The sequence below is a fragment of the Clinocottus analis genome, unplaced genomic scaffold (assembly GCF_023055335.1).
Source record: "Clinocottus analis isolate CAN_PGR_092001 unplaced genomic scaffold, fCliAna1.0.p SCAF_3, whole genome shotgun sequence".
NCBI lineage: Eukaryota > Metazoa > Chordata > Actinopteri > Perciformes > Cottidae > Clinocottus > Clinocottus analis.
The window spans coordinates 10,000,138-10,133,719 of record NW_027176042.1 but is presented as its reverse complement, the minus strand read 5'-3'; the positions used below and the strand labels follow the sequence as shown (position 1 = coordinate 10,133,719).

The following is a 133,582-nucleotide window of genomic DNA, read 5'->3' as shown; positions in this document are numbered from 1 at the left end:
GTAAAAATCAGTTATATTATGAATGAAGACTATTGCTGTGGGAGTATTGCTCAAAGGCACTTCAGTAGGTATGATTGGGCACAGATCTTCAGGTTCAAGCAATGTCTCCTTTATTGGTTTTGCCTCCAGCATTATTCCAAAGGTCTTTAAAGCATCAAGTGTTGTTGAATTCAGACTGGATCTAAAGTAGGGCAGAAAGGGGAGGGGGTAGAAGTCAAAATATCTTCTATGGCTGACATATTTTTATAGATTTCATTGAAATGCCATCTGTCATTCCCCCCACCTTAAGCAGGGACACTCTGAATGTCACTGCCGTGCCTTTGAGGTGACCCAGCTCTCGGCCATCCATCACAGCCAGCTACAAACAGTTAGCGTGTCCACGCAGAGACGGAAGAGTCCAGTGGTAAACAGTCCATTACTTGAAATACTTGATCCTAGCAGGCTTTCAGTAATGTGACACCTTCCTTGGAAGAAAAACTTAAGAGGAGCTGTTGATGTTTTCCACTCTTTCCTCATCTAGCCCTTCAGTTTTCTGCATGCACCAACATGGGAATCAGGGTTTTGTCAGCTTTACGGCCTCATAGATCTTCATATCCATTTGCCATTTGATGGCTCTCTGTCAGGACGTCCAAAGTGGTGTTGATTGTGCTAATGATAATGTGTCAGCAATGTGTCCCGTGTTAGGCACAGTGCGGGGCTGCCAGCCAAAAGACAAGGAGACGCTACAGGATGATGTTGTGTTCTGCTGTGGTAAGTGATTGATGACTTTCTCTGTTGTAGTGCTTTGATTAGGACTCCAGTGATTTATAGCCACTGCTCACAATTCAATTACACTTCATATATACACTCAACAAAACAATGTTGTGTTGCTATATGAGCCCAATACGTGTGTTTGTGCACATACTTGTGTGCTATCTTCATATATTATTACATTATGTTGTGAAAGTGTGCATCTAAATGCTTCCTAAATCTGTATGAATAGATTCTGCATAAAAAAGAGAAAAAAATACCTCTCTGTTCACTTTTATTTATTTATATAAAAGCAGTAAATTTGTTGCATGGGAGGTATTTATAAAATTATTTAATATGTGATGGATGTGTTTACCTTTAACGGAAATTGCTTGGAGTGTATCAGCTTCACTATTGCCAAGAAGCATGATGAATAGATGTCATGTGCAAATGCAACCGTGCTGTGTTTGATGGTCCGGGGCCGAGGGTTTCGGTTTGTCTTGAGCTCCTTAGTTTGACTGAAGAAGAGACAAGATAGCAGGCACCACAAGTGCGGGGTTTGCGATTCATTATAAAATGTGTTTGTCTCAAGTAAAAAATAACCACTGATAAAAAAAAATATTGCTATTTCTAATGCAGGTGCATTGTTTCTGAAAACAGAGTATCGCTGCAACAATAAATATGTTACCACTGCCAATGTCAACGATAAAACATAAGATATATACTAAGTGAAGAGGCCGGATCAGATCTTACATGGGGTTATTGCGACATCACCAAGGTGTTCGACAAAACAATCCATCTTCCTTGCATGAGGGGTGTGGCGTCATTGCTGGTTTGCACTTTGTTCTTCCTGTTTCCGATGGGCAGAGCCCCACAGACGATTTGTGCTCGGCATTTCCTGCCTCCAGAGGTGGAGGATTTGACCTTATTTTACATAGATTTTTTAAACAAAAGTGACCATCATGTTATACACACCTTCTACACTGATGATGATACAACTCAGTGTTGTGAGACTATTAAATGCAGCCTCTCTATTGATTAGTGCGTGATTGATTAGAGAGAGAGTGTAAAAAAAAGAGAGAAAAAGAGAAAGAGAGATGGGGAGAGAGCGAGAAGGACATTTACAAATATGAAGCTAGCACTTTGCCACATCTTCATTTCATATTTGTACTTGTGTTAGTTACAGATTGCAACTTACGACAACCAACATAAAAGCAAACCTGGCCAATAAATACGCGTCTACCTTCTAAGGTGAGACGGAGACATGGATGTATGCAGAGCAAAAAGATGAGTAGGAAAAAACAAAGTAAAATGCCGAATTTGAGTCAAAATCAACAAAGACTAATGAAAATACAGATTTGATTTTAATGTCCATCGTCTTTTGTTGAGATTAATGCGATAATTTAACATTTTGTGAGATACACTCATTTGCTTTCTTGCAGGTTGTTAGAGGAGAGGGCAGACATGCACCTTTGGTCAGAGTGAGGTTTCCTGTTTCCAGTTTTTGAGCTAAGCTAAGCTAACCACCTGCTGAAACCACCTATATGTTTTATGTTTAGAGTACAGATATCTCGGTGGTTTCAATCTTCTGATCTAATTTCCGGCAAGAAAGAGAAACATATCAAATCCAACACAAGTCTTGACAGCTACACAAAGTGTTTTAATAGCTTGATTGTTAGTAGAGGCTCATACATTGGACCGATGGTAGCTCTGTTTTTCAATGGTTTTGGCATTAAGACTTGTGTGTCTATATAATGCTAAGGTGGCTCAAACGTCACAAGCAATTGCATGGACCCATGTCTCCATTATTCTGATTTGATATATGCCTCCTATCAGATCGCTCATCTTTGGGAGAGGCTCGCTCTCTGTCTTTCAAGGACAGCAAAGGAATTACTTGCAGGAGAACCTTAAGACAGTGAACGGAAATTTCCCTCTGGCTATTTCAACAACGTTTATTCCTGCTTGCGCTTCCTATTTCCTGTCCTCCTCAGCATGCTTCCTGCGCAACCATTCCTACTGTTCCTTCATCACTATTGTCCCCTCCTTGCTAAAAAGAGACATTGTGCATTGTGAAGGCAACATCCAGTTTGTCAGCAGTCACCCAAGAATGTCCTCACACGAGTGAAACACACCTAGAAATGAAGTGGCAAAAAACAGACACTTTAGGATCCAGAGTTTCCATCCAAAAGGATGACAGAGAGGGTGAATATCAAACATGAAAATGTACTGTGTAGTTTGTTTTATTCAGAGTTTTCGGTTGAGTAATGCAGTTAGCACACATGCAATGTAAAATGCAGCACTCTGTCAACCTAAACACCCCTATTGTCACATCAAGTACCACTCTAATGTCCCCTTATGGGGCAAAAATGATGTGACAAAGCAAAGCAATGACTCATTACTCAGTTGATCAATAGATGAACATTGCTTCTGGAATTTCTTCTGACTCTTTTATTTGTGATTTACTTGATGTTTCTCCATCAAGAAAATCCAATGCAAATCAAACCAACCAAACCGCAACTCACTCTGGTTAAGGCATGACCAGTTAGCTTATGAGCAGCCATAATGGATGATAGACACCCTGTCCGTGCTGGTCCCATCCTCACGTTTATCCCACATGGAGTCCCTCAGGTCTGCATTTCATGTTCTCGTCTTTCTCCTGCAGAGGATGGAGCAGTGTGGAGCTCTAGGAAGTGGGGTATATCCTTCCTCACCACTGAGACTATGATTGAGGAGAGAGGCTGGAGGCCTGGATGACGGGCTCGGTACCAGCGATAGGACGATGGCGTATCTTCTCTGTCAGTGGACTCTCATGTTTACAAGTAATATTCATATGAAACAGTCACAGGAGATAAAGTATCCGGAAATGTTGTCTCACTCAAGTAATAAACCGCAGTGCATCTAGCGGCCCTTAGATTTAAATTGCCTGTAAGATTTGCACTATAAAATTCAGATCTCAAAGAAAACATGGTCTTCTGTCATAACGGTTCCATTGCAGCAATAGTGTATCGAAATGTTTTTTAGCCTCATAATATTGTAGTTTTCTCCATTCGGACCACTGATATGTTGACGACCCATCCACTAAAACAATGACTCATTTTTATGTGGCTCATAAGGGTGTTTAAGATCGTCTATATCACATAATGAAAAGAGCATCATTTTTTATTGGCTTTTCACTTTGATTCATACAAAGTGGCCAACCATACTAATAACAGCGGAGAACATTACTCATGTTGACATGTTACACATTAATGAATCGTAAGATTATTCATTTGTGTTTTCCTCTTGACTTAATCTTTATGGTGGCTTTACATCTGCAGCCTGCATTGTAACAATTCATAATGTATTCCACACGTATAATTTCAAATGCATCACCACATTAAACAACCATAATGACAATATGATGTGACTGCCTGTTAACATTTCAGTGGTGGAGTAACTTGAATCTGGTTGAATTCCTCATAAATCCTTAAATGGATGGCATGACAACAATGATGCCGTTCAAAAGATACTTCAAGTTTATTCCAGCTTGGATCTTATTTACCAGAAAGATGTTGGCGATGGGAGATCACGGAGATAAAAAGTGATGGGGCAAATAATGTTCATGCAGTTTTTTTGAAACACCCAGGTTAGCGAAACATTAATAGCAAATGATCAACAACTGTCTGCCAACATCCACGACAGTTGAAAAAGCTTCCGTAGTCCAAATTTATTTATATGGATCATTTTAGATACTTTAGGCTCATTGTTTTGGTTTTGCAGCCATAATTTGCCTGTTTTGGTTTACTGTCACTGGTCTAATCAAACCAGGGGCTGTTTTCAGTAACAGCATCAAATAGAACGACAAAGTTAGCAAAACGCTGGCGAACACAGTGGAGCACTTAACCGTAAAAGAGCCTTTCGCTCAGATTTTGGTGGAGATCAAAAACAGAGCTAAAAGGACTGTAAAGATTAGGGTCAGGAGAACACAAAGGTATCTGAAAATGACTGTCTGCATGTCTTTTTCTACAGGATATTTCAATAAGCAACTGTTTGCTAACTGTTGATAACGTATATTTCAGGTGTTCACTTTTAGTTTTAACTTCAAATTAAGTTTTTGAAATAATATGACTATGTTTATGAACCAGTCTGGACGCAACTGGTCATGTTTCATATCACTGTGTTCCCAGATCTTTGCAACTACTTTAGTGAGCGAATAATCATACCCAATAGAAATAATAGCCAAACTATAATAAATAAGACCTGTTTATAAAAACAACAATTGAATTACCCTTTATTCATCGGGAAGATAAAGGATAAAACTTGTGATTATCACAGATCCGGCTCTGTTTGATGACATAACAGAGGATCCCCTAGTGCAGGGCGACTTGCCAGCCGGTGTTGAGCTCATTGCTCTCCCCAGCCCACCATAATGAATTCATTAGAACGCAAGTCAAATGAGATCTTGATTAAAAACAATTTGGTTGCTAACTTATTTATTAAGGTGGTGGTGAAGTGGTGTTTACCAGCTCCTCGGGGCCACTCAGGGAAGTAATGGCCATCACATGACTTTGTCTACTGAATGAATAATACACAAACACAGAAGCAGGCACCCACACATTCAGCACTTGCAAGTAAATGTTGCACACATGTCTTGCCTCAACTCAGGCTAGCTAGCACCTCATCATCACCAAACAAATTATGACTCTCTCACTCGCTCTCTCTTTCTCTCTCAGTCTACTTCTTCATCGTATGTCACTGTCTCCCAGCATCACCCTGAGTGATTGCCAGTCCTAACACCCACCTGCTTGTACCACTAACCCACCTAAATATCCATTCAAATGAAATGCTCCGCCGAGGTAATAAAGAGTGTAAATCCTGGTTGTGTTCTCGACCGGCGGCCGGGGTGTAGTGGGGGCAGGTATTACCATACTAAGCCCGGGGCAGAAGGGGATCAGAGCCCAGCACTCCCTCATTACACCTCATCTAGTGGGGATTTACTGCTTTTCCAAAAACAGCTCGCGCACAGCTTGTAGTTTTAGTCCGTGCTGTGCGTGGGTCAAGTGCAGGTACTTTATGTTCTGAGTCATGACTTAGGGAAATAGTTTTGTGCGTTTTACTATAAATTGTTGAAAGTGTTGGTGAAAGCCCTGCTGCTCTGCTATCATCCAATTACATGTTGGCTTTATTTGTGAGAGGGTTTTGTGCATGTGGGACAAAGACAGATTCAAATCAGATCACCTGAATCAGTATAGGATGTTAAAAATAGTCGTTCTTCTCTAGGGTGTCTGCTTCTTTGACCGTAAGATCTAAAATACAGGTTAGAGAATACTAATATAATTTTCATGATAGTGATCATATTTCTGTCTGTTCATTAGCAAGGCAGTATGACCAGCTTGTACAGTGACTGCAACACACATGATGAAATTCATTTTGAACAGATTTCCCCCCTTGATAACAGCTGTAGAGGAACAGATTAATAATGAAGTAGAAAATGAGATTATGCTGATCCATTAGGTTTATAGCCCTCTGTTGAAGTAGAAAATGGTTCTGCTAGTGAGCATAACTGTTGGCATAAAGTCACCAGAATGCTTGATTATAGTCCATGAAATCTTTCTTCACTGGGGGCATGTAACTTTAGTTATACTGAAGTGCAACGTCAGCTTATGAGGTACCAACAGTTGTTTATCTCTCAAAAGGGAAAGCAGTTAACGGCTGTGGAAAAAAGCCCAGTGTGTAGAATTTGGTGGCATCGAGCTGTGAGGTTGTACTCCTCCAATAACTTCTCTCTTTCAACTTTGATAATGTTACAGTGCAAACCCACTGCAATGCTGTTCGCCTTCCTCAGGGGCCGTCTTCACCATAACAACACTGACAGAAGTCAAATGGCAGCTGGCTGTACCACGGTTCTGCTCTCAACAGCTTACGTTACCCCAGTTTCACAAGCCTTCAAGTAACAAAACAAAATAGCAAAAGGCTCTCTCTTTAGGGTCAGTGTGTGATTTGTCCGTTCTGGGACGCTGTGGTAGCATGGTGACGTGATGTGACGTGGCAACATGACGTGGCAATATGATTGGCAACTTGACTTGGCGACGAGACACACAGACTTCATGAAGAGGCCCCGCTCCCTATATAAAGGGCTAATTCTAAGCTAATGAAAACACAGTTAAATTACATTTTATTTAGCTGACGCTTTAATCCAAAGCAACTTACAATAAATGTATATTTCATTTCTGCTAATAGATCCCCCTAAAATCCTTCATACATAACTCATTTCTACCCTCAAGATAAGGCAAGAAAACGCACCAATCCATAGTTTCTTATAACTCTGTTGTTTTACATTTGAAATGTTGTGTCATGTACATTTCCTTCCCTTTCATCGCTGCTCCACAAAATAGCAACACTCATTCAAAGACTGTAAAAGTCTCCTGCTAAGCATCTACTCCATTTCCACAACAAATTGACACTTTTTACTCACCTAACTTCATGAATATTCCTGCAAACACAAAGTAGACAGCCCAGGGCATACCCACTGAAGGTTTTTGTCCAACCTGGCTGTTTAAGAGTGAAGTAATCTGTTTTTACAGCAGGGGACAAATGCTTGGCATTAAGCTATATTTTTAACAAATGAATTTACCACAGATACTGGAAGTCTTTTGGGGCATTTGGGAAGGCACATTTCTAAACAATGAGAACTGTGAACAAATGAGAATTGTGAACAAATGTTCACGTACCAATTGTGCACATGACTACAGTAAAATATGAGGCAGCAGTTACAAAATGGAAGCTCCTCATTTAAAATACTGGCATGCAACATTTTACTAATTGTCTTGGCAAAAGATTGGTGCTCTGCTCTTTCATTTGAGCTTCACCACAATTGAAAACCTTATGTGGAAAGTTTCATTTTCATTCTGAAACTAGACTCCTCGCAGACAATCTTTACCACAGATTTCTTCATCACACACAACCCACAGGCAAATATGTGTTAAGTGTTCAATCACAGTTGTCAAGATGGGGATTATGTTGGGTGTTGATGGAGGATCAATACAACTCCATCATGGCTCAGCTGTCCTCTCAGTGCTAATAAACACAGACCATTCCCCACGTTATAATGTTCAGGGATAAACCCAATCCAAAATGAACTGGAATTCAGGGGCGTGATATTTTAACAGAGTGGTGCTTCTGGGGACGTGATCACACACATCACAGTTGCCCATCTTGTGTTTCTGTTCAATCTGCCCAAAAATATCTCCAGCATTTGATGCCTCGCCTACAGCTATCTGCATGTTGCACTAAAGCATACCCTGAAGAAGCACACATGCCGACTGTACATACCTTATTATGAATGGTGAGAAATCAAATAAGGGCAGGTGTACCAAGGCCATTTTCTTTTTAATATGTGATAATGCAAGGTATGTATATATACATATATATATATACACACACACACACCATATGTGAGTGCAGACCCTTGATGAAATATGGGGACCCTTAAGCTACTGTATGATAAGAGCCGTAGATTTGTCTCGGGTATATTCTTCCCATGGTAATACTGAGGGTGAGAAATCACACTATATCTTAAAGGGAAAGCGATAAAAACAAAACATAAATGGGAGTAAAATGGAGAAGATCATTGTTTATTGTGGTTCAGGATTTTTCATATTGCCTGAAACCAGTAACATAAAGAGAAGTAAAGATTGAGATTTCCAGTTTATATGAAACATATATAAAGTTCTCTCAGATGGGAGGCCAGTCCTGCATGTGTGTCCAGCCTCAGGTGGAACAGCAGAAGATTAGCTTTGTCTCTTGATTCAAAGCCTGCAGCCACACACTACTGTGTTACTCCTGCACCACAAAGAGACAGCGCCTTCTCTGAGAATTTACTTCTTTGTGTTTAAAGCGAAAAAGGTGAGAGACTGTAGCAATTAAGAGAAGAGAAGAGGAGCAAAAGAGAAAGTTGCTAATGGGGGCAGAACATAAATCAAACGCATGTATTTTATGAAAAGGAGGAATGGGATGGTGGTATTGGAAGGGGGAGGTGTGTGTCTGGGTGGACCATCTGTGTCTGTGCACAAAACGGTACTGCACACTGGCATTTAAGCACATGCTCGAGTGATCACACATACTGTATATTAGATCACTCAGTGTATTTGCTGAGGTGGGATGTTCCTGTGAAAGGCTGGTGGCTCACAGGAGGTGTTAGAACTTACACTTGTCTGGGTGACTGCAGTTTCCTAAAGCAGGGGAGGGCTGTCAGGCACATAGAGCATTGTTATAATACAATTTAAAACTTCACACTGACTCTGATCAGCTCAGAAATTAGCATTAACTTATTGTTTGCCACATATCATTACAATCCATCCGCTATCATCTGACAGAAATACAGCTCATTCTCTAATCACTGCATGGTATTATATTAATGTGATAAGATATCAAATGATTTTTCTCTTCATCCTTTTGCTGCTATGCAGAATGTTTTATTACAACGCTAGCAAAGCTCTAACGCTGATAATTTATGTCTGTTGTTCGCAAGCTAACACACTAAACTAAGATAGTGATCAGTAGACATTAAATATGCTTACTACAAGCATGTTAACATGTCTTTGTGAGCATATTGATGTTAGCATTTAGCTCAAAGCATTTAGCAAGCAGAGCGCAGCACCACAGAGCCGCTAGCATGACTGTAGTTATTTAATTACATTTGCTCCCACTCCGACTCCTTGCCACTTTGCATAATTAAAAACACTATTATCAATGTATTTTCCATATAATGCAAGAGGAAAATCGGTGGTTGGTCATCACAATGTGTACGAGTGTTCATCTGAAAGTTAACCAGGCCATTTGGATGCTAGAAATACCTTCTACATGTTTCTCGCATGTAAAATTGTGATTCTAGCTAATTACATTTGCTGACAAAGTGTAAACTAAATGTTGGCATGATATATTGTAGCCTGCCAAATCCCCCCACCTCCAACTCCATGTGTCACAGTGATCGAATAGCTTTAAAGGATTCAACAACATTCACCAATCACTTGTCTGCCAGAAGTGAAAGTCAATGGCATTACAGCTATTTATGTGTTTTGATTAATTGTTAGGAATTGACTTTTCAATGCGCATCTCCCTGGCACTGAGAGGTGTAGCTGTTGGCAGTCATTACCATAATGATGTTAGTGTTTGGCTCTGCCCTTGTAGTGGCTCGGCCCCATTATAATTCCACACAGTAATGGATGCACATGGGAGATGAGATTGGGACAGCCTTGTCCTCTGCAGGTTAGGACACTGGTCACAGCTGATCAACACAATATATGTTAGATAAGTGTGCTCTGAACATCAGATTTGATGCTTCAAATTTAAAAACATGCTGAAAGAGTTCCCTGTTTGTGTGCACTCCTTCAGCCTGATGTTGCTGGAGCATACAGCGCAAATGTGTCTGTCTTTTAATTTAAGTTATTCTCTGCTGACAGTCTCTGCAGGAAGCTCAGGGGCTCTGCTGTTAGCTTGCTGTTATCTATCTGACTGAGACATCTCTTGTTCCATCTCAGCGGCCACCGAAAGCTTCATTTCCCCGCCTGTCACGGCAACAGCTCACTGTCTGCCGCAAGGACGCATTGCTTTGATAAAAGCCCCTCCGTCACGCCACATATTACATCTCATTTCACTGACACTAGTTGCACATCTACGCTGTAAGATCCAAGCCGACCTCCCCCCTTGACCTCGAGAGAAATGAAAAGTGCAGCTGTGGATAATTGTAGACAACCTCCCTGTACACACACACACACACACACATACACACACACACACACACACACACACACACACACACACACACACACACACACACACACACACACACACATTCACACCTCCTAAAGGCAGGAGGGGAAACATGATGAAAGGTGTTGTTGCTAAAGGGGACCAGTTTGTTTAGCACAAGAAGCATGTGTCCATCCTGAGGAGAACAGTAATCCAATAGTGAGGTTGCCGAAAGGATGATATCTCTGGTTTTACGGCCTGTTTATGTCTGTGTTTGCACGAACTTGTAATGGAGGTCCTAAAATGTGCATACTGCTTGAAGGTACAGATTCTCTCATTGTAGGGTCCTATTGCTCCTACAATGGGAAGAGCAGGGACGCTTGTACTTTCTGAATTTTATATTTTGTCCACGTCCATTTATTTTCATACATTCACAACACAGTTGGCAAAAATAATCATTTCTGACAGGGAGGCATTCATAGCTACATTTGCAAGCGATACATACAACCATTGAGGTCTGCCGTGCAATATTGTCATCCTCATACCAACGTTTAATCACTTTAATATGACATATATCTACAGAGCTGGAGAGGCTGTAATGATGGTACTGGCAGTTGTGTTTCATTACAGTCTGCTAGCTAACTCAGGCCATTGACAGCAATGCCATTTGAATATATCCAGTTGATCCAATCAGCCACATTTCATTAGCTTAGTCTGAATGGTTGCTGCTATTGCAACATGTATTTCTCAATAACAGTCAGACATGTTTTGCCGCGACTCAGTACTTTGGGTTAAATTTGGCTTCACAACAGGGGAACCTAACTTAATTGAATAAATATGACAAATGTATGCCGTGACCATCAACACACATTACAGCCAGATATAACCTCCAGGTGCCACTTAACCTCAACCAAGAAAAATGATAAAACACACAAAACAAGTATTTGTCTCGACACACACACACACACACACATACACACACACACACACACAGAATATTAACAGATATTTTACAAATTACTCACTCAGTGCTTTAAAAGATACTTTCTCTCCAGCAGTATATCTTTATTACCCACTTACACTTTAAGTGGCACCATCACCTGACATTTAAATCTCGGTTACTGCACTGGCGCCACAGTGCCGAATTCATAAACCAATATGATCCAGCAGAGCCGAGGCCTCTCTCAAGAAAACAAGTGTGAGCATTAAAGACAATGGCCACTGGGTCAATGAGGGGTGAGGAGAGAAAGTGAGTCCCCGGAGACAGAGCAAGAGGGATTTTCGCTGCACCAAATAATGACAACTCAGGCAATATAACGCTGCCAATGTGTTGCAACGACAATAACGATCGGTTGAGGTTCATTGTATCAGCGCTGACCCTTTTGACCTCTAGGTTGCCATGGCAACAGATCTCAATGGGAGTGATAGCAGCTGATTGGCAGCGTGTAGAATGGCACATCACTTAGAGTAGATATTATTCAAGGATAATGCAATCGTAAGCGTCCTCTCTCCCTCTTCTGCTTCCCATCGAGAGACAGTTTAACCACACCACCGGACTGGAGCAATGTTGTGACCCGCGCATTGTTGTCGTGATAAATCGCATGATCAAATATACACGCGGAAGCATATTACACACTTTGGTGGTTTTGCTTCCTCCATAAATGAAAATTGACTGTGCCGTTTCTGCTGATGTTGGGAGAAAACCCACCAGTTTGTGCATGAAGACCCCACCCCCTACCCCCCGCACCTCCTCTCCCACCCGCCACACCCTTCATCCCTCGAGGCTCACTGTGCATGAGAATACGCGAGAGCCTGGCTTAAACCACCTCAGCTAAATATCTGACCAGAGACAGGACAGCTACGCCGCTCATGTCCCTTGAGAGTGCTTCACTGTGTATGTGTGTGAGATAATCAAAAATAAAAGAAAGGAAATCAACAATGCGAATGAGGATGTCATTGGCAATGAGGAGAGAAAAGAGCAAAGGGAAAAGTAGATATTATCAGTAACTTATGGCAGCAAGTGGAAGCTTACTTGAATATATTTATATATTGCCATAAGTGCCTCCTATAGGGTCACCTTGTGTTCACAGATTGGACATCAATGTCCAGAGGAATATTGTCACGATCCACAATGACCTACAGTCAATCATTTGGCACAGTTTCCATTCAGAAAGGAGACAAAAATAAACACCTGATGGACATAGAGGACACAGTGACATTAAAGGTGAAATTAAAACTGAAGGAAAAGCCTGGTGATGTTTTATTGTCAACCAAAAAAAAAAAGAACAAAACCAACAATGAATTAATGCTACTAACAAGTCCTGTCTGTGTATGCACAGCTTATTCCTCTGTGCCATAGAGCTCCATTGTTGTCCAAAACCTATTAGATACACACCAGCGAGCAGCACTGTTGCACTGGGAGTTCCTTCTTCACCGTGAACATGGACAGTTTGAGTCAACCCCACTTACACTGTCGTGGTGCTGAAAGTACTTCTTTGAAATTCAAAGGTGTATTGATCCACAGATAAAAACAACCCACGTAATATTTCCTGGTTGTTAATGGAGTTTATTGAGTAAACAGTCGTGACCCATTTTAAACGCTCTGGTTTGAGTCTTTTTGTTTGAATTTCTTTCATGTGCAGTCTTGTCCTTGCAGATATATAATCTAACGATTTTATCTTTGAAAACACATGGAATGTGTAAAGATGGCCACGTTATCGACATCGTCGAGACTTGCTGTCGGAAAGTTGAGGCACAGAGATGCAGAGTGTGACTAGAAATTTAAACAGCACAATGAACCAAAGTGGAGGACAAGATTGTTTCATTTTAAAAACCTGAATCAAATTCCTTGTGACAAACACAAATACATTTGTTTCTGATGTATATTTTGAAGAAGGCTTAAACTTAGTCTCATCTGAGTGCAAAACAAGACCAAGGAGTTAGAAGGGGTCTCATATTGCAACAAAGGCTACATCTTATTTTAATGCAGATCTCTCATTTCCTGTCTGTCACGGACCCGTCTTGATTAGAAAGGACTTAATCATTACAAAACAAAAGCCTGGTGGAGACACAAAAAGGGAGGTCGTGGTGCTGGCTGTTGATATTGTTCTATCAGACAGCTCGAAGGGAGGAAGTCCTCTGTCTGAGCTGCCGGGCCTGGCTGTTTTTTGGGTGGCGGGGAGGGGGTCCTGGGGATAAGAGACCGCCCTGTTATCTTTGTGTAAAAGGTCACACAGGTCTGGCGGAAGAAGCAAAAGCAACAACCATCTGTGTTTTCCACACACTCTGGTGCGTCCATCTAGAGCGCGGACAGCCGGGCTGAGTGAATACACACACACACGCACACACACGCACACGCACACGCACACACACAGACATCGCATCGCTCACTCATATCTGTGATGAAACATGCATTGTCAGAAGAAGTTGGAAAGCCCCCAGATATGTTTTCCCTCTTGTGATCATTGTTTTTGTAGCACACACAATTTATGCACATGCTATTGCTCACAATGAATGGTACAGATTTATCAGAGGACTTATGGTTCGTGCTGATATTGTGTGTGTGTTTTTTTTTTATTTCTTCATGTGACATCGGCAAGGATGAAATTTCGGCGATATCTCAAAGGAATGCATGCTTTTGCTCAACACCGAATGCCCTCCAGCATAGTGACGGACACAGCCTTGTACATGTGTTTGAATCACACAGTTTCTTCTATTGCACGTTGTTACATAAGTCATACAATGTGCTTACACCCACAGCTAGACTTGCGTGAGACTGCACAACAGCTCTGCCAGAGACGTGGGTTTCACCAGCAGGAGTATCTACATCCTCCCAGTCTCAAAACATTGGAGTAAATTCTGGCTCCAGGCTTTTTTTGTGTGTTATCCTGTGCACAATCAGAGAGGCGATGGTGGATTGCACACACACTTGCTGTATGTACACTCATACACACCTGCATGACACACATATATACACCTTGCGCGTTCAAAACAAACTCCATATGGGGCATGTGTGTTACATTGCCACGTGGGACTTGAGTATTCAAGGCCATTAAGATGGTAAACATAAACACACTGCAGAGATTAAGGAAGTATATCATGCGTTAAAACCCCAAAGAGACACAGACCACCTGAACTCAACAGTCCCTCACAATGAAAAGCCTCGACGGTGCTCGTTAATCTGTGACGCCAAAAATGCGATATATAATGTTTTGCCTGTGCCACTGTGCTTTATTTGGAGGGGACATCAAAGCTTCTTTTCTTTTCATAGGGCTCCTTGTGAGTTTTATTTTAAACCAGTAGTAAATCATTGTTTTTACAGTGCAGTTGGGAGGATTGTCTCTGCAGCAATAGAGAAAAAGAATAACAAAATTCATCCGTTATCAGAGTCTGACCTACTCTTTCGGCTTCTGGCTAATTAACGGCAGTGTGACAAGTATTGTGCTTTCGCCATGGCCTTTTACTGGTGAAACATAACACTTTGTTTTTTGGTAATGGAGCAACCCGGCCACTATCTGAGGTTATGGTTCGTAGAGGCGAGACTTAACACAAACAGCTCTTCTGAATTTACAAGTTAATGGGATCAAATGAGCCTCTGACTCACCTCTCAATCATTATTTGGATAAGTAAGGTGGCATTTTTTTAAAAGTGCCTACACATGTGGAAAATCCACATTGTGATGACTACAGCACTGTAACAAAAACACGCCTCAGACAATTTTTTATGTAATATAATGTTATTCAAATGACAACAATGATATAAGCCAGTTTCATTGATTTGCTGTGTTCTGAAGCCCCTGTGGGGAATTAAACCTTTAAGTGCTGACTTCCACGGTCCACCTGTTTACTGCAACGTGTGTGTGTGTGTGTGTGTGTGTGTGTGTGTGTGTGTGTGTGTGTGTGTGTGTGTGTGTGTGTGTGTGTGTGTGGTGTGTGTGTGCATGCAAAAGCAGTCATTGGGGAGGGGTTCCTGGCTTAATATTGTTGGGAGAGTGGAGTATACGCTGCTGACAACAGGGTTTTCCTATTTCACAGGTTACACAAAACTGTTTTTTATGCATAAAGATGCACTTGGGGTTCTTGGGCACCTGAGGTTGATGAGGTTCTGTGTAATAAAGCCTTGTCTATCTCGTCACAGACCCTTGAAAACACAACCAAACTCTATTAAACCTAAAATAATCTCTGCCTGTGTGTTTTCTTTGATATTTTTAATAAAGTCTGCTGTCTATTGTCTTCTTATATACATATCCTCTCCACCAAAGTCCCTTAATCAGAATCTAAAGCTCAGGGCTGTGGTCCCACCGCTAGGAATCAATAAAACATGTCAAACGCTTTGGCATCCAATTACAAAGGTGTTCGGGTCACTTTAAAGAGTAAAAGCCTGATTGTACTTGAGCATCATAGATCAATACCTGAACTTATTATACTTTAGCTAGATTGCATAATGACGCAATTAAGTGCCTTCTTTTCTTGGAAATATTCTCTGTTGTAAAGCTGCCACTGAAATACATAAAAGAACACAATGTGCCACAATGGGTCAAAGCCCAAAGCATGTGCTTTCCAGTAATCAGCTGCATTAAAGTGTGATGTCACATAGCTGTAGTCTCAGAGGGGAATAAAAACACTCAGCACATCCATTGAGTCCAGTGTCCAGTGGCTGGCAATGCAGGTGTTTATAGATTGTCTCGGCTCTGGGAACAAGTTGCTGACCCCTTTCCCTGATCCCTTTCCTGTTTGGCATTGTGTGTGCAGCCGAGTTGAGGGGAGATAGAGTCTGTTTGTCCCCTGCTACTATGGCATGTTTTTCCTAATGTCTCCATTCCCCCTTTCTCTTCCAGTCAAGTCATGTTCCAGGTGGGGTGACAGAGCACAGCACGCAGCTACAGGCAGTCCAGGAAATTTTGTGTCCTCTGTCCAAAAACATGTTTTGACCGTCTGTGCCACATCTGGAGGGATATTTACTCTGAAAGCCATTCTTTTCTGCAGGCACACAATACTCTTGACAGGTTCTATTTGCGCACCCTGCAAAGGCACAACATATTTTGCACAAATGAAAAAAAAGGTTGTATGTAGCAATTGTGAGTAGAATACTCTTGAGAGAGGCAATCTGGCAGAGCCAAAAGTCCAGAGCTATCTTTAGTCATCCAGTTGAAAAACAAAAGATTACTTTATGGCAGCTATAAATGTGCTACTACTGACACATTAAAAATGGTCTTGGCATCAACACTCCGTAATGGTAATTACAGTGTCTCATTGTAGCAAGTGGAAGCAAAACAAATGACTCACAGTGATTTCATTGTTTTGGTGGAGTTGTAGCATATTGCAAAATACATGATTCAGCAGTCTATCCACACAAATCAACAGCTTGATTACTCCAGCAAACACAACGTGTGCATCTTCAACAGAAATGATTTCATATTTAATACCGTCTTTAGTGAGACGCTTAATAATTTAGAAATGGAATCATTATATTTAGCCTTTAATGAGATAACATGAAGTGATATGACATGAACTCTCTCTTACTACCTTTTTGAGTCTGACAGAGCTCTGCACCTGCAGCAAGCTTAATTCTTCCTGCACCAAACCATCTGGAGTGGGAATTTTGCTGTGTGTATAATGTATGTGTCTGTATGCCGCTGCAGCAGCCCGGACCAGAGCCCCGCAGTGCTACAGCACAGCTGATACTTTTGTTGAGCTTCTCCACATTTCAACTCTGCTGGAAAAATCCCAGAAGTCTGCTCCATTGTTTGACCTTCAATGTGTGGGGGTTTCACCAGCATTGGGAGCTGAGAAATGAAAGACCCCAAGTGGGAGCTGATCAGCCTCCCCCTGTGTTGCACAAGGTGCCTCCGTCCTTGAAAGCTCACGTTGAGTCCCAGAGTAAAGCTGGTCGAGGTTTGTCTGTTCCTCGAACCGTCAGGTTCTGCAACTGCACCAGTGCATCAGCTCTGTTAGAGGTTACCTAAGGGGTTAACGCCGCCAACATATCCCATCTGTTGCTAAGGAAGTGTTGCCTGTTGTGCAGGAAACAGGGAGAGCAGTTTCCTGTTATGAAGAGAGGTTGTTAAAGGCTCGCATTCATTCAATCATGCAACAGATGCCGGGCCAGGAAGCCCTGCCAATAGCACAAGCTTTGGTGTCCTAGAGAAATTGTATTTGGAAACTGCTTTTAGGAACCTCTCTATGCACTGTGCTGGTTCAGGAAATAATAGCAAGCATAGGCAAAACAGGCAGGAGGAAACGCTGAAGAGAATACATGCTGGATTTCTGGTAGAACAAACCTCTCTACACATGTGTACGGCCCTTCCAAGCATACAAATGTGATTAAAAGAATAACGTTTCTTTCTGTGCAAAAACATGGCTGCCGATTAAAAGCTGCCCACCATCACAATGAAACACGGACTTAGGTCTCTCTCTTTTTTTTTTGTCCAAATCTTGCACACTGAGTGGATTCGTTGTCAACCCGTTCTGCCTCTTACTAGGACACCTTTGGTCCACATCTGTAAGAGCGGTGCCCCGAAACTTGATCAAATGTGAACGTACAATATCCCAGCTGCAAAAGTGACACATAGAGAGCGTGGGGTTGGTTTGCGCCTCGCGCTGTAGGCTGGTCCTGCCTCAGGAAGCGCCAAGCGGCACCTCCCGTTTCCACACAAGAGCGCACCAGTTTACTGTCGCACCAGCACTGGAGAGGATGCACGCCGGCTGAGATCAGCTGCAACTCTGCGAACGCGGACGTCTTCCACGAGGAGACTCTTACTGGAGAAAAAGACCAGGCAACATGAAGCGAAACTCTTCCTTTGCCGCTTGATTTGTATCTGGATTAAGTCCCCACGTCATTTCGAGCGACGCGGTCGCTGTGGGGGAAACATGAGCGTAACTGTCGGTTCCCGTGGATGATGATGCCCCACAATGAACACAGGTGGGTTTATTTAAATATTTAGTGTTCATGTTAAGAGTCCGGAAAGCAAACTTTCAGTGTTTTCAGAGCAGGCAAAGTGAGACAGTGTGGGTGTGTGCTCACGTGTGTTTTGTGCGAGCAAGTAATTATTGAAATGGTTTGATCTTGTCAGAACGCTTGTTTATGTCACCTTTTCCACAAATACATTGATATCAAATTCAACTTGATGCAGCCTGTTGTTGGCTACGCCATAGGTAAAACAAAGTATCAGACTAATCCTTATTGGAATTTTCATGGAAATGATGCTGCTGTATAGTTTTCCCATAATAGCAATGCAAATTATATGAATTCAATACGGAGACATTTTGAGTGAGTTTAAATCAATAGAATGAAATAAAGTTGCTTTCAGTGGAGAAATCTGTTCTCCGATTAGGGTTAAAGTGAGGATCATAATGCATGTTTGACAGTCAGAGAAGGTCACTTGTCTTGCAGGAGCAGTGTCCTGTAAGTGTATTCAATGAAAATAGTTATCTTGTATGTGATTTCTGTAGATGGAAACATTCCTTTTGAAAACAATGTGTCATTTAGTTCTGCAGCCTTGTCCCATTTTTATTTTGTTTAGTAGACAGGTTGTTCAGATTTAACGGGTGACATTTCATAATGAGGAAAACGGTTTGAAATCATGTCCTCTGAGTTTGGCACAGTCAAGGTCCCAGCGTCTATCTCTCCCTTTGTTTTCAAACATTTGTTTTAATTGAATTCTTGCTGCATAATTCATATCCTGTTGTTTGCAGTAGGGCGCTTTGTCCGAGCAGGACCCTTGTTTTCTCTTCCAGTTGTATTGTTCTTTGACGCACTCAAAGGACCTTTTTAGAAAAAAAGGGTGTTTGCATACGTGTGTGTGTGTGTGTGTGTGTGTGTGTGTGTGTGTGTGTGTGTGTGTGTGTGTGTGTGTGTGTGTGTGCAGCAGTGTGAGCATATTTTGCAAGAATTGAGGAAGAATGACAAGAAGGAAGTCCATTTGTGTTGTGAAAACCTGTACTCCTAGAGAGGTCCATGGAAGAGTGATGGGGGGCCATGGTGTTAATGTCCTCCCCCCATGGACATCCTGTGCAAAGTCCAAGGAGGCTCTGTCGGAGCATCTAATGAACCTGGAAATATCAAAAGAAAGACCACAATGACACTAATAGGGAAACAAATGTATAATTGTGGGTGGAAAGCTATATGGCAAAGAAGGGCAGTTTCTTCTGAAGCTCATATTAGACTGAGAGTGAGAGAGAGACACTGACCAGGAGACAGAGAGAGAAATGCTCAGAGATATCCAGAGTGCACACAGGGTTTAGTAGGATGTGCGTCAGGGCAGGTACTAAATAACAGGAAGAGACAAGGGGTGTACACACTTTATTAAGGACGGGGTGTGTTTCATGACATTTCTCTATTTTGTAAGAAACACTCTTTGATGACTTCACAATTTTTTTTCATTGGAAACTAAACATAAAGTCTGAATTGAAAAGCAACACAGACGCTCAGTGTCAAAAGTAGGATGCTTTCAAATTAAAGCAGCTGAATAATCCTTTGTGCTTCCATTTCAATATATTTAAATAAATATAAACTAATCACTCACAAAAATCATCTTTATAGGTTTTTAGCCATCATGTGTTAAAACTGCCATAATCATCCAATCTGCATGTGTCACTTCCCAGACGGGGAGATGTTATTGTTCCTCCTCTAAGTACCTTGTGGCTCTGTTGTTTTTCCTGCTGATAATGTCCCCTGCAGCATTCTCACTGGCTGTTGCACAGGACTTGAATTGACTTGTTCAAAGCAGGACCTTCATTTTTATACTTGTATAAACTGATATTAGTTGTTTTTTTTTAATATGGAAATATTATGAAGGATCTTTTCCTTTTTTTAAAATTTCATTCTACTCTCTTTGCACAGATTTTCAAAATCCACTACAAATCCCTCAACCAAAGGTTCGCAGTCATCTGACCATCAAAGTGCAGTCCAAACTGATGTCCAGGCCGTGTCCCCCTGTCCGTGGTCCAAAACCTCCTGTCGCCCCTAAGCCCAGACCCCTGTATGAGCTTCATGCACAAGAGGAGTCCGGCCCCCCGCAGAGCCTGAGTAACGGAGATCTGGCTCACTCTAATGGGGAGACGGACGGTCTTCATGAAACGGCTGCGGAGAACCAGGACAAAGAGGAAAAAAGCAAGGATGGGGTTAATGACACCAGCATCAAGCACAATCACAAAAAGGACATAGCAGAAGGAGAAATTGAGGAGGAAACCGAAAAAGAAGTAGATATATCAGATAATGATGGCGACAGTGTTGACTCTGAGAACACAGTAAAAGCTGATGAGGGTTCTAATGTTGATACTACTGAGGATGAAAACACTGACAACGACTTGATCCAGCCTGAAGCTGATAATCACACTGATGATGAGAAAACATCAGCGCCTTCATCTAATCCTGCTGAGATGGAGGATGAAACGGGAGAGGAGGAACCAAGTTTTAGTGAAAAAACTGACATAGTTTGTGACTCTTCAGGACACAAACATGTAGAGCAGAATCTTGATCAACCACAGTCCCTCAGTCAGGGTGATAAGGACAATGTCACAGGACGTAACGAAGTAGTCAGGGTGGAAAGTGAGGACTGTTTACACACAGATGAGACTGATCTGGAAGTTGGAGCATTTGCGTTTGGATTCAGTGTGCTTCCAACTGTAACTGAGGAATATCCTTATGATGTGATTGGCCCAACAGATGATGCTAGTGATACATGTGATCCAGCTGAAACAGGGGAAACAGAGGTATGGCAACCAGAGCGGGCCACCAAGGACCTCTCTGGCTGTTTCCGATTCACGTCCAGCACTGAGGATGTTTTTGGGCCTTATTCAGTCATCGAAGCTCTTCCGCCAGATCTGACCGTCACCGCTGACCCGGAGTGGGGTCAGGATGATACTGATGACAAACAATCAGATGAACTTCAAACGACAGGTGCTTCAAACCTGGAACCTTACTATGTGTCATCAGATGATGTGGACAAGCTCGAGGATAAGCAGGTCCTCTCAGAACTGGGTGAGATTGAGGAAAGCACCGAGCCGTCGAATCAGCACGAAGGCAAAGCAAAGGACAGCGAGTCAACAGATGAGTATGCAGATATTGATGATTCACTCTGCCTTCAAGCAGAAGACCAGCAGCGGGAGTGCGTGTCATCGGAGGATTATGTCGAGATAGGCGATGATGACGAAGAGGAAGAAATAGAAAAAAAACATATCAAAGGAAAAACTGCAAAAGAGAGAACGGCTAAACGAGAGCAGGCTTACCTCAGCCAGCGAGCAAGCTGCCAGCCTCGCCTCAGGTTGTGCAACATCACGGTGCCAACAGAACTAGATGCAGGCCGCACCCCGGAGCTCACCAACAGGGTAGTGTTTGCCCACACCACTGAGGCTTTTGAAGAAGACATTGAGGAACTGGACTGCCATATTGTGCCTTACTATGAGGACACAGACTCAGACAGCGAGGAGCATATTTACGAGGAGGCAGGATTTGACTCAGAAGGGGAGAACTTTGTGACGATTGATCGGAAGACTATTGTTACACGATCACGCTCTTATTCCGGGAAAATTTCAGGTTATGTCCCAGAAACTGTACCAGAGGAGACTGGGCCAGAGTACCAAACTCATGACTACTGCACTGTGGCCTTAGAAAAAAATGATGAACAACTGAGCCATACACAGCGGCCTGGGGTCAAGAGTTTGATCCCATCTATGAAGTCCCAACGTTTCTTGTTTTATTCCCGATCTGCAGAGGGTCCAGAATTGACCTTGACTAGTCCCACAGAGATCAACCACTCTCGGAAGGATGACATCAGGATGAGGAGGAAAGATGATACCCTTTCTCTTCCATGTGTCATAACCTCTTCTGGAAGCTTCTCCCAGCGTAGCCTTCAATCATCCAGTCGTGTTTCCACACCAACCTCTCTAGCAGACATCCCACCACCCTTTGAGCTGGCATACATCGCTAAAAGACCAGTCACCAAGAGTTCCCCCTCCCTCTTGATTCAGCATGAACCCAGCGAAATACCGAAGAAAAAGAAGTCCTCCTTCAAGCGTTTCCTGGCTCTCAAGTTCAAGAGGAAGACAGATTCTAAAGGATTCAGCGATGGAAGTATCCGCTCTTCTCGTTCTTCCTCTGAGTCCAGCCACCACGGCACAGTGAGAGTCATAGATCTTGACCGTAGAAGCACCGGCAGCTCTCCTCAGCTTCAGAACCTCATTGTGAACCCGCAGCAGCGTCCTTTAGACCTGCCGTCACCTTTTGTCCTCTACAAAGACCCTCAAAGGAGGAAAGGTGACCCTAAAACTTATGGCAGGGGCGTCTCCAGAGTGGAGTCCTTCGAGGAGCGTTCTCGGCGCTCTGCCATGCCGCTGCCTTTGACCAAACCCCGCTCCATCTCCTTCCCCAGTGCGGACACCTCAGACTATGAAAACATCCCGGCCATGAGCTCAGACTACGAGAACATCCAAATCCCAGGCAGACCCACCAGATCCCACACAGTTACAGAGTTTTTCGAGGACCCAAATCGCACTACGGTCGTCTGCAATGAAAACGATGGCTATGTGGATATGAACAGTTTCCCTGGAATTGACAGCATAACCCAGACGTCAAAGGAAGACACTGAAAGGTATAGTAAAAGCTCTGTAATGTTAAAATGGCTTTGCATGTTCTCAAGTTAAACCGAAAGAGTGGATTTACTCAAGTTATAAAACACATATATTACATTACTTTATGTTTTACCTTGAGTGGTATCTAGCCATACAAATAGTGCAACTCACTGGAGCGAATGAAAACTGTTACTGTTACACTTTTTATTTTTTCCAATGTTTTTTTATCGTCCTGAACTAAACTGCATTAACCTTGATTTGTATTGGGGATTAAGTAGAAATTTTCTTAAAATCTGGCAAAATAAAACCTAAATTACCTGCACCATGACATTTTAATGTATGCCACATTCATCAGCACCATCCATCACTATGATTATAGATATTTGATTGAAACTGTTTTCTTGCAATGGTTCAAATTGTAATTAATTCCGACTCCCAAAATCTGAATTGTTGAAATTGAACAAAACAAGCTATTTGAAGACATCCAATTGAACCCTGGGAAACTGAAATGTCATTGTCACGATATTTTATAGACCATACAATTAATCAATTGAATCTGCATCAAAGTTAAGAAAGAAAATCAGATCAGATCAGATTCAACTTTATTGTTATTGCACACAGTACAAGTACAGTGACAACAAAATATAGCTTGCAAAAGAGTGCAAAAGAGAAGCAGTTAAGGTGCAGTGCAATGTGGTGGATAAAATAATGAAGACAGTATAAACAGATATATACATAGATATGGGAAGGTGTCTAGTCCTTATCTGCAGCCTTAGATGAAATGTCTTCCACATTCTAAGCAGGAAATGTGTTTTTGCTTATGAGCTAATGACGGATATTCTTATACGTGCCAGGATTAAACTATATACACTAAACAGCATATCCTGCTTCTTCACTTTGTAGTCTATAGAAGAGTGTTTCTCAAGCATTTGTTTCTCTGGAACTCTTAAAATAGTCAGCTGAATTGTTATCTCCTCAGAAGGGCAATCTTGACCCCTGAACACCTGATGATAATTCCTACACTGTACCTCAGATGAGCAGAGGGCACCGGATGGGCAGAATCCGATCTCCCTCTTGAAGAAAATTGTTCAGTGAGAGATGAGCAGCTTGCTGTGTCATGCATCTCTGGCTTTGGGAAGATGGACAATGCTTGTGGGAGAGCTTACTCCTGTTTTTCATTTGGTGGATTAAGAGGTCGTATCTGGCGCCGCTGCTTCCCATGCAAGTCTGCGGTGATAGAACAGGTCATAGTGATTGGTTAGCTCACCGAGCGCAGGTTACTCCTCACACTATATAGAAAGTCATTATGGGTTGCAATTAAAAGTGAAGAAATGTGGGGGAGTTCCTTTCACACAAGGAGGTGGAGAAGGATGAGACAAATGTGAGAGCGAAAAGGGAGGGGATGTGTTAATATGAAGGTGCAGAAGAGTAAGAATACAGGGAGGAAAGCGATAAAGTCATATAGAGGAGGAGGAGGGGTAGTATGAACAGGAGAAAGGGAGCAAGAGCCGGTCTGGTGTAATTGCTCTCCTGTACCTGACACTTATTGTTAAGTTTAGGAGGGCTTTTATTAAAGTAGCTCTCTCTCGAGTGCTTCCCTTTCATTGGATCCTTAAGGGGCTGCAGGATTTACTGCAGTGTGTGATAGAGTGAGGAATCACCGCGGTCAGACTGGACAAAATTACCAAGGCCTGCACCTCAACTTTAACCACTACGGGCTACAGTCTTTCCCCAGTCTTAATAAAGTAGTTGTGCTTGATGACCAGTGTGTAGTCAAAGAGACAGGCCATTACCAAGAGCTTCTTGAAAGGCTTAAGATATTCTTGTGGCATTTGTTTTTTCTTTTATTTCTTCTGCTAACCTTTGATTATATTGTATGTGCTGCTGGCGTGTTTCTTCATTACATCTATTATAGCATGTGGAGAAGGTTTCAGCTTGCAGTTTTTTCACACCCGTGTCTCCTCCTGTCAGTCCGTGCAGCAGTAGACTCTATACCAGGATGTCCTTACTGTTTATTTACAGTGTACTTTATACTTAACATATATCACAACATTGGAAACCCTTCCATTTCCCGGACAATGGTCGCTCAGTGAGGGCTCTTTTTCTTCCAGTGATGTTATCGATGTGCATCATTGTGTGGTGAAAGTCTCACACCCTTACAATGATGCAAAGAACCAATCCGTCCTGTCGCTTTGCCTTCACCGCATTCCCCCCGGAGACGCGTCCGTTGCCAGGGCCACTCTTTGGTGTGTCTATACTATACTGAGCTGTTTTATGTTTATTTGAGTGTGAGTGTATGCATGTGTGTATACACTCAATGCAAGTCATGTGTAGTTAGTGTAGGTGTTTGTCCCTGCCTCTGTGTATACGTCTTACAATAAACTCTGTTCAAAGCCTGACTTTGCCGCTGTTCCATAGCTGCCGAGCTGATGATGGCAATGATTTATTGTGAACACATTCAGCAGTCAACATGGTTTTTGACCCACAGAGGAATAGAGTGGATTTTTGCGGTGAGGAAAATGACCGAAAGGCCCCAGAGCATTGCACACAAAAGGGCCGTGCCAACAGTGGCAGACTTGCATTTTAAGAAGAACTCACAAAGTTGCTGTTCCTAAGGCTTGGCTGGCTTCCACTTTGTGTGATTAATGTATAGCACCATTCACACATTACTTCAGCACAAACATGCATATAGTGCACAAAGAGACATGCTCATTAGCAAGCAGTGTACAGTGGAAAAACAACAGGCACACTAATGATTCATCTTAAACCCAACCAAAGTGCGTGTGTGTGTGTGTGTGTGTGTGTGTGTGTGTGTGTGTCTGTGTGTGTGTGTGTATGCATATATGTGCATGCACACTAAGTTACAACTAAGTGCTGCTTTATCAAAGATGAGGCTCCTGCTGATTATGCAGTCTCAGCAAAATTGCTCTCGCCAGCCTTGTAGCAACCAATGAGGCGTTTTAGCAAAGAAAGCCCAAGATTTTTCGATTGTGCTCAACTTGGAGTTCATTAGCTGTTCAATACGACAACTTAAAGCAATTCCAGGTAGACTTGCAACAGGAATGCAGATGTGTTGGTTCTCCTAGTAAACACAGCCATGGAGTTCAGCTCCATACTGCTAATGTATGCAAACATGTACATCTCTAGCTTACCCTTTGGTGTCATTTTCACCTCAAACTTGTCAACACAAACCTCTTCAGAGTGATGACAGAGCCCCTGCCATGGCCTCTAAATGAGCTCCTCCACCCACTGTTTTGTTAGCGTTATTAGTGATGAGGGAGCCATCTTAAGCACATTGTTGTACTGGGTGGTGGCTGTGTGCTGTGTGGCGAGGTGGTGGACAGGGCGTGTCGTTGGCTCGCCAGGCCTGGTGCCATGCGCTCTGAGGTCATTGCCAGGTCATCCCCGGGGAGGAAGTGTTCAGCCTAGGAGCTTCCCACCAGTCTGTTTACAGGAAATGCAGGACGAGGGCGGGGCACTGACGGGAGTCAGGGAGGTGGAGACAGGAGAGGACAGATAGGGCGGAGGGAGGAGAAGGGGGTCACCGCGGAGGAGGGAGGGTTCCCACAGACTCTCCCTTAAACAACATGAGGAGGTGTGGTACCACCAGGAATGCCAGGTCTGTTGTTATTGTTGCTCCCGTTTGTCAGAAATGCCTCCAGCCTCCCACTTCATCCACCCCCCCCCCAAAGTACTCTTGGTACAGTGGCATGGTGTGTTAAACAAGTGAGCAGAGGTTATATCACATATGTGGCCCTGAATCACATGAAGTGGGGTTATTATTATCCAAAGACGTCGATGTGCCAGCGTCTTCACAAATCACTTTGTCACACACTGATACAAAAGCAGCAGCATAACAGCCACGGGCTACACGTACTCATCATCACTAGAAGAAGCAAACAATTCCAAAACTACCCACAATCTCTTCCTCCCCACATTAGTATCCCAATTGTCTATAGTTAGCAGGCTAATGAACCGATTCAGCTGCTCCTATTTCTTCTAATAGTGCGGTTACAAGTTGAAAAAGGCTCGTCTGATTGCACCTAATATATATTTCAAGACTGACTGTTGAGCTCAATTGAATTACATATTACAAGCATCATCAAATTCACAGGAGAACGGTGGAATACAGGTCTTTTTCACAGAGAGTCATTGTGTTCTCCTTTGAATCTGACACAGTAGATTTAACTCCATGTTATAAAAGACATTGCAATCTGCTGGAATAATAGCATCACCTTAATGGTCTTGTTAAAGGGCTTCACCTATTACCATACAACATATCCACAGATTTCAATATGGACATATTATCATCTGCAGCTGATTGGAGCTAAGCACACGCTATGTCTTTATGGTTCTTCTTCAAACTTAATTGTTTTCTGTCAAAAAAAGTGAGATGTAATTCAAAGTAGAAACTATTCCAATCCAACTCATTGTTTTTCAGTGTTCTGTTCGGCCTTTCGGGAAGACATTACTCTAAATGATACACAACCATCCATTACAGCAGAGAGGGCGTGTTTTCATAGATTATGATGTTGATGCTCAAGGGTGAAAAGGTGAAGGTGAGAATCTGAAGTGCATTCTTCTTGAACATATAAAGGGATTTCCCTCACTCGCGGAATAAATCAGACCTCAAGAATTTGTTCAAAGAAGACCAATCCCTCCTCTTTCCATCCCAACATCACCCAGGAGCCCACATCAGGTGGATCTGTCTGCTCTGAGGTCAAACATGAGTAATGGCCTGTAGGAGCTTTCTTCAGCCTCCCAATAGGGCTGATGAGTGTGTGTGTGTGTGTGTGTGTGTGTGTGTGTGTGTGTGTGTGTGTGTGTGTGTGTGTGTGTGTGTGTGCGTGCGTGTGTGTGTGTGTGTGTGTGTGTGTGCGTGCGTGTGTGTGTAGTGTAAACCTCATGAAGTGTGTCTGAATGAAGTCCGGTGGGTAACTCTGATAACCTTTGGTCTTATAATAGCGGTCTACTCTTTGCACACACACACACACGCAACACACACACAGAGCAAATGTTTATCATTATCTGTAAAATGCCTAAAAAAAGCTGAACAATAGCAATTCTCGTAAGCCCTGACGTCTTCCAATTGCTTGTGTTGTTGCCCAACAGGCCCAAACTAAAATATTTTCAGTTAGACAAAGAAATTAAGCAAATTTTCAAAAGTGCAAAGTTGGAGCCAAAGAGCGTTTAGTATTTTTAATCAAAAGGACTTCAAACTATTAATTGATGAAAAAAATATGGACTGAAAGATAAATGGACTCGCCCCTGCATCTCTAGATAGTAACATCTGTTGGGTCATAACGTGTTTGACAATTAAAGGCAAGTCCTTAAAATACTCCCCATTTTTCTGACGTTCTGATGTCTTTTTATCGTATTTATTGAATTCAAGTCAAAAATGGATAAAATTACACAATTGTGTATTAATTGAATTAAAAAACAAGAAGTTGTTGAACATGTTCTGCAGAGATGAGGTAGGACTTTGTCAAAGAAAAAAAAACATTTATGTTCTATAATTGTTCCATTTGTTAGCTATATGACAAGCTGGCTACTTTGAGGATACCTGTTATCCAGTTATCATTGTTGCAATGTGATTTTGGTCAAACACACTGAATCTTAATGGGTCAGGGGACATTAATAATTACCACAGGTCGCATTTAAAGGGATTACATGTGAAGTGACCTACAGCGTGCCCCTCTCAGGTACAGCAGCACACAAAAGGATTACCAATGTACGAACACAACTGCGGCATCTGTGAGAAGAACTAATGATAAAAAAGATTACAGCGGTCCACTGAGGACGCCATATGAGGAGTGGAAATGTTCAGAGACACACACAGGAAAAGCATATATTTATAGTACAAGGAGGCTTATTGCTCAGTGTTTTGAGACTACGCTGCAGCAAAGATTGAACGTAAATTTGCTCTTTGGAATAATGTCATCAATGTCTCCTTCTCGTCCCCCAACTCAAAACTCTCAGTGTATAGTGTAAATGGTGTCATAGTATTTAGTATTCATGTTTACTTGTCTTGTTTTGCTGTATTCATACTGCCTTTTCTTCCGTTGGCAGTGCCTACACAGAGCCTTTCCCAATGAACCCGGTCTCTGCTGGGCTGTCAGCGGACGAGGACCACGGGCGTACGTCAGAGGAGGAAGAGGGGGTGGCCGAGCCGAGTTATGACAAACAGGTGAGATATGGCGCTCAGAGACGAATGAAAGCAAGATAGTAGTGGTTCAATTAATCCTCGGAGCTCGCAACTAGCACAACAATTCAACGTGACCCAAAGATGCTGCTGCAGGGCTCGTGTGCCCTGGATTGGACAGTTGTTGTTGACAGTTGATTATGAAAGCTATGGCTCACATTCACCACCCTATATGTTGCTTTGGTAGAGCATTACGTTGGACATGCAGGTCCATAGAGATCAAGCTCATTGAAATGTATCCCTTCAAGCTCCCCAGACTGCCGTACAGTAAACGGCAGCCATTTTACAGTAGCTGAGAGATGGACCCAACCTGCTACCGTAAAGATATCAGGCCACAGCTCCCATCATGTGACACTTGTTTCATTATTTTATCTTTTTCAAGTAATTACAAATACAATAAATTGAGGAAAAAACAGAGAGGAAAAGAGGACCAGAGAGTCTGGAGTTGGCCTCAGGAACAGTTAAATTTAATGGATCTGTGTTTTGTTTTTATTTTGAGGAAATGAGGGCTCAGCTGGCTTTTGATGCAGCATTTGTGAAATGCCCCACAAAGGAAAAAATAACACTGACAAAGCACAGGAGGAGCCTTGCCGGTAAACCCCTAAATGGCTTCAATGTTATGTTTTGGCTGGGATGTTTTGAGACCCTGTGATTAGCCTCTCAATCAATGGGCAGCATTGCTGTCGCCACACACACAGCCTCTCATACATAATGCATCTGCATTTTAAAGTCCCATATTTGAGAACACGGTCATGTCCATGCAGTACTTTAATGGAATAATCAGTCTTGTTTTGACAGAGGAAATTTTTAAAAAGTGAATTCGCTTTTTTTGCGGGTCTTCCTGGCTGCTGCGTAGCTGTTCCTATTAATGTTTGAGAGGCATAAGTGCCCCCAGAGAGCCTTTAAACATTAGCTGTGTTCATTCATCTCTCGTTGTTCTCTCGCACTGTCCCCCAGATTGATGGCCGGTCCCGAGCGTTCTACGTCGCCAAAGAGCTCGTTGACTCTGAGAGACTGTGAGTATCCCTCTCCCCCCTCGCCCTCCCTGCTTGTGGATTTCCACATTTGTACGTTTCCCCTGCATGTCTGTCAGTCCATACAAACATCGGATGTTTTGTCTTTTCGTGGTCCTGTATCTATTCTCCTGTTCCTTCCACCTGTATCTCCCCTGCTCCTCAGGTACTTCATCATGTGTGCAGAGTAACTGACAGACAATTACACAAGTGTCCTGTGTAGCTTACAACAGCCCTATACACGCTTTTTTCTCATCGTGCATGATTCAGATCATTTAATGAGTCTTGTAGAAATATTACCAGATTTGTGTAGAAAATTTGTGAATTTGTTTTTCACGCTGTAATTCAATTTTGTGTTTCACTCTTTGTGTTTTCAGACACATCAGCAGCCTCAAGTACCTTCAACAGGTAAGAAAAGCTTCACTGACACCAAAGAAGTGTGTCACATCGGCTTTAAACGTCTCCCGCCTATTAAACCTTCTTGAAACCCTACTGATAACATCATATATCCTGTGTGTCTGCTCCCTGGTCTCTGTCTCAACCCCCCTGTTGTAAAGCTCTGCCCAGGTTTATCAGTGTTGTTGCAGCAAGATCTACTTCCTGGTCTTGACAAAGTTAACATGTTGCACTCTGGAGTGGTCAGTTGTAAGGTGACGCAGCGTGTGCACACCAGCGGCTGTTGTTGATGCTGTCCTTGTGTCCTTACTCAACAAATATGTGTACTCAACTCAGCTGGCAAACTGCCACCTAAAGGTCACAAAAAGGCTGTCGAGGTCTTACATGGTTGTTGTCTTTGGGTATGAGCCCCTGGTAGAGGGCTGCAGGAATGAGACCTGTGAATCTCAGTTTCTAAAAAGTAGTTTGGTTTAATGAATGTGTTTTTGGTTAGATGACTAAAATAAGATAGGTGGTTAACACAAGCTCAAGAGATGTCGAAATTGTGTTTAACAATATGAATTCAATTCAATTCAATTTATTTTGTGTAGCACACAGGTTTAAAGGAGAGCTGTGGTAAGCCTCCCAAGGTTTGTCAATGTACTACCAACGGTTGTCATCTATTTCCACCGTTTCTCACTCACTGGCTGTCAAAACAAGATCCAAATCCCCACAGAGTCAGGAACAAAGGATATTTACCAAAAATATCACACATATTATAATCAGAAAGGAAAGTCGTACAGGAGAGGTCAAATAAGCAGCAGCTTTTGAAGGATGGCATGGATAAGTTGCTATTAAGGTGATGGTTGCCAGTACAATTCTGACAGGTCGAGTCATTGAACCCAGAGAAGCCCATCAGTCAGCCTGAACCTTATAACCTTGAACAAGGTCATAACCTGAATGTCTTATGTGTGCCACTCCCCATGATTTATGAAAGTCTGATGTGGATACAGAAGCAGCTGCCTAGTGTAATGTTATGTCATTAAACAGCAAGCAATGCAAATATTATACAATGGACGGCTCTAATAATCATAAATCTGCAATCTCATCATGATGCTCAATTATACTTATTAGCTGCTGCATGCCAAAACACAGACAGAAATAGACGCTGCAAGTTAATGTGAGGACCAGTGCCGCAGAAGTGACGTTTTGATTGTGTAGCCTGAACCAATTAATCAATTTTTCATAGTAAATTATCTGTTTTCACAGATTATTACTTTAAAACAACACTGGGTAACCTTGGCCTGATGCGCTCTTCAGTGTTACCATACCACCTAATTTAATCTTTTTGCCGCCTTTCAAAGGTGACATTGAAGGCTTTTTCATCAAGCTGTTGCATAATGCATCGGGGCCGTGTTGGGGTCTTATTATTCTTCAAACTTCAAATCGTGATGTGTCAACATTTTAGTTACTGTTAGATGCAGACTGATGTCATAATCAGCATGAAACTGAGCAATTCAGCTGGGAAACACTCCAGCGGCACAACATGCATAAACACTGGGGGAGGGCCATGGGAGCAGCGTTAAGTGAGAGGCTATTGTTCCATTGTTTGATAAGGAATAACAAGAATACAAAGAATTTCCAGACCCTGTCTCCACATAGGAAGGGAGGCCATGCTCCTCTTTTTTTTTTTCTTTCCCTGTAACAGCTTCAACATATGCAGCTCAGACTTATTATTTTTTCTCGTTTGTAGCCTGTGACCTTTAAACTGATTCTCTGTGCTGAGTTATGGCCGAGCATGACTGGATGCTAAAGCAACTGCTTAGCGTTGCTTCTTGACCTGCCTTACGTGAAGCAAAAAGGGATAAGGTGGAGAGTGGACCGGCGAAATTTAGAGCAAAGCTTCTCTCATTCATGATCCGAGTGTGTGTGTGTGTGTGTGTGTGTCTGTGTGTGTGTGTGAGTGTGTCTGTGTGTGTGTGAGCCGTTACTGTTCTTTTCCCTGGCAGATGTGATGAATGTTAACTCATACGCCATTGATTGTGCATGATGAACGGCATGTTCTGAAGGACCCGGTGTCATCACATTATCTCGCGGCTGACTGGGACAACTCCAACTCCACTAACATATATATATATATATATATATATATATATATATATATATATATATATATATATATATATATACAGCATGTTGACACACGAGTCACCTACTTTTATCCATTTCTTGTCTAAATTTGCTGAGTAGATAAATAACCTCTCCCCTGGTTTTTCTCATATGCCATAACTCCACATATTCGTCCTCTTAGTCGCTGAGGCTGCAGCTATTAATGCCTTTTGCTTATGTTTTATGTGTTCTGAATGGACTTCTTTGAACCTGAATTTATTGCATATCAGTGAATCTTTCAGCCCGTGTCGACAGAGAAAAGTAGGGACTACAAAACAGCATTGTGTCATTGAGTACTAAGGTCTTTATGCAACAACACCTGGTGTGTAACTCTTGTGCAAGCAGTGCCGCCTTTCCTGAATGCCTGGACAGAGCCCAAAGTGACGAGGAGGTACTGAGGTGATTTAAAGGGAGGGTGGCAGGAAGGATGTTTAGGAGAATCTGACCTTCCTTCCTTCCTTCCATTTTTCTTTCCTTTTTCTTCCTCATTCCTCAATGCCATTCATGTCTCCTGCTCTCCCTCACTCCCTCCATCCATTCTAACAACCATTTCCTCTATTCCTGTCTCTCTCTATCCCACATTTTTGTGTTATTAAAGAGCTCTCGTCACAACTTCTTGTTTCCCTCCCCTGTGCAGGACTTTAGGTCCGCAGTGACCGAGGCGGCGGTGGGTGAGGAAGGGGAGCCTGTGCTGGAGGAGCAGAGGTTAGGAGAGATATTGGGCGTGCTCCCCCAAGTCTACACCCTTCACAGCAGCATCCTTACTGAGCTGGAGGAACGCATTAGTCAGTGGTAAGAAATGTCATGGACATCACCGTGTGGCTGGGGCCTGTTGTGCACTATAGTTGATGCTCAGTCTTCATAATAGCGGACTTAGTATGTAGCCGCAAAACCCTTGAAACTCAGCAAGATGGATGCAGTATGCAGAGGACAGAGACTTGAGCTTTCGTCATCATTCATTCTCCATTGAGGTCACACTAATTATTTTAAACTATCTTAACCCTGCTTTTAAAAATACGGCAAGATGATTCAATAATTTCACAGATCAATCTTCAACTAGGCGGCTTTGCAAGGCAGAAAACTCCACCACGCTGAAGAGCCTCAGGACAAGTCATTGAAAAAGCAACGGTGGTGTGCTTTTCACATTCTTGCTGATTTTTTTCTTTTACATTTTGGGAAATAACCCTTTATTTGTGTTCTTGGAGAAATTAATAATTCTATACCACTCTTATGTCTGTTCAATAAACTGCTGGCTAGTTTATCTTAGCATACTGGAAGCAGGGGGAAACACCTAGCTTCTCTCTAGACTATGTCCGACCAGAACTTCACATTTGTGCCTCGCTTAGATAATTTTTTTAAATAAATAGAGGGATATTGAAAGCATCAATCTCCTCATCTAACTCTTGGCAAGAAATTAAATCAGCATATTTTCCTTATTCATTTCCTTTATACTGAAACACCGATGGTAGTGTTTTAGCATTTGGAAACTCTCAGCAATAACTTGTTCAAACATTCATAGAGACAGATAATACTTATCCATAAGAGACCATATTATTGTGTTGCCACAATTATTAGCATTTTTCTCTCTGACACAATGTACAACTGAAAACAAAATGTTTGTTCAAGGTTGTCGAGTATCATTATGGAAAATGCGATAAAATTTAGGGAGAATCTGCTGGTTCATGGGAATAAAACAAGCTACAGGTTCTTGGGATGCACATCACATACTTTGCATTTTACATGAAATGACTAAACACAACATTTTTAATCTTGAATTTTCCTTCTTTTGTGAAGGGAGGAGAGCCAAAGGGTAGTTGATGTGATCCTGTCACGTCGGGAGGACTTTGGGGTGTTTGACACCTTTATCTCAGAGTATGATCGCAGCATGTCCTTACTGGAGGAGAGCTGCAGGGAAAACCCGGCCTTCGCCAACATCGTCAAGACGTTTGAGGTAAAACACTCAACATGTCATGTTGTTATATGTTATTATTTGGCATACTAAATGTGGAGTCGTAGCACTGGTAGGTTAACTGGAATGTGTATTTTGACAGTCACATATTCAAATCTCTGCTGTAGTTTCTTTGTTTGTGAAGGGAAAGTTAAGCCGTGTGCTTGTTTCCAGGGAGCAGAGACTGAACCTGGTGTTTCACAACTTAGATTTTGTCAGCTTCCACGGGGATATAACGGCCTTTCCAAAACCCTCTCGATCCTGCTCCTCTCCACGGGATTGACCTTTCCACGGCCATGCTCGCATAATTTATACCGGCTCAACACCAAATATTCCTCTTTTGTCCAGCGTGGATCTCTTTATCCTTTTTACTCCCTGGAGAGCAGGGAAGTGGGATTTAGGTGTTGGGATCAACATTCACAAAAAACAGCTCATTCTAAAGCCGTGCACAGATTGTGTGCCTGGTCGACCTATAAGCAACAATTCCTCCTTTTGTCTAACAGGAATAGGTATAGTCCGTGCTGGTAACAATGCAATTGACTGTTTTTTAACTAACAGACAGGATATTAAGAGGGCCGATAGATAAGACCACAGAAATACATCAATAGATTTCTCATTTCCATGCAGCTGTGTCTTGCTCCATAGAATTGATTCCCAATTGACAGAGTTTAAAACCACTGTGTCGCAGCACACAGGAGTAAGACAGCCTCGAAAGGCGAAGGAAGACGCAATGAAAGTCTTCAGCAAGCTTCTGTTTTTTGTCCATCTTAAGGTTTCACAAAGCTACCTGCTCGACTCGGCACCTTTCTCCCCACACGTACACATTACCAGTTCCACGCTTCACAGAGTGGCTGCCACAATGGTTCCAGGCGTTTCTAGTTTGATAAGAAAGGCGATCGGACAGGGCACCAACTGTCTCTGCTCATGAATATTCAGAGGCAGCTGCCCCCTCCCAGTAAAACTTTGGCTCTGCCAGACTTTAGTGGAGCTAATGTAAATAGGAGGGAGTGGAGGTGAGAGATGGAGCCTGTAAACTGTTACACTGACCTTTAGTATCTTACACACACCTGAACTAAGTCAGCTAATAATGTTGCCCTTGATAACCTCGATCAAAGTCAATAATGTGCCTCTTTACTTTAGCCTCTTGAAGTTGATATTACATGTCTTTTCTCACACCATAAACCACTAATTGATATCTGGAGGCCTTATAAAAGGGTTGGTTTCCAAAGAAGGATAAATGCATGAAAGGATATCCTCCTGTCAAAGGACCCAAGTTTAATTTTCCTCTGCAGAAAGGATGGTCTGTTTTCTTGTTACTCCACACTCGGGTTCACGTAAAGACTGTGATTCATGTCACACCTCTAAAATGAACACCCAGAGGCATATTAAATGACCTTTTCTCAGTCCACTGGCAGATTTACCACACCGCAGATTGTATTTACGTTTCCTATATTGCATATAAGTGAATAATTTGAGGCCTGAACCCCTCATACCCGTACTGTGTGTGTGTGTGTGTGTGTGTGTGTGTGTGTGTGTGTGTGTGTGTGTGTGTGTGTGTGTGTGTGTGTGTGCTTGTGGGTGGGTGGGCGTGTGTGATGGATGCTTGTGTTGAATCTAAGCACTGCCATGGGAATTGCAAGGTGTGTGTGACCCCACTGTAATGAGCGAGAAGGAGGGCCAGGGGAGAACAAGGAGGATCATATGGGTCATGGGATGCTCTATTTACTACGGCAGTCCTTTATCTGTTGGCTGCATGATGCTTCACACGTCATTATACTTTATAGGAGTGGAAGCACTGATTTGGCTGTTTTAATTAACTTATTGTAACTCTTTTTTTTGTGAATCTAAAAATGCTCCCATTTCATTTTCTTCCTTTGACTTAAGACTTAAGCCCAAAGCTCCCTCAACACGTCTCTTTCCTCTCCACCCTCCTGCTCCTGCGCAAGCCAGAAGTATAAGTGGTCGTAATTTCATTGTGGATGTGGTGACGACAGTGATGAAGTAGCCACAGACGATGATCAGATCAGAGCTAAACCCTCGCAGGCCTTAGAGCCTCCTCTCCACAGCCAGTTGCTTGTTTAACGCACCATTGACAAACCTTGGCCAACCGAGTGCGATGTGTGAGTCTGTGTTGGTGTGAGAGTGTTTGCTCCTCGTTGTACTGCATACACAAATTGTGTGGATCCTGTGAAAGAATGTTTTATTCATTTTTTTAAAGGATGTGCTAAGGAAATCTCTTTCCAAAGCACATCATCTTGGATTTTTATGAATGCCGTGGTCGGTGTTCGTGCAAAGCCTGTGTGCTTTCTCTTGTGCAAGAAGCCCACGAGGAGAGGAGGAGGCTGTGCAGCAGGTGGACGGAGAGCGATAGAGGGAGAGAGCAATGGAGTGAATTTGTTGTAAAGGCAGCTGGGCAATGAGGCAGACAGAAGCTAATTAGAGAAGCAGCATCCTTTACAACTCCCCAATTAGATCAGTAGTGTATGTGTGTATGTGACAGAGTGTGAAAGATGTAGTTGTGTGCGTGTGTGTGTGTGTGTGTGTGTGTGTGTGTGTGTGTGTGTGTGTGTGTGTGTGTGTGTGTGTGTGTGATAGAGTGTGAGAGATGTGTTTGTGCGTGTGTGTGTGTGTGTGTGTGTGTGTGTGTGTGTTTATCTCCCAGCACGAGGCATCAGACTCCCTCTTCTCTCCTCCTCCATTTGGCTCGCTCACCCAAACAAACCACACGCTAATTACCATCTCTGGAAAACCACTTCCTCTGAACAAGTGTCAATTGGATGACAATTTACAAGCGACACTTGAGGAGAGTGGAAGTGCTGAAGCCAAGTAGGTTTAATAATGAAGAGTTGGTTATTATTGTACTCGATGCATCATGCAGTGATCAGCAGCGAGGGGGAAGTGTGTGTGTGGGGGGGACAAGTGACAGAAGTGAAGAGAGGTTGTTCCTGAGGACTGAAGACAAAGGAGATAAGGATATGAGACAGAGAAATAAATAAAAATGAAGCTAGTATTCACCACGGCCCGCTTATTAAAAGAGGCATCAGCTCTGTTTTTTAGTTTTTTTTTTGACTTCTGCACTTCAGATTGTGATTATGAAGACAAAGAGTGGAGTGTTTAACTCGGCTCCCATCCCTCCTCGTAATCTGTGTTATCTCATCGCCAGCCCGAGGTCTGTGTGCCTGTGTATGTGTGTGTGTCTGTGTGTGTGTGTGTGTGTGTGTGTGTGTGTGTGTGTGTGTATGTGTCTGCGTGTGTGTGCATCATCAATAATATATTGTATGTGTTTGTGTATGTGTCTGAGATGGGTTCAGTGTGTGTCTGCGTGGGCTCTTGTGTGTGCAGTGTAAATAAGATGAAGATGCCGATTCCCGCAGGGTGCTATCTGTGCCTCTCTAATGAAGGCGAGGACTTCATTGGATTAGAAGAGACAGTTTGTGTGTGTGTGTGTGTGTGTGTGTGTGTGTGTGTGTGTGTGTGTGTGTGTGTGTGTGTGTGTGTGTGCGTGCCTTGTCCCTTGTTGCTCCTCCACCGCTCAGGGCATAAATACCTGTCAGAGACAATTAGATCTTGATTGATTTTCTAAAGCTCTCTTTGATTGTGCGAATTTCTGTCCCCTTTCACCTGCAAATGACTACTCTGAGAAGAAGAATGGGAGTTGTTCAGGTTTTTTTGTGTGCTGGAGAGATGTGTGAAGGTCGTCCAGTCCGATAGTGTCCCCATGGTCACTTGTGACCTTGACTTGCAGCAGCATATTATGGAGGTTACCTTCACAGAGCTGTGCACTTAAGAGACGCCTCGAAGTCCTTCGATTGGAAATCACAATGAACATGATGTTTTTATTTCCACATCATTTTATTCCGCAGAACGATCCAATGTCGGTCGTTCAAATCAATAAATGAACACTTTATTAATATAGGACACAATAGATGTTTGTACAACCCATGTGAAGTGGTGATATCTGTACATTTACCTCACTTTCTTTGTGTGTGTGTGCAGAAGAGAAGCCCAGAGGAAGCTGAGGTCCCACTGAAACACCAGCTGCTGCAGGTTATTGTGAGAGTGCTTCAATATCGAATGCTTCTCACAGGTAACACACAAACCCACGCATGCATAGTAGTCTTTAAAACAAGCCTGTCTCATTTTTTGCTTAATAATGGACATTGAGGCCAGTAGTAGCAATTATGGGATAATACTAACTGCTAAAAATCAATATAACAATTGCACATGTAGATACGAATGAGCTCTATTAGTAATTCAGAACAAGAACGAGAGAGTACATGAGCTCATTAAGAATGGTTTTAACCCTAATTACACTAACGTAACAGTTCGTAACAACATTATTAACGTCGGGTATATTTTACTCAATACAATATTACCAATACAAAATACTTCTCATTAAAATATTTTAAAATACATGACATATCTATATCACGGGGGCTCAAAGTTTAGAGAATCGTTAAGGGAAAATCCCAGAAAACAAAGAATAATGAAGCCTGGACCTTGTTCTTCAGGAACTTGTTCCTGTGACACGTGAGCCTTGTCCGGTAAAGAAACAGGACAAGGCTATAGTTATATCGACATAAACATATTTTATCCTCAATCAATAACGTCAGGTGAAAATCGTGAAAATCCCCCGAACACGTGCCTGTTGAAAAACCAGGGATGGGAGCAGGAAAGCCTTCGGTGGCGTCAGTAAGCAGACTGAAGCTCCACGAGGACCCACGCAACCCAGACAGCAGCTACACAATGAAAATCACGTGACCACAATCACGTGGGTGAAAATCCCCCGCCGTTAGCGTTAGGGTTCTTCTACATGTTTACATGGCTCTTTATGGTTTTTGGACCCGCCTCCATTACAGATTCTTTATAGTTTTATAATCCTCCATGGCCGCTTAGGTTCTCTGCTGCCAGTGTTTTGAAGCCTTTTTTTTTTTTACGCTTCAGGCCAAAACAATGGAGTTCTCTACCCAAGGTTTTAAGAGATGCAAGCTTTATGAACATGTACTTTTGCAAAAAGTTTTTTAAAAAAAAGCTCACATTGCATTTAAATGATATTTTCCCGTGTCCTCTCTAGATTACCTGAACAACCTCTCTCCTGATTCAAAAGAATACGAGGACACGCAAGGTAAACCCGCAAAATATAACTAGATAATAACTGGAACCACAATGGTGACGTTTTCTCAGCAACCAAAGACGTTCTGACATACATGCACTGCGGCTGCTCTACATGTATCAGGCCCTATTTGTTGAGTCACAGTCACTGAGTGTGTGTTAATTGAGTTGGGCTGCGCATAAATCTTCCTCTTTCTTTCTCTGTCTGTGTTGCAGCTGCCTTGGTGATCGTGTCCGAGGTGGCGGACCAGGCCAATGACAATCTGAAGCAGGGGGTGAGTTTACTCTGGATACGCTCCGTGTGTTGAGAACATTCAGGCTGTCGAGCTCCCGTTGAGTCTGATATGTTCACAGCCCAGCGTGCCGTTATGGAGACATTTCTTTATGTTTGGCCCGGCAATAAAAGAGCAATTTTAGGATGGAGATCAGGCGTGAAGAAGTAAGACAGCTGAGCTTCTGCTGTGTATGAATCCCTCTTCTAAATGGCATGCTGGGGTGAAGGAGCGCTCTATTCCTCTTTGGCGGCAGCCTCAGCAGCTTGTTGGTTAACGCAAGGGGTGAGGAAAGATGATGTCATCAGAAAGTCCCAGGTGTATCGTTACAAAGGGAGCAGTGTAAGGGTGGACATGACTTACGCTCCCCCTCAAACATGAGCTGTTCATGGAGATCATTTACAATCCCCCACCCCAACCCCCTGCTACTGTTTTTCTCACCTCTCACTGCCAAGATCCCCTGTGTCTCCCGTTGGCTTGCCTCGTCTGTTTATCACACTTTTTTTCTCCTTTTTTTTCTACTACGCACACGCACAGGCTGACAGACAGTGGAAACACAGACTCCCTCTATCGCTGTCCCCTCCTATTCAGTTTTCAGTATCACATCCCTTTCCGCCTCCCTTTCATTCACGGACGAACAGGGACAGTTTCATTCTTTGTCTCCTCTTCCGTCCATCACTGGATAATCTCCCCCCATCTCTGTGCTCTCTCTCTCTCTCTCTCTCTCTCTCTCTCTCTCTCTCTCTCTCTCTCTGCTCCCTCAGGAGAACTTGCTGCGTCTGGTCCACATAGAGTACAGCGTGAAGGGCAAGAGGGACCTCCTGAAGGCCGGAAGGGTGAGCACTATGTGACCAGTGTTACTGTCTCAAGACACAGGACATCGCTCTGTTAGCAAGAACGATGTTTGGAGGACCTTCACAAGGGTGTAAAAAATAGTGGATGTAAGCTGCAATTTGGCAGACAAAAATGGTTTTCTCATACATTTTATTTGCATTTTTTCTTTCTTTTGGCAGATGTTTGTCAAAGAAGGCACGCTCATGAAGGTCTCCAGGAAAAGCAGGCAGCCGCGACACCTGTTTCTGGTAATATTCTTTTTCCGTATCAGACACATTATTGGACTGTATTAGCAAGCATTTAAGACTTTATTATACCTTTTATTCCCTCCCAGAGTTTTAAGGTAATAATTCAAGACTTTTTGGAAATATGTTTATTAGCTATCTCTCATATCATGCCACTCTCATATCTGACAGCAAACCTTTGATTAGTTTAGCATAAATACTACAACAATAATAGTAGTAGGATAATACTAAGAGGGAAACTCGCTTGCCGGGCCCTGTGTAAAGATGAAAAGAAATATGCCCACCAGCACTTCTAATGTTCTAACTTCACAGCTTATTTAAAGATTACAATTTGTGTTTTTGAGGAGGATATGGGGCTGGCTTTGTCTTGCTGGAGTCTCTAGTTTTCTGGCAATCTCATGTTTATTTACTTCTTTACAATTTATTCAAAACCAGATTGAATGTATTAATTAGTGAGCTTCAGAGGTGCTGTTGTGTGTATTGAGCCGTGCTCAATGCTTTCCCTGTTTCCGGTCTTTAAGCTAACCACCGTCTGACTCTAGCTTTATAGCTTCAAATTGAACAGACATAAATGAGAGGGACCACAATCTTCTCGTCTAACCCCCTGCCACATAGTAAATAAGCATATTTCAGGAAACTCTTAGGTTGTTAAAAAAAAACATTCACTCTTTGACAGTATATTCTCCAATAGCTTGTTACATCTCTTTGTTGAGTGTTTTCTACCAAGCCGGTAGAAAACACCTGCCATATTGTTGAAGCAGACCCACAGTTAGCGTGGCCTATGAAAATATGGAGGAATGTTGGGCGGAGGCCGGTCTGCAAGGTAGGTGAGGTTGGGAGGGTGGGGGGCACGAGGCCAAGGCTGCGAGACCTCCACTTGGCACCACACCCATCCAGAGAAACCCTCCCTCCCCGCTCCTCTGCTCCCCTCTCAGGACTTGTTTTCCAGGGCCCCACTTCCTTACAGGATGTTTGGTGTGGGTCACTGGATGCTGACTTCCTGTGTATTGGGAGGGGACTGACAGCAAAGTGAAGGCCAGACACCCTGTAGAATGCAGGGAGGAGGAGGTGGCGGAGGAGGAGGGCTGGTGGTGCTACACAAACACGTAACATGAAATAGAGAAGCCCACTCTATTGTTCCATGTGCAATCTGTGCTGTCTCATGTTAAGAAATATGCTGGAGCTACACATCCGCAGGAGCAGCTTTTATGATTTGGGCTTTTTCTAGCTGATCCAAATAGGATATAACGTGAAGATTTGGGTTTATCCATCTCTTTTATTTATCTTCCATTCTCCCGGTGCCTGGAAACAGAATTGCAGTTGAGCGATAACTAAAAAAGGGTTACTGGTTGATACTTTTCGTCTATTAGGGTTATATAGCCATTCGCTTCCTTGAGGTTGACAGCTTTAGTGGGTCAGGTGTTTTTTTATGGGCTTTTAAGGAAAGAGAAATCCAGACCACATTGAAGATGAGAGCCATCACTCACCTTAGCGACAGAGAGAAGCTGCCGCCATGTCACAAGCGTGGGCTCAGAGAAGATGGAGAAGCGGGCTGAATAAGTGAGGGAAAGGATTAGAAGGAGGATGGCGGTAAAGAAAGCCGCCAAAGAGAAGAGAGTATGAGTGGAAAGATGCAGGTGAATGAGGTGAAGGGTTTTTGGACGAGATGAAATGTCACGGTTAAATTAGATGTCTTAGGTGCCGGGGAGTCAAGTCGGTTCATGTTGTGTCTCGTCTGGGAAAGTCATTTGTGAATCATGTTAACTTGGCACTTGGTTGGGCTTCTGTGGGAGGAATCTTTGAGTAAATTGGAGGGTGGAGCAGACGAACTGCGGTGGCCGCAGCCCAGAGGTCGCAGGCAGGGCTCGGGCTCACGCACTGTTTTGTCTCCGGCCGGTCAAGCCAGCAACTGCGGCTGTTTGTGTTGTTGTTGTAGTGAAGGTGGCCGGTTCCACCCAGCCCCAGTTCTCAGTGTAGCCGGAGGACGCTGGGAGGGCGAGGGGAGTCCTGGAGCCCGGAGCAGGGCGGAGAATTCCTGGATGCTGCCTTTACGGCCCCAGCGGATGTTTAGAGCACACATTAGGTGTGACCAATGATGTCATCTCTTTTGTCTGGGAAGAAATGAAATGCCTCTTATAACACAATGGATTTCTCAGTGTGTCCAGGCGATCACGATACTTTTGGTCCAACAAGCAAATAAACACCTATTTTGGTGTGTGCATACATGGGAATGTTGCACTGAGGGGCTGCACAGACATGTGTGAATGCTGTGAAAGGAAACATGATGGAGGTAGTCGGGTCCAGAAAGTTGCTTTCAAGGAAGAACAAATAAACAAAGAGGTGTGTGTATGTATTTCTCTCAAGGTAACACCACCACCGTGTGGTAAGTAGGGGGTGTTACATTCAAAATAGCTGGGAAACAAAGTCCCACTTATATTTGTAACTAGGAGTCTCATTTATCTGCTATGTTTTTCTTTCAACCTATTTACAATCTAACATAATACACATCTTCTTTCCTCTGTCTATGTTCCCTACCAGATGAACGATATAATGCTGTACACCTACCCTCAGCAGGATGGGAAGTACAGGCTGAAGAACACACTATCTCTGTCTGGGATGAAGGTACGTTCATTAATCCCTTCTCTGACAATCTCCAACATCACCGGTGATTTATGGCAGGCCTGTGATGTGTTTTTGCCCAAACACAGGTGAGCAAACCTGTTCTAGACCACGTACTGAACTGTCTTAAGATCGAGGTGTCTGACATCACCATAATACTCTCAGCAAGGTGAGCGTCTGAAATAAACTACAATGAAAATGAACGCGTGTAAATTTGTTGATGACTTGCCCAAGACTCCTTTTCTCTGATTGCTTGTCTGCTTCCCTCTTCAGCTCCGTCGGGGAGAGAGAGGACTGGTTCCACACGCTGAGTCGAGCCATAGCAGACCACGCTGCAGGACTGTGCACGTTTGGTGGACCCTGCAGTGAGGTAAGAAAAGGAAAAGAAATGCTGTTTGATGAACAGACGTTTTTTCTTTGGGTTTACTTTTGAAATGATTTCTGCACAAAGTTATGTTGCTTTAACAAAGAGTGATACAGTTTTTGCAATTGACACAAGCAATGGTGCTTATCTGTATCATATTCAAAACGAAAAGCCTGCACGTGTGTGCGTTGTTGTTACATCACTTCGAGAGCAGAGGCTGATATTGTGTTTATGGTACAACACAGTGCATCTTCAGTTTAAGTAATCATGGCTGATTCAACTGTCTTTGTTTCCGCATTGCATTTATGTTCATAGTCAGAATGCTGCAAATGAAAAAATGCCAAATACTCTCGATAATAGTGTGTCTTGCTTAGCACAGTGGTGTGCAGTTGGCATGTTGACATTTTTGGAAGGTTTATATAGTTTTGACTGAAGTGTGCTTCTCCAAGAGAGGTGAAACGTGTACTTTTTTTGTGAATATGTTTTTGGAGTTTGACAAATAGAGCCCTAGTATCAGAAATTGTGTTTTTAATTAGGTGTAATTTGCATTTATTATCTGCTTATGAAACCTTAACATCATTCTCGCCTCATCTAATACGTTGTATGTGTCCACAGGCCCGTGAGAAGTTGTGGATGGCCCTGGGCGAGGCTGCTCCTGTACTGGTGCCAGTTTCTCATGTGATGATGTGCATGAACTGTACCTCTGACTTCAGCCTCACGCTGAGACGACACCACTGCAACGCCTGCGGCAAGGTCAGATACACAGAACTGCAAAAAGCACTGTGAATTAATTGTGTTTCCCTGTACTGGAGTTTTAAGAGATTACTGACCTGAACTAGAGGTTTAGAGAAAAGGAAGAAGTAAATTGCTATGTAGCCAATAAACTCATGGTCCTAGTTGCCTGATAGACTTTTGATTATTCAGTGAGAGTATTTATTGCTGTTGGTGACAAATATTCTATTTATACTCTCTGTGAGCAGGTGGTGTGCCGGTCTTGTTCCAGGAACAGATGTCCACTCAAGTACCTCAAAGACAGGGTGGCCAAAGTGTGTGACCACTGCTATGCCGAGCTCAGAAAAAGAGGTGAATCTCAGTTTTTATGTATGCGGTGCTGTCTCACTCGTTGAGGCAGTGCAGCAGAAAGAAAAACATCTTCATGCGACTCTTCCTCTTTCATATGGTATTAACTTTGTGTGTGTGTGTGTGTGTGTGTGTGTGTGTCTGTGTGTAGGTGGCAGCGTGTCGGGAGCGTGCGGCAACTCCAGCCCTCGGACTCACCGGGCCAGCCGTCCCCTCTCTGCTGTCTTCCAGAGCCTGCAGCCCCCGAGTTTATGGAAGAGCAGGAAGAGCGCCTCCCCTCTCAACCAGGTGACCTACACTTGTCATCTGTACCCCTTTTTTTAATGACGAACATCCATTTGAAAACATCCAGTTTACTGGAACTATTTGATCACAAAAATGTGCACAGAAGTTCACTAACTCCAGTTGCAGTTGTCATTGTACAATATGTACGCGATAGACTTTATGGAGATGACTGACAGGTTTGATATGCCTGCAGTGGTTAGTTTAACTGAACACATGCTCACTTTCAACATAATGCACATCTGTCATCGTAGTTTAGGATATTATTCAAACTGCAGCAATTATGAAATAAATGGAGTTCCCTGACCGGGAATCGAACCCGGGCCGCGGCGGTGAGAGCGCCGAATCCTAACCACTAGACCACCAGGGACTTGAACATAAAGTCCTTAAAGTCGTAGATTGGAATCTGATATCTTGCAGATCTGGTGTGTAGCGCAAAGCAGCTGCTAGTACGGTTCACTATCCACCTCCAGATTCTTCATTCCTGTCTTCACGGGTTGGACGAAATAGCAGGACTGCAATGTCATCCTGCACCTGCAATAAAACAAATAACGACATGTGATATACTTGTTGTCCTTTCTGGTTGACTTTCAGAAAAGATGGTGGTTATTTTAGTTTGTGTTTTTTGTTTTGCTGGGTTACATTATGTTGCGAAAGGTCGTCCACCCGCCAGCTGTATATTCTATGTTTGCCTAATGTGTGATTGCATTTCATCAGATGTCGCTTACTGTGGAGGGATCCACCATGAGCGGCAGCCTGCAGCGCCGGAAGAAGAGCAAGAGGAAGTGGAAGCGCCTGTGGTTCCTCCTCAAAGACAAGGTGCTCTACACCTTCACAGCCCGTGAGGTGAGGGGGCACAGAGTCTCCCGCACCAGCCCCAAAAAAACTCAACCACAGAGGCATTTATTCTTAACCTCCGCCTAACCATTTTCCTCTTTACATCCGGCCAATGCAGTACAGAACTACTTAACGCTCACGGCGCCACTGTTCAACTTTTCCTCTCAGGCAGAATACTTTTCATGTGACTAATGAAGGGATTCTCTGTGCTCTCTCTCTGTTTCTTTTAACGTCTGAGTGTTGCCCTGCTTTTGTTCTTCCTGAAGCATGAATTCTTGTTATTCGCATATTTTGCTGCTGACAGCAAGATTGGTGTTTTTGCCTAACAACGCCTGTGTTTGATGTCGTCACTCTTGTTTCATCAGGATAAAGTGGCTTCAGAGAGTCTACCTCTGCAGTGCTTCACGGTGAAGCTAACAGAGAGGCCAGAGGGAGAAGAAAGCAACGTGTTCCACCTCTACCACAAGAAAACCTTGTATTACACCTTCAGGGCTGACGATTCGCACACCGCACGCAGGTATATGATTGTGTTTTTTAATTGTGTACAGCAGCTTTAATGTCTATTAAAACACACATTCCCTGACTGGGAATCAATCCGGGGCTGCAGCAGTGAGAGCACCAAACCTAAACCACTAGACCACCAGAGACTTGCTCAGTGATGTCACAGAGGTCATGACGTCACAACCTTAGTTCCTAATCGTGAAAGCTCACACGAGTTCTTTCATAAATGGTGAAAGCCGTCATCTGGGACTAGATAAGTGACTAAATCAGTAGAGCGCCCCTTTAAGTGTTCCATGAAGCAAGCAAGCGTTTCTGGAAGAGCAGGAAGAGGACCTCCCCTCACCCAGGTGGCTTACGCTTGTTATTTGTACTGCTTGTTCAAGTCAAACACACATTTGACAATACGGCAGTTTACTGGAACTTCATCACAAAAATGTGCACACAAGTCCACTAACGTCAGTTGCAGTCGCTATTGTATGTACGCAATAGAAGTTATGCAGCTGACTGACAGGTTTGAAATGACTGCAGTGTTCAGTTTAAGTGAGCACATACTCACTTTCAACATAATGGACATCAACATTACTGCCTTCTGGCATACTATATATAGTGATTTGGATGTTATTCAAACAGCTGCTACTGTTAAACAAATGTAGTTTCATGACCGGGATTCAAACCCTGGCGGTGAGAGTGCCGATTCCTACCACTTGACCACTGGAAACTAAAATAGAGGTCGTGACCCCTGATAATACAAGCAGTAGTGTAATTTTGTCATCTCCTGAGACTCGATAGATAAGTGACCTGTGTCGTGTGAAATCAGTAGAGCGCCCCTTTAAGTGTTCCATGGAGCATTGTGTCAAGAGGTCTCATGTTGCTTGTGTTTCAGATGGGTCAACGCCATGGAGGAGGCGACTATTTTATAACACCCGCTCAAAAAAACAAACGCGCTCTGCTGTCTGCGACCGCCAGAACTCCTCTGTTGAACACAACACAAGCTACCTGCTGCTTCTGAACTCTGCCCGCCTTGCAGGTCATCACATGTGACCTGTGTGGAATATTATGTGACAATTGAATCACCAGATAGGGCTGCCACCCGACGGCAAAATGGCGGATGGAGGACGCTATGTTTGCGGAAAGGGAAAGTGGGAAGACCTCTTGTTGGAGAACGAAGGAACAGGAAATCTCCGCGTGTCGCAGTGCACCGGTCCAGCCGGGTTCACGGGAGCCTTATATAACTCCCTTCTTAGGAGCAGCGTCATCAAATGTTTCATCAAAAAGAACATTTCATTCCCACTGTTTCGTCTTTTTACACGAATCATCCTGAAAAAAAAAAAAATTAACTAACTGTAAGTTAACTCTTGCAACTGTATTCTGATGTCTTGTACCTGAGGTGCCACTGGATCGTTAAAACACACTGCAGGAGAACGTTCCTTTACATGTTTATATGAAACAGGTGACAGCCTTTCTTTTGTGCATAACATCGCAAACAAACATTGCTTTGTAGATGTAAAAAAATAAAATATTGCTGGTCACCATTTCAGATAATTGGTATTCTGAATATATATTGTGGTATAAACACTGCAGAAGTGAATTATAGGGTTTGTAAAGAAATGATGTCCCATGATGTTCTGGGTAAGAGGTCATTTTAATCATCCTTTAATGTGTGTACATTATATTGGTTTTGGAGTTTTATGCAATGTTTCTATTGTATTGAATCTGCTATGGACTGACCCTCGGCATGACTCGACGGTATTTCTAAGGATGAACACTTTCAAAGATACTTTGTATTTAAATCTATAGGTTTTTGAGAAGAAAAAAAAGAAACGTCATACATTTCTTAAGTGCCAATTGATTTATTCCAGTTGAATGCAGTGCAATTAGCAAATTGATGATGTGCCTGAAATTAAATTGTAGCCCTTTTTTTGTCTTTATATTATCAAAGTACTGTACTACTGTCATGTCGCCGGAAGAAACCTTGATAGCATTAGCTTTTTATCTACTTGCATATACTTTATATCTCCAGTGTTTCGAACAGTTCGATGACAGTCCAGGAACATAAGGAAATACTTTTGTGGCATTTCTATTACTGCTCTCGTCATGCAAATCTTACGTGGACTCAATGGAAATCCATCGTCACGCTACCTTCAAACTGCCAGTGTTACGAGTCATCACGTCACCATGTCTGGAGTTTCACTCTTCTTTACTGTTTAGCATAATCCGACATGCAGACAGATTCTCTGGAATAACCTCCTCAAAGGTTTTATCCTCTCCATCCGGACCTCGGCTGATCTTTTAACCGTCAAACTAAATTATTTCTAAAGCACATTATTTCTAAAGCGATCCATCAAGTACTGTTTGGCTTTTTCTACCTGTTTCTTAGTGTTATAATGGACTGTAACTCTTGCATATAGTGCAATGTAAATGTTTGTGTATATAGATACATATAGAAATAAACTCCTTTAAAACGTTTACTTCCCGTGCTTCCTGTTCCTACACATGGAGCTGTTTCTTTATTATACATTAAAAAACATCAACTAAGTGGACACGGTAACACGAACACCTGTACAATAATGCTCATTCCCATACAACAGCTCCCATACATCCCTTTTGATGTGCAGTGTTCCTTTTTTTTGACGAGAATAGGTCCAGTATTTTGTATTTACACGATTGCATTGAATCAATCAGTCTTTCTTTTCAACCCCTATGTCTTTATTTTATTAAACTATAAGACAAATGAGTATTAAAAATACTGCACACTCTAAATAGGCGTATACAGATGTTCCAACATGTGTCACAGTCTCAGCAGCTGTAATTATCAGCCTCACGAAAGCAGTAATTACGTGAAGGTTTGATGCTATAGTATTTCTTTGAAGAGGTGTTTGTGCAGTGATGCATTCTGGGACGGCGCCGAAATAAGTACATGCTGTACCTGTTTGTGTTCATTGTTCTTGACGTTGGCTCACAGTTTCAGTTCAATCTCTCTTTCATCCAGCAGAGGGCAGCAGTACTTCGTGCCATTTACTTTTGCATGACACTGTTTACCACCATTAATATACAATCTATCAACTTCAAGCATCGTTTGTGATTTGAAAACATGTTGAGCTTAAAACATAATTAGAACAGAAGAAGAAGAAGAAGAAGAAGAAGAAGAAGAAGAAGAAGAAGAAGAAGAAGAAGAAGAAGAAGAAGAAGAAGAAGAAGAAGAAGAAGAAGAAGAAGAAGAAGAAGAAGAATGGCATATCGAGGAGCAATACTGGTGTAGATTGTGTTTAAAGTTCAAACAGCTCTACGTCTTTATTAGACAGATGCAGTACAAAGTAGAAACGTTTCTGCTCATGACCTCAGAGCATGCAGAAATAGAACAGGGGCAAACTCAACTCTAAGCCTCTTACTTTGCAGGAAACGTGGGATTTCATTTTGGAAGTAGTTTGCAAGACTCTACTTCTGAACATTGTCCCTTTTTGGGGTCTTTTTTTCAGCAACGTTCTGAGGTCAGCAACTATATTTCCAAGGTCTATGATGCCTCCACTAAAAACAAGACATGCTGTATTTGTCTAACCATTTCTACGTCACGCTGGATCAGATTTCAACGAGATTGCATTCCATTTATTCTCATTACCCTGATTGCACTCTAATTTTAGGTCATGTCAAGGTGACATATTTGTGTTGCCCAGAGGGGTAACGCATCAGTATGCGGCCTTGCTGCTGATTTAATTTGCCCAAATATAAAACACACATTGCGTCCACTTCCACGAGACACCGAAATGAACAGTTCTCTTCTCCAGGCTTTCACTTCCCGGCTCCGAATTAAGTAATACGAGCAAACTCAGATAAGTGACTTAGTTATAGCAAGACTTCTACAACGCTGAAACAATCAAGTCTCATGCCGAGGGACCTCGACTAAGAAAGCAACGCTCGCATTGATATTTAAAGACAAAGAAATGGCACAAAACATTTGGGCCTATTTCTTTTTCAACATCTGCAATATGACCACGCAGCAGGCCCGATGGGAGGAAAAAGATGTGGCTTTAATTCATTGGCCAGTGTTTTGAACAAATTAAAAGCTGCTATTAATGACTGTCAATTCGGATATTAAGCACAGACGGATATGGAGCGGAGTGTTTGCTGAGATAACTGGATACGGAGGACAAAACCTAAAGATCATTTCCAATTCGATGAGTGAAGACGGAGCGAGTGCATGTCAAACAGAAAGAGAGAAAATAGGAAGATTGGGGTTGCTCTAGATACATGATCCCAAGAGTGTCAGTGACCCAATACTCACTCGAAGTTCCAAAAGCGAGAGAGAAGTGAGAAACCACGGAAAGTTGTTCTTTCCCTTCAAGCACCTGAAAGTTAAAGACACTTTGCTCCACTTCTCCCCTTGAGCATGAGCTCCATCACGTGGTCTCTCACTCATGTAGACATATTTCACAAAACCTTCCCCACTTGGTAGCCATGGGAATCAGAGATGCCCAAAACAATGAGGTAACCGCTTGCTTTCATGAATAGATGGCTTTCAATTTCAGTAGTGTCGGTATGATTGTGAAAAAAGCACCTCTTCAAAAATAGAAAAGGAACAACTTCTCCTTGTACACACTCGAAATGCACATGCTCTAAAAAAAGAGAATTATACTCTACGTAATCAGTAGGTAAAGCAAAGAGGGCATGAGATGTAAGTCCCGATATGACAGTGACGCTGTATGCAATGAATGTCAAAGGAGGCCTTCTTCCGAGGCTGAGCATGTCACCACTTAGACAACTATCTATGTTGTAATCTTAAAAAAAAATTCCCAATGCAATACTTTAAAGACACCTGACCAAACTTTGAGGTGAGGGTTTTCTTTTTTAAAGTCGAAGTTTGCCATTTGATCTTTGTTCTAATGTAAGGCTACAAGAGAATAAATGCTGAATACGTAAGACAACAGAGGACCAGTGTGAACGACCGCATAACGATAAGAAGCTGAGCACACTAATGGACACAGCAGGAAGCACCAAGGCCCTGCTGAACTCACAGCTTGGGGTGTTATCAGTATGTTTCAAAGCCGAGACAACACACAAACACTTGTAGATGCTTTTTTTTTTTTATCACCACTCAAAAGGAAAGTCACGTGTCTAAAAAGAGATGAGAGTAAGGTTATGCTGCGGTTGGAGAGATAAGCCACCCTCTAGCCAAACGTTAGAAGACATATGAACTTCTCTCTGCTTACAAACATGCAGGCATCAGCCTCGAAAACATTAAAAAACAGAGTACAGGAAAGAGGACGGGACTGCGAAAGGGAAGGAACTAAAAAACAGCTGATGAGAGAGGAGACACAAATGAGGACAGATGGAGAAAGTCTGAGTTAATCTGTGGCATGTCTCTCGATGGAAGGACTATTTCTCTTCTATTTTTCATCTTTAGAGATTGTTTTTTCATCCTACCCTCCCTCTGTCTGTTCCTCTCATTACTCATGTCTGGGTCTCCTGCCAGGTCGTATTCACAGGGAAAGTGTCCAGTCATGTAGTTTCACATGGTTTGCTCTTCGACGTGGAGCTGCCTGTGTTCTTACAGTGACATTACATAATCTGCATAGACTCTCCAACAATCAGGCTTTTCCCTTTTCAAAGTGAACTAACTCAAGCTGGAATTCTTAGAGAAGACAACTTTAAAGCTGACCCGGGTCATTCGGCCTTCTTGCTACCAGGTGATAGCAGCAAATGTATTTAATTTGTCAGATAACTTGTGACATCAGAAAGCAACACATCCTACAATTGTGATAGTGATGGATAAAGTCTTGCTTCCCATATTTGGTGAAGTTCCTGTTGAAGCAGAATGCTGGGGGGGGGGAAAAAACTATCAGGAGGAGTCATTAAAGTGTATATCCACAGGCAGCTTTATTTGATGGGAGTGGCGGGCAGGGGTCACTGAGCAAAAGTCTGTGATAGGTTTATTGGGTGGATTTCTTTTTTTATTTACAACTACTGGTGCAGCATGAGGTCATCGGTCAAGATAAGACAGTGACAGAATGGAAAAAGTCACACTTGGACTAGAAAACCTGACTAACGTTGTAAATCCTTGGAATTAGGGGATGTAATAGGCTACTACTCTTTGTCACAACCACAAATTATAGTTTTGAGTGATCTTGAAATTACTTAATTGTACTATATACTTTACTGAAAATGTTTGCTTAGTGTGCCAAAGCTCTGAGTGGTGGGAGATTCTGTTTGTAGACAAATCTATTGTTCTTCATTTGAGTTGTTGTCCAACACGCCTAATACTCATGGTGGTGATGACGTGATGAGTAATTCCATAGTCTTATAATCTCTGTCGGTATTCAACCCTGTCACCTATTACTGTCTTTGTTGTGCCCTTCTTTGGAGCTATAAATAGCTCTTTAGGAGTTGGGACAGACTGTCTAAATACTGGCCCATTCTCTCTTATAGTCATACAGTTTTGGTGGGTGGAGGCGGATGACTCAGCCCCACATGGCTCTCTCTGCTCCTCCTCATGTGGAGGTGATGTGGGCGGGACCAACATGAGAACCACAGTGGAATTCTTCCTGAACCTGTTTGTGTGTAATAGAGAGAGAGAGAGAGAGAGAGAGAGAGAGAGAGAGAGAGAGAGAGAGAGAGAGAGAGAGAGAGAGAGAGAGAGACCAGATCAGTTGTGTATTGAGCATACATATTGCATTTGTTTCCTGGTTCTCCTAAACAATCTGATATTTTTGGTTTTACATTTTGTGCAACTGCAGAGCAGTACATCCACTTCATTGGTCTGCATTTCAAACCTGATATGTAGCCACAATGCAAAGTTCAAGGCAATGGTTTTAGAGACTAAATTTATTTTGAAAAAGACCAATTTTCAATGTAAATGATCAGGTTTCCAATGTTGGTCCAGTCGTGCCGGGGAACTCTGCAGTGTTTAGAGCCTGAAATGTGAAAGTTCACAACATTTGAACACCAATCCTCCGGTCCACTTTCATGATTTCATGACTTGTGTCTGCACCACAGCACAGTCTTCACTTCTGTGAGTCATGGGTGTGCGCGTTTGTGAATTCACCTGGTGTTGACGTCACGTAAACCGCTCTCCACCGCGCGCTGCCGTGAGAGAGAGAGAGGGAGAGGGAGAGAGGGAGAGAGAGAGAGAGAGAGAGAGAGAGAGAGAGAGAGAGAGGACCTGAACACTTCCTTAACCACCATTGAAGATTTTGAAGTCGGTCCTCAGGGAGAACCGTGGTCCCCCCCCTCCAAAAAAAAAAACAAAAAAAAAAACGCGACAAAACTCGCGACAAAAGCGGACACTTTCCAGCTCAGCGGAAGAGGTAAGTCACCGTTTTCTCGAGAAGTAGTTCAGCTTCTGTGTGATTGCGGGTGGGATAGAAAAACAAGTAGTTGACAGTTGGGACGACAGCTCTTTAGCTTGCGGGTCACTCTGCGTGTCGGGAGTCGCGTGCGCGCTACGTGCGGATGTTTCGTGTCCCAGAGAAAGCAAAGCTCGGGAGGCATCATGAGAGCAAGTAACAGGCTCTTCTGTCGGGAATGAGAGCAGTTACTGTCGGAAGAATGGCCTCCTCTCCCGCCGCGTTACGCTTGTAAAGTTTGCGTAAGTAAAGCCGTGTTTCTGTGCATGTCGGGCCAGTGGGACATAAACTTAGCGAGACCCAACACGGCAGCTTGTTCGCTTCATACAGATCGTCTCGCGAGCTGTTGTGTCAGGATGAAGGGTCCTTTTCAGGGATGAAGCTCGAGCTAACTTTGGTCCAAAGCAAGAAAGGGGCTAAAACGGTGGCATTCATCAAGATACTCACGACCACCGTTGTGCACTGTGCACACATACCAAATAATACGACTAATAAAAAGAAAACAGTTAAATCAAGTCGTTATTACCCTTTTAAAAGTTTACCTGGTATTATATAACAGGGGACACACTCTTTATGCCTCTAATGTCCCTATTAGGATCCCGGTGTGTGAGAAACTATTGACAGTGACATCGAACCCACAGCTTCAGATTCACTGGACACAAAGTCACCAAATGTGGAGATAACCCAAATTTCTCCAAAATTGAGTTGACTTTATTTGCATTGAACTTCTTGGTATGGTTTCCTCACTGTGTTACTTCAACTGGAGCTGGTTTGCCTTGTTCAGCTGAGCCTCTTATGTAACAAGTCCCCATCATTGCACTCAGGTGTAGCAACTAGAAACTTTCATCACATAAACACTCGTATCATGATTGAGAAGAAGGCCTTACATGTAAAACACAAAGAGAACAACTATTTGTGGCAACAAATGCTGTTTGAATGGTAGCCTGCGTGCTTGTGGGGTGTAAACAACTCAGGCTTCTGAATCCACAGTAGCTAACATATTTGGCAGCTCCCCAGACACTCTAAACACATTATCCTATTTTGAAATATCCCTTCCGTCGCTTGCGAAAAAAGACTTGTGTCACAAACTACAACACAGTTCTGCCCTTGTGGCAAGACTCTGTATGCTGTGGCTATCTTCTGGAGGCGATGTCGCTTTGTGAGCAGGGGTAACACTATCTGCCTGCATCTGCTTGCAGTTACCGATGTGTCAATATTTGCTTGAGGCTTCGTGAGCTGCTTAGAGGACGTGGTTGAGACATCTGCTCCGGGAGGTGTTGCCCTTGCAGCCCGTCACTCGATAGTTTGATGTGCATATTAAAAGCATGCCTGGATAATGTAGACAATGTTTAGATTGGTATTGTGTGTGTCTGCGTGCGTGTGTGTGTGTGTGTGTGTGTGTGTGTGTGTGTGTGTGTGTGTGTGTGTGTGTGTACAAATCTTTGATCATTTATTTTACGACAGGTTGGCAGAGTTGGAAAGCTCTAATAGGTACAACAAATACAGTCAGAAACCATCAACTTATCACTTAGAGCTGGGTATCGATTTAGTATGATATATATATATATATATATATATATATATATATATATATATATATATATATATATATATATATATATATATATATATATATGTATATATATATATATATATATATATATATATATATATATATATATATATATATATATATATATATATATATATATATATATATATATATATATATATATATATGTATGCATGACAATACTCAAAAAATTGGTGTTTATTTCAAACTCAAGTGGAATTTTGTCATTAGTAAAGAACCTTGTCATATTAAACTATAAAACTATAAAAGGGTTTTGTTTAATGTGCCATAAAATATGAAAGCGTCAGTAGCTAATGCTGCAGCACTTTTGTTACAGTGTATGTGATTCTTTTAAAAAGAGCACCTGCTGTTATGCATAACTACACACTGAGGCAGCAGACACTCATAAAAACACAGCAGTTTGGCATGCATTTGGTAAATCAGCACTGGGAGATGATAGTTTGGCTCATTACTTGCCCTTGGCCTGTTGTAACTGTATCTCTCTGACACACACACACACACACACACACATACACACTTGACGAACTTGACATCATGCCGTCCTGCTCGGCTCTCCTCGCTCACATGCTATTTTGTCTGTCTTAACCAAGGCTTTGTGAACTGTGAGCGAGGCAGAAATGGACACCGCTCTTAATGCGTGTGGAGAGGACACACACACATGCACACGCAGACTTGCACACAGAGTCGCGGCCGGATTAATTCCATGCTGGTAGAGCAGGTTTGACAGTGTGCCAACAAGCTCAGTGATGGGAGGGAAACAGAAAAGGTGACACAGAAGTTTTTGTTCCTATACATTCAGTCTGAACAGCCAATCGGTGTTTATTAACAGCGTGTGTCTCGGTTTGGTCTTCAGTTTATTCAAGACAACTGAAATTATAACGCCATCACTGGAATGAGTTCATCTCAACAGCTATTCATCTGAGTCTGACCTTGAACCTGCAATGTCAGCTCTGGTCTCATTCTGCTTCAAATCTAGCTCACTTTTCTCTCCTGTCCTACATTGTCCTGGTCGCTGTGTTTGTGCACTGGGCCAGATAAATGGGGAGACTTGTTTTGCCTGTAGGTGTTGGTGTCTCTCCCGTCAACATCTGTAACATGTCTGTTGACATGACCTCTGTGAGTGAGTGTGTGTGGTTGGCAGGTGGGATGTTGGACCTTGGTTCGTGAAAGAAAGAAAGGCTTTGATTCAAGCCAGTCTCCACTGAAATTCATTAAAGGCTGCTTTGTTCAAGGTTATTAGTTTGTGGACGCGCACAAGTACACTTATGTGCTTTCGAGGCGGTGTTAATGCCATAATAATACATGCCACCGGGGCTCAGCGAAAGACTTGTGGATTAAAGCACATTTTGTGAGAATTATGTTGCTTTGTTTGAACGAATTCTTCGAAATCGTGAATGAATAAAAAAACAAAACATCCTAGTGATTGTTTGTGCTCAAGAAGTTACCCTCTCACATGGGGAACATTTATCTCATGTTATTACCTCCACCCAGATAGAAAACATTTGAAAATCTTTCAAATGTGCTTTCCAGTATTCCAGCAGATGTCCACAATCAACAGTGCTTTCACAGTTCAGAACAATCCTTCTCCGCGATCCCTGTTTGATTTTGTTTTTGTTTGAGCTATCATAAAGAGCACTTTCATGACGCAATATATGTTTAGTCACACAACTACACACCAGGTTATTAGTTTCAGGTGCGTTTTGTGGCCCGCTGACTCGGGTCATGCTTGTTCAGGTACATTTAAAATTATGTGGAGCGTGTTTGTTCAACTCTAATTTGCCAGGCAAGGCCACGCCTGACAGCTCCATCCAGCTCGGCTCTCTGGGCACACTCTCTTGAAGTAACTGGGGAAAAAAGGTTGCACATTGGGGAGGGTAAGGAAACCAAAGTTTCTGTGTGTGTTTTGGTCACGTGGGTTGCCAGGAAGGATGCTTCCTTCATATGTATCTGTATTTCCTGATGTGACTGTGTCAAACACTTCCCGGTTGTGCTTGACAGGACCACCGTCAGAACAGACTACCTGTGCCCTACATTTTCCATATTCTAGCTCCATTCAGCATCCTGTCAGGCAAGTTTTTATTGCTCAATGTCTTCCTCTGTTCCTGAAGCAGACTTCTCCTTTTTTTTTTTTTTTTTTTTACGAAGCTCTCTCACGGCTCTATTGCCCTCTTTCTTAGTAGACAAACACTGACTAACGTATCTGTAATTGAAAACATATGTGAAGATAATGAGGCAGTCAAGTCAAAATATATCAATGTACTGACTCAAAGGAGCCCGTTTGCTGCTCGTGTTGATGGTTTCTCAACATTTCTCATCCAATTGAGTTTAATTAACTCTACTGATGCACTGATTTCACAGTGGGCATATTGGCTTGTCATCAAAGGAAAAGCCCAGATGTTAGTAATAACCATAACGATGGCCTTTTTGTCTCGGTAAGCTGTGGCGGTGGGCCATCAACATCACACAGAGCCAGAACCCTGAAACCGAAGCGGCTAAATAATATACAGCCATTGTTTTTTTCTCATTAAGACTTGTGCTTTTCCATCTATGACATGTTCAATGATGCCGTCCATGAAAAAGGCCGAAAGGTATGGAGTCAGCACAATTTAAACCTAAGTAGACAGTCACAGTATAAAAAGGTGTCATTGAAAACATTGATAATGGTCGGATTTCCTTCAGGTGAGACGGTTTCACGGTCCACTTGGTGTGCTTTGCTGGCTCACTGCGAGATGACTTACTGTAACTGAGCCATCGTTATTGTTATTTCTCACACCTGTTTGTTTCCTCATATGACGAGTCAAAATGTCTGACGTGGAAAAGGAATGTGGCCACGAGTAGGTTTAAATGCCTTTTGTCCTGAATCCTGAATGTCTTCTCGAGTTACAAAAATAAAAACTCACACACACACACACACACGCGCTGTGTGTGTGTGTGTGTGTGTGTGTGTGTGTGTGTGTGTGTGTGTGTGTGTGTGTGTGTGTGTGTGTGTGTGTGTGTGTGTGTGTGTGTGTGTGTGTGTGTGTGTGTGTGTGTGTGTGTGTGTGTGTGTGTGTCTAAAACTGCTGAGCAGTCACTAAGTACATTTCTGTTGCCTCATACTCCAGCACACTGACGATGTTTATATCTTCACATGTGTCGGGACTGAAGCACTTTCGATATCAAGACTCACAATTTAAGGAGACATAATGTAATTGGACAAGTTACCGAATGAAGGAAATAATCCTGTTGGTGCTCTCTGTGTTTAATGGTACCTGTCTGTGTTCATTCCTACAAATTAAAGGTTAACATTCAAAAATATTTCTCAACCTGCTCGACCTGCTCGATCACGACTTCCACTAAATTACTTTTCCAGTAGCTCTGCGCATACCAAACCCTTGACTTGCTTGTTGTGCTTCCCTGAACATGACTTTGATGATGGTCTAGCTATTGTCACGCATCTCTTGTCTTCAGCATGCATGCAATGTAATGGAGTATTGGTTTCACGTCATTGTAACACACGGTTATGTTTCTCATTGTACAATAATTTACTTGTTTTATTAGCTACTTGCTAATATGTCATGTCAATGTCAATGTCAAAATCACATGATTAACTATTCAAGGAATCCGTTTTTTAATGTTGTCATTAAATGCTGATTCTGAAATATATTGCATATAGTTAGTTTATAGGTCACATAGTTCATATAACGTTCTCAGAGCTGATAAAACGATTGAGAGGGATTTTCTCAAGTTTTTGGAGAAAAAAGTCAAAGTGGCATTTAATGACATATTGAAGTTACTTCTGTCATTTCTCCTCATGGCCACTGGCCTGAGTACCAATTTTTTTCCCCTCCCTTTTGCTCTTCTACTCTACCCACCCCTAACCCAATTGGATGTGCTCATTTTTTCCGCTCTCTCTGGAGAAACAAGGCTCTCTTTTCTTTGTAGCGTGTGTATGTGTGGGTCTACATAAGAGCCTTTGTGTGTGTGTGTGTTAAGTGGAGAGGAAGTGGACTCTAAAAATGTGTGTATTTCACATCTGGCAAGCTGCATAACCTTTATTTTGGTGTGTCTCTGTCCATCTGTCTGTAAGCATGCGTGGGCTGTATTATTATGAGAGCTTGAATAGTCTCTCGGCCCTCCTGACCTCACTCAGAAACAGTTGCTTGTTTAGCAGGGTCGCTCAAAGACTACACATCAACTACAGACGTGTCTGTGTAATTAGCTAAGAGACAAAAACATTTTTTGTTGGTCCAGTTTTTCTTTGCTGACTTATGACAGCTGCAGAGATCCTGCTAGGTTGTCCATCTTGACCCCACTTAAACCTGGGCGGGGATTTGTGGTTTTGGAACAATACAGGGAGGTATACTTGGTGGCTCTGTGGTAAGCTGTCGCATCACAACACAAAGGTCCTTGGTTTGAATGAGCTGGCCGAAGGCCTTTTGTGTGGAGATGTTGGAGCATGGGACTGTGGAGGTTTGCTCCAAAGTCTTTGAATCAGAAAGTTGCCCGTTCATACGTTGATTTCATTTCCATTTGAAGATGTATGTTATATTTCTTCGCCGCAACCAGCAGTTACTGGAAAAAGTTACAATCAGTCACGAATAAAAATGTCTTGGCTACTGAGTAACCTCTCACATTTAGAGCAGTTAGGGGGCTTGGAGGCTTACTCAAAGCAAATGGCACCTCAGTGATGGATATTGACACGTCCAGTGTTAGTCATTTACTTCTCCATCCGGATTGTTCTGGCTTTTCTGGGAAATCAAGCCAGCAACTTGCAGATCACACGCAAGCCTCTGTTGGGCCCCAATGCCTCCTACACACCACATATCCTGAGTCAACTGGTATGTTCAGCTGCACATAATGTACAGGAGCACCTGAGATCTGTTCACTGCAGTCTCGTCTTGTACTGCAACGCAAGTCCACATAGCGATTTAAAAAAAAAACTGAAAAATTGAAAACGAGGTTTCCACTTTCAAAAATCTCTCCGCACAGAAAGAATTCTTCAGAACTTAATGCTTTCTCTCTCTTAAAAATCTACATTTAGAGTGTCACTCAGCTCAAAATAGCGTTGAGTCACGTCATCGAGTCTGAACATGAACACAAAACAAACTCACCCTTTTTGTGGATGATTATTATCAAAGCAGACACAGGGGGGCGGGGCTGCAGGTTATCCTGCCCAGGAGTTTGTGAGAAGAAGGCATGTTTCTGTGCATTTTACTGTACAGAATGGCCATTTCATAGAGAAGCTAAACACTATGTGTAGTAAAACGCACGTTTCACAGGCGTGCCATGTTGCTTTTATGACTATTAAAGCAAGATTATGTTTATGATGCAAGAGACTAAAGCCACAAAAGATCAAGTTAAGGAACTTAAAAGCTCACGAAAAGTGCAGTGTAGAGGAATTCTGTGGGATTTTGTTGCTGCTTTAGGATTTTGGATGCGGGCTGATACGCCCTGAAGCATATACTGTATGTGTGTGGTGTGAAACAACCTTGTTAACAGGAATGGGTCATTCAGAGATTGTGAACGCAGTTTCATGCAGAAAACATTAATTAACGCTTTGCACTGCTGTAAAGAGAGACTCTACCGTTGGCGGGAGAAGGTGCGCACCTGTCTGTACGAACATTTTGGAGATGTGAGCGATACATATGCCGATGGATTGAAGCCAGATTGTAGAAACGAAATGTGAGAGGCATCATAATAGGTATAATGATGCCTCTCAAATTTAATTTCTACAATCCTACACCTATTTAATTTGACTTCATATCACGTGTCACTTTGTACTCATATTCTCTTTTTCAAAAGCAGTCAAACCAGCGGTATTTTTTTCTGTGTGCTTCTTCTCAGCTGGGCCGGTTAAGAATGACTACGGTAGAACTTGTGTTCAAACCCCACAAGCAGCACTTTAAGAGGAAGGGTACGAAATACATGGAAACTAGAGCTTAACAAATCTGTCAGTGGAGCAATTCAGTTGGGATGAAGCAAACGGGTGGACACTATTGCAAGTTGTGGTTTCTGTTTGAATTTTTTTTTGCTTTTTGAAATTAGGTGGAGAATTTATGTGAAGTGAATACCTTTACAAAGGAGTTGAAATAGGTTATGTGTCTTTGTCAGCATATTATAGCCAATCCTGCATTTTTGGCTTGATGCTAGTCTAGATCTATTCAGAGCTAAATTGAGATCATTTGTGATGGAAAAACAAACCCTGCGGGTTGCAAAGATACTCTATTGCTTATCTTCTACCCTTTGTTTGTCTTTCCTCCCAAACGTGGAGACATGTGATCCTTTTTATTTTCTTCTTTTTTTTCTGGAAACTCCAAACTGTACACATGCGAGCAGAGTAAATGAATACGTTAGTTTCTTCTTGCCTGATTAATGGCAGGTAGTTTCCAAAGTGATGTATTGAGTTGAAACTTCCTCTGTGGTTTACATCTGAGTACACTTTTGGCCACAGGCTCTCTTCCTTCTTGTTTTTAGTGCAGAACTTAAGCAATCCAAATTCAAAATGAAAACGCGCGCCAAGTTATTTCAAGTCAATTTGACTGAAGTTGCCTACTATCGCAAATCACAAACTTGCCTCGAGGGGCTTTTCAATCTGTGCATACAACACCCTCTGTCCTGTATATTGTGTTTGTGTATTTGTGCGACGTTCTAATAGTGGGTCTCTTTCCTTGAAGGCTTAGGTGAGTAGTAGCCATGGCACCTTTCCTGCGCATCGCCTTCAATGCTTATGACGTGGGCGTTCTGCCTCCTCTGGCTGAACCTCCCATCTGCGCCATCAAGATGAAGGAGTCCGTCAACACAGGTATGTACAGATGTGTACACACACACACACACACACCAATAGGAGCTCCACAGTGAGCAGGGAGACCTGACGTCCAAAGTTAAATTGCTTTACCAGCCAAAATCTGCTGCTCTCACAAATCCACAAGCAAACTCTAGCAGCCACTGTGCACAGTTATTGCGCCGTTGCTGTGTCTTTACTGAGAGAGCAAAAGACAAACGTTTTATTCCTAACGATGATCCTGATCGTTTTTCACAGAGCGAGGAAAGACCTTGGTCCAGAGGAAGCCCACCATGTACCCAGCCTGGAAGTCCACTTTTGATGCTCACATCTATGAGGGACGAGTCATAGAAGTGGTCCTCATGCAGAGCGCAGAGGAGCCGTTGGCCAAAGCCACGGTTGGAGTGTCTGTACTGGCAGAGCGCTGTAAGAAGTCCAAGACCAGCGGCCGTACAGAGTTCTGGGTGGACCTGCTTCCCTCAGGGAAGGTCCAGATGGCAGTGCAGTTCTTCTTGGAGGACACTGATGCAGGTAAAACTGCTGCATTTTAAAGCCCTTGGAAAGCTAGTTTAAAATCTTTAGTATAGTTCTAACATTAGATATGGCAGACTGAATAAGTCTGTCAAAGTTTAGGTATATAATCTTTAAAAAATCCCAAAATCTAATCTGCTGTATCAGGATTATGTGGGTGTGGTTTATTTAGATTAAAGCGACCCAGCAATTTACGCAAGCATCTCCACAAGTGTCATCACATTTAGATTCAAATATTGCTAAATCCTGTTTGTAAATATGTTACAACACGCATCATATTTTTCTAAATGAGCCCAACCCAGTTGGAACTGGCCTCTAACTTGGGCAAGAAATTGCGTGGTCTTTAAGGACCCCATCACCATTGGTCACTTAAATCAATTTAACTGGTACAATGGTAAATACATTTTAAATTCTGTATGTATTTATACAATCGCTATTGTGGAATAATTTCTTTTTATTGTTTTACTATTTATTTATGTTACTTGTTTTTGTATTTACTGTGTACTGCTGCTTTAATACTGCAATTTCCCCACTGCATGACTAATAAAGGATTATATTTCTTTATCTCACTCATGAAGGCATCTCGAAATCACTCGTACAATTCAGCAACAGTAAAATTCAGTTCCCTGACCGGGAATCGAACCCGGGCCGCGGCGGTGAGAGCGCCGAATCCTAACCACTAGACCACCAGGGACTGTTGGCTGTCTGGCAAAATATAGTAGGGTACCCATCGCTCGTAGGAACAAAACACTGCCACTGTTCTTATTTTGAGAGTGAAGTCAACATGTTCTGGGCCAACTGCCTGCCTCAAAGTGCCAAGGGTTAACCTGCATGCTGACATGTGTCAAGTGAAGCTTGTCAGCTGACTACAGGTGTGGCCATATCACCAATGCACTATCACAGTCCTTCAAGGTCAATTACAGGGCTGTCAGTACTTTGAATATGTAGCAAACATACGGAGTACAGCAATAAATATGATGTATAAAGCACAGCACATGGAACAAGAAAGGTTAATTTTTTCTTGATACAGTTTAGAAATGTCTCAACGAGGACTACATACTGTTTATCAGGTCTATATTGGTATTTTAGATCTCAATGGTCCATTCTTTCAGGAATGAGGGGGAGGGCACATTCATTCATGGATATTTTGGCCCCTTTAAGATTTTTAATAACACTTCAAATGATCCCTTATTGGCTGCTTGAGTTCAAAATCACATAACTGACATTATCTCCTTTCAAAAACCTATTCTAGTTTCACTTCAGCTGTAAGATGCAGAAGTTAGATGGAGAAGTGCCGACCAGCAGTGTTGTAATCAGTTGCTAGCTCTCCGCCCCAGACAGGGGAACCCTGTCTATGGTTGTCTCTGCCGTCTGAAAACATGGGAGTGGGAAAAGAGTGAGATTTACAAGCTGTTTCTGTTCAGGGGGAGTTCCTGTGTGGGAAAAGCACAGTCAGGGTTCACTGTTCAGGCTTGGAGAGGGTCATGAGAGGGGTGTGCATCTGCCGTTATAAAAGGGCTTCATACTCCATCAGCTCCCTCCTACATACTCCACAGGTTTCCTGAAAAGCATCCCTGAGTATTTTTAGGCATGTGTGAACAGCCCTCTGTGCTGTGTCCCCTTCCCTCCCCCCTTCGTCTTGCCCTCTCGCTCACTCCTACTGTCTTGGCTCAGCTCACTGATGGACTGTACAAACGTGAATATCTGTCAATAGAGTGGCAGAAAGGAAATTAGTTCTCGTTATCCTCATCACTCTTCCCACTTTTCCTTGTCTATCTATTGTCTCTTTAAAGCTACTCCTTTTTTTAAATTGTCCCTAACCCCCCGCCCCCTCCCGAGCTCCCCCTGAGTTCTCTGCCCTCTTTGTTTACCTCTCTCACGCCTCTTTTGCTGTGCGTGGGTGACTTTTGACCCAACCCCGTTGACTTGCGTCAGTCGAAGCCGTTTATATAAGACAGCATCTTTCTTTTTCCCCTGCATTTAGCAGCGGTGACCGAGGACCCCTTCTATAGCTAGTAGGGAATTTGTACTAACCAAACCCTTGGCTGTCAGAGCTGATGACTAATTTATGATAATACACACTGAGACATCATTCAAGCATGTCAATAAAGCTCATCGGCTAGATTGTAAAAGATATGGGTGGTTAAATAATTGACGAGATGGCCTTTTTTTTTGTTTTTTTTCTAAATCATTAAACGTGTTTTGGGATAATACTGCACTTTTAAAGCTGTTTTAAAAAACAAATAAATTAAAGTTTGATTTGTAAATCCATCTCTCCCCTCAGCGATGTGTCAGCCATCAGTGAAGGGTTCTTGCGAGGATGGACTCACGACCCTCAACAGGAGGAGAGGAGCTTTCAAGCAGCCCAAAGTTCACTTCATCAAGAACCACGAGTTTACCGCCACCTTCTTCGGACAACCCACCTTCTGCTCTGTGTGCAGAGAGTTTGTCTGGTGAGATGCCACATCTGGCCCTGCTTACATGACAGCTGTCACTATTATGACATACAAATACTTATTTTACCTTGACCTTCAGCAATTTTGTTAATACCTGCTGCATTCCAGGTAGAGGCTATGGTAGTCATTTCCAACGCTACTGACGGTGCACAGCTTATCCAAAAGCAGACGTATTTCCTGTCTCCTTGTTTTTCTGCATTAATATTACACTTAACATTGTGTTTATATTAAGATGCCACTGGCACAGCTTTGATAGTTCCAGGCCGCTTAAGCTGTCACCTACTGTATATTCTCTGCGTACCAAATGAGACAAAAGCATTAGATATCCAATAAAAGAAGCCTAGCCCTGCACGGATGCTTCTCAAAAGACCAATTAGTGGCGGTTCTAGTTTCCTTAATGGAGCAGTGTGTGGGGGGGGTTGTAATGGTAGAAACAGCAGCAGGCTGCTCTTGTGAAAATGAGTCACTGTCTTGGGAAATCCCACAAAGCTGTCATGATGCCTTCCAACTATGTCAGCAGCACAAACCAAGCTCCTACTGTTACTATATCCCACTCAGAGGCAGGCGGAAAAAAATCTGATGTTTTTTTTTTTGTTTTATACATTTGTGTGACTCTTGGGCCAATAATCATCTGAGCATTTTTATATAAATATAAATGTAAATCTCATGATCAAACATGTGATAAATATTTTCCAGTTATGCTGTTAACAAATAAATGTGTTAGTCATTGCTGTGCCAACTCCAGTAACGGGAGTCTCATGCTTTTTGTTTTTGCACTTGCATAATGCTTAGGAGGAGAGTTTGCCGGGACTACAGATGTTTGGTAACTGTTGCATAAAGGAGTCGGTAAACGTGTGCTTTAGTGGTGCCAATTATCTACACGCTTTCTGCAGTACACCACTGTCATAACCACAGGCCTACTATTGAAAAACCATTCTGAATATATTGCTTTTGATGTCAGCAGCCATATTTCTCTTAGTAATGGCTGAGGCAAATCCTTTTTCTGCTTCATCACACCCATTACCAAGATTCAATTACATTCCTTTTCTCCCCATACAGGGGGCTCAACAAGCAAGGTTACAAGTGCAGACGTGAGTGTTTTCCCTAAATGCTGTTTGCATTCACATTTGATCCTTTTTGTATGCTTCACAGTTTACCAAATATGTATTCATTCATTTCACCCAGAATGCAATGCGGCAATCCACAAGAGATGCATCGATAAAATTATCGGCAGGTGCACTGGGACAGCAGCCAACAGTCGGGACACTGTGGTGAGCAAAGTTTATGTTCTCCAACATCAACGCAAAACCTCTCCTCAGATCTGACACTCTTTAATTTATATCAGTTATATACTTGTATTAAGTAGTCTATTAATCATTAATGTTGTTAATATGTATCGTCCTTCCTTAAAACATTGCAAACTGTTTTTCATGAGTCAACTAAATACAGATTCAAACAAAGTTTACAACCAACATCAGTGTATAGATTCAATAAGAATTGGCTGTGGAATTTAAATAATCTCAAAAGCAACTAAAACGGGCCATACATAATCCCGCATGTGCCTACTGTATGATCAGATAGCTGCTTCCTGTGGGTTTAATCGCTCTCTGCATGCTTGTAGTTCCAGAAGGAGCGCTTCAAGATTGATATGCCCCATCGCTTCAAGCACCATAACTATAAGAGCCCCACTTTCTGTGACCACTGTGGCAGTCTGCTCTGGGGTCTCTACAAGCAGGGTCTTAAATGTGAAGGTAAGGTCTTTCTCTTCTTTCTTAAATGATACGTCTGCCTGTCCCCTGCTTCCTTCCATGCCCATGACTTTTTTTTCCTCGTTCATTGTATCTCCACCTGACCAATGGATCGTTCGTACCTCTGTCCAGACTGTGGCATGAACGTACACGTTACCTGTCAGAAGAAAGTGGCCAATCTGTGTGGAATCAACCAGAAACTGCTGGCAGAGGCTCTGTCTCAAATCAGCCAGGTTTGTCACAAATTGTTCATTTTATTGTATTCGTTCATTTTATGCCAACAATAATAATACATTGTTTTACAAATCTAACATTGTTCTTGTACAATGTCAAGAATATTGTAGTAAACTTTTTTTTATCCCTAGAAATCAATCAAGAAGTCTAATGACTCCAATGCAGAAGATATTGGGATCTATCAAGACATCAATAGTGCAACAGTAGACCCTAGTGGTAAGATGGGTTCACTGTCATCCACAGTTGTTGTGATAAATCAAGTTTTGTCATTAAAGGGCCAAATAGCAATAGGAATGTTGATGATTTGTCTTTTTTTTAACTTTATTCACATCCTCAAATCATCATCCTTTGTTTGAGTTTGCATGCATCTTTGCATTCAGGTTTGCATATGTATTTACTCTGTGTGCAAATATGTAGTCGGACCAGACGGCAAGGCACGTGAGGGCTTGAGCCCAGCCACACCTACAGTTCCCCGGGTACACCTCAACATGAACCATCTGGTATTCCTCAAGGTGCTGGGGAAAGGCAGCTTTGGCAAGGTAGGCCCCAGGGTCCCCATCTTCAAATCCTTTCCTGAATTTAACATAAAATAATGATTGTGTCAACATAAAACCGTGTGTGTTAATATTATAATAAATTCAATAATGACCAGCTCAGCTGTAGTGTGTTTGTTTGTTGGATCAATACATCTACTCACTGCCTGTTCCACGACTTCCCTCACACCAACGTTAAAAGGTGGCTTTCAGATAAGAATAGAGCTTGGTTATGTCTCAATCACTACAGATGCATATAAATAAACCTCTTTGTTTTTGTTTTTTGTACTCCATGAAACTGGTGACATCACACTGATGAAGTACTCACTCTAAGTGGCTTTGACACCCCAGGTGCTGCTGGCAGAGCTGAAGGGGCAGGGCCAGTTCTTTGCTGTAAAGGTCCTGAAGAAGGATGTCGTTCTCATGGACGACGACGTGGAGTGCACCATGGTGGAGAAGAGAGTCCTGGCCCTCGCCTGGGAGAACCCTTTCCTCACACACCTCTACTCCACATTCCAGTCTAAAGTAAGCACACTGATACTGAACATCTACATCTGCTGGTAAAACCTACAAAAGCATGTTAATCCACATGGGCAGCAGCAACAATAGTCACAACTCCCAGTTGTTGATAAAGCTGACAATATTGTGTTGTTTGCACAGGAGCACCTCTTCTTTGTAATGGAGTACCTGAATGGAGGCGACTTGATGTTCCACATTCAAGACAAAGGGCGTTTCGATGTCAACAGAGCCACGTAAGTACACAGGGACGCCACTCAAAGAACCATGAGCGATACAGCGACTGTCGTTTTCCACATTGGAGGATCTGCAACTGGCTCTTGAACACAGTCACTCTGTGATTAATGATTGTTTCGGACATTGCAACCTTCAGATTCTACGCTGCCGAGATAATCGTGGGACTGCAGTTCCTCCACTCTAAAGGAATCATCTACAGGTAAGATCCCACAGCCATTCTGTGCTGATGTCTGCAGTCTCTATATTCAATGTTACTACAGCAGATGAGGCTGAAACCAAATATTTTTCTGATCTTTGACAACAGTACTCCAAACATAATATACTGTACTGGAGATGGTTGTACATTGTATGTGTCTCTTTTGTTGTCTTTCCTCAGAGACCTGAAGCTGGACAATGTGATGCTGAACAAAGACGGACACATCAAGATAGCAGACTTTGGCATGTGCAGAGAGTGTGTGTTTGGAGATGTCAGAGCCACCACATTTTGTGGTACACCAGACTATATCGCACCAGAGGTTAGATTCAAGACTGACGTCACATTTCACGCCACTACCTTTCCATCAAATTCTCTAAAAAATAATAATAATAATAATTTTAGCAGTTTTGTTTAGAATATATACATATAAACATGTATTGTTTACTGTCACCTTGTAATGCAGCCCTTCATTCACTCTGTCTGTAGCCCTACTAGACATCATTAGACGGCATGACGGTTTTACACATGTTCTTGTGTTCATTAGCAATGTTGGTGGACAACATTAGAGTGCTCCCATCTAAACGTGTGTGTCCTTGTGTGTGTCACTAGTGTCAAAAGGTTCTTTGTAAAACTGTCTCTCCTCTCAGATCCTGCTGGGACAGAAGTACACCTTCTCTGTGGACTGGTGGTCATTTGGCGTGCTGGTGTACGAGATGCTCATCGGTCAGTCGCCCTTCCAAGGCGATGATGAGGATGAGCTGTTTGAGTCCATCAGGTCGGACACCCCTCACTACCCTCGGTGGATCCCCAAGGAGGCCAAGAACCTCATTGAATTGGTACCTAACAGGATACATGTGTTATTACAGGCACACATTGTTCCACGTAGGCAAACAGTGTTTACATTATTCACCTTAATTGCTTTTCTCTCCATCATCATTCCAGTTGTTCGAGCGAGATCCCACTCGCAGGTTGGGCGTGGTGGGTGACGTCCGTGCCCATCCGTTCTTCAAAACCATCAACTGGCCAGCACTGGAGAAGAGACAAGTGGACCCTCCTTTTAAGCCCAAAGTGGTATGAGTCTATAAATATTTTCTTTTTCTTAACACAGCTATGGAGGGACCTGAAATGTGTGTAAAATATGATCGTATGAATCCAGGTTGCCGATTACCTCAGTGGGCGTTGTAAACAATATTCTAACTGAAATCCCTGACCTGCCACCCACAGAAATCCCCCAGTGACTGCAGCAACTTTGACCGAGAGTTCCTTAGCGAGAAGCCGAAGCTCTCCCACGTAGACAAGAACCTCATCGATTCCATGGACCAGGCGGTGTTCGCTGGCTTTTCCTTCGTCAATCCCAAATTGGAAAACATGATTAGCAAATGAAAAGAACTAAATGGTTCCTTTGGGAACACAGTCTTAGTCCTGGACTCAGAAATAGGCTCTAAGTTCAACTGGATGGATAACAAGAAGATGAAAAGATTTGGGCTTGACTATGAATTCTATAGTTCCTCTAAGAGGGGATGAGAGATAAGGCTCACGTCCAAAGCAAACAGCTCGTCTCAGCTGTCAAAACTGTATAAGTGTATAAAAACAGAATATAAAACTCCAGGGAATTAAGGGAGATTCTTATAATCAATACTGGAGGTGGGCAGGGGTTGGGGGGGGTGTCAATTATGCAATAATGTCTTTTCCTACCTTTCTGTCATTTTACCTCGTGATTACACCTTAAATCTCAACGGATCACCGAAAGTACTGTATTTGAATTCACAGGATTTAAATCCCTTTGAATTAAAATAATGTTATTGCAGAAACGAATAAGTTCCTCCATCACCTTTTGTTTGAAATGGAAGGTGCTCTAAGCACATGCCACAGTCTTCCGTAACCTGAAAAGTGTTAATCTGGTTTGAATTTGGTCAAGTATTTTAATGTACCCTTGGTTTTAAAAACCTTTTGCTGAACATCCAACTGAATGGTCGAGCAAACAATCGCTAGACACTTAATATTGATTTTCTGGGCTGGCATCACTTTTTGGACAGCAATATCATGGTACTTAACCTGTATATGTGTTGAAGGATGTGTAATGTTGTGTGGGAGGTATGGGCATTCCACTGTAAGCGTTTGGTCTTTAAAATGTGTTATGTTACTTAAATGTAGGGATTTCTAACATGAAATTAATAGTGCTGTATATGGAAAATGAATATGTACATTCCAATGAGCTGCCTGTGAGTTATGGGTGTCCTTTTTTTACTCATCTTTTACATCTGATTATAAATAAATATTGTAAACTCTTAAATCCATGTCAACCAGTGTCACTTGATTAGATTTTGTATTTAATTTACATGCGTTTGAGACATCGCACTGCTTCATTTATAGATGATCTTTCAAAACAAAGTCCTATTGTAAAGAAATTCCAGTCCTATTCAGTGCATCCCTGCTCTTGTGATGTGGTCCTCTGGTCACTGCAGGTTTCCAGCCATTGTTTACTAGATTTTTAAGGAGCCGACATTGGACACTGGCCTCACCTCTAGAAAAGGTTTAAATATCACGGGGATTGTGTCGGTACCGAAAAGAAAAAGACATGTCTGTCTTTGCTGACACCTAGCGGTCAGGTGATATAACTGCACCTCGTGTGGACGAAAGGCGAGGAGACATTCCTGCAGTGCGCACGGCTTATGACCTGTCCTCGTCCTCTGTCCCCAGCAGTCCCTGACTACTGCATGGTGTGGATAGTCAACAAATAACTAACAGGAGGCAAATAACTGCGACCTGCACTCAGCAATAAACCAAGTCCAGTTGTTGAGACGTTTTCCTTTATGCAAACGGAATCGTAGACCAATGCAGCATTGAAGTTGTCGACCCTTTAAAAAATCAAATGACCCAACAAACTCGAAACAATAATAATAGGAACAAATAGGGTTTTTTTTCCTGTTCCTTTACTGAACCTAATTTCCGTATCATAGTTGTCTATTCTTTTGTTTGAAAGCGTGTATTAAGAACATCGCTGCAGTTAAATACAATGAATTTAAGAGTAAATGCCAGCCTCCTTCTGATATATTCATGGCTCTCCGATTATTTCGGCTGATCACGATTCGATTGCTTTTCTGTAGCCCATATTTATTGTATAGCGACTGTTTTCATCTCAACGCGTGCATATTTTTTTCTCTCCTTTTGTTATAATAGGCATCCGGAGGGTTGGTCTGTTGTGAAGGGTTATCTGAGGCAGCATATATATATATATATATATATATATATATATATATATATATATATATATATATATATATATATATATATATATATATATATATATATATATATATATATATATATATATCCAAGTGAGCGGCAAAACCTGTTTCAGGCTCTTTCTGGCTTATAGAAACGCTTTCCAAAACGAGAAACCGGCTTATTTAATTGAGAAATCACATTGATAACACGACATGGATGGACTTTGAGCATCGCACTCACAATGATAGAAATATTTCCAGCAGTTTCTCCCGCCCCCTCTTCCAAAAAAAAAAACAGATTTGACAGCCTCGTGCAGCAGAAGTACCGTAACAGCAATGCCACATATATTGAATTCAGTCCAAATGACAGGGCGTTATTGTGATTGATTTAAAAAGCAATTGCCCATTCAGTCTTTTATTAGGAATTATGGGGCTATTATATTTACTTCAAATAAATATTACAGTGAATGAAAATTAAGCAACTCGAGGTCACCTTCAATAATACAACCTTTGTGACTTTATTAAATATCATTTCGATTGTTCGTGGCAAAAAACCCTCCACTTATCGAAAGTGGGTCGATTATAGGTGCAATTAATTCCAGCTCAAGCATTAACTAAGTGTTGATTCCGCTGGGAGATAAAACAAAACACCCATTTATTAAACGAGTGCACACAATAACCCTCGTGTCGTCGTCAAAAATAAAGCGGGCGGGAAAAGCCTTCTGCTTTGGTCTGTTCTTTTCTTTTGTGAGGCTTTTCACATTTCGGTGTTGAGTCTGACTGTGTGGTATTTTATTGTGTGCGTGAAGATGGAAGTCAGCGTGATGCAGCCGGGCTCAGAGGCATATAGGCGGCAGAACATGCGCAGTGGCCATTTGTGCCATATTGGAATGAGGTCGTGAACGAGAACCGCGTCAAGCTCGCGTCTCGCTGCGCGCGCGAGTCCCGGAAGCGCCGCGATTTAACCCGCCGCACCAAAAGACCCGCGGTCGCTCTGACGACGGCTCGCCACTTCCGCTCGCGGAGCCATCTTTTATTTTGAAACCCTGAACCGGGGCTCTCGGGTTTTCTTCACGTTTAGATCGACGTTGCTGGGTGAGCGAGCAGGCGGAGAGGAACGGCATCTAAAAAACCGACTTGGAAAAACTACTTAGTGGTAAGGGGAGAATTTTGCGACTAAATATTCACGTGCTTTGTGTTGTTGGCGACGAATTCCTCGCGGTGTTTCGCGCCGCGGTGGCGCATTCGTCTTTTTTCCCGTCTCTCAAAAAGATGAGTCGGGTTCGGCCGAGTGTAAGCGCCCTTATTGCTCGTCAGCCTGCCTCTTATTGCTCGAGCTGTGACGTTCAGTAACTTGACTCGGACGCAGGCGGTGTTGGTGCCATGTGTCCAACGAGTCCCGCACGGCCGTTGTGCATTTACGACCGCGTGTTTATTTATCAGACCGCGATTTAATACATCTCTCAATCGGCATGCAGTGTTCTCACCATTGTGAAAGTTAGACCCGTCGGCGCTGTAGTCTTTCTCTCACCCTCTCTCTCCCTTTCTCTCTCTCTCTCTCTCTCTCTCTCTCTCTCTCTCGGCCCATCAATGCTCCCAAACGCTGCGGCGGTTGGTCTGTACAAGCGGTGCAATCTCAAGCTAGTTTCAGTTATTTGTGCGGGTATCCCCAGTGTTCCGCGCGCGTTTGTGCGTGTCAGTGTATTTATTATGTCGGAGCCTTACATAACGACGGTTGCACGACCTCAGCCGATCCGTGTTCCCGTGTTTGGCTCTCACCAAAAACGGCGAAATAAATAAAGTCATGTTTGTTTTTGCCTGTGTTCGCTTCGGGGAAGGAGGAGGCTGCTCTGGAGCTTTTTGTTGTTTTCGCATTCCACGTTGACTTCTTGCAATTTAGATTTTGTTTCTTCTTCTTCTTCTGGCGCTTAACTTCCCTATTGTGCAACTTGAGTGATCCGCTCGCTGACGTGCCGCGATGGAAACAAGCGACTGGGCGAAAGCTGTCTGGTTGTTTGTGCGCGTGCTGGGTGGAGCTGTTCACTTCAGCATCTTTTTTTTTTTTGGGAGGGGGGGGGGGGGTCTGCAGGTTTAGCAGGTGGGAGGTGGGTTTGACAGATGTATTAGCAGGTCAGCTCCTATTGATTGGACATCAGAATAACACATATGTTCATTTATTAATGATGTTTAGGTATTTGATTTTCTACATTAAAAAAAAATCAGGGGTGCCATGGAGTGTCAACTTTATTTCCCAGCATTTTTAAAGTGTAATTTCACCTACATTACAAAAGTAATAATATTTTTTCACATGGTGCTATTGATACGACCCCCCCCCCCCCTTTTCCTCCCCTACAAAAAGGGGGAGATTAGCTGCAGCTGCTATTTGTGGAACTCACAGCATTGACTGCTTTTCACAAAATAAATAGTTCTTATGAAAACCGTCCGTCTGTTTGACAGACCACCAGCAACTTCAGAGAAGTTCAGATAAGTTGCTGGTGAATTTTTTCTAGTTGAAATGGGTGAAGGCCAACTTTTCTGAGCTTGATGTGTCAAAAGCTGCCACCATAGCTTAATGGTTCGGAAATATAGTTGTTTCTACTTTGATTTAAATTCATTTTCAAACTTTGCAGGAACACAAATTCAAAATAATAATTACTGGTGTTCAACAGATGTAGTGTTTAATGTCTCAACAGCTAATTTTGTTTTATTATTTTTTCTTTTTGTTATCACACTGTATGAATGTGTTTTTTGTCCGTCTGCACTTTCCACCCAGAAACCTTGGTGGTTCAGGGTGTGTGTGTGTGTGTGTGTGTGTGTGTGTGTGTGTGTGTGTGTGTGTGTGTGTGTGTGTGTGTGTGTGTGTGTGTGTGTGTGTGTGCACACATTTGGCCCTTCATCTTTCAGGTTCAGTCACTCTCGGCTGCTGCAGAAAGAGTCAGACGGCTGCTAGCTATATATGAAAGAGGGGAAGTTGCTTTTCTTCCTGTCTGCCTGTACACACTGAAGTTAAATGCTGCAGAAACCTACAGCTTCAGGCAGAGCAAATACTGAAAGCTTGTCAGTGTATTTTTGAAATTATAATTTCACAGAAGTATTTTAATCAATGTACTTGTCAGAAAGTGCATACACACACCATTTTTTCCCTTTTTTTTCAGAATGAAGTATTCAGTTTCATCTTGTTTGAATGACATCAAAATGTTCACATGCTAAGAAAAGCCACAGAATCGATTATAGAGGAAAGACGCCAGGGGGTAAACCTACCCGAAGCGACGCAACAGAATCTGGTTAAAACACCGCCATGAACTCATAAATGCTCAAATAGTTTGCAAACTCAGCATCAGATGTTAGAATACTGCTTCTTAACTTCAGGCCTCTGTCTCCACCGTTCCTTTTTTTTTACTACTCCCGTGTCAGGAGTGTGACCTCCAGGACAATAAGACCACGTGCGTGCGTGTGTGTGCGTGCGTGTGTGTGTGTCAGTCAGGGAGGTGGGAAGAAAGACAGAGGGATTCTGGGGCCGGGGGTGAAAGGTGGCGTTGATCCCGGTGGAGCAAGGGGCTCGCGGTGGCAGTCCGGTCGTCGGGAGGGGTGTGGGGGTTTCTGATGGCGGCCCTGGTTTTAATAGAGACGTCAGACATGACAAAGACAGGCCTGACAGGCCAGCTGAATGGGGGCAGCGGTGACAGAGCAGCTATCCACCGCGTCCCATACATCGCTCTCTCCACCTTCGTCACACCCAGCGTTCCCTTCTGTCTCATTCATGCCATCTCTCTTGTTGCATTAACTTATTTCATCTGCTTTTGCACAATGCCCTCAGTCAGTTTGATGTGTCAAAGCGTGATGCAGTGTGACGGCTAATAGTGTCAAGGCGATGCAGGAAGTGCTATACAATTATGGTTTTAAAAAAGAAAAAAAAAGGAAAGATGAACCCAAATGAGTTTCACAAGAAGAGGTGGAGTTGGATGAGATTAACATAGTTTTAATATATTTCCCAGCGATCACGTAGCCGACCATCTGGTGTGTTGCTTAGATGGTAGCCTGTGCCACCCTAATGAAAGGCAAATGTGCAGCAGATATTTTGTGATATATTCACCACCACCACTCTCCTGTTTTGTATTGATGATTCAAGGACCAGAAAAGAAGCACTTGAATATTGATGCAGTAACTTTATTGTCAAGGCCTGGGAGACTTTGTTGTTTTTATAGAACGGCTGAAAAATCCAAACAAATCCTAATTCATTTTATCTAAGCTTTGCAAACAGGGTTTATACATCAGGGCTGTTGAGTTTCGTCTTTCACGATGCTGCTGGTATGTTGGTGTGTTTGATTGATTGTTAACTCATAATATGTTTACTATTCATAGCTGTTGGCTGCCACACTGCATGTTGCTAGATAGTCTTGTTGTAAACGTAGTAGTCGGCTGTAGTAAGTCTCGATCTCTGGTTGCAGCTCTTTTGTGTAACTTTTTGCTGATACAGTTTGGCGTGTGAACTGCTGATCGGGCTGTTGCAAGCAAATGTAACCCGTCTCATTAATCTTATTGAAAACAGTCGCGAGTTCACTGACGTTTTTCTGATGTGAAGATCTGCCAAGTATGATTTGATTAAATCACAAGCACAGTATGCTGCAGATGAATTCTATGTTTTCTTCTCCCAGCCGCCAGAGGTTTGGACCAGTGATCATTCATTCACTCACCGGATAATAATCCTTCTCCTCTGTTCCTCCTCAGAGCTCCTAGTCTCAGCCTTGAGGGGGCACCAGCATGAGTCAGGAGTTGCTGGAGTCTGGTAAGACGTTCTTTGTGAACCGCTGCGTGAAATGAGAAAGATAAAATGTTGAAAAAGCGGGTTAGAAACGAGAAATGTGCTGTGTGTTTTTCCAGACAGGGACTCTGCTCAGGATGCATCTGACTTTAACTGGGATGACTACCTGGAGGAGACTGGAGCCGTGTCCGTACCCCATCACGCCTTCAAACATGTGGGTGCCGACAACTTTCACAGAATAAGCTTGTGCCAGTAATTCATTATCAGTGACTAAACATCTGTGCCAAGTTAAGAAACCGCTATGTATTAAATCTGAAAGTGTGACTCAAATTTATAAAATGTGTCAGCTAGTAAAGCCCCTATAAACGGCTGTAGAAGTAATAAAGCAATCAACAGCTTGAACACAGAAGTGACTGTATCATTACCAGTAGTAACAACGCTTCTATAAATTTTAAGAAAAAAAGGACGTGTGCTGGCAGGTACATTTAATTGGAATACAAGCCAATGGCATCTTCAAATAAAAGCCGTCCTTTCTCTTCTTTTCTATACTTTGTCCACTTTTTGTGCGTTGATTTTATGTAAGCGGCTGCAGAATACAGATAAACGTGGTCTAACTGAGACCGTGCATCAATCACGTTAATGACTCCACATATCTCCGTTCTTCTGTCCTGGTCTTAGGTGGACCTCGGCCTGCAGACGGGTCTGACTCCAGGCATGAAGTTGGAGGTATGTGTGCGCTCCGAGGCAGATAGTCCTTACTGGGTGGCTAACATCATCACCACATGTGGCCAGCTGCTGCTGCTACGCTACGAAGGATACCAGGATGACCGGCGTGCTGACTTCTGGTGTGACTTAATGATGGCCGACCTGCACCCGCTGGGCTGGAGCAGCCAGCATGGGAAGACAATGAGGGCTCCAGAGGGTGAGGCATCAGACAGTGTTAGTTATGGGAGGTGTAGTGATCCACCTAGATGCATGAGAAGTTGAAAGGGTCCATCTTTCCCGTGGAGCTAAATATTAATAATAATAAAACAATGCTGATGTGCAAAAGATTAACACACATCAGCAATAAAAAGTGAAATTAAATTCTCACAGTTAGTTTTGATGACCTGCAGATGTCAATATGATAGGATTTTGCATATTTTATTAGCTATCAATACTTAATTCAAATAGCGCAGATCAGAGCGCAGTGACTGCTCCGCTCCCTCTCATGTCGCTGCATGCAGTCAAGGGGGCAGGCCTACCAGCACGCACACAGTTAGCGCGTCCACAGATTGATCGCTGGGGAGACAACATGAGAGCAGGAGCTTTTGCTCACCGTCCTCGGCTTGTTGGAACAAAGATCTCCCAGTGATAATGATGACGTCTAGTCCAGTAAAGCAGCAACGTTTGTAGAATCCAACAGTTTCTGAGTGGAGTTCTGTTGCACACCTTATCAAGCCACCTGATGCTTGTGTCTGTTTTTTAATATATATATATATATAGAGAGAGAGAGAGAGAGAGAGAGAGAGAGAGAGAGAGAGAGAGAGAGAGAGAGAGAGAGAGAGAGAGAGAGAGAGAGAGAGAGAGAGAGAGAGAGAGAGAGAGAGAGAGAGAGAGAGAGAGAGAGAGAGAGAGAGAGAGAGAGAGAGAGAGAGAGAGTAGTCAAGTTTTTTTGTATGTATTTATGTATACTTTAAACCGTTAACATATTGTTCAATTTGAAGAAAAGAAATTGCCTGGACAATAAAAAAGGATTGGTTCAGAGGCACCGGTATCATTTTAAAAGAATCGATTTAGCAACGGTATCGGAAAAAACCCTAACAATACCCATCCCGGTGTAACTTTAGTACTTTCACTTTAAGGTTTACTTTTTTCTGTAAGTGCTTCAGGGACAGATGAGCAGTAGCAGTAGCAGTAGCAGTAGTAGCAGTAGCAGTAGCAGTAGTAGTTGTAGTAGTAGTAGCAGTAGCAGTAGCAGTAGTAGTAGTAGTAGTTGTAGTAGGTGTTTTATTCAGTCAATCTTCACATACAATACAATAAGTAAAGCCCCAATCTAATATACAAAAAAGAAAGACATTATGCATTATGCTTATATATTCCGCTCCTAAATTCTTACCAATCAGATAATTTGATAAATTCATTTGATTTGATATAAAGAAGTGTGTATATATATATATATATATATATATATATATATATATATATATATATATATATATATATATATATATATATATATATATATATATTAATGCACAGTTGTGAGTGAACACAGTTTTTCTGTGTACACAAAATGCTATTTAGTTGGAACTCAACTCGGAAATACTACTTTTGGCTCTGATTATTTCTGTCTCCCATAAAGTGCTGCCACAGTTGTGTTGTCCTTCTGATATTCTAGTTTTATGATATATAGTTTCCTCTTGGAAATAAACAGGCCGCTAAAGCAATTTTACGGTTTTTGTTATGTACATTTCAAGTCAATATGACCTAATTAGGACTTAAATAATATTTAACAAATATTATAAAATACCAGCGCAACTGAAATACTTTACCTGCACAGATTGTGATGGAAAAACATCCCATTAGATGTAATAATGTGTAATGTATTCCTATTTTATAGCTGATGCTGTGACTCTGGGTGACTGATAGCAACCAGACACAGGAGTGTGTGTGTATGTGTGATCCTGAGCCCACTGCCTTGTTTGACTAATTGACTAAACACTGTCTGTGTTTGGTCCACCCAGGTGTGCGTGAGAAGCACCAGGACTGGGAGGCTCTGCTGGAAAAGGCACTGGCCGAGGAGTGCAGCGCTCCTGCCAACCTGCTGGAATTGGTAAGGCAGGGGACACAGCTGTCCTTTAGAAACTCCTCACACGCCACATGTGGGGCTGTCAATGCCAACACAACAATGGTCTTTGTCAGTGCTAATTTTTTTAATCTGAGGACTTTAAAAACACACAATGCAGTAAATACAACTGACGAAATTGTCATCATACATTAAGACTTTCCTTTTTACCGTTATCATGTCACTTGTGAATAAATCTGACACTAGAAAAACACTACGTCGACTGTTTAGGTGACCAGAATTGGGACTTTGTGGTCTTAAAACAAGCACAACTGTTATGTTTTGTTTCACTGTTAAAAATCCTTTTAACAGTGTTTTTAATAAAAGCACAAAGAAAAAACGTCACACTTAAAATATACCCATTTGAATAAGTTAAACTTAAACTAAATATATTCGTAGCAATTTTGAAGTCTTTCATGCACACCCTGCGTAAAAACTGAAACATACAAAGATCACAAGCTGAGAGCTTTTGCTTACAGCGTCAAGGTTGTGCTGCTGAAAGCGAACTTGCTGTGGGAACAGCCTGGTAAAGTCTTCTGAGCCATGAGTTAGCTTTCAGTGACTATGCTTCAGTTCTGCTACTTAGTCATGCAGTGCATTCTCTCCCGGTGCAAGCTCCTCCCCTTGCCTAGGTGTGCGTTCGTTTGTGTTTGTGTGCGTGCTATAAGCTTCTCATTTACCACCACCCCCCACAGTCCCAGCGTGGTCGAGACCCAGTGGAGCTCCTGTCTGCGGGCTGCTATGTGGAGCTCCAGGACACTGTTGATCCGGGGCTTGCCTGGGCTGCTGAGGTGGAGGAGAACGTCGGAGGAAGGCTGAAGGTGCGCCTGGTCGGCACCGAGGGCCTACCAGATACGCCCGCAACCCTCTGGCTCTTTTACCTCCACCCACGCCTCCACCCACCCGGCTGGGCCAAAGAGCACGGCTGCACCCTCACGCCTCCCTCAGGTCAGTGGCACTGACATGGGTCAGGTTCATGTATTATTATTATTTTTTTTAAATGAAGAAAGGGGAAAACCAAATGTCTTGATTTGGAGCTTTACCGCCAAAGCAGGCGTGAGTAATGATGGAAGGACACATGAATCAATCACGTGTCCTTCACGGACTGGATGCATGTTCAATTATATAGTATAATCCTGTAATTACCTATTACATCATTTCATTTGTATAGAATCGCTACATCGATGAATGTGTAATAACTACATATTTTGTGACTTTCCAATACTTTGAATGAATATTTAAAGTGTGATGAGGATTGAGTAGATTTTTGTTTTCAGGGCCATGATCTGCTAATGTTCTTCAGGTGAATAAAGTTAGTTAATTATGAAAGATGTGAGAAGCACCAGAGGGAATATCTCTCTCCTGACACAGCTGATCTACCTTCTGGTACCACTACAGCACAGCTTTGTTGATATTTGTTGCCAGGCTTTTATTATGTATGGATACTTTGCTTTGGAAAATGTAATGAGCAGTAGTGGTACATTTAACGGATTTGGAAAATATTATGGCGTTAGAAGTAATCATAGTCTTTTGTTTTACTTTTATTTTATTGTTTCATAAAAGAATAGAAAAGAGATTATGTATTTTGTATATGTAATTTAGGGGAACATTCAAAGTTCAGCCTTATTTCTTTTGCTCATCATCCTGTTTCTAAGGCCGTCTGAAACTCGGGCCGGGTGATAAGTAGTAAATGTGTTTTGTGGTTTGCAGAAATACTTTTATTTGCTTGTTTGATTATGGCGAGCTAATTTGATGTCCAGAACAAAGAGCTCGCAACACATAAAGTTTCGGTGAAGCAAAAAAAAAAAAATGTGTGCAGTGTAAAATTAAATCGTATGTATGTTTTACCATTCTCATTAAATATCTCTTTGATAATCAAATCGTCTTCAACAGCTGATTTTGTTTGTACTTGTTTGCTTCAGACCTGTTGGGCCTGCGGACCGAGGCAGAGTGGGAGGAGGTGAGACAGAGGATCAGTGACCTGCCTCAGGATGAAGCTCTGACTGCAGAGTTCAATAAGGTACTGCCTGCGTTCCCACTGCCCCAAACACTGCCCTGCTTATTGCTGATCCGCTAGTTAAGATTGAATAGTTCTGCATTAAGCAAAGAGTTGTGAGGGGATGCTGAGTTTTTCAAAAGGACTCTGCGTGTGCTTGTCTCAGGATCCGCCGACCCTTGCTGCTCATTGTTTCAAAGAAGGAATGAAACTGGAGGCTGTTGACCCCACGGCTCCTATTTCCATCAGGCCTGCCACTGTCACCAAGGTAACAGACTTTCCTATCAAATATGTCTCTCCTATGCTGCAAAGTTGATCCCTTGTTTGCTGCTTATTGGCTGTAGTTGTTGTATGCTTTCTGACTTCATTACCATACTAATAACCCATGCACCTTTCGGAGTTATGAAAGACAACAAACATGGCTGAAACTATATCTCTTTGAACATTTCTCGTTAATCGTAAAGCCCAGTGGATCTCGGGAGATTGACACAGTGTTTAGTGGGACTTTGTGAAGCTAAACAAATTTATACAAACTTGAGAAAACGAGTGTCTTAAAGTGTCTTAAACCAACCTCCTCTCCACTTCAGGTGTTCACGGAGCAGCACTTCCTTGTGAAGATGGACGACCTTTGTGGTATTGAGGAGTCAGAGGGCGCTGGGAGGTCCTTTCTGTGTCACAGAGACAGTCCAGGGATCTTCCCTGCTCAGTGGAGCCTCAAAAATGGACTAACTCTCAGCCCTCCACCAGGTGTGCTTTGTAAAATGTTGTCCCATTTTATAACCGCTGACCTATCGGTCATCAGTGATATCAGGAAGTAAGGAATAGCAGTGATTACATCCCTCATGGTTTTGTTCTCTCTCTCCCCCTTTCTCTCTCTCTCCCTGTCTTTATTTGTTTCCATTATCTCTTTCTCTCCCTCTCTCCATTCTTTCTTTGTTTTATCATGCGCAGGATACCAGGGTGCGGACTTTGACTGGGCAGACTACCTGAAACAGTGTGAAGCTGAGGCAGCTCCTCAACATTGCTTCCCAACTGTAAGTCAAATCTCTGTTACTTTACACAGAGTTCACACTGGTCAGGCTTCAGTGCGGAGACGGTTGTCTTGCGTCTGAGACTCCTGTACAAACCTTCTACCAGATGCTGATCCGCCTCGTAACATTTGTTGTTCAGTGAAAAAAATCTTGTTAATACGAGATGAGCTAACACTGGCTCCCAGTGAAGACCTCTCAATTGGTCATTGCCAAAAGGATAATTATATGTGAAATTGTAGGTCACTGTTATTATACTGCTGTTGCATAAAGGCTGCATGACAGCTGTGCTATGAATGAATACTATGTGTTTCACTATTAGCAGGCTGTCACAGCTAAAGCCTCCTTCTTATCACTTGGGTTGTATTATCCAAGCAGCAACTTGGGCGACTGTAGGAAACTACTGTAGTATTTTAAATATACAATATTTACTGAATACCGGTTCAGTTTGTATGTGGTTTAAAAAATGAGAGACCAGTTCTCTGAAAGCATTATACGGTAGCAGCCTATAAAGTGCCTAAAATACCTACTGTATCTCATGCCCACTGCGTGTCAAACTGCTAGTCACATTGGTGGGTTTGATGCTGAAAGATCCTGTTTGGGGACAGAGTTTTAACTTTGCAGAGATCAGTGCTATAATACTCAGCTCTGACAATATTCTCACTTGTCTGCTTCAGTTTGCAGCCATTGAAACAATTATACTTTGGAGGAAATGGATTTGATATTCTGGTATGGCATACAGTCAGAATATAACAGAATATAGGAAATGTGATTTTAACTATTTGACAGAGGGCACTATAGCTTGGCTCACACACAGTGTTTTCCTTCTCTGTTTACCTGCCAGGAGCAGTGTGACCACAGCTTCAAAGAGGCCATGAAACTGGAGGCTATCAACCTGCTGTCACCTGAGAACATTCACGTGGCAACTGTCACCCGGGTCAAAGGGCAGTACATTTGGCTTAGCCTGGAAGGTGAGAAGCGGGATTTAAAGAACAGGTTTATTTTAGGTGAATGGAAAGAGAAAAGTTTCTATGTGTCATTTCTGTGCAGTCCCACAGCACAGGTCAATGCTTTACATGTAATGTATGTGGATCCAAAGAATGCTTGAATTTGCAAGACATAGGTTATAATATTTCACACAAATTCATACTCTGGATCACTTCTTCTGATATTATGCATTAACTAGTGTTGCACAATTCAGACATCAGCATTTTCCTTAAAGTCTTTACAGATGCAGTATGGAAGATAGGGGTGGCCCTAAATGTAATCTGCATGCATGTGATGTATGTGCTTATGCATGCACCACAGACGGGCTATTGCTTGTTGCTATATGGCCGTCTTCATATGATCTTTTATATCAGCATTCCAGTTGGTTCAGCTGAATTTGGTAACAATGCTAGGTCAAGGATGTAGTCAGAGTTACCTTAACTGCTGCTCTCTGCCACTGTTTGTACAGGACTGAAGCAGCCCATGCCAGAACTGATAGTTCATGTGGACTCCCTCGACATCTTCCCCATTAGCTGGTGTGAGACAAATGGCTATCCACTCATCTACCCAGTTGAACCCTCAGGTATACATGAGTCATCACAGTGGACTCTAATGATCTTCACACATCAGCCTTAAGGAGCTTGTTACTAATGCTGTAACAAACACAATACAATCATTTTTGTATTTATTTTTTTATCCTGACCTCCAAATTAGTGGCATCATGTAATAGCGTGACTGGGAACACATTAGTCTGTCCTTGTTTTTCAGTTGTAAAAGAGAGGAAGATTGCTGTGGTGCAGCCTGAGAAACAGTAAGTATTAGAGGGAGGGACTTATTTATTGGTTAGAGTGGTTCGTGTCCTGTTGCCTTTCCACATCTGACTCAATTTTTATCACTTTACAGCCGAATTCCACCAAAGTCATCGTCACCTGACACTGTCAGGCGGCAGATGGCCAACCAGTCAGAGACAGGTGAGCGCTATGTCACAGGGCCCATTGAAGGGTTTCTAACTGTGATGTGTCCCGTCTCCTGACTCTCTGTATAGTCTGCAGTTGTTCCAGAATATGTATCATTTTGTTTCCACCTGCAGGGCAGGGCAACAGGAAATACTGCTGTCCCAAGATCTACTTCAACCACCGCTGCTTCTCTGGGCCTTACCTGAACAAGGGACGCATTGCAGAGCTTCCTCAGTTCATTGGTCCTGGGAACTGTGTCCTCGTGCTCAAAGAGGTGAGTGTGGCTAGTCCAGCTGCTTACTGTACGAAAACACTACACAAACAGCGATGCCCTATAGGTGGCGATGTCAGTTTCTGGGTCTGCCACTATTGAATGGATTGTCACAGGGTTTGGTACGGCCTTTCATGGTTCCCAGTGGATGCACTGAACGCTTCAAAGGATCCTTAACTTTCCATTCAAGCCAATTAATATTTTGTCCAGATTTTGGTTTAAAACCTGCAGAACTAATGTCGTTCCCATCGACCTCAGCTGTTTTTTGTGTTTATACGCTGAACCGGGGGTTTTCAAACTTTTTCTGTCACGCCCCACTTTGGAGGAAGAAAAACATTCGGGCCTCAATGTCCCAACAAAATTGTAACGCAATGGTCCAACTTTTTGTGCCTCCTTTTTGTGACTTTTGTGACGCCATCTGTGCTTTGTCAAATAGCATGAATAAAATGGAAATCCCTTTCAAGTCAACCAGATTGCTCTATCAGACAAAAACTAATAACATGTGCAATCACTTTGTTTGAACGATGCAAATACAGTTCTATCTGTGCAAAAAAAACTAATATTTGGCCAAAAAAATGACCACAAGGTAGCCGGTTTGATCCCTGTTCTTCCCATAGTTTCATGTTGAAGTGTCCTTGAGCAAGACACTGAAGCCCCAGTGCTTCATAGCAGCACAAACTCCTTAATTACTAGGGGTGGGTAAAATGCAGAGAATAATTTCCACACAGTGGGATTAATAAAGGATTTGCATCTCCCCCACACCCCACCTGTAATACCTCCGCGCCCCACTCGAGCCTCACAGTCTGAGAACTACTGCGTTAAACTAAGATGTGAACGGGATCAAACTTTTACTGAACATCAGCATGTTTTTATAGCACTGGTGTGACAAAGTCACACTATCATGTTGGAGACATGAAGTGGAAAAACAATAAGTACTCCCCTCATTCACATGTTGGTGTGTGTGTCGGCCAGTATCAGCCAGCTCTTGCTACTTATTCTTATTTATTTGTTTCTTTAAGCATGCCGTGCTGTGTCGAGTCAAAATCAGTTGTGATTGTTTTGTTATATTGTAATACTTCTCTATGCATATTTAATAGTAGGCATATAATACTCCAATAACAATGGCACACAATATAGAGGCCAGTAAAGCAAATCTACTGCTACAACGGTCACATGTTGAAGATTTTGAAAGATCTGTCTCAAAATGAATATGGTTTGATGTTAAAATACTACACATAGCACTAACTATAGACTACAACACAGATAACTGGTTAGTGTTGTAATTCTCTAACTGTCTTGTATTCAGGTTTTGTCTCTGCTGATAAACTCTGCATACAAGCCCAGCCGTGTGCTGAGGGAGCTGCAGCTGGACCAGGAGAGCCGCTGGCAAGGCTATGGAGAAACGCTCAAAGCCAAGTGAGGGGAAGCACTATTTAATCCTGAGCTCAAAATACTCCACTCTGTAGAGAACCTGCAGGAATAGTAGTAGTGTTTACAGATGGCCTCTTTGAGGACATGTGCTACTGGATCAAACATGTACTTGAATACACAAGTGGAAATATATACCCGCACACTAGAACCTAGCACAAGAGACCTTGATGGTCGTTGCAACATTTCATTTCCAATACGTGTTACATTTTTCATTTTCTCAAGCTAATATTGTGTGAAAATCCGAAAGAGTGGCATCACAAATTATTTATTGTTCAACCTTTATTGATTTTGCGGCAGGTACAAGGGAAAGAGTTACCGGGCCACTGTGGAAATTGTCCGCACCGTCGACCGCGTGGCGGACTTCTGCAGGAAAACCTGCATCAAGCTCGAGTGCTGCCCAAACCTGTTTGGACCTCGCATGGTTCTGGAGCATTGCTCGGAGAACTGCTCGGTCCTCACCAAGACCAAATACAGTAGGTGGTGTGCAGTACTAGAGACAGCTCATTGTCGAGAATTCAAATTAATTATTAGATGATCTAATATTGCCATGATTGTAACAGCTTTGAAATCTATATATGTGCCTGTCAGTTGTGATTTTAGTTCAAAGTATTATTCAAACATCGTCAAATTCAACACAAAGCTTCTTAATTTTTCTTTTTTTAGAAACCGTTAGTTCTTTTCATTTGTGTTCCTTATGAATAGAACGAGTACATAATTGCAGCCTGACTGAATGTGAAGCAGACGGATAGATTTTGTTATTTGCAATACATTTCCACAGGCAGTGAATGTATGTTTGCTGAAAATATGCATCAGAATTGGCCTCTTTTGTCTTCTGCTGAACTGTTTTTCGACAGCACAAAGCCACAGATTTGTTGATATTTTAACTCGATGCTGCACTGCAGTCTTGGGGAGGAGAAAGTGATGCAATTTGACAGCAACAGACACTTACGGATGTTTTCATTTCCCTCCAGACAGCACATCTCCTCCACACATATGCTTTTACATTCTAATTAGTCAATCTGAATGATTTATTTTTCCATCTCGCTAAAGGACGTATTAGAGTCTTACACACATGTCAAATGCTTTATTTCACAATAAGCCTGTTGTCTTTCCGCAAGCATATTACTATGGAAAGAAGAAAAGTAAACGCGTCGGCCGTCCACCTGGAGGCCACTCCAACCTGGAGGGCGGAGTGAAGCGAAGAGGGAGGAGAAGGAAGAGGCGGAAGCAGCTCTTTGTACACAAGAAGAGACGTTCCTCAGCCTCAGTGGACAACACGCCTGCTGGGTCTCCACAGGTAACACACACTTGTATTTTCTCCATGAAGAATTGCATTAACGGAAGCGTAAGTTGTTTCACATTTAAACCAACATTGTTCTTTCTCAAACATTACTTAAAATATGTCATCATGCACTGTTCGTTGTTCTCGTCACAGGGCAGTGGAGAGGAAGAAGATCTGGATGAAGATGACTCCCTGAGTGATTCTGGCTCTGAGCTGCAGGACGATCTTCAGGAGGATTCTGAACAATCATTTGGGAAGTCTCAGCCCACCACACCGTCCCCCTCTCCTCCAGCAACACCCAGACCCACACGGCGAAGACGGAAACCCCGCTCGCCCTCCTTCTCTGATGATGAGAACCGACCTCCTTCACCAAAGGTAATGAGTCACTGAGAAATGACAAGGTATCAAATATGGAAATATTTAGACATTTCTGTATTTTTAAATCAAGGGTTACGTTCCAGACAGTGTGTCTTTAATTATTGCTATAATGTGTTCACTAGGTGTAAAATCGAAATTCCCTCAAGTACAAAATTAAAGATTTTATGTACAATCCCACCTCTTTACCCCTCCCATCGAATACAACTAACTGCCTTTCTTCTGCTTATGAAAGCATTTCAATAACATTTTTTTTTACATGTTCAACACAATCCTTGAAACTTAACTAAAATATTCAAATACAATAAACAGTAAATAATGAAAATTGTAATATTAGTATCAACAGTTTAGCTTTATAGGGAGTATAAATGCTAACATTTACGTACATGCACCTCTACACCGACAAATGCTTATACATATACACGGGAAGGACTGAATCAATAACATTTTGATTGATGTTTTCACTGTGACCTGAACTTGCTCTCAACGGCTAATGAATCAGCAAAACTGAAAGTGTTTCATTCATGAAATGTTCTGGTTTGATACCCTTCTCATCAGCATGAGCTGTGAGCCTCTACACCTCAGCTGGAAAATCTCTCAGAATCTCTGTCTGACTCACCCTATGTGTGTGTTTACAGACCTCAAAGACTGAGCCTCCTCAGAAGTTGTGTTTGGACACCAGCCCCCTGGAGTGGAGCATCACTGATGTGGTTCGCTTCATCAGGACCACTGACTGTGCACCTCTTGCACGGATTTTCTTGGATCAGGTATGAAATACTCAGACTTAATGGCCACTCAGGATGAGCGCTCACTCCATTCTACTGCATTAAGGACATTACACACCCTGGTCACAAATACAAAATATAACTTCACCAGACAAAACTAATTCAAGAAACTGCATCTCATATGAACGACTGTTTCCACAGGAGATTGACGGACAGGCACTGCTGCTGCTGAACCTCCCAACAGTGCAGGAGTGTATGGACCTGAAGCTAGGACCAGCCATCAAGCTGTGCCACCACATTGAGAGAGTCAAGCTGGCTTTTTATCAGCAGTTTGCAACGTAGCTGACGGGGAATGAACATGGACATGACTCCACACTGTCTGGTGTTTTAATTCCGTGAAAAACACTGTATTTTTTGCCATTCTTACTTTTCCAAAACTGGGCATCCTTAAGCATCCTGAATATGCCACATTGTGTCGTAAAAACATGGACACGAGGTGAACAATGCAACGTCTTGTGATCATTGAAAAAGAACAAAGAAGAAGTGCTACGAAAGGTCAAAAACTCTTTAGGAAAGACAGTTGGACTGAAAAACAGAAGAACTCGAGACACTTTGATACCATAAATAAGTGTAAAAGCCTTCGACTCCAGCACGTTTTACAAAAAAAAACAAAAACAGCCATCATCAAGGACTTAGTTCCAAGTTTTTAGGTATGTCTTAATAAAGGCTTCTTAACTTAGTGTCTGAGTGTCTCGGATTCTCCTCTTATTTTCTTCTTTTTTTATGCAGCTGAATGAGTGCCAGTGCTACAACTTCCTCTGTCCACTCCATTGTGGCTATTCATAATTTCCAGCCTGCCCTGTTGTCTCTTTTAGGGAATACCACTGAATCAGAGCTTTTGCTTGTCATACTAAGGCCTAAACATATTTGGAGTCAGAAATGAGATGGTCTTGCTGCGTAATCTGGTGTTTCATCTAATTCTAATTTTGTGGAAAAGATGCTCAAAATGTTTGATGCGAATGAGGCTAAATGCAGAGTATAACAGTCCACTTTTATTGAAGCGCTTGAGAACTTTTTCACAGAATCAACTGAACTGAAAAAGCCCCAGGCTGCATCTTGGAGCCTGCTCTACAGATTGTTTGGCCCGTTAATATTAAGCTAACACAAAAATTATTGTTTGCACACTGAAAGAACTACAAGTTACATAGAAGACAATTTGCATTAAAGCCACAGGTAATATTCTACTAGACTTATACATAGTTTTGGAAGAACAGTTATAGTGTCCCATTGCAAGGTAATTTAATAGATTTTAGTGTGATCACCAGACATGTATACTAACATTATTTGCGAACGTTATCCAACTGAATTAAGATACTCTGGTCAAAAACAGATATAAAGCGGGCCCTTATCTCTCAAGATCAAATTGCTTTATTGTTCAAGCTTCTACAGTATGTAAGAGCAGTTTACATTGTAAAGACTCATGCAAGCACAAGTAAAACCATGTACTGTATGGTGGTATGCAAATATGACAGTGCATGTTTGTAAATATTGTATATAGTCAAATATCTTCTAGCGCAACAGGGTGATTAGGAAGGAGAAAAAAAACAACTATTGAGCAATTCACTTTCTACATAAGCAATGTGTAAATCCCTTAAATATAGGCTATGGCATATTTGCACAGAATACGCCTGTACTTTCTCATATGGGGCGTATGGTTAAAACTAATGAAGCAAAAGGTGATTATTTGAGCCATTTAATTTTTATTAATTACCTTGATGATAAATGTGCAGTTTTAAAGCAAGACAATATTCTCAAACTGCTTCTGTAAATCAGTTTCTCTTTTTACCAGTTATTGTAGTGTGATTTACTGTAATGTGCTTAATTTTTTTGTGATGGAAAAAAAAACAATTGTAGATTTTTTGTTTACTAACTTGCTTGTGGAGCAGCTTTTTTTATTAATATTTTAAAATATAACTGCTATTTAAAGAGATGACTGCAATTAAAACTGTGAACAACAAATTGAAGCAGGCTGGTTTGTCACTTTCTATTATTGGAAAACATGTTCGGCACATATGCATTATATTACACACGCATGATTAAAGGATTGCTATGTTACATGCATAGTATATGCACGCACATACAACTATAACACAGACTCGAATATTAGGGGGGAAGCTATAATTCTCCAATAGGGCTTTACTATTTTGTTCAGTAGAGTTTGTCATACTGCATTTTCCATAATGCAGTTCGTGGATACGCAGGTCACGTGACCCGACGTCTGTCAACATGAGTGGGCACTTGGGCAGGGAAGCAGCTGGATGCAAGCAAGCCGTGACCTGCAATAATTCCTTTTTAAATAATTATTCAGGGGAGCAGTCTTCCACCCACCCGGTAAAGTAACAGTGAACCGGCGCAACCGCGGGTTTTAGGGCCCGAGAGTTAAATGCGTTTGCTCGCTTTGCGCACGGGAGCCGCGTCTTTAGCGCGGCGCTAGCTAGGCGAGCAGCGGTAGCTTCAGCCGATAGAGCGGCTTTATGAGAAGCTATGAACGTTTGTGTTCCGGCAATGTTTCATTTCAGCTTGACCTGCATTGTGCAGCACATTTTAAATAAGCGACAGCGTTGGTTGCGCCTGTCAAAGTAGCTACAGGACACGTTTCTGCGGGATGTCCGGTACCAACGTTAGCTCAGCCAATGTGTTCACTGCCACACGGACCTTCCAAGTTGGAGATATTGTTTTTTAACGTTGCCCAGCGCAGACTAGTAGGTCACGGTCTCGGCTATTGCAACTCATCGTAACCTTTCGTGGTTTCACTTGGAACAACAACAACAAAGCCATGACTTCGTGGGCGTGTGAAGCAGGAGCATGAGTGTGCGGTGCTTGCAATGGAGAGGATGCCACCATCTTTCACCGAAGACTGTCCAGCTTAACCTATCGATTAGCTGACTAGAGGACCGGGGAGCGCACACACAAACACGAGTCCGTGAAAAGCTACCACTCGGCTTCGTCGACTAGTCTCGTACCATGGCTGCTGTCAGTGGAGTCAACCTGCTGTCCCAGCTAGGAGACGTGGCACTGGCTGGTCCAGGACCAGTGTCCGTAGCCAACATGTCGGTGTCCGCCACCCCGACGCCCGGTACCGATAACCGGGGCTGCGAGAACGGCGCCTTGATGGATTCGTTTGGGATATTTCTGCAAGGACTTCTGGCTGTGATGGCTTTCAGCACGCTGATGTGTGAGTATGGCCACTGGGCTGCAGCGTGTCAGATATCTGACAGGACCGGGCAATTGTCCAATGGCATTACTCAGTTAATCAAAGTGGATATTGGTATCAGCTGTGAGGCTCGTACCCAGCTCTATTACCGGCGAAGGCAAACAACCCTACCATAGACAGCTTTCTTATGTCTTTTGAAGCAAAGTGCACGAGACTGTGCCTGTTAACGTGGTTGGCTGTGGTTTTAATAAATAAAGTCACCAGCTCTCTCAAACTGTGATATGGGCCTGCAGTTCCAATTCACCTGTGTAATACAGATTTGTAAAAAAAAAACAAAAAAAAAACAATACGTTCCCATTGTAGATATAAAATGACAAAGTAAGATACATTAGCAGCAGCTTCACAGTTACAAAAACAACAACATCATCCATCCCCTCTTTTTACTGGCAGTGTTATTGAAGAACTGGCAAGTCTGCATTTCAAGAACACACTTCATTGCACAAACTGATAATTCACGCTTTACAATTTAGATAGAGACGGGAAAACCTTTGCCTAGAATAAAAAGTCCCACTCAGGCTTAAGCCTGGTTAGATACGGCTGGTTTCTCGCACAGCACTGACAGCTGTATGACCTCATGAAAGCAGCCTCCGTCCTGTGTGTCCCAGCAGATCCACAGTCAGGAGGAATGTTCTGCATTTCATGCTTTTTCCTCTGGAGGAGGCCACGGCCTCTATTCACATCACACCCAGCTGTACACAGGGTGTGTTTAGTCTGAAGTCATACTGGTGCTCAAAGCAGAAACTGAGGTCACAGCTTGGTGTATAGCTTGCCTGCACGGAAACACAAAAATCCTCAGGGTAAACAGTTGGGCAAGAGTATCTAGTGCAGGTCTTGAGTGGGTAGATTGTTCTCTTTGAGTAGTTTGGGACTTGTGTAGAAGGTAAGGTAATAGTCCAGCTGATTTCTCACAGCGTTGAACAATGATGCTCGAATGATGACGTGTCTGATGTTAGAATATGTACTTCGTGATGTCATAACGTTGAGAAGGCCTCCTCTCATTAAGCAGCTTTATGTGTAATTGGAGAAAAAAGGGAAAATGGTAGTGTCATGAAAAACAAGCCACTATTGTGTTGGACCTACACTGCTTTCAATCATGAGCCTTCTAGCTTTAAATCCTTGTTTCTCCTTTACACACAGGGATTACTTACAGTGAGGTCTTCTAAAAATTCATACAGAATTTTTGAATAATATAGTTTGCTTTCTCTGTTACAAGAACCAGTCTTGATTAAAAGCAGACCAATCGTTGTCATTTTCTTACTAGTCTTTCTACATTTGGTCAAATTATGATGTCACACTGAAGTATTGAGAGTTTGATCCACTTCTACCTTCTGCCCTCTTTGAACGAAACATGTCTCTCTTTCCTGTAAACTTAGCCGAGAACTGAAAATACAGGAAACGTCATTTCATAGCTGCTGCACAGCATAGTAGGTCATGTGTTGGAGTTCTGGTCTGGGCCACTAGTTCTGCTTCCTCTGTGACCAACAAGATATTACAATTGGCCTGTATCTGTCTCCCTCTAACTCAAATAGAAGCCATTCAGTGTCACATAGGTTTGACCGCGCAAAGAAAATGTCACCCCTTATTTCCATAGTATAAATATGTCAGTTCAGGGTAAGACTTTTAGTGGAACAAAACAAATAGCCCCGATTAAACCAACAAAACGCTCAATGGACCCATAACAACTCGGTTAAAAAAAAAGAAGAAGATATACTGTGTGATTGATTCTCTGTTCTTCTGTGTTTATAAGTGATCAGTATTAAAATTTCGCCATCGTTGTGGTGCACTCTTTTCTCTGCAGTGAAACGCTTCAGGGAGCCAAAACATGAGCGGAGACCCTGGAGGATCTGGTAAGGCAGAGCCAACTTCTGCAAAGGCATCAAATGGATCTCACTGGAGTGCCTCTGAAGCATATGAACTGTTCTGTCTCTCTGCAGGTTCCTGGACACCTCAAAACAGGCCATTGGGATGCTGTTTATCCACTTTGCTAATGTCTACTTGTCAGATCTCACTGAGGAGGATCCTTGCTCTCTGTGAGTCAATCGTGTATTTGAATGTCCTGGATTTAACTGTTCAAATTAATGTTATTTAGATTAGTCGGCATGAAGTGTAGAATAATTAGGCCATCCCGTAGGAAAGCTCTGACTGCCGATTCAAATTGCATTCACTCCTCTGTCTCTCCCAGATACCTCATTAACTTCCTATTGGATGCTTCTCTGGGCATGTTGCTGATCTACGCGGGGGTGAGAGCCATCAGTGCGATTGTGGAGTGGAAGCAGTGGGACTCTCTGCGTTTTGGTGAATACGGTGAGGACCATGTGTGTGAGTTGTAAAGTGGGAGCTCCAGCATGTTCCTAAAATGCCTGTAAAGCCCATTGGAGGGCAGTAGAGAGCTGCCTTCAGTAGTGCAGTGCTGCAATGCCATTTCTTCCATTGCCAGTGTTTTACTTGTCCATGAAACACTTTGTGTATCTCAGAAGCAGTAAACTCTAATAATAATAAACTGTACACATACTTAAGCAGACTTTTTTGATGGAAATCTGTCTTCCTTTTCGTGTGTGTGTGTGTGTGTGTGTGTGTGTGTGTGTGTGTGTGTGTGTGTGTGTGTGTGTGTGTGTGTGTGCACGCAGGAGAGCCAGTGCAGTGCACAGCGTGGTTGGGCCAGTGCATTCTCTACATCCTCATCATGGTGTTTGAGAAAGTCCTTATCATGCTGGTCCTCCTCATCCCCCAGTGGAAAAAGGTCAGAAAAAAGGAGTTAAACCGGTTTAAAAAAACAACAGTACCCCGTAATGTCATGAGGATATTTTTTTCACCAATATTCAAAAGTGTTGCAGCATTCTTCAGAGTTATTATTAGCCTCATTTTGACTCCATTAGCAGGATTTGTCAAGGAAAAATACCCTTTATTTACACTATTATTTGGACAATGTTACTCCGTCAGCTTTCATCACTTGTGCTGTTTGCTGCGTTTCAAAATAGTTGGCGGGTTTTGCATTAACTTGCTTAAGATTGCAAGAATTGTGATAGGTTAAAGGTGCTTTTCTAAATACTGTAAAGTATGCTCATTGATATCGAGTCCTGTAAATGTGATCAGAAAAACTGGACAGCACCTAATGTCAACAAAGACTGAACTAAAACGCTTGATACACATTGCAAAACTCATTGCATATTTTAATTGTTATGTTTAGATTTCTCGCGGTAAGCTTTCATGTGTGTACGTTAAAGATAAGTCTTTTTACATTGCGTTCCACACATCCTACTTAAAACTCGTAAAGATCAGTTCCCTGACCGAAAATCGAACCCAGGCGGCAGTGTTACAAAGCCGAATCCTAAACAATAGACTGGTGGTCTAAGGTTTGTTTGTCTTAGAAAGGCATGTTTTTTTCTTCCTTTCCTGTAGTTCTGTGCAGTGGTACTTGTAACTTTCATGTCCTTCACAGCCACACCATATTATCAATATTGGGAGCCTGCAGGAAATGTCAATTTATTTTTTTCATTTGCATTGTTTACATCCATATTTACTTTGCCTTTGTTAGCAAGCAAGTGTGTTTCCTTGGATGTTTTTCTCCACTTGTAGACCAGTGTGAAACATGAATCTAACGTTACAATTGAGAAAGACGTAATTGGTTGTTCCCTGACCGGGAATGGAATACAGACCACAGTGGGGAGAGCGTCAAATCAAAGGTCGACATTATTACGACGAAGCATTTAAATCTTTTATAGATGCAGCTACATTTTCTTCTCTAGTAATCAGAATGTACCTCAATGAGAGTTCACATGCTTCAGCGAAACATCCAAATCTGAAGAAAAAAACAGCTCATTCTTGAACACATATTTAGTGTGAAAGCCTTAAAACCTTTAAAACCTTCACAATTCCATCAACAGATTTGTTCAGCAAATCATCAGGTTTGGTAAATTCTCTTTCCGGACCAGATGGTGATGTTTAATTGCTTCCGGCAGATTCTAAGTTGTGGCGTGAACTTCACTAGCCCATCCTTATAATTTATCATTGCTCCGACTAAGCTTTTAACTTTTAGTCTGAGGCTTGGAGTGCTGTTTATGCTTATGCCTGTGCTTGTGTGTGTTGTACGTGTTTGTGTCGCAGCTGACTCTCCTCAACCCCATAGAGAATCCAGAACTGGAACTGGCCATCGTCATGCTCATCGTTCCGTTCTTCGTCAACGTAAGTCTGCTGTTACCATGTGTTTTTCTCTGCACCCTGATTTTACAGCTCCGGCTACACAAATACTGCATGTCTCGTGCGAGATACTTAATAATTTACCCTGGCCAGTCTAGTGTGTGTGTCATATCATGACATTTTTGTTTCTGTGTTTCCTTTAGGCCCTCATGTTCTGGGTGGTAGATAATTTCCTTATGAAAAAGCACAAGACGAAAGCGAAACTGGAGGAAAGAGAGGAGGACTCACGGGGGAACAGCAAGGTGCGCTACAGACGAGCTCTGTCCCATGACGACTCAGAGTCAGAGGTGAGTCTCACTGGTAATGAGGACACATGAGTGAGAAGAAAAGATAATACAAACATAGTTGACATTAACCAGCTATCAAGACTTGACAGTGGACGACTGAAGGAGCAGAGTGAAGGGCAATTGTCTTTTGTCTTTTGTTTGCTGTTCCTTGCCTTTGGTACTAATTGACTCTCTGTTATGGACGAACTAGCTTGCTACTAATTCTGCACTTTCTCAGTCTGAAAGAGGAACATGTTCTCGAGATCATGGTTCCCCAGTTATTTTATAAGCGTGTAAAGCGGATGAGCCCAATGCAGAGTTCTGCTCTCGACACATTACCAACCATTCATACGCCCACCAACACATGAAGTCATGAGACCGGTCGGGCGTGAGCTTATTTTCCTTTAATATTTATCCTTAATTTCTCACTGAAATCATTGCTGAGGGTGAAAAGTATTTTTTACTTAGGAAGGTTCCTAAATGAGTGAAATGACCCGTAAGTATCTTAGTTTGCAGCCGTGTTGAGAGCTGGTCAAATTTTCTAAATGCTAAGGAAAGGATATAATACTGCCCCACAATTACTTGAGGCCGTCCATTAAAATAAACAAAATGCTTTTCTTGCTCTGATTTAGATAAATATGAGTTACCATTTAATTGTTGTCATTGTATTCATCTTTTTTATTTTAAATGTAACAAATCCTGATGACAAATCGTGTCATGTTTACGCGACATTGGGAAAGTGGATTCCTCATGAATTGTCCCTCAGACCTTTTCTCTGTTTTTGACTGGACCCCTGGTTTCCTCACAGGCCGCATACCGACCACTAGACTACCACGGTTGCTGTTGTTGTTCCTAAGGCATGTACTGTGTAATCTCTGACCTTTTGACAGAGTCAACAGTCAAACTGTTGGTGTTCCTGTGGCACTTTGTGATATTACAGTTGTCATTAAAAACCAGCACCTTAAGAGTCATCAGTAACAACAGATGAAGGTGGAAGGACACTACCACTGATCTCATCATACAGATGATTTAATACACATGTATTTCAACCACTAATTTATTACAGTTGCAAGCTCTGGTCACTGTTGCTCATAGGAAGCTGTGGCAGAAATTCATCTTTTTGTTATTGTTGCAGTTGAGCTTTTTTTTCTTCTTCTACTTGACAGCTAGTAAAGAGCAGACTGATTATTTGGTATGGTTTCATGTGTAGCTGTGAAACCCTTGAAAGGCTTAAAGATGTGTTACCAGGCTGGGAATCAAAACGTGGCCCAAGCGCTGAATCACAGCCAGTGTATCACCAGGGAGCTGTGAGGACCTTTGTTAGACCGTGACCACCGACTGAAGCTGTCATATCTAATTTTAAAGATGAGCCTCTTTAAGTGAGACACTGGCTCAAGTAGGACACTCGTATCACACTTATAGTTAAAAACAGTAAAAGCAGTTGGGTGCTTCTCGCCAACACTTACACTTCGTAGTTTACTATTATGACCAGTTTAACCAAACGGATAGAAAAATAACCAGCTATGTCCTTCTTGTAGGAGTTGGCAGCAGCTCGTAAAGTGGTGTTGATTTATAACCCAAACAAGCTTCACTTCTCTTTTTAACGGCTGTTGAATGTGCTGTTACTCATGGTAATATTGTTCTTCTTGTGATCAGATAATGAGCGTATGATAAGAAATATAGGTCAGACGGTCATGAGGAAGTAATTAGATGTGCAGGTTTGGGTTTTTTGCTGCTGATCTGTGTTTGCTGAGGGCAGCACCAATGCACTGGGCCAGTCGTGCAACGGACAAGGCGTCGTACTATAAATCAAAGAAGCACAGTTTTGACTCCTGGCTGGTTTTTGAATAACTTTTGACATCAATGTGTTCAATTTTCATTTTGCTATCTTAACTGCTGTTATTTGTGAAATGAGGTTGTTGTGCAAAAGCATTTGAGCAACACAGGAGTCTTTCTGTTATGAATACTAGTTGCATTTCTTGTCAGTGGTCTACATGCCAGTACCTCTTTGGACCAGGCAAAGCTGCTTTACAAGGCTTTTTAACATTTGAATGATTTAAACTAGGGGTGTCCAAACTTGTTTCACTGAGGGCCACAAAAGGAAAAATATACAAAAGTCTCACTAGAGGTGAAGTATATTGCAAAAGACAACCATCCAACATCACAACATTCCATGTTTTTTTTAAATGTATTGTGTTATATAATGTTTGTTGAGGGAGCTGTCCACCAGCCTGATGGCACACAAATAGAGACTGTTTGTCAATCTCGTGATTCTGGACTTCAGACTCCTGCAGCTGGGGAGAGGCTGTGCAGAGGGTTGCAAGCGGTGTCTGTGTCGTCTGTGCTCTCACATGCAGAGTAAAAATCAAAAGCACAAGTTTTATCTGACACCTGATGCTTTAAGTTAGCTGACAAGTCTTTGTGTATATTTTTGGAATTTGGTGCCATAAAAAATGGGCTGCGGGCCGCAGTTTGGACACTCTTTGTCTCAGCAGTGCAAACAAAAGCCAGCTTAACGGTCTGTTCCACTAGCCGCTTGTGTTCTGCAGCTAACCCTGGAGAGCATGCTTTCAGCGTGCACCCTTCCCCCGCTGCTCAGCACTGCTGAAACAGATGTTTTTCCTTTCAGCAAGCCAGAGTGTATTCAGCGGGCTAGTGGCGCAATGGATAACGCGTCTGACTACGGATCAGAAGATTCTAGGTTCGACTCCTGGCTAGCTCGGATCTTTTGCTCTTATGGCCTTATTAGGGTAAAAACAGGAAATGACTCATGTATCAATAGATGGCCAAGTGTTGTTCTTTTATTTATTCAAAGCTTCTATTGAGGTTTTTGAATGAAGCTTTGAAAGTGTGTTATTATTGTAAGAGCCTCTCGTGCGTGCACACGTGCATGCGTGCGTTGAACGCGCAAAATATGGAATGAAACAGGATATTGCGTCAGATCAAAGCATGTTTTTTGTATTGTGTCAGACTGAGGACAGCAGCACACAACATTACAGTGGCGGCAGCACTCACTGTCTTGTATGTGTGTGTTTTTTAATTAATCAATGTACTGATATATATATATATATATATATATATATCTATATATATATATATATATATATATATATATATCTATATATATATATATATATATCTATATATATATATATATATATATATATATATATATATATATATATATATATCTATATATATATATATATATATATATATCTATATATATATATATATATATATATATATATATATATATATATATATATATATATATATATATATACATATTTAATTAATCAATATACCGATATATATATATATATATATATCGGTATATTGATTAATTAAATTAATTTCAGGAACTGTGCAGCTTCTCCCTCCCCCATTATAATCCAATAACTAAGAATTATAATTTTGGTTTCTCTCTCTCATGTTTTTTAGATCCTTTTCTCGGCAGACGACGAAATGGACGAGTCTGATGAAGACGATGTTCGGCGGCTCACTGGCTTGAAGACAGTGAAGAAGAAGAAGCTTCGCATGGGGATCCCTGTTTGACCCGTGTGCCTCGCTCAACTGCTCCAAGCGCATCTCCTCCGGTAGCTGTTCCCCTTGCAGGCCTGTACCTCCACAGATTCAGTCGGCCTGAGAGGTTGGCGCAGTTGTTCCAGACATGGGATGCCCTCTGATGACTCATGAGGGAGGAGGGGGGGCAAACATAACATTGTTAAATCCTTCATGTATGCATAGGAAAACTTTAACACTGATCTAATACTGTTTGGACTCTGGTGGCAATGTATATGAGGACAATGGTACAGGATCAGGTTGGCCGAATGAATTTAAACAGCCTCAACAGAACCGAACATCATGCAAACAAAACTGTTCAACGGGTTTGTTACATGTGACAGTCTGACATGTCCTCTAGGGTTTGTATCCCCGATGCAGATCCCATTTAAACGTTGTCCTTTGTTTTCTCGTGTGTGTGTGAGTGTGAGAGAGAGAGTTTACAGACACACCTCTAATTTAGATGAGGATCGCGTCAGAGTGCTTGAATCACTGTATTAATACAACTCTGAACATTTTCCAGTTACACACATAACTACTACATATCTTGTGTATTTGTTACTTGTGTCAAAGGGAGCACATTAACGCTTGCTGCAGCCTTCCATTTTTATCTCCTGTCATTTCGAGTGTTGAACCTGTAGGACTGCATGTGTTGTTTTTGTCTGTAGAAACAAGACGCAGTCTTCGTCTGTTTGTGACTGTTTTACTGATGTGCTCTGATTGTTTGTTCTTTGTCTTTGAATGTCTATTGTTTCATTTCAAGTTGTCAGGTTGTTGTTGTTTTAGTTTTTGAGTGTTCTTTTGGGGCCAAAAAGGTGACTATGCTTGTTCCAAAAGTGTTCTTTATTCCTTAACTCCAACAAGGAGAGTAGATATGGGAACCATCTCTTGCACAATTTACACAGCTTTCACCTTTCCTATTGTATTTGTGTGAGTTTATTTTTGGTATTTTCTTTTGTTACAATAATGTGCCTGAGTGAAATTACCAGCAGGTGGTTTTCTTTTTTGGTTTGATATATATTTTTTGGACTGTTTTAACCAGAGCTCCAGATTTCCAGGCATGAATCAGCATTCAGCTGGCTCTGATGTGAAGAATGTGACATGCATAGACCTCGAAACTGTTAAGTGACTGTGGACCGGACAGTGGAGAGAAAGTATGTTTGTGCGTGCGCGTTTGGAAGCGTGTGCGCACACCAGTGTTTATATATACAGTATACCTGCATGAACTGGTGTGCGCTGGATGCATGTGTTTAAGTGTGTGTTGATAGTGTGACTGCTGGTCCTCTTTAAAGTACATGGAGAGTGACAATGTGGCAAGTACGGTGGTGGTAGTGGTGCTGGGGGGAGGGGTGTGGGGGGGGGGAGGAGGAGGAGGACTTCATTTGATGTTTTTTGGCACGTTGGCAGAGAATAAATGACGTGCATTTTCAAGGAGGAAAAGTGCAGCATCTTGCAGCTGTTGTGGTAACTCACAGCTCAGCCAGGACAATTACATTGACTAGAGGATGATTGCAATGGCAGTTGAAGGGGTAAATTATCATTCTAAATGCTTTTCCAATAAAGAATGTGATACACTCTCATAACACTGCTTGTATGTGCACAAAAAAAGAAAATGTAGCATTGTCCAATTAATGCAGGATATCATCGACGATCAAGTGGAAACAAATAATTGTGTGCAATACTATTCTTTACCAGTTGAGGCAGTGCTTTGACACACACACACACACACACCACCTTTGGTGAGTGGTGCAGTCGCCACAAGAGCCATCCGACCCTCAGTCATGAATGATTCTATGTCCAAAAATAAATCAAGCTGGTAACTTCTTACAAACAGCCAAGGGAAGACACATTTAGCATCAGGCGTCATTGTCCTCCATCAGACGCTCTTACAAGTACATTACATCCTGCCTCATCAGCTTCAGTTAACACACACACTTACACTAAGGGGCTGATAAGCACTGACACAAACATCTACTTTTTGGTGTGAGATACATGTGTACAAGTGAGATTGTGTGTTTTTTTTAATCCGTGTCAGAGATAATACTCTCCGATCGAAAGAATATCTTGGGACTGACGTTACGCTTGAATGTGTCTTTCAGATGCTCGCTGCATCGCCCAGTTTGTGGTTTTAAAATAGTGAGTCAGTGTGTCCATCATCGCACGGTTCACGGTAACACTTCAAACTTGCATGATGATGCCTAGGGAAAAAGACTCATTCCATAATATAAACACATACATTAGAAAAAATAAAGGTTCTGATTCTGAAAAGAGAATGAAGTAATAGTATAAATATAGCAAAACAACAATTGTCCCATGAATGTTTATATTATCATCTGCTACATTATGATAATGTGATCATGTGATCAAAAATAATCTTCAGGCTTCTTGGTCTTCCTAGCTTGCTGTTTAGGAGATTTCAGACTTTGCTGAAACATATTTAGCAATTGGCGTACCGACAACATTGCTACACCAAACCAAAGATCGCTGTAGACTAATCCATTTTCATTGAGTATTCATTTGGCCTTCATGTAACCCAAACAAGACAGATGGACAGTTTTCTCAGCTGTTCCTAGCGCCTTCAGTTGGGTCCTGAATTATCAGCTGTTGGCCTGTCAGCTTATCATTAAAAGGTGGGAGACCCGTTGCAGCCGTGCGATCCCTCACGACACAACTAATAATACACACTGACAACAGGCAGGGTGGGTGGGACACAGGGGGGCCTGACTGACTCCCTGGGTCTGGGGCAGAACTATATATAAGGTCGGACTTGGAGACAAAGACACACACTAGAAAAACAACCTGTGAATCTATCTGGTAAGAGGTGTCTGTGGAATCAATACGCCAACTTCAATCACCATGTCACAGGTAAGTGAGGTTGAACAAGTTATTTTTGATATTTACAGAAATTGAAGCCAGTGTTTTGAGTGGGACCTTCCCATGTTTGATATTCACTCTAGCTCGCCGAGATGAAGAAGAAGAAGCGTCCCCCGATGAAGGAGGAGGACCTGAAAGGAGCTCGCAGTAAATTGGGACTGAAGGGCGAGGTCAAGAGTAAGACCTATGAGGTCATGGCAGAGTGTGGTGAGTAAAGTCTTCACTAATGTTGTTTGACTCTGAAAAACAAGACATGGGATGTAACACCATGTCAGACGTAAATAAAAAAGCAAGATATAGAAATAGAAGATGAAATGAATCATTAAATTCCTAAATAATTATATATTATGGGGACAGAATAAATAAATTGAAGCTATGTATTACCTAAATTGATATACACTTTTATATTATATAAGATTGAATTTATTTGTACGTCCACTTTATCGCATGTTATAAAAGTACGTTCCCTGACCGGGAATCGAACCCGGGCCGCGGCGGTGAGAGCGCCGAATCCTAACCACTAGACCACCAGGGAAGTCTACCAATTGCGGTTCAGCACAAATCAAGGAAATGAAAGCAAGAAGCTACGCCTCTAATGAGCTTTGTTTAGTTGGAGTGATTTAATCATTATCATTAATAAAAGACCGTTGTTCAACACATTTAACTTTTGTTGACAATAATAAACCAACAACAGTGTCAGTTAATGCCGGCTGTGTGACGAGTGCGCACAGGGACCGTCTGCAAAGTGCAATGCGCAAAATACATACTACCAAAATATTCAATAACTTCACTGTTATGAATCGTAGCATTACCAAACTCATTTTATACATGGATGGACTCCCCCTTGTTGTACTACAGTTGTTATTTTTGGAGAAAAAAATGTAATTTTTAAGAATTATTATTAATTATTATTAATATTTATCGGAAATAATAATCAATAGCTGTAGTAAGATGTAGTAGAATAACAAAACACACAGCCGTCTGCTCATAGAGACCAATGTTATTTGTCCAGCTCGGGGAGCGACCCGTTTTTGTAAAATGAAGGTTGTAGCTTGTTGTCTGCATCACTATCACTGTTTGTGTGATAACACCATTTAGTAAAAGAGTTATGGATCCGACAAGTCTGAATCTCTTTCCAACTTTACCTGACTGATGCTAGCACCGTCAACACACCCCTGCTGCACTTTAAACTTTACCCATACAACAAATCTCACTTATCTGTGTGTGTGTGTGTGTGTGTGTGTGTGTGTGTGTGTGTGTGTGTGTGTGTGTGTGTGTGTGTGTGTGTGTGTGTGTGGGTGTGTGTGTGGGTGTGGGTGTGGGTGTGTGTGTGGGTGTGTTTGGTCAGAATAAACAAACAAAAAACATGTATTGATTGCAGCTTGCTAAGTCAAATTATTGTATTCATTTTGAGAGAAGAAGACATGTGGCATGCACTTTGTCCAACCTAAAATGCTTGAATTGTGACCAGGAGAGAGATGAAACAGGAAGAAATGTTACTTCCCACATTGTTGCCTTTAATGATGTCCAAGTGGAGGATCAGTCGCATGCTTTAAGCACTCTATTGTGTGACAAGACATTGTTTGTGTCTGTGTCTCCCTCTGTGTGCAGAACGTATGGGAAAAGTGGCTCCATCTGTGTTCAGCGGTGTGAGGACAGGGACAGAGACAGCTCTGGGCACGCCTGCTGCCGCCAAGGCTCCCGGAGCCAGCGTGTTCAGCAAGTAGACTCGCTGCAGTCTTCATGTCTCTGAGTCGAGGCTGATGCAGCAATTTGTAGTTTACAATGTTGTTGTTAATTTTTTTGAAGAGGTGATGATTTAAGATAGATACATTGAATATGTGTATGCTAGTATATTGTGTTGACATGACTGTGAAGTAAGCAGTTTAGTTTGCGATGCGCACAATGCTACACATGGATGTAATGGATTAGATTGTAATATGTCTGATGAACTGTAAAGGAGATGTGCGATTTATTATCATCGTAGACAAAGGTTGTCTAATTATTTGTTCTTCTTTTTTTTTACTGACTATTTTTCCGAAATAAATGATTCCCCCCCTCTTTTATTGAAATGTGTTATTGTCTTTTATTTGTACTAAATTACAGAAAGAAGATAATTTGTCAGTGGTTTTGGCGCAATTGGCGGATTCAGGAGGTCGTAAGTTTTCCAGAAAGGCGCGCCAATCATGTGTGGCATCAAGCTAGGGATATAGGAAAATGTATATTTTTATGACTTGGGGAGCAATCTTGAGTTCCTCTCGAGTCCTTCGAGTCATATGTATGGCTCTTGTTCATATTTGTGATTGAATTGTGTTACAAGCATGTAAAACGGATCTATAGTACGAGGACTTTGAGAGTGAGAAAGACCTCCTAATGAAGAATTATGCTTATGGTATAAACTTTGTGTAGAAACACAAAGACTTTTATGTTTTAGTTTATAATATGCTTACATTATATTATATGCTAACATTATATTATGCATACATTGTGCCAACGTATGTTTGGTTTAATCAAGTTACCACAAATACTGATCAATACTGATATATTACTAATATTACAAAATATAGAATTTGTACTCTAAGTTGTGATATAAATCATTTGACTTTATATTGTTGATAAATGGCACGTGTTTAGTGTAATTTGTAAATGAATTGTAATTGTTTGTGTGATGTCGTCAGCTCGCTCCGATTTGAAAAGTTTTGACTCTTTTCTTTCTCGCTAGCTACTGTGCTTTCACCATGTGACATGGCTACACGTCACATGGCATATGTTTTCTGAGCTACATGGTAAGGCAGACACTGCAACAGTTGGTATAAAGTCAGAAACATTGTTGAAGCTTAACCCTCCTGTTGTGTTCGGGTCTAATCTGACCGATTTACAACTTTAATCAATCAGAAATTATGTGTTTCAAACCTAAACGCCTTACAACCTTATTATATCCTCCATTTGAACATATAACATTGCTGATCATATGATCACACGACCACCCAGGGAGAGGATTCCAGTTCAATACATTAACAACAAAGTCAGTCGTGGACATTTCATTCTTTGAAATCGCACTTTTTCAAGTTCAAATTGTTTTTATACATTTCCCCTCTGACCTAAATATTTCATTGCTTTCAGTGCTTGAAATTGACTGTTTACTGTCTAATTATACTTTCATTAAAACATAATGAAATTGTAGAAGTAACTTGAAGACAGAAGAACATTTAGAATATTGTATTTTCAAGAATACCACGAAGAAGTGTTGTTGTTTAAATTGTTTTTACAAACTGAAAACAAAATGTAAAATTTGTATTTAAAATATTGAAATTTAAAATCTGCATCTTTATTTCATAGTATGTAATTAATTGACTGTATTCTTTACAGTATTGAAATTAATATAGTGATGCATGTCACAGTAATCCAGGATTTACTGTACATGGTTACTGTGATGACACGTATAGTATGTAGATAACTTCTGTAATAACAATGACGGTACTGGGATTTTTACTGTAAAAATGAATCCAGTATTCCATGGGTATTGTGATTCATTTTACAGTAAGCATACTACAGCTACATACTTGCTAATTGCTGCCAGAAACATTACTATAAATTCTACAGTAATCTTTTTACAGCGCAGATTTTCAAGTTGAAGAAATATGGCACAAAATAAGTGGTCATATTTGCTCTGTGTTGGTCTTGAATCCTTGAAGCCAGACACAGTGCCAACTGATGTTGATTGCTCACAGGACGAAGAGCAGCTTGCCCATGTAGGTAAATAGTGTGTTGAAAGGCTCAAAGTAACATAACCCTGCGGCCAAAGTGAAACCAGTAAGGTCACCAGTTGACACATTTATTTTCAAAGACGCTTTGTGATCAAGTTTATTTGTCCCAGTGTCTCATCACAATGGTCGGATTCATCTGCACGATGCATGGCTTATGTTGGCTAATACTACCACTCATCTGTTTACATTTTTTGGTGGAAAAAAGTGCAAAATAACATAAACACATTCATCAAGTGAAGCAGGGAAAGTTGAGTGAGAGAACCCAGCAAAAGAAAAATATTGTCTTGTTAAATTTAAGTTCAGTGTCAGTCCCACAACATGCACACACTCTCAAGTATGAGCAGAGATATGCTCAGCAACGTTAGTCACCTCAAGGTGCACCGACACACTTTTTGTCCCTCCTCCTCCAGGACAGACAGCTTTTTTTCTCTCTGTAGTGAATTCAGACACTGTTCAGTAGAGGTTTGGTCATGTCTGGACTGCAGGGTGTTGGACTGCTGCTGCTGTGCGGCAGCGCCTGCCTCTGGCTGCCCGGCCTGGCTCGTGGGGCTCTGGTCATCTCCGGGGATCGTGAAGCTCTGCAGGTAACTTCACACGCTTTCCTTTTCTGATATTCATTTGGAAACCACATTGTTTTATTGCAAAATTATTTATTTTTACAAACTAGTTTGGTCCTATTCGTTTTTTTTAAATCATATTATACCTTCTAACTTCTCCTATTTGTACGTATATGATACAATGATAACTTTGCTCATGTTATAACTATCTTGGGATCACGTTGGTTCAGCCTGCTGTGTTTGTATTTCAGGAGACAAGAGGAGATGCCAAATCACTGCAGGTACTTGTGAGAAACAATTTACCGACAGACAATCCTTTTACATTAAACTATAAATGTTGTTCCAAAAAATGACTGAGGATCATTTATATTATTATGCAGCATGATATAACTGTGGCCGATAAAACTGCCAGAATTGTGCAGTCTTGATTTTCCAACTCCAAGAAGAATCTCCTTTTTTTCCTTCTTTTTTACAGAAAAGAAGTACAAATGAGGCCATGGTAAGAAAATAATCTGTCAATATCTATTGTTTGTATTGATGTAAAAGATCAGAAATATTCATTTCAATGCAGCTTTATTCATCCTGTGAGGGTAGTGGTATGGAGTCAAGCTTTATAATGTCCGTACTTTTCTCAGTCTGGAGGATACAGCGCCCAGGTTGACTCACAGAATTGCTCTCACACAACACTCCCAATGTGGAATCAGTGACATAATGTCCTTTAAAAAAACAGTAAAAGTTGTGTTCTAGTTTTCTTTGGCAGCAGTCGGGGCAGCGTGCTGTGGACTGGTCCCGGGTCCATTTGAAACAACATGAAAATAGCAGATCTTACAGGGCTTCGACTGCACAAACATGCTGTAAGTGAAGTGCTTGTGCTCGGAGGCTTTCACTAGTGTTTCAATCTCTCCCTCTCCTTCTGCCTTAGGTGGAGGTGTACAGCGTGAAAGTGGACTGCGCGGTGACGTCTCGTTTCGCCCACACTGTCATGACCTCCAGGGCTCTGAACAAGGCAAACTCCTCGCAGGAAATCTTCTTTGAAGTGCAGCTGCCCAAGACGGCCTTCATCGTCAACTTCAGCATGTCAGTCTGTCTCCTCTTTGATTTCGGCTCTGTCCACATTTCAGTTCTCACTGACTATTTTTGTGTAACGTACGCTTATGAAGAGTTTTCTCAATGATACAGTGAATGAATGAGTTCTCCCATGTTCGTTCATCACAGGGAAATTGATGGTGAGGTTTATGTCGGGCAGGTGAAGGAGAAAGAGAAAGCCAAGAAACAGTATGAAAAGGCTGTTTCGACTGGACAGACTGCTGGACTGGTCAAGTGAGTCGGTCCAGATGAAGAATAAATATATATGCTGTCAAAGAAGTATACTTTATTGAAACTTCCACCGTGGTGCGTTCACACCGAACGCGTCAAGATTTCGACGCGTGTCGAGATTACATGCAAAGTCAATGCAAAGCTGCGTAAAAGCTGCGAAGACGCGTATTTTCGAGCGGGCGGCGCGTCAGACGCGTAGAAGCAGCACAAACAGCGAGTTGGCCGCGGGGCGAACTCGGGTCGACGCGCGAGTTGAAGTTTCCCAACTCCGGCAGCAAAAACGCGTGAGTCATAGTTGCGTCATTCAATCAGAGTTGAGATGTTCCGCTCGTCACCGCCGTCCTGCCGGTGCTGAATCAAACTGCTGTCGGTCCTCCGAAAGCAGCTGATAGCGGCTTCATTCAGGCTCTTGTGGGACTACGGATAATATTATGAACCCAGACACCATGGAGTTTGATGTTCCGATGTTTTTGTGACTTCCACAAGTACAAAGCAGATCTAGTGGTTATTTCATTTATAGTCTATAACGGAAAGGATCGCTCTTTTCCCAGAGAGAAGCGACGGAAATGAGCCACGCCCCCTTTGTGGCGCCGCAATTAGTCATGCTGCTTTTGGTGTGAACACCCTTTTACTCGACACGCATCGAGAAAATTGTTGACGCGCGTCGAGAATTTTTTTTGACGCGTTTGGTGTGAACGCACCATTAGGGCAGATCATTTTAATATTAGATGATGTCATTACTGTGTTTGTTTCATTACAGAGTCTCTGGAAGGAATATGGAGACATTTAAAGTGTCTGTCAACATCGCAGCCAAAAGCAACGTGACTTTCATTCTGACCTACGAGGAGCTCCTTCAGAGGAAACTGGGCCAGTATGAGATCCTGACTCGAGTTAAACCCAAACAACCGGTGCAGGAGTTTCAGGTGGATCCATGTTCGTGTTCAAATCTGTCTTGGTCATTTATTCTTGGTCAGATTTTCTGAATAAGTAGTTTACGTTAAGTGTATGTGTGTGTGTGTGTGTGTGTGTGTGTGTGTGTGTGTGTGTGTGTGTGTGTGTGTGTGTGTGTGTGTGTGTGTGTGTGTGTGTGTGTGTGTGTGTGTGTGTGTGGTGAGACAGATTGTGACAAACATCTATGAGCCTCAGGGCCTTTCTTATGTGGATGCCCATGCAACCTTCCTCTCCAATGAACTGCTCCCCCTGGTGGAAAAAACTGTCACAGACAACAAGGTACGTGATTCAACCTGAAAACCTGATGAACCCCAACACTGGGAGCAGAATTCTTCATCAGGAGGTCTTTCTCACTCTCAAAGTCCTCATACTCCCCTGATTCAATACCAAAGCCACTGATTTGACTTAGAAAAAAACTCCACAGCCTGAGAGCATACGAGTCCATTTTTCATGTTTATAACACAATTAAACCATAAATATTAACATAAACCATAAATATGACTCGAGAGGACTCAAAAGTGACTCGAGAGCTTCCCAAGTTATAAAAATATATGTTTTAATATCCTTAGGTTCATGCCACATATGATTGGTACACTTTTTTGGAAAACAATAACTTACAGAATCCGCCAATTGCGCCAAATTCACTGTCAGACAAAGCCTCAGCAAGATATCAACCACATTCCAGCCCAAAAACTGAAATATGACTTACTTATGGATGAACCTCTTAACTAGTCTCACAAGTGTTATTTGTATATTTTACATTTTGAAATTATTTAAATAGCTCTGGTGGTTGAGGAGATATTCGGTAAGCTAACCATTCAGAATTTTAAAGAAAAATGGCTGGGGTTTAAAAAGAAGAAGAAAAAAAAGGTTTTAGAGAACGTGTCTCTGATAGCTCAGCTAGTAGCTCCGTCACTCCGAGCTAAACACTCAACAAAGTCATGACTGTTTGTTGTCCTGGCTTTTTAATGAGATTAGGACAGCAGAAAGTGTCTAACTCTTCTGCCGCAAACTAAAAACAATTTTTTTTCGACTGCACCTTGAATAGGGAAGGTAGCGCAGCAGTAGCACTTTAGTAGCACTTAAATGGCCCTTACCGATAACACTTCGTAGTTTGATTTTATTGAAGAAATTGTACTTTCCTGATTTTTGTCGTTCTGAGTTTGCACTCACAGTTGAATGGACTTATTGTAAATCGCTTTGGATTAAAGCGTCAGCTAAATGACATGTAATGTAATAATGTAATGTAATCCAAGAAACACAAGTAGCTAAACTAGTCATATCGATATCCCTTTGTCAGGCGCACATCTCTTTCTCGCCAACCATGGACGAGCAGAGGAAGTGTCCAAAGTGTGATGGAACGCTCATTGACGGAGATTTTATCATCAAGTATGACGTGAAGCGAACAAAGAACCTCGGGGACGTTCAGGTCAGCTGTCAAGTATCTGTTGATGAATGCACATGAATCATGCTTCACATGTAAAACTATGCAGACTCACATTTTTTCTGGAGGCTGAGTTGTATTTGGTGGATGTGAAATGAATCAACAACATTTTAGAGGAGGAATTCTTAGTTAGCAGTTTTTGCCCTTTTATTCTTTTGTGTACGTGACTCTTAATTGATTTTTATCCCTTTAGATTGTGAACGGATACTTTGTGCACTTCTTTGCTCCACTTGACCTACAAAGAGTCCCAAAGAATGTGGTGTTTGTGATTGACAAGAGCGGATCAATGGGGGGAGAAAAGATGGAACAGGTGAGAGACGATTCCAACATTTAATGTGTTTCCGATTTATTGAGGCCTGCATGCACACATTTTAACCTCTGACCTTGTTACCCTTTGCAGACACTTCTGGCATTGGATGTCATCCTCAAAGACCTCTATGAAGAGGACCACTTTGCCCTCATCCAGTTTTCGAATGAAATCGATACTTTCAGGACATCGCTCATCAAAGCAACCAAGGAAAACGTGGCTGAAGCCACTGGTTACGTCAAAACGATATGGGCCATGGGAGGTTAATAGAAAAACAAGTGATACAACTGCTAAGTGTCATCGTAGCTCCTTAAATAATAGAAGTATACACTCTAATACTAAACATTTTATGGTTTGCTGTGTGTGTTTTCCTTCAAGGTACCAATATAAATGATGCAGTGTTGAGCGGCGTGAACATGCTGGTCAAAGACAGGCAGGAGAAGAAGCTTCCAGAGAGAAGCGTCGATATGATTATTTTACTGACTGATGGAATGCCAAGCTTCAGATCCACCCATATGATCCAAGAAAACGTTAAATCTGCTATTGGAGGAAACATGTCTCTGTTCTGTCTTGGATTTGGAAATGATGTGGATTACTCCTTTCTGGATGTGATGAGCAAAGAAAACAAGGGAGTGGCCCGCAGAATTTTTCAGGGTTCAGATGCAGTCGTTCAACTTCAGGTGGAGCCTCTCGGATATGAATATATATTTGAGCCAATTCTTATGATTTTGATAAAGTTAAATAATACCAGCTAATGTATATAGAGTGCTGCAGGAATGAGTCCTAAAACCAGACAAGTAGTTTGCACTTTGCATTCCTTGTTCTCTCATCACGATGGAAATGTTGTTTTTGAATGGGCATTTGGTTAAATGCCTTGACAAAATAACCTTCTTGTGAATGTTGACACTTCTACATGTCTTTAAAAAAGAGAGTTGCTGACAGGTTGCTCAAATGGGGCCGCTAAACACTATCACACCGACTACTTTTTTTCAAGGGAACCAATGCGATGCTAAATTCATTATTCTAAAAACTAGTTATATTTGTTTTTTGTGTGTGTTTTTTTTAAAACATTTTTTTACAAATACTTATAATTCAATGAGTGTATGCATTTGCTCCAGGGTTTCTATGAGGAGGTGGCCAGTCCTCTACTTTCAGAGGTAGACCTACGTTATCCTGTCAACACAGTGGACTCCCTGACCACCAACCACTTCACTCAGTTGTATAACGGCTCAGAGATCGTGGTGGCCGGTCGGCTGACGGACAATAACCTGGACAACTTCATTGTGGAAGTGTTTGGCCAAGGGGTGAGGAAATGAAAATGAAAATGGCAGGATTTTAGAGACAACGCTGAGTGGGAGAGAAGACGTGTGTTCATTACTCTGTTGATTACAATTATTTGTTTTTGTAGTTTGAGGAGGACTTTCAGGTGCAGGGCCAGGCCAGTGCTATGGACTGGGATGTCGTGTACCCAAATGAGGAGTACATCTTTGGGGATTTCACAGAGCGTCTATGGGCGTACCTCACCATCCAGCAACTACTGGAGAAGAGGTCTGTTATTCAGTAATTTCACTCAAGCTCATACTTGGATTCACCTGACACCTTGGTCTTCCGTTGGTCGAGACACTAATAATGGTCAGAAAAGGATCTAGATTGACTCCCACAGGCCCGTACGGTCACAGGGATGTGACTTTAACCGCCGTTGTAAGGGGGACTTATGAAGGTTTTAAGTAAAACTTTAAAATCGCTTAGTTATGTTAAGGGGCTTACGGAATTTAAAAAACTTCCCGATTTCTGTTTACATGGTAGAAACCACATGCCTCTTTTCACAATAGTTGCAGTATTTTAACAATTCAAATGAATTAAATGGACCTTGTGTATAAGGAGATGACACCGTTTTAGCTTTAAAAAACACACCTCTCTCATTTTCGGGAAAATGAGAAAAAGGAGCTTTGATTGTTTTTGATATCATTTAAGGGCCCCATGATTAATGGTCTACTTTAAAATTGACATTTTCCTTCTTGCAGCAAGAGTGGAACCCCAGAGGAAAAAGCCAACGCCACAGCCAAGGCCCTGGACATGTCTCTGCATTACAGCTTCGTCACCCCTCTCACCTCCATGGTGGTCACCAAGCCTGACACTAAGGACGGACCAGACAGCCCTGCCATCGCTGATAAACTGACTGAGGGTGAGGGAGGAGAGAAAGGGTTTCCAAAGTGATAACTGGGCAGGCTTTCCTCATCACGACTTCTGCCGAGCTTTTTCTTTGAAAAGAAAAAACCATACTGTAAAACTTTCACAAGCAGTAAACATATTATTTATATTTACTGAATTTGTCCATCTGTTGTTTTTTTTGACAGAGGAAAGACAACAGGCAGAGAGAGTGGGTAAGATAGTTTGTTTTAACCATAGAGCCTCAGCATGTTATTCTGGGATTCAATAAATTCATTGTATTGCTTTCAATTTTAATTTATTGTTCTTTTTTCTAGCACATCGCTATGTACCCCCTTTGTATGTTCCACCACTTACACCCACATATTTAGGTAAGTACTCTAGCAATGGTAGCTGTATAGGCTCTGAGGATGGAAGTTGGTCACTTGGTCCGTCACTTCATTGCCACAAATATTAGATAAATTGCCAAGAAATTTAGTGCAGACGTTCATGGTCCTCAGAGGATGAGTACTAATGACTTTGGTGATCCCTGACTTTCATTTAGCGTCATCATCAGGTCAAAATCTTTACCTATGCAGTCAAATATTTTCTGTTCAGCACATGCTAACATACTAAACTAAAACAGGGAAATTGACAGATATTAGATCTGCTCATGTTGATGTTTGCGAACATGCTGGATTTGGTTTAGCTAGAAGCACGTACAGCAGCTAGCCTGCCTGTAGACTCTTATGCTGTGTTCACACCGAACGCAACCAAATTTGGTCACGCAACCAGATTTGCTGCGGGGCGGACAGAGTGTTGGGCGAGTTGAAAATTTCCCAACTCCGGCGACAAAAACGCATGAGTCAATGCCAATCAGAGTTGAGATGTTCCACCTTCCTGCCGGTGTTCAATCAAACTGCTGCTGGTCCCCCCCAAAGTAGCGCTGATAGCGGCCGTCATTCAGACGCTCACCGAGCTGTGTGCGGCTACGGATGGTGTTATGAACCCTAATAGGAGGCCATTTGATGTTCCCACGTTTTTGCGACTTCCACAACAAGTATAAAGCAGAACTAGTGGTTATTTCTTCCATAGTCGATAGCTGGAAGAAAGATCGCTCTTTTCATTGAGAGATGCGATGGTGATAAGCCACGCCCCCTTTGAAGCGGCGCGAATATTCACACAATTTGTGAACACAGCATTAGTCTTGTTGACATGTTGTCACCAGCAGAACTGTGTTTGTCACTGTCGTTCTATTGGTATCACCCGCAGTGGATGGAGATCCTCATTTCATGATAGAGCTCCCTGACAAAGACGACGCCCTGTGTTTTAACATCAACGATGAACCAGGAACCATTTTCAACCTGGTCAGAGACCCAACACAAGGTCAGCCTTCAGTCCTGATTATTGTCATGACTTTCTTCCCCCATGACTTTTTACTGCGCATGTGTACTCCTTGTAGACTGGTGCTATTATACCAAGCAGTTAAACGTTGAGTGACTGAATCCCACGTTGTTCCCTCAGGCATTTTGGTCAATGGCCAAGTCATCGGAGACAAGAAGATCGCTCCTGATGGTAAAATTAACACCTACTTCTGCCGTTTTGGCATCCAACACCGGACTCTGGGGGTGAAGCTGGAGGTGAGCACTCAGGACATCTCAGTGTTTCAGGACGGCAAACGGGTCACATTGCTGTGGTCTGATACGGCTTCTCTCAAAGGACCCAAGTAAGGAAGTCAAAGAGAACTATTGCTTCACATGTGAAAACTAAAATCTAATTGAGGACAAATAGTTGTCACCTCCCTCCTCTTATTCTTCCTCCAGCGTGGATCTTTTCTTGACCAAAGATCGCAGCCTAACAGTAACTCTGAAGGATTCTGTCAAGTTTGTCATCCTGCTGCACAAAGTTTGGGAGAAGCACCCGTACCACCGGGACTACTTGGGTTTCTACACCCTGGACAGCCATCTCCTGTCCCCCTCCGTTCATGGCCTGCTAGGTAAACATGACACACATTGCATGTTTTAAAATATAATAGCAGGTCAATACGAGTGATTTGGATAATCTGAATTCCATGGATGGATTGCCTCTATATCTGTCACGTTGTTTGGGATTGGCGTCATGTTGATTTACTTACATGCAAAGCACAGTACTTAATTTCATAGTTTGCTTTGTAAATGGTACATTTGGCGAGTCATAATTATGAACATTTGACATAACATTTGCATAACCTCAGGAGGCAACCACTAAGGGAAAATATAACATAACAACAGTGAAGGAATCTGCAATCTGAATCTGCAGCCGCCCTCTGCTTTACAGAGCTTCATAGTGAGTTTAGACTCGTTTTGATCAATACCGACACAAACAAGACAGTTTGAAGAAGTTACCAAACTAGAACCAAAATCAAACAACTGTCGGCCTTAATCCTCTTTCATCAATTAAATCTGTTTGACGTTACATTATAACAGATGTTATAGTGGCCCTGTAATAACTCTGGGGAATTACAGGGCCAGAAAGATTTGATTTTAAAATGACGTTTACTTTAAATGGTGGGTCGTCCTCCAGGTCAGTTCTACCATGGGATTGAATTTGAGGTGTCAGATCTGCGTCCAGGTGAAGTCCCAGAGAAACCGGACGCCACCATGTCTGTGAAAGGACAGCAGCTCAATGTGACCAGGTACACTATACGAGTGCCCCGTCTCAGGGTGGAGGAGTTTGCATGCAACATGTGTCCTACATTAATAAATGGTGTGTGATGTTTCTGTCTTGGTCCACAGAGGCTGGCAGAGAGACTTCAGGAGCGATGTGAAGAACGGAAGAAAGGTTCCCTGCTGGTTTGTTCACAGTAATGGAACAGGCCTCATCGACGGAGATGCAGCAGACTACGTTGTTTCAAGCCTTTTTAAAACGGTTTAAAAACAGGCGAAGCCTCCATCTCTACCACAGAAATAATTAACTTAAATTCATTCAATAAATATAAACACCTGCCTGTACTTACTCCGTGAATGTTCTTACACCTTGTACTCGAGGGGCAAACAGGCTTTATTCACAGTATTGCATGGAGTAATTTGCTGGAATAATCCAAAATAAATGGGACGCAGTTCTTTGAGATGGACTCAGTCTGGACTTATTCATTTCACCTCATTGTTCCTGACATCGTCAAGTACAACAGATAAGATAAATAATGTTTGACATTTTAGAGAATGTCTTATGGATTGCTTAAAAATCATGAAATGATGCTGGCACATCGGGTGTTTTTAATGTGTTACTAAAGATACAAAGTATGAACTACTGTTTCCAAGTAGTGCAACTCTGATGAAAGTCTCGGACTCCTAAACCACATGGTACCAAATGACTAAGTGTTGTTTCACGACAGGAAATATCGCCATTTCTGACTTGACACTTTCTGACGCTATAATCCAACGTATTTATCTCAGCATGTACAGCAGGATTAAAGACATAAATGAAAGACAAAACCCCAAGACATATGTGAACTCAAAGCAGCAAATACGAAAATCTTCCCGCTGCTGAATGTCCATTTATTTACGAGAAACACTCAAACAACAACAAGATCCCCTGCCTGCTCTGGTGTGGGTGGAGTAAAACTCTTACGGGAAGAGCGAAGACTTGATCCCCACATGCCTCAAATTCCCTTCATCCTTGTTTTCGGCTTCCCGGACAAGAGGCGACACTGTTTCCCAGCTATGGCCGCGCCGTGGAGAGTCATGCTGCTGTGGATGTGTGTGTGCATCTGGCTTCCAGCTCAGGCGCGAGGAGCTCTGCTAGTTTCTCGCAGAAATGCTCTCACACAGGTATTTGCAACTGCAGTTTTTTTTCTTCTTTTTCATGTAAACACATCTGTTTTGTTATGTATGGTCGGCCAGCGAGCAGCCCATACACAGTTTATAAGTCATGTACGTTCACTTTCAGTTGTAAGAGTCGTAATTGACGTGCTGAGCGTGTCTGGCAGCAGAAAGTGTTTAAGTACATAATTAAATGAGGGTATTTAATTCAATCTGGGAACGAAAAAGAAAACGAGTCTTTTTTTGGGGTACGTAGGCTTTAAAATAGAAAATACAGATCAGTTTTTTGTCTTGGAATTGGTATTTCAATACTTATAATAATAGAAAAAAGGTAAATTGGGCTTTTCTCTCATTTTTGTTTTGTAGAGTTTCTCCACTGTGCGCATGCGCATTCCGCTCTGAAGAAGAAGAAAAAAAACATAACTAAAATGTAGTCGGTGATAACCAGGTTCATCGGTGATGTCAGATGCACTGTGGCCTGTAATGAACGACAGAAGCGCAAATATTTTTTTTAAAACATGGTATAGTAGTAGATATGAGAGGAGACAATAATACTCTTGATCCATAATTGACTCTTTAATATGACGTGCGCACGTTGTTAGATGACACCGAGTGGCCTTGGTCGTCACATCGGCTTTATTAGTGGGCCTAATCTTTAAAATGATGCTCCTCCGCCATGTGCGTACAGTGGTTACGTTCAATTTAAAAGAGTATCTAACTTGTGTTTTTAAGATTTCTTGAAATTGATGGTGTTTATTTGAATTTTTCTTCTCTTTGCGCATGAGCTAAAGGTGGCCGCTGGGTCCACACACGCACCTCACAGGACTGGAATAGGCTATTACCAGTATTTGCAATGTCACATTTTTCTGTAAATAAATACAGACTAGAACAGAAATAGTCAGAGTTATAGGGTACAGATCAATAAAGGTGTTTCTTGTTTTATTAACGGAGCTGCTGTGAAGACGGTGGCCACTAGATATCGCTATTATGTGAGCATGTCAAATTAAAAAGAGTCAATGAGGGAAGAAAAGTATTTTGGGCTCTTTTCCTATTTTTCATACACTGTGTAAACTCTTGTGTTAAAAAACTCATCGGTAAGGCTTAAAAAGAATTGAATCAACAATCTCACAATTGAAAAAACATTTTAAAAAAAAGCGGCGGAGCTGCTCTTTTACTCTTCCTCTCTTTTCCACTGGCCTCCAAACCATATACGCTTAAATAACAATTTCCTGTCATTTCAGACCTTCTCATAACACCACTAGTTGCCCCATAGAGTTTTTCAGCCTCTGCCACCTGCCCACATACAGTTTATATAAAAAACACTCCACCTGTTTTGTTCATGTTGCAACTAGCCTGTCTGGTATCTGTTTATTCCTGCTAGCCTGATTATTGAGTGACCTTTACATCCAAAACTGTTTTCTGACGCCATCTAAATGTTCTTTGTTTGATTCTGGGGCCACACCTTGTTTACGCAATCTACCGGTACTCGAAAAACCTTCTCTGAAAGGCGTGTTGTGAAAGAGAGAGGCAATTTAAGGATTAAAAGCAGGACTCTGCAGAGCGAAAAAACTAAAACTCTCATGTTTAAAGAGTCATGGGTATTACATTATTTCATAAAGAATAGCACAATTCAATATCAATTTAATAGACTCATTTTGCCAAACTGCAATGCATTTAAATACAGGTCCACCTGTTTGTTCATGTTGCAACCAGCCTGCCTAGATATCTGTTTATTCCTGCTGGCTTGATTGTTGTGTGACCTTTACATCCAAAACTCTTTTCCCACGCCGTCTAAATTTCTTTGTCTGATTCGGGAGCCACACCTCGCTTACGCAATCTACTCCAAAACTTGCTCTGAAAGATGTATTGTGAAAAAGAGAGGACCATATCAAAAGCATGGAAGCCTCACAAAGGGACTACTGATGCAATGGTTGTACAAAATATAGTCGAACATGCCATGATGTGACGTGATGTGATAGTGATGGTAAATGGTTATTAATTTGGCGCACATCTCTCTCCAATCCTCCTTTTCCTTTCTCAATAATCATGCAGTCATATGTTGTGTTCCAGGAAACTAAAGAAGCTTTAGGCCCCAGGTCAATAACGGTAAGAAAAATGAAGTCCTATGCTGATGTTTCATCCTGTTTCATCCTGCTGAAAATAAACTGCATATGCTTGTCTTTTTCTTCTTCTACAGAAAAGAAGCACACCCTCTGTAAACGTAAGGAAACAATTCATACACACACACACACACACACACACACACACACACACACACACACACACACACAGGCACACATATATATATATGTATATACATACAATTCTAAAGTCAAAACAAAGGTACAATCACTCTTTTTCACAAGAAATGTCTACATTCATGTTAATGTATCATTAAAAAGGAATAATGAAACCTGGATATAATAATTCAATCGACAAAAGGCTGTGGACATGATGACTGGTAGCTTCAATTTCACAGCAGTGGTATTGTTGCTGTTTGCAAAATGAAGTGCACGTTCTCCGTAAACCTCATTGGCTCCAGATGTCTCTTGTTCTGCTTCTTCTTCTGCTCTTGCCCCCGCAGAGACCAATGCCATGTATTTATCCCTTTTTCTTTGCTTTGCTGGAGATAATACACATGCTGGAAGTGATTTGTCCATCTGTGCTTTATTCCTTTCTCTAAAAGTTTCAACATGCCTTGTGTTTACATCCCAGTGACCTCTCTGGGTTTTGTGACATAAATATTTCTTGAACTGTTCTCATGACCTCTGTTCCACAATTTAGTAAACACAAAAATAAGCTGCCTGTTCTCTTGGCCACTGGTCTTGCTATACTATGATGTTTTACATGTTTTTGTGGGTATGATTTATCATTGATGACACCTTTTAGAAAGTATTTTACTCAACTAGTGTGTTAAGTTTTCCACTTTCGGTGTCACATATGGTGAATTGTATCAATAAGGGGAGGAGAAAGTAGGAGACAAGGCAAACAGGAAAATACAGAGGCATACTGTCATGAGGGGCTGAACAGAATCAAATGAGGGTCCTGGAGAAAGAAATTAAGTAGACAGACTGGTACATGTTTATATGGAAAGCAACATTGTGACTTCAATGATCTCGGCTGAGAATGGAAGGTGTAAAGGTCACGTGACTGGGACTGGTAGTAATGTGGTAACTGCAGTACAGATGAGAGAGGGCAATAGGTAATGACAATGAAAGAAGCAGAATGTGACACTGTCCATCCTCTCAGATGGTGGAGGTGTACAGCGTGAAAGTGGACTGCGCGGTGACGTCTCGTTTCGCCCACACTGTCATGACCTCCAGGGCTCTGAACAAGGCAAACTCCTCCCAGGAAATCTTCTTTGATGTGGAGCTGCCCAAGACGGCCTTGATTACCAACTTCAGCATGTCAGTCAGAATCTAGTACTTTTGACTTTTACAATAGATCTTTCTTCACCTTTTGACAATTGTCTTTGTTCCTCACAGGGAAATTGATGGTGAGGTGTATGTCGGGCAGGTGAAGGAGAAAGAGAAAGCCAAGAAACAGTACGATAAGGCTGTTTCGACTGGACAGACTGCTGGACTGGTCAAGTGAGTCGGACAGGAAGATGTTACAGAGGGCTGTTGCTGGTGCTGTGACCAACACATGAAGGTAACACATGAACATCATTACAGAGTCTCTGGAAGGAAGATGGAGACGTTTTCAGTGTCTGTCAACATCGCAGCCAAAAGCAACGTGACTTTCATTCTGACCTACGAGGAGCTCCTTCAGAGGAAACTAGGCCAGTATGAGATCCTGACTCGAGTTAAACCCAAACAACCGGTGCAGGAGTTTCAGGTGGGACACGCTTTCCTGTGTGTGTGTTCTGTGTTAGGAATGCATAGTGCGAGGAGAAACTTGTGTCATCAAACATTAATTCACAAGGTCGTATTTTGTGTGTGTGTGTGTGTGTGTGTGTGTGTGTGTGCGCGTGCGTGCGTGCGTGCGTGCGTGTGTGTTTGTGTGTGTTTGTGTGGAGACAGATTGTGGTAAACATCTATGAGTCCCAGGGCATTGCTTTTGTTGAGGCCACTGCAACTTTCCTCTCCAATGAGCTGCTCCCCCTGGTGGAGAAAACTGTCACAGGCAACAAGGTAAAGGGTTTGAAATATTTCTATCCAGTTGTTTATAGACTTAAAATTACGCTATAATGGTTTTGTTAGCGTTAATGATGCATCCTAAAATGTCAACTGAAATGAATCTCTTTCTTTTCCCAGGCACACATCTCTTTCTCACCAACGCTGGAGCAGCAGAGGAAATGTCCAGGATGTGAAGGCACCATAATTGATGGAGATTTCATCATCAAGTATGATGTGAGACAAAAAGAGGGCCTTGGGGAAGTTCAGGTCAGCGGCCAGCACTTTGCCTTTTACTTCTGATCTTAGTTGTACTTTCCCCCATGTGTTTGAAGGTGAGCATAGTTGTGCCCTTGTGTCATATTTCCACATTAGTCTTAATCATATTCTGTATTTCCCCTCAGATTGTGAACGGATACTTTGTGCACTTCTTCGCTCCACCTGACCTGCCCAGAGTCCCAAAGAATGTGGTGTTTGTGATTGACAGGAGCGGATCAATGAGTGGAAGTAAAATTGCACAGGTAAAACAAGTTGTGTGTAGGTAAGCCCCATACTGTAACAGCTATGCTATAGTGATATATACTTATATCTACATGTGTGGATTTGGAACCTTTGCAGACTCGAGATGCACTTGTAGCCATTCTGAAAGACCTCCACGAAGAGGACCACTTTGCTCTGATCCTGTTTGATAATACCATTACCACCTGGAAGAACTCGCTGACCAAAGCAACACAGAGATATGTGAATGAAGCCATTGCCTTCGTCAGGAAACTAAAAGACGATGGAGGTAAGAGGAAAGCAAAAAGTACCACGTTTTAAGACATATGGCTCTTTTGGTTTGGTTATCAGCAAGTATAAAACAAAAATGATTGATATTAACAAAATTGTGAATATAAATAAGATTATTAATATATTATAATAAGAACGGGGCACCACCCTGGGATCAGGGGCCAATAACCAAACTACGAGCAACAATGGATGCAGTCTGAGTGCTAGACAGAGACATTAAAAATGCTCTTGTGAACAAGGAGGCGGTGATTTTTGTCTCCCTAGATATAGAGAGGGCCGATGATAGGCTGTGGAAAGAGGGATTGGTTTTAAAATTGTATGATGCTGGAGTTCGGGGCAGAATGTTGAATTGGATCAAAGATTTTCTAAGATCCCGTTTCATACGGGTGAGAGTGGGAGCGAGTGCTTCTGATGCTGTAGGAATAGAAAAAGGGACCCCGCAGGGCAGTTTTATCAGTCCTATCTGGTTTAATATAATGGTCAATGATATGTTTGATGATGAATCTCTTTTTGCTGATGATCGAGCGATATGGAAGCAATAAAACCGGGGACCTTAGCGCTCTAACGGTGCTCTGATTCTCGTCTGGCTGCGAATGTCGGTTTTGTCCTCCGAAAACAGTCTATGTCCAACGAAGTCAAGACTCTCAACAACGTTGCGTTTTTTTTCACGCCACATTGTTTCTGCCTTATTCCTCCAAGCCGAGTCGGGCAGAGAGTATTTATATTGTTGCTGACGTTGGGGCGGTGTTACAGAGACTGTATTTAAGGAGTAAACGTAAAAGTGCAGATATTTGTATTTTGTTAAACCCATGCTTCCAGTCTTTATGCTACGCTAATAAAACCGCCTGCTGGCGGTAGCTTCATATTTAGTGTACTAAAAGGAGAGAGGTATGTAGCTTCTCATATAATGCTAAGCAGGAACTGTTTTGTTATGTGTTATTTCCTCTCGGATAATGTCCCTCAAGAAAAGTCCATGTTCATTTGCTCATTGAATCATGTATTGTACCTTTCAGGCACCAATATCAATAATGCTGTACTGAAGGCAGTGAGCATGCTGAAGAGAGAAAGACAAGATAAAAACCTTCCAGAGAGGAGTGCGGACATGATTATTTTACTTACTGATGGGATGCCAAACAGTGGTAAAATGTCTTAATTTGGTATATAAATAAATAAATAAATATATGTGTGTGTATATATATAGTATATTATATGTAATTCTCTATGTGTAAATTTAGTACAGCAGTTTAAAACATGTCTTACATGTAAGTAACTGAGTTAAGAACAAGAGCTGGTTCTGTGCACAGTGCAGACACATTTAGTAAATGTGTCAGAAAGTAGTCAATAGGGTTTGGTCCTTTTTTTGTTTGTTTTTAAAGAAAGACTGGATGAATATTCTTTTAAAATTAAAACCGACAGATTTGTGAATGCAGCAATTTGATACACAATAGCAATCAAAGTTTGAAAAAACTTAGAAGTAAGTTAAGTAACTTTAGTCTTGTTGAAACTGCAAGGCTTGCATTACTGGCTAATACATAACCCACTTGTGTGCCTGCATGTGTGCATGTAGGGGAGTCCAACCTGAAGACGATTCAGGAGAATGTGCGCTCTGCTATTGGGGGGAAGATGACTATGTTCTCTCTTGGATTCGGAAATGATGTGGATTACTCCTTCCTGGATGTGATGTCCAGACAAAACAAAGGAGCAGCCCGCAGGATCTTTGAGGGTTCAGATGCAGCTGTTCAACTCAAGGTAGGGTATTTACGGCAAACATATACTGTGTGTATATTAGAGCTGGGCAAAGTTGAAAAAATGTAACCAATTAATCGCATGATTTTTCTGTGATTAATCGCATTATGCGCCAAATTCAACAAGGAAGTTAAAACTAGTATATTGCCTGCTTTTATTTTAAAGTAATGTTATCAGAACATAATAACAGGCACTCTCGGAGCAACAGCAAGTTAACATACATACATACATAGTTTCTAATCTCTTTTCTTTTTTTTCTGAACAGGTACCAGAAGAAACATTTAAATTATATTAGGGAACAATATAAACAGTGTGTTCAGTAGTAAAGGTCCCTGTTAGGGACAAGCTACTCCTTCTTTTGTCCATGTTCAGTATGTTGCTTACCTTAAAAATGTATGTTAAAGACCAGCAATGAATTAACTTTATACAAAGGCAATAAGTGCTTTTCATCTTTTCCAGTTCAGTTCAGTTTTTCTTCCTCAGTGAGAAAAGTCCAGTCTGTGTTGGCTTGAACAAGTGTACTGAACATCTTGTGATGTGAGGAAAGTTCTTCTCTTTAAGAGAAGAGTAAAGATCCAGAAGTGATCCTGACTTAAAGTGCTCTGCCATAGTGTTCATTTTTTGATTCACATCACGTGGGACGGACTGGGAGAGCCGTAAGACGCCCAGGTCTGAACTACGCCTTCTGGGAGAGATTTAAAGTGCAGCACCTATGTGCGGCAGTGATAAGCATAAAAAAAAAATGCAGTTAACGCATGATCAAATTATTAACGCAGTTAAAGAATTGCTGCGTTAACACGTTATTAGCTTTCCAAGTCTGAGTAACCTTATATACGCCGCATCTACTAAATTGAAAGAAAAAGTCGTAATAAATCATAAACGAGCCACGACCCCACTGCCCTAGTCGGGCGTCGAGCCGTAGCTGGTCCCGCTATCTGCGGTGGTTGTCGGGGAGCTAGCTGCTGCAGCTAGCGCTGACAACACGTTTTATTTTGTGGTGAATTTTGTGTTTGCCGCAATCAGCTGTTATTCTAAACAGCTAGCGTAGGTACCAACTCCACAGCCCGCTGGTATGTCTCTGCAACTGCTGCTAAATGTAGAATCGTAGAAATCTACAAATGAACCGCACCAATATAAAAACCCCATGGGTCAACGTTAAGGTAAAGAAAAGAAATATATATAACCGGCATTTTACATGTGTGTGTTTATGTGTGTTTGCACATCCAAGGACATTTAGGAAATAGACAATGTACGAGTTGGACTGTGTCTTTGTTCCAGGGTTTCTATGAGGAGGTGTCCACCCCTCTGCTCTTAGAGGTAGACCTGCGTTATCCTGAACAAGCTGTGGGCTCCTTGACCAAAAACCACTACAGCCAGTTGTTTAACGGCTCAGAGATCGTGGTGGCCGGTCGGCTGACGGACAATAACATGGATAACTTCTTGGTGGAGGTGTTCGCCCACGGGGTGAGAAAATGACAACAATATGTCAATTGAAGCATACGACAATATCTGGTCATTATAATGAATAAGCAATATGTGCACTAGCTAAAACACATTTATGAAGCACATGTTGACCATTAGTCCATCATCTATATGTCCTTAATAATTGGTTTCCAATATATTTTACTTAATTCGTTTGCAACATATTACTTAATTTATAAATGGGGAATTCATCATTTTTAAAGGATGAAATAGCAATCATGAAACGCATAATAGTCAACCTTTTTAATCAAGAATAAAATACTTATATCTGTTTATGAATTGCATCCTAATGAGTGTTGATGTTGAAACAATGCTTAATACATGATGAATAAGTGTTTACTTATGCTTTACTAATGCTTAATAGTGTGTAGTTATTATAAAGTGTTACCGTTACATTAAATAGTGAAAATTAAATCTATACTAAAGGGTATATTCCCACATTAAGTCAACTTTTGAAAAGGTTTAGTAGAATATTAGACTTGTTATCAAATGATACTATGAATCTCCTCTCGTCAGTAATACCTGCCCTTACATCTCTCATCTTCCTCCTCTTCCATCAGCCTGAGGAGGACTTCCAGGTGCAGGGAAAGGCCAGTGTGGTGAACTTGGATGTGATCTACCCAGACCAGGAGTACATATTTGGGGATTTTTCAGAACGTCTTTGGGCCTACCTCACCATCCAACAGCTACTGGAGAACAGGTTTGTTCTTCTGAATGGTGTCAGCCATCTTTGTTTGTACCTGCACTAAGATTTGAAGCAGACTTCTCCATAAACTGTGACAGATGTGCTTTTTATTGCACATCTTATGCCAAACATATTAAACAATCTTCTACTACTCTCCTCCATCTTCCTCCTCAATATCCCAGTGACATTAGTACTCAGCAAGAAAAAGACAATGTGACAGCCAAGGCACTGGACTTGTCCCTGAGATACAACTTTGTCACCCCTCTCACCTCCATGGTGGTCACCAAGCCGGAAACTGAGGACGGACCAGTCGGCCCTCTGATCGCTGATAAACTGACTGAGGGTGAGGGAATCTGAGGACCATGTCTAATTAGTTAGAAGAAAATAGCTGATAGTGAGTGATCTGCTCAACTGAATAGTAAACCAGTATATTATTAATTTTGAATGTATAGCATACCTAGTTAAATAATTAGAAAGTTGTTGAATCAATAAGTAGAACATAGCAAAGACAACTTTGTGTTGTGTGTTTTCTTACGGTTGTCTTGTTTCACAGACCAGCGACAGAAAGCAGAGAGACAAAGTGGTACGACACTCTCTTTTGACTTAATTATGAACAATACCTCAACCTTTATTCCACCAGGATATTCACATTGTATTAATCTCGATTTGGGCTGAACAATTTTACTGAAGTCGGCTTTCATCATGTTCGATAATAGGTTTCATGACTGCTAGCAGCTCTCGTGGTGTCAGCAGCTCTCGTGGTGTCAGCAGCTCCGGTGGTGTCAGCAGCTCCCGTGGTGTCAGCAGCTCCGGTGGTGGCAGCAGCTCCCGTGGTGGCAGCAGCTCCCGTGGTGGCAGCAGCTCCCGTGGTGGTAGTTCTCGTAGCCAATCAAATGGTAAGCCTTTATTGCAGCAGTAGTTTAAGTATTACATTGTTTTAACATATTTATGCGTTTGTTGTTCATGTCACTTTACTTAAATCTTCTATTTTCAAGGAGTCATGTTTTATGACCTCAAATGAAATCATGATAGCCTTCCTTATCAGCCATATCAGGCCTAACGATACGACACCTTGTTTTTGTTATTTTACTGCAGTTGTTTTTGGATTCACCATATCTGAATAAATCAGGATAGCAAACACACTGATGTTGACCGTTATATACTTTTCTGTCCAATAACGATGCTTTTGCAGTGGACGGAGATCCTCACTTCATAATAGAGCTGCCAGATAGAGATGACGCTCTATGCTTCAACATCAACGACAAACCAGGAACCATTTTCAACCTGGTTCGAGACCCAAAATCTGGTCAGCCCTGAGTTTTTTTTTTAAAAACAATACTCTTTATTTGTGAGAAACGTTAAGAATGGAAAAAAAAACTAAAATCTGTCATTATTATCAGGCTTTGTGGTGAACGGCCAAATTATTGGTAAGAAGAGAGCCGCTCAGGATGGTAACGTCAACACCTACTTTGGCCGTTTTGGTATCATCCACCAGAAACTTGGGCTTAGGCTAGAGGTGAGCACGAAGGACATCTTAGTCTTCCACGAGGGAAAGCAGATCAAGCTGCTGTGGTCTGATACGGCCTCGATCAAAGGAACAAAGTAAGTAACTCAGCCTTGCAAATAATAATATACAAAGACACATACATTACATCATTTATACAATTATCTTATAGGTGTTTTGTTATTTTGTTTATGGCAGGTTAAACTTTAATTTGAGAATGTTTTTTAAATAATTTTAATTTGTTGTGTTCATCACACTAAGGGTTCCGACAATACACACACAAAACAATGCACTATTGTCATTGACCATCAAAAAAAAACAGCTCCCAGAGTATACCAACAATGAGGGAAACATGAATTGAACTCCATCTAAATAAACACTAAATTACAAAGAGGATCAGGAAAATCTACAAAACCAAAACCAAGTGTAAACTAGCAAACCTACATGCAATCTTCTGTGCAATTATACTGACATCACCTTGACAGATATATCTTCTCTTTGTTCCACACGGCTCCTGTGAATCACAGAGACACAAAACAATCACAACTTTGCTGTCAGCTATTTGTTACAGCGTTTTTTGTTTCCCTCCAGTATGGACTTCAGGCTAACTAAGGACTGCAGCCTGACAGTGACGCTGAGGCACTCGGTCACATTTATGATCGTCAGACACACAAAAGTTTGGAAGAGACGCCACGACCAACAAGACTACCTGGGTTTCTACACCCTGGACAGCCACCACTTGTCTGCCTCTGTTCATGGCCTTCTAGGTAGAGAACTGCGACAAGGTTTCATGTCATCGATAGCTTGGTAGGTTTGCTGATTTCTGATTGAACAAAAGATATTTTCCTCCAGGTCAGTTCTACCACGGGGTTGGGTTTGAGGTGACACAACTGAGTCCAGATGAGACGCAGGAGAAATTAGATGCCACCATGTATGTGAAGGGACAAATACTCAACGTGACCAGGTACACACACACACACACACACACACACACACACACACACACACACACACACACAATGCATGCATGGCAAAAGAGTATTTCCTTTTGCATATTCTCACCTCATCATTGTTTTTTTTTATTTTCGCTTCCACAGACATTGGCAGAAGGACTTTAGCGGGGACGTGAAGAACGGGGAAAATATTCCCTGTTGGTTTTTTAACAACGATGGAGCGGGCCTCATTGATGGAAGAGCCTCAGACTACACTGTGTCGGGGCTTTTCAAGACTGCTTTTTGAATCTTGTAATTTCAAAATCTCAGAGGCGATGCACTAGAGGCCACATTATTGCGGTTAAACTGACTCATAATAGTGAGTCAGTGTGTCTTCATTCAAACATTACACACATGCTGAAACAAACATTATAAAAAACAAGATAATTGCACTTTTCTATATTTGGCAGATTCTATAAATCATAACTTAACATTACAATGTTACTAATAATGTCTGCGGTTTGTAAAAGTGAGAACGCAGGCCGATGGATTTACTGATCGATCATACCTTGTCAATCATATGGTAGGTAGAGCTTTCCAATATTACGATTTAATATAATTCTATAAGTCTGCATATTTCACATACCAAATGAACTTCTCTGCATTTTGCAATTAAATCAGTATTTATATTTTTACAATTGCACTGCATGTACTTTGCTTAACCCGGCATATTTGGGTTTTATGTATTTGCACTTTGGGTTCACTTTGAGGTACCATGGGTTTGTACATACATGAACTTGGCACAACTAGTGTTTTGCCTCATTGTGCTTTGGCAGCTGCACCTTGATTCACAAAAAAATCTGCCCTGTGTGACTGTAGTGTCTCCTCAAAAGAGAGGAAACCTCTACACTGGTGTAAAACTCCAGCCACATAGTTCTTCTTCTTCTTGTGCTCTTTCCTCCTCTTGGGTGCTTAGGCCATTGACGAATGTCCTCCATTTCGCTCGGTTGTTGGCAGTTCTTTCCAACTTTCGTTCCCAGTTGAGTCCTTTTCCAGCCATTTCTGCCACTTCTCCTCCAGCTGGGACCTGGTTTTCTTCTTCCTTGTGGATTCCATTTCAGGGCGTGCCGAGTGATGCTTGTGGGCGGTTTTCTGAGGGTATAGTATAGTATAATGGAGGACTATAATTTAGAAATCAGTCAGTACTTATGAAACCTTGGTGATGCTGTTTGTATTATGTTCATTAATATTCTTTTACATGTGTGTTTTCCAATCAATTTAAAGTGGAACAATCATTTTTGAAAGAGTCAATCATCAATAAGTCACATTTGACCGCTTTGTAACCTTTACTCTTGGCACATTTACTCTCGCTATGTAACATTTACTCTTTTTCCATAAGACTTTAGGATAGAAAGGTGGCACTCTAACGATAATAACAAAGGATCACAATTTGTTTGTTTCATTTTTAACAGCAAGCAACACATCTGCAAAGTTGTTTCGATGTACAAAGCTTTTGGTGAAGGCTGTGTGCCCACATGATTTCAACTCACCAGCTAATTGGTTGTCCTCTAAAATATACATTAATGAAAGAGAAAACCCTTAGTGTGCAAAAAAACACAAAATAGAATAATGACTGATCAAAAACAAGATTTGCAAGTTTCTCAGCATATTTCTATACATGTAAATTACTTTCTGACATTCATATATACATAAAATAAACTTAATTTGTTGTTTACAAATGTATATTTATAAACAATGTATATTTCCCCACATTTAACAGCAGGTTCTCTCAAACAAGAAAATAACACATCCAGCAATTATTGATGTGGATTTACTTTGTTCTGATCTATTTCAATAAAAGCTTTTTGTGACATACAAGTGTGCCACAATTTAGTTTACTATAGGTTCTTTGAAACTGAATCATATTCTTTAAAAAAAAATGATATTCCTTTTCATAGGTACATACTTCTATTTCTATATATCAATCAGCGACTGGTGTGGGCTTGCTTTCTTTGGACCAAAGTGCCTTGGATAGATATGCCACCTTGTAATTCTTTCTTTTATCTTTCTTTGTGCCGTTGTTGTGGTGGTCATGTCGTCTGTTACAGCTTTAAGACGGATTTTTAAAATATTTTTTTACTGGTGTGTGTGTGTGCGTGTGTGTGTGTGTGTGTGTGTGTGTGCGTGTGTGTGTGTGTGTGTGTGTGTGTGTGTGTGTGTGTTTGTTGGTTGGTGATGAAGCCGCGCCCCCCTGTGTTTCCCCCCACCTCTTTTTTTTGTCACAGCTGTGTAAAACCTCAAACAGTGACCTCTAGTGAATAAGCGATCGAATAATGAATGGAGTGGTCAAAAAACATTTGACGACAAGACACAAGGAGACAATATGAATCAAAACACAATTAGAATATTGGAAAATAAATCCATTTTTGTTCTTATAAGGCAAAATGATGTTTAGTGTCTGATGTGTGTAAGAAGGTTGGTATTTTTCTAGAAAAGCAGTGCTCCCATGCTGCCCACTTCGCTCTGCTCCTTCACGAAGATTTCAAAGTATTGGTAGATGATGGTCACAGCCAAGAGGATTCCTGTACCTGAACCAATGGCACCCAGGAAGTCAGCCATGACAGACAGCCCTCCTATGCAGAGGCCACCAAATGCAGCAGCTGTGGGTATGTACCTGTGAAGGGTGAACTCAGTATGAATACATAAATATTATGGATGACAACTTTCAATGCGCTGCAAAGTAACAAACATGAAACCTGAGACTTGGACGGTTGTTTTGTACCTGTTAAGCTCATGCACCATAGAGGTCTCTCTGTGTCCCCTCATTACCATCTGCTGCTCCTTCAGCTGCTTCGCCACCTGAGACACACAGAGTGGATGTAAGCAGGCTCATTTTATGTGGGATGAATGCAATCAAACATGATTACGGTGAGACATGACATCGTTTAAAAAAACATTTATTAAAGTTTAAGTCACACTTGCCTCAAAATAGCGACTGTCGTCTCATTTTTGTCGTGTGGACCTCGACAGTGATCAAGGCCAGTGTGCTGTCGGCTCACGACAAAGGCAGCCACGCAGAAGTGCGGGTCAAAGTTCGCAAGGTCCTGCGATCAGGCAAAGTGCCTCTCTACTTGGGCACCATCAGCATCTATCCTCTGTCCTGGACCAGCCGTGGCTGCACCTGTCCTATTCTAAACCCAGGTAGGGTGAGTTCAGAGCAGGACAAAGGAGGAGTACATTTTGATATGATATGTGGTACCCAAAGCGGTTCTGTTCAGTCCCTGGAGGGATTGTATCTCCCGGCTGGCTTAGGAACACCTCTGGTTCCCCCAGAATGAGCTGGAAAGTGTTGCGAGTGAGAGGGAAGCCTAAGTCGGCCTGCTGGGCCTGCGGCCGCCAAGTCCCAGCCCTTGATTAGCGGATGATAATGGATGGATTTTAAAAAAAAAAGAAAGCATAACAGGCATCAGAAGATTTCACAAGGAGATTTGAGTCTGTGGACAATGCAGGAAAAGGGACTGAAAATCCCAGGACAATAAGCGGTGTCATCAGGGAGTTATCAAAGTCAAACTCATGATCGGTCTCGCTCAGAACATTGAAGAAAAGTATTCACTACATGTGCAACACAAAATAAAGACAAATGAATTCCTGGATTTGTTAAGATCTGAGTCCAACACATATCTTATTCAATGCTTTTAAGTTATCATACAGAACATGTACTTTGTGTACTATGTACTTTGAATGTTCAGTTAGGTTTCTTTTATTTAACATTTGGATTTATTTTGACATACTAAACCATTTTCTGTAATATCAAATAGTATGGTAGAACAGGTATTCATGTATTGAGGCACGTTATAGTCTGCCCTACAGTCACTCTGATTGTGACTGCTGTGATAGATCTTTATTTCATCAACAGCTCACAACACACCATTTTAGTCTCTGTTGAATTTACGTAAATGTTTGCATTTGTGTTTAGTTCTGTGCTGTACTTGCTTAAAATGTTCAAAATGTATTTTGTGTGTGTGTGTGTGTGTGTGTGTGTGTATGTGTGAGGACACCGTACTCACCAGCTCTTATTACATGGCTCTGGTGTTTGGACTAATAGATCCAGGGCAAGTGCGTTGACCCCAGTCATGTCGGAAGTTCAGGAGTTGAGAGGGATTTTCTTAAGGGGATCTTTGCCGAAGTGTTTGCTTGTGTGTGTCTGTCTCTTTGTATGTGTGTGTTTGTGTAAGCTTTGCTGATTAACACCAGATGTGCGCGGCTCAGGGTGTCGGCAATAGCTTGAGAGGGCCCCACTGTACTCCATTGGCCCTGGTTGCAGAAAGCACTCAAGCGAGTTCTTCACACATGGCTGACATTAATATCGTGGCTGTTCATCCCCCAGATCCCCACAAGGTTAGAAACATCAGGTCAGACTAAGAGTTTTAATAGGGAGGTTGTGCAGGGCAGGCAGGCAGTTCATGTAGGTCTCCTGCCGCTCCACTAGAGGGCGGTAGAGGGCTGTAAAACATCTGGAGCGTCTCAAGTCGGGTCCCATAGTCCGGTTTGACTGCTACATGATATTCATTTTCAAGGATCTTTGCAGATTATCAGTTCTTATGAAGCAGAGGAGGAACATTGCATATTGGTATTTTTCAGTGTTTAAATATAATTTTCAAGAGAAATAGTTCACTTAGAAAGTTCTGCAAAACTGCTGCAATATTTTGAGAAAGTGACTAAATCAAAGTAGTAATTAGTGCTGCAATTAAGGATTATTATATCTATTGATGAATCTCTTGATAATGATTTCAATGAAATTATCATCATTTTTTTATTCGATAAATTGTAAAACGGGACCATCACACGTTCCCGAAGCCAAAAGTAACATTGTGAAACTGAATATTTTGTCTAATTAACAGTCAACAACCACATACATTCAGCTTACAATCATGCAAAAGCACAAAGAGAAACACATCTGAGAATCTATGT

At 41.9% G+C, this 133,582-nt stretch overlaps 7 protein-coding genes and 4 non-coding genes across 14 annotated transcripts; 8 read left to right on the top strand and 3 right to left on the bottom strand.

The window, feature by feature from the left end:
* The first annotated feature begins 18,149 nt into the window (after positions 1–18,149).
* fgd5a (FYVE, RhoGEF and PH domain containing 5a) lies at positions 18,150–49,326 on the top strand. Of its 2 annotated transcripts, none has more exons than XM_068594406.1 (21): positions 18,150–18,378; positions 20,299–23,047; positions 29,097–29,214; positions 30,187–30,245; positions 30,620–30,650; positions 33,424–33,578; positions 34,581–34,737; positions 38,731–38,821; positions 39,809–39,859; positions 40,063–40,121; positions 40,883–40,954; positions 41,132–41,200; positions 43,736–43,819; positions 43,906–43,985; positions 44,090–44,186; positions 44,796–44,933; positions 45,161–45,263; positions 45,412–45,548; positions 46,260–46,361; positions 46,745–46,896; positions 47,764–49,326. In XM_068594406.1, the coding sequence occupies exons 1-21, from the start codon at positions 18,369–18,371 to the stop codon at positions 47,798–47,800; spliced, it is 4,551 nt and encodes a 1,516-aa protein (XP_068450507.1). In that variant the 5' UTR covers positions 18,150–18,368; the 3' UTR covers positions 47,801–49,326. The 2 variants fall into 2 exon arrangements, with proteins under 2 accessions (XP_068450507.1, XP_068450505.1); XM_068594404.1 differs by having other exon boundaries at positions 46,260–46,388.
* trnae-cuc (transfer RNA glutamic acid (anticodon CUC)) lies at positions 45,841–45,912 on the bottom strand. The gene has a single exon. It is a non-coding gene; the product is annotated as a tRNA-Glu (tRNA).
* Positions 49,327–54,041: 4,715 nt separating the features above from the next.
* On the top strand, positions 54,042–71,292 carry LOC137795960 (protein kinase C delta type-like). Of its 2 annotated transcripts, none has more exons than XM_068593564.1 (17): positions 54,042–54,178; positions 62,468–62,595; positions 62,833–63,105; positions 65,390–65,558; positions 66,621–66,652; positions 66,747–66,832; positions 67,183–67,312; positions 67,442–67,542; positions 67,675–67,759; positions 67,961–68,082; positions 68,428–68,601; positions 68,737–68,828; positions 68,966–69,028; positions 69,206–69,344; positions 69,673–69,861; positions 69,968–70,096; positions 70,250–71,292. In XM_068593564.1, exons 2-17 carry the CDS (start codon positions 62,487–62,489, stop codon positions 70,406–70,408), a joined length of 2,052 nt encoding a protein of 683 aa, XP_068449665.1. In that variant the 5' UTR covers positions 54,042–54,178; positions 62,468–62,486; the 3' UTR covers positions 70,409–71,292. The 2 variants fall into 2 exon arrangements, with proteins under 2 accessions (XP_068449665.1, XP_068449666.1); XM_068593565.1 differs by having other exon boundaries at positions 54,169–54,459.
* trnae-cuc (transfer RNA glutamic acid (anticodon CUC)) lies at positions 63,728–63,799 on the bottom strand. Its single transcript has one exon. It is a non-coding gene; the product is annotated as a tRNA-Glu (tRNA).
* A 1,977-nt stretch (positions 71,293–73,269) lies between the features above and the next one.
* sfmbt1 (Scm like with four mbt domains 1) lies at positions 73,270–89,632 on the top strand. Of its 2 annotated transcripts, none has more exons than XM_068593563.1 (21): positions 73,270–73,408; positions 76,981–77,038; positions 77,134–77,228; positions 77,693–77,936; positions 79,741–79,829; positions 80,537–80,789; positions 81,764–81,861; positions 82,004–82,105; positions 82,425–82,584; positions 82,789–82,871; positions 83,710–83,836; positions 84,322–84,435; positions 84,621–84,663; positions 84,756–84,823; positions 84,943–85,082; positions 86,386–86,495; positions 86,808–86,983; positions 87,632–87,807; positions 87,946–88,167; positions 88,806–88,934; positions 89,094–89,632. In XM_068593563.1, the coding sequence occupies exons 2-21, from the start codon at positions 77,014–77,016 to the stop codon at positions 89,232–89,234; spliced, it is 2,595 nt and encodes an 864-aa protein (XP_068449664.1). In that variant the 5' UTR covers positions 73,270–73,408; positions 76,981–77,013; the 3' UTR covers positions 89,235–89,632. The 2 variants fall into 2 exon arrangements, with proteins under 2 accessions (XP_068449664.1, XP_068449663.1); XM_068593562.1 differs by having other exon boundaries at positions 87,629–87,807.
* A 1,563-nt stretch (positions 89,633–91,195) lies between these two features.
* Positions 91,196–101,515, top strand: stimate (STIM activating enhance). Its single transcript, XM_068595247.1, has 8 exons — positions 91,196–92,127; positions 93,965–94,013; positions 94,101–94,196; positions 94,349–94,470; positions 94,794–94,906; positions 96,271–96,348; positions 96,507–96,650; positions 100,074–101,515. Exons 1-8 carry the CDS (start codon positions 91,917–91,919, stop codon positions 100,185–100,187), a joined length of 927 nt encoding a protein of 308 aa, XP_068451348.1. The 5' UTR covers positions 91,196–91,916; the 3' UTR covers positions 100,188–101,515.
* Positions 99,279–99,351, top strand: trnar-acg (transfer RNA arginine (anticodon ACG)). Its single transcript has one exon. It is a non-coding gene; the product is annotated as a tRNA-Arg (tRNA).
* A 1,445-nt stretch (positions 101,516–102,960) lies between the features above and the next one.
* mustn1b (musculoskeletal, embryonic nuclear protein 1b) lies at positions 102,961–105,133 on the top strand. Its single transcript, XM_068595248.1, has 3 exons — positions 102,961–103,058; positions 103,151–103,274; positions 104,679–105,133. The coding sequence occupies exons 1-3, from the start codon at positions 103,050–103,052 to the stop codon at positions 104,792–104,794; spliced, it is 249 nt and encodes an 82-aa protein (XP_068451349.1). The 5' UTR covers positions 102,961–103,049; the 3' UTR covers positions 104,795–105,133.
* trnae-cuc (transfer RNA glutamic acid (anticodon CUC)) lies at positions 103,531–103,602 on the bottom strand. Its single transcript has one exon. It is a non-coding gene; the product is annotated as a tRNA-Glu (tRNA).
* Positions 105,134–107,325: 2,192 nt separating the features above from the next.
* On the top strand, positions 107,326–116,650 carry itih3a.1 (inter-alpha-trypsin inhibitor heavy chain 3a, tandem duplicate 1). The gene is made up of 21 exons (XM_068593832.1): positions 107,326–107,418; positions 107,643–107,672; positions 107,867–107,890; positions 108,314–108,468; positions 108,607–108,711; positions 109,469–109,631; positions 109,828–109,938; positions 110,960–111,088; positions 111,297–111,413; positions 111,504–111,672; positions 111,789–112,090; positions 112,529–112,714; positions 112,819–112,958; positions 113,435–113,595; positions 113,768–113,794; positions 113,897–113,950; positions 114,831–114,944; positions 115,083–115,284; positions 115,382–115,554; positions 116,121–116,232; positions 116,333–116,650. The coding sequence occupies exons 3-21, from the start codon at positions 107,888–107,890 to the stop codon at positions 116,469–116,471; spliced, it is 2,562 nt and encodes an 853-aa protein (XP_068449933.1). The 5' UTR covers positions 107,326–107,418; positions 107,643–107,672; positions 107,867–107,887; the 3' UTR covers positions 116,472–116,650.
* A 590-nt stretch (positions 116,651–117,240) lies between these two features.
* LOC137796130 (inter-alpha-trypsin inhibitor heavy chain H3-like) lies at positions 117,241–130,060 on the top strand. Its single transcript, XM_068593831.1, has 22 exons — positions 117,241–117,367; positions 119,429–119,464; positions 119,556–119,579; positions 120,608–120,765; positions 120,844–120,948; positions 121,033–121,195; positions 121,381–121,491; positions 121,615–121,743; positions 121,878–121,994; positions 122,092–122,260; positions 123,276–123,401; positions 123,830–124,011; positions 125,287–125,472; positions 126,051–126,190; positions 126,358–126,518; positions 126,729–126,758; positions 126,892–127,071; positions 127,368–127,481; positions 127,576–127,777; positions 128,271–128,446; positions 128,532–128,643; positions 128,777–130,060. The coding sequence occupies exons 1-22, from the start codon at positions 117,260–117,262 to the stop codon at positions 128,916–128,918; spliced, it is 2,871 nt and encodes a 956-aa protein (XP_068449932.1). The 5' UTR covers positions 117,241–117,259; the 3' UTR covers positions 128,919–130,060.
* Positions 130,061–133,582: the final 3,522 nt, after the last annotated feature.

Excerpts from the sequence above, each read along its gene's own strand:
- fgd5a (XM_068594404.1), top strand. Across the intron at positions 34,738-38,730 it reads ACATCGTCAAGACGTTTGAG|AAGAGAAGCCCAGAGGAAGC; the intron begins GTAAAACACTCA and ends GTGTGTGTGCAG. Across the intron at positions 45,549-46,259 it reads GCGCCTCCCCTCTCAACCAG|ATGTCGCTTACTGTGGAGGG; the intron begins GTGACCTACACT and ends GCATTTCATCAG.
- LOC137795960 (XM_068593564.1), top strand. The coding sequence starts at position 62,487 with ATGGCACCTTTCCTGCGCATCGCCTTCAATGCTTATGACGTGGGCGTT. Across the intron at positions 66,833-67,182 it reads CCAACAGTCGGGACACTGTG|TTCCAGAAGGAGCGCTTCAA; the intron begins GTGAGCAAAGTT and ends GCATGCTTGTAG. Across the intron at positions 67,760-67,960 it reads TGCAACAGTAGACCCTAGTG|TCGGACCAGACGGCAAGGCA; the intron begins GTAAGATGGGTT and ends GCAAATATGTAG.
- sfmbt1 (XM_068593562.1), top strand. The coding sequence starts at position 77,014 with ATGAGTCAGGAGTTGCTGGAGTCTG. Across the intron at positions 84,664-84,755 it reads GTGGTGCAGCCTGAGAAACA|CCGAATTCCACCAAAGTCAT; the intron begins GTAAGTATTAGA and ends ATCACTTTACAG. Across the intron at positions 87,808-87,945 it reads CGCCTGCTGGGTCTCCACAG|GGCAGTGGAGAGGAAGAAGA; the intron begins GTAACACACACT and ends TTCTCGTCACAG.
- stimate (XM_068595247.1), top strand. The coding sequence starts at position 91,917 with ATGGCTGCTGTCAGTGGAGTCAACCTGCTGTCCCAGCTAGGAGACGTG. Across the intron at positions 94,197-94,348 it reads GAGGAGGATCCTTGCTCTCT|ATACCTCATTAACTTCCTAT; the intron begins GTGAGTCAATCG and ends TGTCTCTCCCAG. Across the intron at positions 96,349-96,506 it reads TCGTTCCGTTCTTCGTCAAC|GCCCTCATGTTCTGGGTGGT; the intron begins GTAAGTCTGCTG and ends TGTTTCCTTTAG.
- mustn1b (XM_068595248.1), top strand. Across the intron at positions 103,275-104,678 it reads TGAGGTCATGGCAGAGTGTG|AACGTATGGGAAAAGTGGCT; the intron begins GTGAGTAAAGTC and ends CTCTGTGTGCAG.
- itih3a.1 (XM_068593832.1), top strand. Across the intron at positions 108,712-109,468 it reads CAGACTGCTGGACTGGTCAA|AGTCTCTGGAAGGAATATGG; the intron begins GTGAGTCGGTCC and ends GTTTCATTACAG. Across the intron at positions 115,285-115,381 it reads GCTTCTCTCAAAGGACCCAA|CGTGGATCTTTTCTTGACCA; the intron begins GTAAGGAAGTCA and ends TTCTTCCTCCAG.
- LOC137796130 (XM_068593831.1), top strand. The coding sequence starts at position 117,260 with ATGGCCGCGCCGTGGAGAGTCATGCTGCTGTGGATGTGTGTGTGCATC. Across the intron at positions 122,261-123,275 it reads GAAACTAAAAGACGATGGAG|GCACCAATATCAATAATGCT; the intron begins GTAAGAGGAAAG and ends TGTACCTTTCAG. Across the intron at positions 127,482-127,575 it reads GGTTCGAGACCCAAAATCTG|GCTTTGTGGTGAACGGCCAA; the intron begins GTCAGCCCTGAG and ends CATTATTATCAG.